Source organism: Micrasema longulum, unplaced genomic scaffold (assembly GCF_059751315.1).
Source record: "Micrasema longulum isolate JH-2025_06_02 unplaced genomic scaffold, ASM5975131v1 h1tg001496l, whole genome shotgun sequence".
Classification (NCBI taxonomy): Eukaryota; Metazoa; Arthropoda; class Insecta; order Trichoptera; family Brachycentridae; genus Micrasema; species Micrasema longulum.
In genome coordinates, this window is record NW_028278680.1 from 5,094 (window position 1) to 106,048 (window position 100,955).

The following is a 100,955-nucleotide window of genomic DNA, read 5'->3' on the forward strand; positions in this document are numbered from 1 at the left end:
ATAATGTGATGAAATCCATCGGGTTGGATTGTGGATCCGTGGTAGTGTTGTAGTGTTGTAGTGTTGCGGACTCAAATTACTAAAAAGGACTTTAATTACCAGAATATTTCATTATTAGTATACAAACAGTCAATTAATCAAGTGAATATAGAACTACATTACGATATGCTCAGATAAATATGAAAGTATTATAAGATAACATAATGTTCAAAATAATATTAAACTACAATTTTACAGCTTTACTATTATATATTCTAACACGGTTATTTAGAACTAGTGTAAAGCGGAAATCAAATTTGAATACTTGGGTAAATAATAATAAGAGCGCATAAAATAATTATTAAAATTTTATATTTGAAGCACTAACTTTGTGGTTATTCATTATAATAAAAAAATAAAAAATAAAAAAATTTACCATTTTTTTTTACTGACCAGTTTCAAAGTTATACAAGCTTCTTTAAGGTATACTTAACTAATCCTAACTTTATCGAGGTAGTTAAGTATACCTTGATAAAGAAGCTTGTAGAGCTTAGAAACCGGTCAGTAGAAGAAAAAAAAAGTGGTTAAAAACAAAGATGTTTTTATTTATTTTATAATACGAGCGGATTTTTTTTTTTTTTCAATCCTCATATTGGTAAGGTTTTAAATTGAACTGAAGAACAATGTATCAAGTGACAAATAATAAATAAATGTAATAAGAATGCAGATCAAATAAATGAGTTTTTTTTCAATAGGGTATTATACCAATAAAGATACAATACGAGGATATTTAAAACACATATACAATACGAGGATATTTAAAACACAAGTTAAAAGAAGATCATTAGTAAATGAATAAATAAAGTATAATTATGGAACTAATTACTAGTGAATTAACTCCACCTAACTTGTCTATCTAAGTTTTTAAACAATTGTTCAAATAGTGTACTCGGTATATAATAATATATTATGTAATTTTAGCTAAGTGCCCGAAATATTATGTGTTCAAATTATATGAACAATAAATACACCTATCCTTAAAAACGGCATTACATTTAAAAATAATTGGATGTATGTGAATTATTATAAAATATAATTTTTGTGTTACTAACATTCATTTAATAATTAATTACAAAATGTGAATACCCGTTCAATCCCCATTCAATCGATAGAATTTTATAAGACTTTAACTGAACACAATAATTTATAAATTTTACAATGGGCCAATCTCACCAGCCTTGTGGTCAAAATAAAGTTTCTATAGACATTGTATTCAGAAGAAAAAAAAATGTTCCATACAAAATGGTCATCTTTTTACATTTTATTGACAATGTCATTTTTATTTATATATGTATTTAAAAACATACCATTTTTACAATTGAGTGGCCATAAATTTTGTGATCTAGGCACTGCGATGGTAGAATTGTTTGTATAATTGCACTTTATATGTGACTTAATATAATACAGTCAAAGATGTATTATCATAGTGTTACACGGATGAAGTATTTCTCGCTCGTAGTAAAACTGTATAAGCATTAGAACATAAGTATTTAAGTGATGTTTGTATACACACCCAATTATAAAAGATAAGTCGGTACAATACTGGCGAGTTATCTGTTTTGCAAGATCTCAATTAATGTGCATTGGAATAAATGCAATTTTATACTAGTAATTTTGAGTTATAAATTCATAATTTAATTTTTAACGTAATTTTATCTATTAGGGTGGAACGATACCAAATATTTACGAAATAATGGAACCATTAAAGAGAGAAAACTCCATAGCATTTTCAAATATTTGTCTAAACTAAGTAATATCGTGGGGTAATTACTACAACTAGGTAACTCCATCATCAGTATTTTTTAGTTACCCACTAAAAACACATATTTGTATATTCCTCCATGAATGCTACTATTAGGCAAGTCATGATTCATTAAAATCATATTATGATGATTTGAATGCATGACTTGTACATTTATTTCATTCATGGAGGAGGATAAAAAATGGGCAATAATAAAAAATATTTTGAAGTTACCTAGTTTGTAGTCACCCAGCGATTATGATCTCATAAATTGAAATTCAAAAAACCATTTATTCCTGTACACTTTTAAAATAATTTAAGCCCTCACATTACATGTACGGTGTTATGCAATAATCACTTCAGCGCCAAAATAAAGTTGGCTATATTTTTTCTTCCTCTTCTGATATACATACATTTTAACCTTTATTTTAAAAACTTTAACTTTTTAAATGTTAATTTTAGATTTAAACTTAAAAACAAGCATTGTGTTGGTTTTTTGCATAACACCATCCATATAAGATTTGACAAAATATATTTTTTGCTTTTTTCTTTAAAGCATATCATCAACTCCAAATGTGTTTATTTCATAGACTTATTAATAGTTGTTTTATTTTATGCATGAATACCTGATTGATTGGGATCTGGGATCAAGAACTTTATTTGATAATATACAACTCTGATAGTGTTTTTTTTTTTAAATCTGTAATTCTGATTAAATTGATGTACTCACAAGATATCAAATGAAAATAAAATCACACAAAAAAAAGTAACAATAACAGTAACCGCTTTGGGTGAATTCCTGCACAAAGAGCAAGGACATGTTTAAATGATGTAATAGACAACCACTTCCTACTGTGGTTGGATATTAGTGACATAGTGACTGGCTAAAATGATATCTAAATAGCGATGATTATCACATCTAGTAAGAGGAAGTGGACAATTGTTGACTGCCAAACGCGTGTCATGTTCTTCCCATCTTGCGTCTTTAATGAAAGCAAATTATCTGAGTTCCTATTACTAAAACACTTGATAATAAAACTACAATGAAAACAAGAAATTTTCAAATTATTCTTGATTGACGTGGGGAAAATTTTGTGACTAGTATATTTCATATTGAGATTCATCTGTAGTTTTATCGTTACCATTTTTGATAGAGGTTTTAGTCAACCATCTCAAAAATAGAATGAAAAAAAAACTATTTGTACGAAATTCATCAGTAACAACCTAAATAATGTATTTATAATTATCATTATCTACACCCAGTGGTGCATTGGGCACAGCATGGTTCTCCAATGCAAACTATCTAGATAATTGGATGATTAAATTCACGCTTCAGATCCAGTCCAGCGACTAGAATATTGGAGATAAAATCACTCTTTTAAATAAATATTCCACACCGACACTACCGGGAAACAAATATCTCAAGCACTGATACAAAATACATTGTACAATTATAATTTTACTAATGATTTGTTATAATTGATTCTTATAAATGTATAAATGTCTGTTGGCTTTCCAATGAAATAAAATAAAATAAATAAATAAAATTAGACCAGGCTTATTTAGGAACTTAATTTAAATAGGAAGAGACTCACCTAAAATTGGTTTCTTGTGTTCTAGAAGTTCATAGTAGGATCTGGCCAGTAAGCCAGCGGGCTCAGATGGCTTGAAGTGTCCCATGTCCACAAGACGCTCGCAAGTTCTCATGAGGAAGGAAGAGAATTCTCCAGGATCGATGCCGTAAGCTCTCCATCCACCGACACCATCGGCCACACCTGAAATAATGATACCATTTGCTTACTTGTTAATAAATATTACACATAATGCTCCACATTTTTATTGTATGTTCCACAGAGCCCAACCTACCATAGATTCAGTTGGACCAGACACTTGCTTATAAGGGATGGGAGAATAATATGCTCGTATAAATTGACAAATGTGTATATTCCCGTCCCTTTTCAGTAAGTGATGTGGCGCTAGATCCCGAAAGATCCAGCGCTGATATTCCACTAAGTTTGAGGATGAATGAACTTGTATAATTTATTTTTTTAAATTGCATTTTACTACTTTTATTTAAAATAGAATGCAATTTGATGGAATAATTCATAATTATATGTGATCCTAACTCTAATAATATAAATAATTTATTAAAAATATATTACTAAAATAAATGTGGATTTTGTCGGCACTGAATCTAAAAAAAAAAAATTCCATCGTTCTAATATGGATGGAAAATATGTTAGCATATATTTTAAACTTGCTACGGCCATGAATGTGATTTTTATACTTGGATGATTCAATGCGGAGATTAAAATTTTAAAATGTATCTCAAGTATGCAGTATGCTATAACATGAATAATATACTTGTAAATTGACTACAAACTGGACTGGAAACCTTTCACAGTGTCAACAACTTATCAACGTATACATACACCTAGCATAATTAATTACTTTTATTTTGTTAATTAAAAGAAAGTTGACCAAATTTAGTTGGGTATCAGCAATATTGAACCAAATTTGATAAATTTACTCACAAAAACAATCAATTTAACTTTCTCTGTCCACAAATACAATAGCAAGCAGATTGATAAAAAATCTACCTTATTTATTTGTTTGCTGTTTTAAAATTAACTTTTTAAATAGGGTTGATATTTACAATACATTTCAAGATATAAAACTATTTATTATATTAAGTATGTATTTTTATAACTGTGAGACGAATTTGCTATAGATATACTAAGTTTTACAAAACATAAAAAGTGACATGGAAATGTGAACTAGGTTAATAAAATACATCAATTTGATTTTGAACTGGAAGATACAAAAATACAGATTATTAAAAATGTGGCATAAAAATGAGTTAGGATATAAAGAAATCCAACAAAAACAGTGAGTATACACTACTTAACATATGGGTGCTTACAACATTAGGTTGTAAATTAATGTAGAGGTCCCTAAATACATACCATTATAGAAGGACAAAATTCATGCATTTTCTACCTGCTTTTTTCACAACAGTACAAAAAATCACATTCCTTCAGACTGCATCGAACACCCTCCCATATTTTTTTCCTAAACATGTTTCCAGGATATTTAATTGGTAACAATTTTAAAGTGTTTATGTGTGAAACAGATGATTAAATTTCAACATTTTGTATCCATAAATAAGTAAGTATCCATGATGGTAGTAGTAGTAAATAATTCGCACTGAAGAATACACACTGAATCCATTAAAAAATATTACTATCCATTTTTTTTTTTATAATGTAACTTTTGTATAAAAAGTAAACAAAAAAGTATACATACAGTCGAACTCGGTTATTACGAGGAAGATCAGACCGACTGAATTTGCTCGTTATAAGCATTACTCGTTATACCAAAGAAAGGTTTGTTAAATTCAATCGCCATTGCATATTGTCGCTATTGAAAATTATAATAAATGCTTACAAACATACCAGTTTCTAAATTTCAAATTTAGATAAATAAACATTCGTATTTTTTCACAATGTTGACAATGTAACAAGGATAGAGAAAACTTTTTAAATACTTCAACATATTTCGCACCACGTTCTATTTTACAAATAATTGACACTTTTTTGCAAACTGAAACACTTCTGCTTGTTAGTAGTCATGTTTACAATTCAAGGGTTAGGTTTTAACTTATCTGACATCACCCACTTGTAATGTTCATTATGCATTGACCATAGAACTCAAATAAAAAACATTGTGAAAACCCCGGAAACAAAAATGTCATTCATAAATTACAAAAGAAGTTGTAAATTATGAGTTGCCGAGCCTGTGCTTACTAAGTTCACAAATCTTGTATTTTTTACATGCAATTTCAACCATGTGTGTGATACTTTGTCAATGTTGTCGGCGAAAACACTAATTAGGTATTAAGAAACTTACATGGTATCATAAATGTAAACCGATTGGGATATTTATTTATTGTACAGCGCCCTTGAGGTGATTTTCACAAAAATGGCGCTATATAAATTATCCATACATTATTATTATTATTATGATATTTTTCAACAATTAAAGAGTTTTTGATAGACTGTTGACAATATTTTTGTTCGGTATGTCCGAGAAGAAGCTCGTTACAAAAGTAATTGAATGTATGGAGTAAACTACATACATAAGTAATGCATTTGCTACTTACACATACATTTGCTAATTATGCATGAAATGTGATCCCATCCTGTTTCTTTAAGATCCCAGCAGTATTTCTACACTTTAAAATGACATAACAAGTCATAGTTGAATACAAATCGGGAGCTGCGTACTGAGCGACGTCTACAAAGAAACTAATGGGTCAAAACATAAAACTACTCTTTTAAGAGTAGTTTAGTCGCCTTCTGTTTGATGCGCGTATTCAGTTTCTGGACTGTTCATAATTCTATGCTTAAAGCGTTTATTTCTTATAATATCAATATGTACATCAATTAAATTTATTTCTTTATATTATCACTTTGTATTTGCGCCCTTGAGGCGAAAATTACGAAAATGGCGCTATATAAGTTATCCATAATAACAATCAAATTAAAGAAACCTGTTAATTCTAGTCAGTGAGACAGTTAAATAATGGGGTTTCAATCTTTTTTAAATTAAATGACATAACACACGAAGTACGGGTAAATTTTTAAAAAATGGTGCCAAAAATTATCCCGGCATAAGAATGCTTTAAAATGCCACGAAATTGAAAAAAAACATAAAGTGACTTTACCTAGGTTATGTGTGCGGTATTAAGTTGCTTTTTGTATATTGATAATTTTTGTTACATAAAGGTAAGATGATCAGTCTTAGGCTTCAGGCACTAGTCCAGGGACTATGAAATATTATTGTGTAAAAACACCTTTTTAAATAAATATTTCATATCTACCGTGTCGGGAATTGATCCCGAGACCTCTTGCATGGTAGGCAAACGCGCTGACCATTACACCACAAGGCCGATATTATAAAATACGTATTATTTTAATTATAATAACTGACCTCTAATTTATCATAAGAGAACAAACATAAAAATAATATTTGGCTGATTTATATTGTGCATTTTTTTTTTAAATAACCTGAAGGGCGCTTCACAATTTTGCAGCATTTGGAATTGTTGTATTGATAACTCTCGGTCTAGACACAATATTGAACTAATATTACAGATAAGATTATTTTTTCAGACATAAATATGGCCTATACATTGCCCACTTAAGTCATGCCATTGAAGTTAATGTAAAAAATACAATTCTTTTTTTTTTATTAATAAATTTCATAAAAGTTATGTTTTTTTTAAAATTCAGTACATATCTACTTTTATACATCTAGTAAATGTTATCACTGTAACTCTCTAAAAAAGGAGACTAACTCTTGTGCTTGGAGAGTGACTTACACTGTTGTAGTTTTTTATTTATAAGAGTTTATACAATTATAAATATACGAGTACATGAGAAAAGAAATATAAACATATAATATATAAAGAAAAAAACATAAAACAATAATACATTCATACTAATTAAAATTTAATGTAGTTTTTACACGTGTTCAAAAAATTTCTTTAGATTTACTTAAAATTTATTTATTGATATTTTATTTTTAATAAATTTTAGTTCATTGGGGAGATTATTATAATTTTTTACACTTTTGAAGACAAAGCTATTTTGACCATGACTTATGTGGGAATTTAGAAATTTTAATATTATATTGGTATCTGGGTGACTTATTCATCTCAAATTCTTTTATTTTTTCTTCTTTATAAATTTGTATAAAAGAATTTATTTTATAAAGAGTGTCTACTGTATGAACCTTAAATATTGTATATGGACTTTCCGTATTGAATGTTGAGGGTTTCTTTAAAATTACTTTAACAATTAATCTTTGTACTATTTTAAGAGGGTTTAATATACTGGCATATGCACCACCCCAGCTTACAATACCATATTGTAACAAAGATTGTACAATTGAGTAATAAGCTATTTTTTAATTATTGATTTTTAAAATATTCCTTAATTTAATAAATATGTATATACATTTTCTAATTCGTTTAACTAGTTCACTAATATAATACAAAGTTGTTTGATTTATTTTATTACAAATATTTATGTTTGTATAAATGTCAAAACCAATGCTCTAGAAATGACATATTGAATTTACAATTTAATTTGTAAAGTATCATTACCCCAAATGAACTGTAACTAATAAGTACCTAATAATTATTATTTGGTTAAGTAGTGAGCACTTTATCGCACAGTATCAAATAATGTTAAAATATTACAACAGAGATGAAGAACATTTTAGAGAAGGTAATATAGAAGTCTAGGAATCTACAGGGCTTATAACCTGTCATTGGCTGTTTAAGTGACCACTTTACACACTATGTAACATTCACCATTCTGCCCATATTTGAACATCTATATTCCTTCAATGAAACCTTTGTTTATGCGGGTGAGATTCATCTAATTGACTTATTTCACCTACATACTAGGCAACGCCTGAAACCTTTTTCTTTTTTAATTTCTATACTTCTTCATGGACCAGGTGGATTTATCAACAATATTTTGAGTTTGTCCAAATTTTTGAAGACAAGGACTGGATTCAACTCCCTGGGGAGCTGTTAATATTAACATATTACAACAGAGATGAAGAACATTTTAGAGAAGGTAATATAGAAGTCTAGGCATCTACGAGGCTTATGGCCATTGGCTGTCTATGGTCATTGGCTGGTTTGGACAAACTCAAAATATTGTTGTTTTCTTGTAATATAAATCCGAGGTTATAATAAAAGTTCTGAATATGTGAGAACAAGAAGATGTCTTTTTAAAATATATAACATTACATGTTTAGCAACTTAAAAAGTAAAATTTATGAAGCGGCGTTTAGTTAAACATGCGCATATTGTAATTGTATATTTATCAACTCGGGAGTGTTAGAAGATTGCGTAATTTCAAACCTCGGAATTATTATTTATCCAATTAAGATAAACCCTCTGAAAAGTAGTATTTACCACACAAAAATGGGAAGAGGCGTTTTAAAATATATAAAATGCTACCCACCAATGACATCAGCACAGTTGAACTTCGATGAAAACCAAGCGTCATCACCGAACTGTCCTTTCTGCTTTCTCCCATTAGTAAAGTCTTTGGGGAAACCACACACTACTGATACTAAATGAGGCTCACGTTTATATTTCGCGTCAAGCACACTGGAGTAACTAATTATCCCATTTCGTAACACGCGAGAGAGAATTCTCCCAGTCCAACAAATGGACTGCATTATTTGCTTGATTTAACTTACGATTTGCAAAGAACCCATTTTGTAATATTAATAAGCTGTAGAGGGAAACTATTTATTTTTATTATTACTACATGAGAATTATCGAAGAAATGCTAGAAAACACAAAATCTCTTCACTGTTCACGAAACGCCAAAAGAAAAACCACGAACAAGCACGAACAGCGAGAGTCCATAGAACAAATTTCGATGAAAGCTAACCTCGTGATCGTCAGCTGCGCGCAGATAATACAATAAAAGTGTTGCCAACTATAAAAATTGACATATTGAATAGTGTGGGTACTGTGCAGAATTTCAACGGTGCATTACTATGGCATTACGCATCAAAAATAAATACATTCATAATTCATACATTGGACTACACAAACAAAACGAAAGTAATATCTTATGTAAATTATAATTACATTTACCTTATTCATATTATTTGCAGTAATTTATGTTACTCGTTCTGAAAAGTTATAATTTCCACCTTTTCTATGATCATAGCTTTAATTTTTTAGAATAGATGAGGTAACGGTAAGTAAAATAATTTAACTTTACCCGTTTTTCAAATCAAGTGAATGAGTAAACTATAGATTAAAATGAATTAATACTTTCTTTAGGTTCATTTTTCAATTAGGGGAGAAGTGGGATAGTTGATCCCGCGGGACACTTGATCCCCATTCAAATTTGGCGCTACTAGATATTTTATCACTGCTCTTTTGGCACCACTGGGTAGCGGCCATAGTGTTGCCTTTGTTTTAATAAATGGTCGTTACCTCTGAAGAAGCGTAAACGAATAACAAATATTTTTCTGTTTTGTGACATTGAAACTTTATTTTACGCATGCAAGGTAAGTTTTAACCATTTTAATTCGTGTAGTTTATGATTGTTCTACCTTAATCGGTGAAACATGTGTACTTTGACCTACAAAACACCATTACATTGATATTATAATTGTAACTCCTCCAGCTTTAAATTTCAATTTTAACAAAAAATGTCAACAGAGGGATAGTTGATCCTTTGAAGTGGGGGATACTTGCTCCTAGGATCAAGTATCCCACTTCATCTATTTTTTAAACTCTTGATATCAAACCTGCAAAAATCATTGCCGTGAAAGGATCGAAACAGGTTGGCAAAATTACTTCAGCGGAACGAGGCGAGCTAGTTACGGTGTGTGCTGCTATCAGTGCTGTCGGTGGTCACATGCCTCCTCTAAAGATCTTTCCCAGAAAAAAAACTGGGAGGACAAGTTTTCTCAACCATGCACCTCCTGGCAGCAATGCAGCAACACATGCAAGTGGATGGATGACTTGCGCTGGTTTTCTCAAGTTCTTAGAGCACTTTGTTCGTTTCGCTCAGCCAAGAATAAGAATAAGAATAAGCTCAGATAAGAAGCACCTAATTATAATGGACAACCACGAAAGCCATTGCCCGCTGGAGGCTGTAAATTACGCGAGAGACAATGGCATTGTTGTTCTTACAATTCCACCGCACACCTCTCATAAGCTTCAGCCTTTGGACCGTGCCGTTTTTGGCCCACTGCAGACCTACTACTCCAAGGCAGCATCTAATTGTATGCTCAAGTTCCCTGGGAGAACTGCCACAATCTACGACATTGCCGAACTCCTTGGATAAGCGTTCCCTCGAGCCATGGCGCCAACCAACATCATAAGTGGATTCAAAGTAGCAGGAATATGGCCGATAAATGCAAACATCTTTACTGACGATGAATTTATGACCAGTGCTGTCATGGACCGTCCAGATCCAAATGATCCAATACAGTCAGCGCCTAGTACACCAGTTTCTACACAGCCTGCATCATCTGGGGCCCTGGAACCTTGCACTCCAACATCAAATATTCTTCCAGATCCAATACAGTCAGCACCTAGTACATCAGTTTATTCACATCCCACATCATCTGGGGTCCTGAAACTTTGCACTCTAACATCGAATATATCTGTAAAATATCTTTCACCACAAGACATCATGCCATATCCAAAGGCAGCACCTCGTGTGCAATCATCTCGAGGTAGAAAACGGGGGCGCTCTCGTATCCTGACTGATACACCTGAAAAGGCAGAAATTGAAGAACTTGCTCTCAAAAAGATAGCTAAGGAAGCTGCGATCATGAAGAAAAAATAAGAAAAACTTCAGAAACTTAGAAACACTGAACTTTTCAATTCCACTGATGAAGATGGGGATGATCTTTCCAGCCTTCCAGATAGTAGCGGTGGCTCTGATTTCCTTTCAGATGATGAAGAACTTATTGACGACATTAAACCAGAGAATGTTGACTACGTTTTAGTCAAGTCTTCCACCAAAAAAACAGTCAAGTTTTATGTTGGGAAAGTTTTGAGTCACAATGAAAATACCTTGAAAGTGAAACTCTTGGGGCGGAAGGAAGAATAAGCTGTCGAAGCCGTCCGTCAGCGGAACGACCGTCCTGGTCGTTCCGCTGACGGACGGCTAGCAGCATCAAGTTTAGACAAAAATTTGATGCTAATGTTTTCTAAATAATATAATTTCCATTCTTAATTGGCTATAATTACTAATGCTGTTTTTATGGGTGGGATACTTGATCACCGGGATCATGTAACCCACTCGTGGGGATCAAGTATCCCTCATGGACAGGGATACTTGATCCCCGCGAGTGTCTTACAAGAACTGATCTACTACATTTGTTTCACGAGAAAAAGGTTCTAAATGCACGCCTAGTGGAAGGTAATACATCACATTATGAACCTGGTGCAAAGAAAGAACAAAATAGCTATTACACTCTGAGATAATTCATGAAAACTAAAACAGGGATCAACCATCCCACCTTTCCCCTATTTTTTACTACCCATTAGTAAAAAAAACTATTATTGATTGATAGTGAATAAGTTTGAAGATTTATGTAACATATTATATATAATACATATCATGTAATATATGTGAATGATTAATAATAAATATATTAATGACAGAATTGATTACAATTGCAATATTTTTTTTGTTTTCACTTCGATTGTGTGGTCTTAAGAACACAAATTAAAAAATAAATAAATGAGTATTTAAGACAATTAAGAAAAAAAAAAATGTAAAAATGTATATTATTAGTTTACTTCCTTTTGTTGAAAAAAAGATCCACCGAAATGAATGAATTTTTTTGTTGATAACATAGACAAGTGGATCTTTTTCCTCTTCTCACAATTACTTTCCTTGCATCTTAAAATAATAGGTACTATAGTAGATGAGGTAGATATCATAGTTTGCGTTTTTATAGAGCTTAATGATTAGTTTTTTTTCAACTGTTGAGACACAAATTGACCATTGTTTACTAGTAGGTTGGAAGCTATTACTTAAAATAAATAAGCCTGTATAACACACTGCTTATATCAAAAATACGTTCATTGATACAGTTCATACATAAAAGCAAGTACAAGCAATAAAAAAATAATCTAATTTATTACCGTAGGTTACATGGGTTGACAAGCACTGACATCACAGATTAAGAGGCGGCAGAGTTATTGTTTCTTGTCATGGGGGTGATTTATGGCTCCGGATCGTCTAAGCAGAAGAACATGTGGTGCTTTGGTCAGCCGAACTATCTGTATCTAGTACCTAATGTCTCACACCATAGTCAAAGTTTTCAAAAGAGCCTAAAAGTCAGCATTCATACACGACTGAGTAAGAACTAGAGATCATCTATTTGAAATGGGGCTAGTAAAATTTTACGTTATGCCAAAGTACCCGGTGAACCAAATAAGGTAAGCGACCGAGTATGAAATGGCAGATCAGTATAATTTGACCTTATGGGGTGAGAGCCAAAACGTAGTCTAGTACCAAAGAGTTCCAAACATGGAAAGCAGGTTGAGCTAAGGGAGCCCTGAGTAAGAGTCTAATCCAGAGAGTACTGATGGGATGTTAGAAGGGCACCGCCTTAGAATACGATAGAATATGGAAACCTATTCCATATGTTAGAGTCAAAAATAAGTAACTATTATGTTGTAAGAATGGGATAGAAATCTTCAAAAAATATATGGGGAGAAAAATGGGTACTGTTTTTGATAATTAATGCATCTAAATTATGATTTCACAAAATGCAAGATAAAATATATTTTAAAATGTCATTTTGCTGAATATAAAAAATACAAAAATTGTAAAAGAATAAATAAATAAATAAATATTTATTTTGGGCCGACCTTTACACTTTTTATTTTATGTAGGATTCTCATATATATTATTTTATGTAAAAAAAAACATTTTCCTGGGTTTGTGGACGTGAGTAATAATTTTAGAAATAAAAGTCATTTCTGGAATCGAAATTAAAATATATTTCTTAAGATAAGTCATCTTTGTTAGTTGCAAAGTTCACATAAAGATTTCATTACTTTTTAAATTATTACAACGCTTAATCCATGTTATAATGAATTCACTTAGTGTGGAAGATTCTTCTACTCCACCCAATCATCTCCAATGTTGCAGGGAGATGTTTCCAGGAGATCATTCGACTCACTAAAAAAAATGTTTCTCTTAATTTTAATAAGTGTGTATTTAGCTTTTATAACATTTAAATATCTAGAATCAGAACGTCAGATTGGTTATGGCAAAACCCGGTTATTGGGAAATAATAAAATTTTATCATAGTTTTATCAAAATACATATTTCATCAAAAGTCAGAAGACATATAAAAATTAAGGGCATCTTTTAAATGTGTAGGTACACATTATTACTGGTCAAAATCCTAATTTTTATACACAAATCATTTAAACCTCACCGTATTTCTAAAAACTACAAATTTTTACATTGATGATAAAAGAAATACAAGATTTATTCTTAGAGGTATTCTACTTTTTAAGTACAATGGTTGAATTTTCACCTATCGAGGGATGGATCGTTGCTGAACATTTCTGTAGGAACTGTTGGGGGAGCTTTTTCTGGAACTAGTTCGAGACAACTCTGCCTGGACTGTAAATGTCTCTCTACTTCTTCGGGAGTCATATGTCCATCGGATGTAAGACTCAGAGCTTTGGAGTTGGTCATTTGATGCTGTAATAAAAACAATATTAAGTATGAATTTATTTACTACATATAGGGTAAGTTAAAATAAAAACGGCATTCTCCATTTTTTTTAATTTTGCGAAATATGCAATAAATGTTTTTTTTTGTTTTAGTTAATTGTAGCCAGAAGTTACTCTCTGCGTATATTTTGTTGCAATTGATAGATACATTGTTGACTTATTTTAATTTAATAGATGGTTTTGGTTTGTTTATTGTTCTGTAACGTAAATGAGAGTGCCGTTGTTGTTGCGGAACAATATACATAGAGAAAAAATGAATGAGATGCTGCCATTAATGTTCCGAAACCTTTGCAGTTGTTAATAGTATTATTGTTTCTCTATCCATTTCCATATCTAACTCATTTCAGACCAATGGTGGAGATTGCTGTCTTCGTTTTAACACACCTCATATATTAATGTCGCTTGAGTTATTACGAAAAAAAATATCCACGAAGGAAAATAAAGATATTCATGTTTGAATTAAGTAATATTAAAAAAAAAATTAACTGTCCACCTGAATTAAAACTATACGCTTGCTACTGGTTCAACGTACAAAAAAAAGAAAAAGTTTGGCCACAAAAATAAATTAAATTTTATTTTTATGAAGCCTGAGTGTTACGGGCTATAATTTACTACTGTAATTGGGCATTCTGGCCTGTTGTGGGTTTAAAAAATAGGAGTTTTGAATCAGACGCCACCTTGAAAAGATAACAACTCTAAAAAAATTAATAATACTGGTGTTGACTAGTAGAATAGTTTTTCAAAAAAGTTTTGGGAGCATCAATAAAAAGTGATGATAACTTGAATCTTCTCTCGTGCAAAAATAAAACAATTTTACCATAGGCACACTGTTCTGTATAACTTTCTTTGGAGGAGGAGGTCTTTTTCTTTTTATAACATTTTGGCTTTTAACAGCGGTGGACATATTGGTTCCAGCACCATGCCCTCCTGCTGCAGGTTCCACTCTTCTTCTAAAAAAAATATGTCAGTTGAAAAAAGGTTACAAATCAAACTCATTCATTTTAAAGTTGTATGAAGTCAAATTGGACTTATTTTCACTCTTGAGAATAGAGATTAACAATAGATTTTATAAACAGGTATTTTCATTATATTACTGAGAGTTATTACACATACTATTTCCCGATAGTTATATTATTAATATGATTAAATAATATGATAAATGATTATCAAGGTTGTTTGAATTAAAAGAAATTTCCACAAAGTTGACGCTAAAATATTAAACAATACGAAAGTAATTTTCATGCATACTTTTTGGAATGTTCTATTCGGCTCGTATCAGCATCGTCAGAAGATTCTGTCTCGTCACTTTCCGAAGAACTATTATCTGGTTTCTCGAACTGCAGAAGTCTATCCAAGAGGAAACTTCTGTCCCGACACGCTTTTAATAAGCGTTTTTGAGACGAACGGAGGGCATCTTGGAAACATTCATTTTCCTGGGACAAAAAAAAAATACTCCATGATTAAAAAAAATATATTTGAGAACTAAACAGTTTGAATACACATGAATTTTAGTAAATTTTTTTAAAAGGAATAATTGCATTCTTGTAATTTACCCAAATATTACAATTTTTGGGGCCATTTTTAATGAGTCGTAAATAACTCACTATTAGAAAATGGGAAGCAAGTTGCGGTAGAGCGGGATGCGAACATCAGACCATTGATCCGTGGGTCCGTGACACTAGCCACGAGACCATGACTTGATTCTATAATACTCTATAAGATAATAATACTAGAAATATTTTATAAAAATAAGGTTAGTTATTTGATTCAGTTTTTAAGTTCAGTTTAAGGCTGATAAACTTTACATTTGTAATTATGTAAAAAAAAAAATCACACACTCTGCAATTGGACAATGAATGCAGTGCCCTATGCACTACTAGGTGCAGATAGGTAAATTATGATGATGACCTATTGTTTTTTTGGATATAAGAGGCACTTACATATATCAGGTACTTGAGTTTCTTCTTGAGTGTGTTGTACTGTGCCCTGTAGTTGACCGGCTCTGGTTCGCTCTGACTGCTGTCACTGGAATATTCTTCTACAGCGGGGGCCCTTGCCCCTCCGCCTCCCCGGTTGGCCACTTCCCCCTCGGCCTGCATGTTGGCCATAGAACGGCAATACCAACCGTCTAGCATGTTGCCGCTGTGAAAAAAACAATGACTTAGAAAACACATAAAAAATCAATATTTTATTTCTTCTTTTCCTTTTTTCTTCTCTCTTTACCACATTTACCTCATCCTCTCCCCATAGTATAGTGTAGATAAATGTTTTCGAAATAATGAATGAAAAGGTAAAACTGGAATTCCTTTTCTAACATTAAGTGTAACCAACACATCAAAAACTTGAGAAACTTTACTATAGGTTCCAGGATAATACCAGTTTAACTTCAAAATAAAACTCGTTCTAGATAAGGCAAGTGTTTAGAGAATTTAAGTAGATTTATATTCTCAACTATCATTTGCAGATTTGAATAATTAAACATAAAGGAAATAACAACAACAAAAAAACAATACATTTAAGGTTCACGGATTCATTATACTCAATGTACTTATTTTTTCGCAAGTATGGTCATGTGGGAGTAATAAAACGATCGAATAATATAGATAATACATACGAGTTTTCAATAATAATGCTTTTAAAACAACTTGATAAGAAAATTACACAAAATGTGTACAATCTCAAATCACCCGAAAAGATGCTGTCAAAAATGTCAAACTTATGTTTTGAATAGAATAGTTGGTCGCACTGACAATAAAGGCGTAACAGCGCGCGATTTTATCGATCGTTTATTTTCAAGTTGTCAAAGTGAAGTGTTCCGTTGACGTTCGACAATTTCAGTTTTTTCAGTAATACTAAATTTCAGGTGTGCTATATTTAAAATTTTAAACGTAACTTAAAATATTATAGCCTAAAATACGCAAAGTTTGGTGTATTATTTTCAACTTATTGATAAAAGTATATTAATTCTAAAATAATTGATAGATAGCGCCACTATTCACATTTTTTTCGTAAGGTTTACAGTCTACCAATAGGAGTTATTCAAATCAGGACCTTGATTGGAACGCATGTGCCTATACAGCTGAGCGATTGTGCCGTGCGCGATCGCGGACCTTAATTTTGCCTCGTGTTATTATGGCTCTTGGAAGTGAAGTGAATGATAATAAGCCGCAAAATGGGACTAATGAAATAAAAAGTACTAAATCGGGAAATAAAAGTCCGGAGACTAGTGCCGGAGACCATTTGAAGAAGGGTAAGTGATTTTCTTATTTATTAGATTTTCAATTGGAAAGAGCGGTTTCGTATCTGTTATGTAACATTTTAAAACTTAATTTTCCGTGTTCCCCGTAGTTCGTGTTACAGAATTTGGCATTTAAATGTTTCTTTATACATTATTGATTTCGCCTTCCGTTCCAGTAAAATATTAAGCATGTGACCATTGAAAAACATGTGACTGCGTGCTGATATAACTCGGCCGCTCTTTCAGTGAGATTGCGTCATATGAAAATGTGTATTTTCCACAATTTTCCGATAGTGTCCTGACTCTACTTATTGAATCTTAATGAAAACCACTATTATACATGAGAAAAATCGCTTTTTCGTTTCTTTATCTTTACGTTTATATTCTGCATTTACTTAAATAGGCCCTTGTCCCAGATATCAGTGTTTTAAAAGATTTTTTTTTAATTTGCGATTTATTTGTTGAATGGCATGCAAATGACTTCGTTTCTTATCATAACTATATAAGGAATATGTAAAACAGTTATTGAACCGTATGACCGATTGCACTGACCAATAAAGATTGTTTCGTTCGACTTATCATTACCTACACACTGCAAATAAAACTATTCAACTCTCCTAAATACAATATATAGGTACTTGTGAAAAAAAAAAAACATGTATTAATTAGTGATCGTATTTTTTAAAATGTCATATTTTATTTAAATCAATCGATTTAATTCAAAAGTTATCGAAATCGAAAAAAACCTTTGTTTTTGGGTGTGTGCTATGCCGAAGAGTTCGGGCAGTAGTAGGCAATTTAAATAAATTATTGTAATAATTATCATATTTAGGTGAAAGTCGGAATATATTGATTTTGTGTTGCAATAACCAGAAATAGTGTAAGTTTAAATTAAAGTTTAATTTCTTATTTACCAACCTTAAACTTTCAGCTTGTTTTTTGGTTAGAAATTTAAACATTCATTCATCATCATTATCATAATTTCATTTCCGTACTTGTGGTGCATAGGGCATTGCATTGGTACACCAAATAAGCGTACCTTGCTGAAAAAATTCTCATGTGAAGCTAGATGATCAGTCTTACGCTTTAGGTTCCAGTCCAGGGACTATGAAATATTCAGTGCAAAAAAACATTTTAAAATCAAATTTCATGTCAAGCATCGGGAATAGAACCGGAGACCTCTTGCGTGGTAGGTAAACGTGCTGATCATTCGACCACCAGACGGATAAAATTTATATTACTACACTACTATATATATGTCGTCCAGTCAACCAATTTATTCCATTCTTAACAACACAGGTGTTCTTTAAACCCTGTCACATCCGAAACCACAATGATCAGTATGGGCAAGAAGACATATTAGCATATTAAAAAAAATATTTAGAACAAAGATTTTTTTTCAAATAAAATATTTAAAAAAAACAAATGGTTGCTTACTTCTGCAGAAGTCAGGGGAGCGCGGTGCAGTTTCAAATCCCCCCCCCCCTCCTCGTTTCTCCCCCCGCAAGTAGAAACCATTAGCTTTTTTTGATATTTTATTTTTTAAAATTTTAATAGTTCTAAAAAATTATTTTAATGTGCCAATATGTCTTCTTGCTTATACTGATCATCGTGGTTTCGGATGTGATAGGGTTTAATTAACACCCTGTATAAGGTACGTATATTTCTTTATCCGGGCGGATGAAGAATACAGTTCCTCGTGTAAAATAGAACCAGCGTTTTCCTAAGCACGGTAAAAAATAGAGCATTAAATTATTCAGCAAGTTTCTGGAATATGTACATTTTTTTCATTTTTATAAAATGGAACTGCTTTGAACGACGTCACTAGTTCATATGAATGAACCAATGATTAAAAAAAAGAAAGATGTGGAAGCTTTCCGGTTTACTTACCGTCAACGGACGAATCAGCATAACTAACCGAGAAGAAGCGAAAGAGAACTTAAGACGTCCTGAGTCCAGTCTTATAACCGTTTAGTTTTACGATGTCAGTAATTATGTATGTATTTGTATGTTCATTATTATATTTTTGTTCCTTTTACAATATTTTTATAAAACTTTTTTCTTTTCTTATTCTTTAAATTTAAATTGATCTTGTTTCTATTAACTTTATATTTATAACTGTAAATAAGTATATGTATTTTTATTTTATTTGCAACTTCTAAAAACCTAACAATTGTTAATTGCTTTTGTTTTGATACCGATAATGTACATAATCAATATCTTACACCACTGTGAAAAAAAAATATTGACTGTTTTCACAATTTTCGTTCATATGTATTCTTATTTTCTGTAAACAATATATGTAAAAACTGTTGTGTTTTCCCAAATAAAAATAAATAAATAAATAACAAATATTCACATTTCCGCGCACGCGCATCAAAGTTCATAATGTTGTCGTATTGTTCTACGAGACTCATAGAGATAAGACCATCCAACTTGAGTAATACAAAGAAAAACTACTCTTAACGCATGGCATATTGAAATTCTACCAAAATTTTAGAACATCTCGAGTTTTAGGTGCTGTTCAAATGGTAACAGCTTCACCGCTAGACGCGCCTGCTCGTGCGCTCTGTTAATTATTTATCAACTATTTTTATTTTATTACTCGTATTTTAATAGAAAACTTATATAGGCTCATGTAAATTAGAATTAGATATCTACCTATATGTATTACACCCATCACACCCACTAAATTTGAAAATATTTATTTTTTGTCAGCATCCCTACCAATATATTCACCGCACGCGCCTGATATATGTATATTGTTTATTAGTTAAGGTATAACTGGGTGTTCAAATTTTATTTGTACGACTATCTAAAATAAATACATGACATACAAATTTAGGTTGGTTATATTGTAAAATTATTCTGCTCATTAGACGTGTCCTGACCTGATGCATTCGTAAATGCATTATTGTATGTACTTACTTGTATATCCCTTCAAAAGGAACAGTCTAACAGTATGCATTTCTTCATCACGATTGTCTCCCGCAGCGTTTTTACTATTTTCCCCTTTTTTTTAAAGCATTCCTTCACTCCAGATGTTTTAGGAAATCTTCTTTTTGTAAAAATCTATCCTTGTTTTGTTTGTATACTCGTAGGAACCTACCGATCTGAATATTATAATATTAACTCTTGTGTGGCTATGCTGTCATATGAGTTTACATAAAGACTTGATATGTCTCTTATTTTTTTAATATGGTTGCATCTCTGTCGGCTCCCAGCTCCTGTGCATTCTCACAAATCAGGTTCGCGTCCCGTAGTTCTGACATGAACTGCCGACAAACATTCAGCAGTGAACGTCCAGGACTTTGAGAACCTGATGCCTTGTAAAGTAGGCAAGCGTGGTTAAGGCTCTCAGGAGGCATCCGCGGTATTCTTTTATTACTTCATTCCTCACAAAGTCAAACCACCGCACACCCAAGATTCTTCTGAGACACTTATTCTCAAAACGCAGAATTTTGCTGTTTTGGGCCCCAGTGATTTGCTACGATTTGCATCCGTAGAGGAGAATAGGTGTTAGGCAGGCGTTATATAGGCGGCATTTGGTTTTCACTGAGTAAATATCATATCTCCAGACAGTCTGCACACTGTTGAATGTGGCGCCTGCTATTCCTAGCCACTCTCCCAGTTCTTTTTTAATGCTGCCATTTTCCGTGACATATACTCTCTACCTTATATGAAACTCTCGACCTTTTCGTTGACCTTGTTTGACAGAGTCAGGAGATTGTGGACATCAAGGCACCAATGGGCATAGGAAGGAATGGAGACGTCTGGAAGAGGCCTTTATCCAGCAGTGGAGAGAATAAGGCTTAAGCAGAAGACATGAAGTCTAACACAGTACATGGGTTTTTGCAATATTGATTTTTAAACCCATGCATGCGGAGTACCTATTTATCCTATCTACAGTGACCTGAAGACCCCAGACTGAATAGTCAATATTATAACCGCATCATCGGCATAGTCCTAAGTAGCATAGTTTTTGGGAGGAGGAGATAGAAAATCGTCGATCTAGTGGAGTTGACACAGGATGAAGTCCATGAGGATTATAAAAACAAAGGGTGTAAGGATTCAGTATAACAGGCCTAAATTTGTGAATTTTATAAGTTTAAAAAAAATAATTATAAAAGAGGAATACTTGAGTTGTTATTGTTTATTATTTATTTTTTTATCCCAACTTTACTTCTAAACACTGTTCTATATTTTATTGCTATATATTGTATTTTTTAAATTTTATGTTGTTTATATACTCATGTTTTATATAACTTCCATGCATGTAAAAGCCTTATGGGCGTGAAAAATTAATAAAATAAATTTAAAAAAATAAATATATATTCTAAGTAAGCTATAAAAAAAGTATTCTATTGTATACTTCATCATTTGTCACACACGAAATTGTGACAGAATAAGCCTTCTGTTTTTTTTGCATGAATGATAGTTATACAGGTTTATCAAATATTTTTTTTTATTATTATTTTATTGTAGAAAAAAATCATCTGTAAATGATAATATTTTTTTTACATTGTTATTATCAAATAATTCTAAATAAAGCGATGTTTTCTTATTTTTGTTTCGTTCCCGCAAAAGTGTCGATTGAATACATAAATACATCCATCTCTATTGTTGTGTGTTTTCTTGGAATTAGTGACCGCAATTCTCTATATACCTGTGTAAGTATATCGTAAAATGCATCATGTAAATTAATTATACATTAAAATGAAAAATGCGTTGTTACTTAAAAATCTCCATGTGCTTAAATAGAAATAGGAGGTTATAATAGAAAAATTGAAAACGAGTCAATTTTTAACAAAATCTTAGTATGATTTTATTTTGAAAAATACATACGTTTTTTTGTAATTAAACGTGAAAACTCAATAAAGAACGAGCATAGAATTTAAGTTTCGAAGGTATAATTGTTTAAATGATTAGGGTAATCCAATTTCATTCTGAGTTAGAAATAATTTGCCAAGTAAGTATCTATTTGACCCTCGGTGCAACGTAAAACAGTGTGTGTTATAAAATTGCAATTGTATGCGTCAGGAACCATTTTGACGATTTTTTTTCCCACGCGCGGGTGATGTGCCCTTATATATTTTAATTTTCGTTCCATTTCTTAAAAGTCATAAATAACTTGTGTGCTGGAAAAATGGAAATCGAGTATGTGCCATATTTGTTTGTTTTTGTTTTGTTAGGTTTATGTTTTATTTGTAATAATGTCACATATATTACCAAATATACCAACATGGCACTGTGTGCACAATAATGAATATAAATAAAAATGTACGTGAAAGTGTGGTAAGATTGCTTCATTTACAAACCTTACCGACATCACCTTAGAAAAAATATTTTAGATATTTTAGATATTTTTTCTAGTACTTAGTACACTAAAAAAATGATTAAGATAAAATTATCAATAAAACTTCTTGGTTTAGTTTCACTTTTATTTCATTTGACCGACGAGCGCTTTCGCCTAAGAAGGCATCTTCAGGACTGGAAATTTGCTAACAAAATTTTGAACTTTTATAATATTGGTTACAAGGTTTATATATAAAAGGATCACATTAGTATTTTATCGAGGGACAGACAACATAAATATAATTACAACTGGTTTGCAAAACAGTTCGTTTTCGCAAGTAAAACTAAACCAAGAAATACAATTTTTAATTTTATTTATAATTTTATCTAAATAATTAACTATGGAGTTTTATTGAAAAATATCTACAAAAAAACATCAATACAACAATAAATGGTTTCTATTTTATCCCGATTTAAAATAAAATTCAATATTGTCACACGATTTAATTATTTATTTTTTTAAAAGTGAATTCTGAAAACTAGGTTTACCAACGTCGCGAAACACTATTTAACTTAGTTTAATTCAATTTGATGATGATTGTATAATATACCTTTACTTTTCTAACAAGAAAAAAGTTACCGAAAACCCATTCAACTTTCTATCACTTGTTTTAGAACACTTGTGTTCTGAAACCGGTTGGCGTATTAAATGTATTGTAGTGATTTTACCAAAAAAAAATACGTACTAAAATGATTTATATGCTAGGTACCCCCACCCCTATTTTAGTAAATTTTATGCAGGAAGAGCAAAAACACTTGAGGGGAAGGAAGTGTGGAATACGAGTGCGGGAAAGGGGTCGTAGGGAGGGCAGTATGTATTCATACGTCAGGGAAGAATAAGAAAGAATTACTGAAAAACAGTCAAAGGAAATGCACTTCAGCCGTTTCTTAAAGACACTGCATAATGACGGTGCATCTGTGTGGTAAATCGTTCCATAGTCTTTAACAGGGTTGGCCAATTAGATCAGATCCGTGGTCTACTTTTTACTGTCCAGTGTCCGTGCGATCTGCCAATCATCATACCGTTCACAATCAATGTTGCATAGTTCACTGCATTGGAACACCAAATGCTCGTCAGACGTTTCTTGATGACACGGTATAACGAAGGTGCATCCGTGTGGTAAATCTTCCTATAGTCTATAACGGGGTTGGCCAATTAGATCAGACCCGTGGTCTACTTTTTACTGTCCAGTGTCCGTGCGATCTGCCAATCACCATACCGTTCACAATCAATGTTTCATAGATCACTGCATTGGAACACCAAATGCTCTTCAGACGTTTCTTGAAGACACGGTATAACGACGGTGCATCTGTGTGGTAAATCGTTCCATAGTCTATAACGGGGTTGGCCAATTAGATCAGACCCGTGGTCTACTTTTAACTATCCAGTGTCCGTTCGATCTGCCAATCATACTGTTCACAATCAATGTTGCATAGTTCACTGCATTGGAACACCAAATGCTCTTCAGACGTTTATTGAAGACATGTCGAAAGCAGGGAGAACCGGATCATGTATGACAAGATGTATAAATGTGGGAGAAGCTAGAAATGTATGCCAGGATAGACGCGTGTCGCGGCCCATTCCCTCTGCCTACCCCTACGGGGAAATGGCGTGATGGTAGTAGTAGTAGTAGTAGCAGGAAACATTTCTTCGTCCAGATTTGATTTTTCAATAATATTTTATCTAAGTACATATTATTATTTGTAATGAATGTATCACGAAACCAAATTATGCGTTGGATTCGATGCACGTAAAATGCCGACGTCGAAATGATTATTTCGTAACTGTGACCTCACGGACTTGATTTCCGAGTTGTTCGACCTTGGTAGTGTCACCGCCCTAAACCACGTGGGGTCGGTTCTGATCGTGCTCAGTGTGGGTATATTGAGGGCTTGTTACTCCTTAACGTCTTACTTTACAAGCGCCCTTTTATTGCTATTTTTTCCTCATTTCATCAACATGCGAAATTAATTAGCTTATCGTTTACAGTGTTATTAATTGCTAATATTTAATTGCGTTACAAACTTTTGAGATCGTAAAATGTATTTTGATTTTCCCCGTGTCATGTTTTTTCCCTTAAGCCATTTTTCATTTACTTATTTCAATTGTTAAATAACAAAAAATAAATGCGAGAAAACAGTAAAAAACTTCCGATGCACATAATCATACTCAGACATACGAGACATATTCCTCAGCTTTCTTTCTAGTTCTTTGAGGTCTCAATTTACAGACCAGAGTTTTGCTTTAGTTACCGAAATCTCCAAACTTAACAAATTGTAAAGTTATTATTTACAGACTTTTTAATGTTTCGAGAATATTGAGAGCTTTTTGTTATCTAAATGAATGGTAGTGGTAACTTCGTTTATCAGAGGGATTTTTATCGAGATGTCATATTTTATTAAATCCTCAAAAGTTTATTGTGTCATCATGATAGATACATAATATTATATACACGCTCTTGTTATTGTAAAACCCAAACGCCTCAATTCTGGGGCCATATTCAACTAGTTGTAAATATTGTTGATTGATTTGGTGTTTATTTTGTAAAACGAGAATCAGGTCGAACCTCGGACCTTAGATCCGCCAGTCCGTGACACTAGCCACGGGACCGCGACCCGGCTATCCTACATAATATACAAAAAGTATTTTTGGCAGTTGCTATTGCTATTGCAAATTCATAATGATTTCACGATGCTAATTGTAATTATTCCATCATCACTACCGTTTATAGGCTGTTTGCCGTAACGAGTTTTTCGAGTTTCGGAGTGTACGTATTATGTATGTAACTATATACATGTATCACCTACATAGTATTTTACCAGCTGATTTGCGATTCCCTAATCCCATTCCGAGTCGCGTTGTGTTGTGGTCTCGACCTTTGGACCATCAGCTGTTATCGCGACAGAAATACGTTGTTTTTACGCACGTCTTGTGGGTGCCTCAGTTTATAATACGCGTAATTCCACACTCCTCCGACCTATCTTATATCTTCTATCTTATCTTCGCCGATGATAATGCAATTTTAAATAAGTTAAACGGTGCGGACATATTTCGTCCGTTCTACAGGTGATGGAATCTTTTAGTGATAAGTGATTTTAAATACGACTATGGCCTAAATTTACTTTTCAAATATTGCGACGTTATTTTATATAAAGTGTATTTACAAAAGCAGTGACGTCGCTTCGGCGTCATGCTACTAAAACGAGTGATACACTCTGCAGATGTTTCTGGATGTTTTAATATTATTTTTATTCTTCCCATGCTTCTTGTACTCTGCCTTGGCGGCTATATCTATCTCTGTATTCTGAAATGTATTTTCCCATACCAATATGTACATTTTAATTTAGCTCCTTTTATAGGCAATCGTCGAGATGATTATACTAGATGATGAATCCTAAAGTTGAAGTTTTCGTTTTGTTTAGCTGAACTATTACCTACTTTTATATTTTTTTAAGCGTGTTAAAATCTTTCTAGACAAGTGTAGATCTTTGAAGATTTTTTCCCCTTGGTATTTTATTAAATTGACAGATATTTTAACAGAGAACTGTTTTTAAAGGGAAAATGAAAGTCTCAGTTAATTTTGCTATTAATTCTTCATTTTGGTTGATGTTTATTATTTACTGCTTCAGTATTTACATTAAAATTTCTTAACGCATGCAATAAACGGCATTGTGCTTATTAAATTTAAGACTTTTGCTCATCACTTTGCATTTTCCACGAAAAACAGGTGTCTTTCGAAATAAACAAGTAAAAAAATAATGCTTTCGTTTTCCATAATATCCACACAATATTTTTAAGCTGTACAAAAAGTGTGCTTTTGCAAAAATATTGATTTATTGTAAATATATAAATATTAAATAAAAACAATAGTAAACCAGTTTGACGATGTCGGTCACGACAAAACCCGGTCACTGGTAAAAATTTATAAATAAAGGTAAAATAAAACTATATGAGTATTTTTATTATTATAATTAAAACAATACTAATTAACAGGCTCTCACATAGGCATAAAAAGATGCACGTTCAGGATGCACGTTCGTTGCACTGCTTTACAACTTATAGTGAATTCTCATATCCTTTTTATTTTAAAAGTTTTAGAAATTTATTTACTCCGTTGTTCTGTCGCCTATGTTCATCTAATATTTTGAATTTTCGTTAATCGAATTACACAGTTTTGTTTATTAACATCTTATTTATGGTTTTACTAAAACCATCTCTGTGTACCTACGTTATTTAAAAAAAAAAAATTTTTATTCTTTATTCGGATAACCAGCAGCCACATTTATCATATATAAAAAACCAAAAAAAAATACAAATAAGCCTATTAGTGGTTTTCACAAGTAGCACTACATTAAGTGAAAATATATTTTCAAACATAAAATAAACAGTAATCAAAATTCCAAAGAAAAAAAAACACTACGAATTATTTCGAAAGAAAACGACACACGTCATTGTGATTATTCGCAAATAAATGTTTTATGATTTTGTTATTACATTGAAATGATTGAAAGTTCGCCATAAATTTGAATTTTGCCTATAATTAGATGAATAAGGTTATTCCTAAGAACTTTTGGAGGAACATTAATCGAGAGTTTGGATAGTAATTCAGGACAGTCAATAGAATCAGAGGCTACATAAATTGTTTCAGCTATTTCGCGACGTTTTTGCAGCTGTATATTACTTTATAGATTATATAATAATCGTACAAGGGTGTGGACTACGGACGTGGTGAACACTAACGTTGCACAAGTGTTGAATTTTATGTATCGTATTGCCTTTTCCTTTGTATTATTTAGACAAACTGTCTGTTTCTAATATTATTATAACAACGCAATGCTTAGGATTGACGACGGTATAGTATAGCGAAGTTCAACGCTCTAACATACAACGTACAACCATTTAGAAAGAATTGTCTCGATATCTAGGCTGCCATTTTATTATCAATGTATGACTCGCTACTATTTTATTATGTCAATCATAATTATGTCAATCTAATGATAGGAGATGCGCTTCCTAAAATTAATGAGTAGCAACATGCAACCGCAGTTAATGCATAGGTATCACTTGCATGGTAATACAGCACATAGATGCTGTGTTGCGATACTAACTATAGTATTAATTCCGACGTCACTTGTCACGCCTCCTTTTGTGACATCACAGTTCATAGTTCCCTGTTATTAAATTATTTGCGTGGGGAGAATGTGAATAACAATAGGGAAATATCACATTCTACGAATACCGATAAAAATATATGAAATGGATATAGAAAAAGTAATTGTATTTTTGAAATCAATATGGATATTGTGGAGAAATGTTTTCGTACATAACATAAAAAAGAAATCATACAAACATATGTCTAGAAAAAGGCGACACGTTTGACGTTAATAATTGTGACGTCAAGATTCGTGACGATTTTCTATAAACATTTAAACGGTTACAAACTAAGTTAAAAATTAACATGAATCGTGACGTATTAGGGGCGTGGCAAATGCAATGACCGTTTTCGCGGGAATTCAAAATTGTAAATTTAAAAATATTTTTTTAAATGAGTACGAAGTTGAAAATATTAGCACTAACGGGTAGTAAAAATGTATTTGTTTACTTGACGGTATTTCATAGACCCTTATTTTTTTTTTTAAATTGTTTATTTTTCCATACACATATTATAGAAATATAATTACAAAAATACACTTTAGAAAAATACATCTTTAAATTACCTATACCTGGGTTCCGATTACAATAGGAAGTTAACATTTATCTTAAATTTTAACTACAAATTAAAATTAAGTTTTCTGTATGAAAAGCAGAATATGCATTTTTTTCTAAACATGTTCAATTATTGGTTACCAACAAAGATACTTGAAATGTCCATGCAAATATACTCATTTTCGTACACAAATATCGGTTTTTCCTAATAGATAGTCGAAGATAACTTTATTAACTTCCTATTGTAATCGGGGCCCTGAGGCCAGTTGTGATTAGTTTTGTGCCGATAGCGAAGACAAAATATTGTATCCCGGGAATTGCTAGAAAATTTTGTAGAAAGAAACAATATAAATAATCTAACAATGACGTGCCGTCTACTGAAGAAAACGTAATCGATGAAGAAATTGCTGCACCAGCTAATACTCCAAACAACATAAATAGTTCTAATCCTAAGCTATTGTTGTGGATACGGAAAAACATAGCCATTGTGTCTTCCACATTTTATGGAAATACAGATTTACCAGAAGATATCAAAATACTACAAATACCGTAGGTACCATTTAAAAAAAATATTTCTTCGACGATTCACTTATGCAGAAAATTGTAGGTAAAATTGTACCATCAGATTTTCAGTCCAAAAAAACTCTATTAAACCGTTTGAATTCTGAAAGTCCGATCTAATGAAATACTAAGGAATATGCATTATTGTATCATTCAATGTATCAAAGTGTTTGCTTATTTCTTTTTCGCGAGGTCGACATCCCATCCCATTTCATTATATATATGAAAACTAACCTGTTCAGAGAGTTGATACCGTACGCGATCTGGGTGTTATTCTTGATAGCAAACTTACATTTGAGAATCACTTCGATGACATACTGACCCGTGCACATAGAAACTTTGGTTTTGTACTTCGTACATGTCAGGTATTTAAAGATATCGCGTGTATAAAAATGGTCTACTTTGCTCATGTTCGCAGTTTGCTCGAGTATGCCTCTTCTGTTTGGTCTCCACAATATGTCACACATAAAGAAAAGTTCGAGAAAATTCAATGGACATTTCTTAGACATCTTAACTGGAGATGCAGGTATACCGATCTCAATTATATGTCTTCCTGCAAAAAACACCACTTGCTTACTTTAGAAGATCGCCGTCTACTGTTGGACATGGGGGTGCTTCATGACATACTTAGTGGACGCCTTGATAGTCCGGCTCTTTTGTCGGAATTATCATTAAATGTCCCCAGCTACCGCACCCGTCACACGTCGAGCTCTCTATTTCATCTGCCAGCAGTTCGTACGAACTATGCCCAGAACTCTCCACTTATACGTTTTGTTGGTGAATATAATTTGAACTTTCCCCTTATTGATCTATTTGATTGTAAAAAAATAACATTTAAAATGCGCGTCTTAAAACATACTTTTTTGTCTTATACTTAGTTTCAATAATAAAGTCTTATTTTATCTTATCTTATTTTATTTTATTTTATTATATTTTATATCTAATTCTTAATCTTTTTAATATATTTGTATTTTCGACACTTGACACTTGTACAATATTTACACACCCTCATTCCAATATAACACCCACCCTCTCACTCACTTACACTCACACAAACACACTAGTATGTATTTTACGTGTATTTAATGTATTTCTGTGGATATCTATCATTGGTTTTATTCTCTGTATATTTTATTTGTTGTATTTTTGTTACATGTATTACTGTTGATATCCCCAATAAATAAAATAAAAAAAATAATATCTTTAACATATGATCAGTCAGTTGTTATCGTTTGCGTGAACGTTGAATGGGAATGAACCCTTAAAATGGCACAAGGATATGACAAAAAAACTAACAGAAAAATAACAGGTTCCGTGTACCGCTGCAATAAAAAATATTACTCATATTGCTAGGGTTGATTTGTTGGTCAGCTTGATTGGACGTTGTAGAATCTAGATGCGTTCAAGAAAATGTTGTACATGCGACTGTTTTACCACCTCATGGACAATAAGCGTTATAAATGCCCGGCTATTGATGCGAAGATGCGAAGGGTTAACAATAACAAGGATGTTATGAAATTAGCTGATTTCAGAATATAATTAGCACGAACGTGATGTTTCATCAATAAACCGACATAAGCAAAGAGAGGAAGGTCACCCGCTTTGCAGAACTAAATCGAAACAAATCGAAAGAAGCCAAATGCTTCCAATCGGAGGAGGTACGACTGGACGGATTCAATAATTTTCCGATCCTGAATGATACTCGATTACTGTGCAAAAATACACAGTGCAGTTCGCAACCTTTTGGAGTCTGTGAAAAGTGTAAAACAGCTTTATGCATTAACAAATAATAAAATAACGGTTTCAAAGGTTTCCACGAAAATTAAGTTCTAATTGATACTTATTTGTAAATAATATCCCCTTAACGCATACTGATGTACACATTAATCAATGCGTTTTTTTAAAAAAAGTTTGTTGATCAACGATGTTTTCAGTTTGCCCAAATGTTTGTAGACAGTCTGGATTCTCTCCCTAGGGAGTTATTTAGATCTAAATTTGTTGCAACACAGAGGTTGAGCAGGGAATATATCATAAGAGTCAACAGACAAGCCGGTTTCGCGGTTTAGTTGGTTTCATTATTTTTACTTTTATGTTTTTCTGTTCGTGTTTACCTTCTTAAATAAAAATAGATGGAAGAGTTGAGGAAATTTTGATGCTTAAACAAAGGCAGAATGCTGAATGTTAAGAATGTAAAGTGGCCACTTAAACCAGCCAAACGACAAGTCGTAAGCCCAGTAAATACCTAGACTTTCATATCCCGTTCTCAAAAATGTTTTCCCTCTCCGTTGCAACAAATTTAGATCTAAGTTTTTTGGATTTTTTAAAAACTATTTTTCCACCACTTTAATCAATTATTTAAACAAGTTCGATTTTCAATTATAAAAGAACCAAAAATCATGCACGGTAGGGTTAGGTTACGAGCATGTTAGTTTTTGCTCTCATTTAGAAATACTACAGTGAACTTCTGGGGTGCGGTGTCAAGCGGTACATTCTACATCACACTCACGTCTCGTACCATACTTATTTATTCATTTATTTTATTTATTTTGTTCATTTACGCTCAAAAGGCATTCACAAAAAATAAAAATAAAATACATGCTAACGTACTAAATAATAAACCCAGAATATACAGAAAAAATATGTGAAATTAGTTAGAAATGATATAATAAAAAGTTTTACAAAGTAAAAAAAAACAATAATAACAAAGGTATGCAAGAAAAAACAGTAAGCATATAAACAAAAAATGCAAAGATATAAGCTTATGAAATAAATTCTGTAAAGCAAACACAGTAAATAAAGTGTTATGGTAAGCAAGAAATACAAATTAAGTTAAATTAATAAACAAGCAAGCATATATTATCGCGAAAAAAGAAGAAATAAAAATATGTATATATGAAATGCGTATTTGCCAATACTACAATGCAAATTGATAAAATAGTAAAAAATAAAAAAACAAGTATAAGGTAATAAAAATAAACAAGTAAGTATTTTTTTAATTTATGGAATTGAATCGTCAATAATAGTTTGACGAGCAGCTACAAATAAACTTGATATTGTGGACCTATAAGAATGTCTGCAGCCGTTCCATAAGTGTTACCTAACCTATGCAGTCTCGGTATCAATGAATTGTTTTGTTGGTTTGAAGAAGTACTGGAGCAATGAAACAATAAAGTACTCCTAGTGTTGACAGCGGGTACTTTAAAATTAATCAATTCAAGTATTTTTGGTACGTCAAAAAGAGAGTTTACAATTTTATACAGTACAATGAGATCATTAATAGTTCTTCTTTCCGAATGTTTTGTTCGGTTGAGCTGTTTTAATAAATATTCATAATTCACATTTTGTATCGGAATGTTTAATTTGTAGTTTATATATCGTATTTGTAGTTTATATAAATGATGAAAGTAGACTAAAGAAACAATGAATATTGTACATGTCAAATGAATTTTGCAATCAACAATTATTCTGTCAATAATGTCTTATCAATTCTAGCTGGTGATGGACATGGGTTGTATGTATATGTATTTGTTTACTACGGAAAACAAAATAATGCTTATGCATATTTTTTCACTGATAACATTGACGGGTCATATGAAATGTATGTTATGATCTTGTCTAGAATGTCTAGTGTGCTATTTTTTATTGTGTATTATATACACCTAACCACTCACAGATAATACTATAATGTGAGAAATCCCACAAATTATTCATTCAGAAATTAATTTTAATTGAACTTCGTATTAACATTTGGACGCGTGTGCTTTGTTTTTTTTCTATCATAATTTCACGGTTTTTATCAAACTCTGTCTTATGTTTTAGTCATTACTTTTGCCTGTTTCGTAAAAAAAACTTTAAAGCTCTATTTCGGCAGATTTGTGTTTTGGTCTGTTGGATAAAAACGAACTGAAGCGACGATAGTGACACAGAGATAGATAACCTTGTTTAATTAATTGAATCCGCATTAAAATTGTGGAATAACATAATTTAATTTATTAAATAATACTCTTTGTTATATTATAAGATCACTTGAATTTATTTTAGATCACTGCTTTATCTTGTAGTTTCGGAAATCACATAAAATCTTTCCAACTACACGTGTAGTTACGTTTATAACATCACCTGCGGTGCTATTCTGAACCGCTCTCGCGGCCGTAGAAAACACTTTTATCTCGCGTAGTTTGTATATAAATGCGCGTGTTGAAAGATTTGAACTATGTAGTAGTGCTCCAAAATAAATTCCAGTGGTCTCGTAAAGCGTTTTATTTTATAAATAGAGAATCACATAAAAATAAACTAATCTGTAAAAATAAAGTAAGTACTTAACCATATAAATATAAATATTTTTTATTTATTAGCGTCCAAAGATCTTTTACATATACAGAGGTTATAAACAGTTTACAACTACAAAAATACAATTTAAAATGAAAAAAATATAAATGAAAAAACAAATATGTAGCAATTCATTTAATAACGTTTAGTAGCCGTCCGATGTCCATAGCTTACAAAGTACATTATCCAGTTTCAAGTTTATTAACTCTTAAAAGGCTGTGCTACAAAATTCCGTTACACGCTGTGATGTAACATTGTGTTACCACAAGCAAAAGACGTAATATTCTGAATTTCAAACATTAAAAAAATATATATAGAGACATACTGTTAAATAATTCCTTTTCCATAATTTATAAAAATGCCAATAAAATTTAGGCTTTTTATAGCAAAATAAATTAAAAATCATAAATACGCCGTTCATAAAACTATCGAGCACTCTTGCCTTTTGCCAATAACTGACTGATTGAACGAATTTCTTCTTTTGTTTTTGTCTCTTTCAAACAAACGCCGGCCACATAACAGCGTCTCTGTCTCCTTTGTTATAAGTTTATTCTCGTGCTTTTTCTTATACAGAAAAACCGATTTATTGTGTTATTGGCATCACTTTCATTCGTATAATTATTATTCGCATATTTTGTTTTTGTATTAGAATCCAGTACATTTATATAAATTTTAAAATCCGATATGAACATGTCGATTCGAAGATTACGAAAAATACAACTTCATCATTTAAATAAAAAAGTAAGATATATAAAGTCTTGTTTCCTACGTAGACTCGCGTTACATTATAGCTACCCAAGAGTTAAAAACTCTGGGTGCAATAGCGCCGTATGGTCTTTGTTGTTAAAATTAGATATTTTATTTATATTTGAATTTTTTATAGATAATACCCGTAGATCAGTGTGAAAATGATTTAGGTATGCAATTTACTTATTATGAAAAAAAAACATAAACAATGTTAAACAATTAAAATAATGTGTCCTCACTGTGGTAACTCGTGCCGAGGACGCAATTAATATGCTAACTTACCTAGTGCAAATATTTACGTGGACTTTTAGTATGTAAGCAGTAAAGCAGGTGCACTTTACCTATTATGACACTATTAATCTAGCCATATTAACCTCTGTACTCTGTATTCGTTGCGTGTCGAATCGATTTCTATCGTACTAATTACCAATTACTATACTCATTATAATATTACTAGTCATTTGCGTAAAAAATGCCACCAAAAGTTAACACAGTATAATCTTCGTCGTTTACCTTATAAAACTATTTTAAACTAAAGCAATACAGCCTGAGAGAAATAATACGCCACTGGCTAATAGTCGGCCATACGGACAAAAACATTATTTGATTATCACCACGAAGTTAGTCACAGTTTACAGTAATACAACGGGCCGTAGGCACTCGGGTCGAGAATTGCAAGCGCAAACCGAAACCGTGCGTTATACATTTGTTGTTAAACCAAAAACCGAACCAACAATTTGGAACGCTGTTGTTCTATGCAATAGAGCGAAAGGGCATCTCTATATATCTTGAGCTTTCTCTATAAAATTGTTAATCACCTAATTGATAGCCCAGAAATTGTTTGAAGCATTTCATATCGAGTCCCTGTCCGTAGAACTCGTCAATCTATTCTTCGACATTCCTAACTCAATGACTAATCATATGAAAAATAGCACTCTTCGAAGAATACAGATGACCTATAATGACAGTTTCAGTGACATCGACATATTACACTGTAAATACCATATTTTTATCAGATCTGTTAGACCGCTTAATTTATCTCCTGCTTAACTTTTAACTTTTATTTTTAACTTTTTAATTCTAGTTTTAACTTTAATTTTAACTTTTAATTTCAACTATTAATTTTGACTTATTCATATGTACTACCTGCATCTAATTAATTATTGTTGGTTGTGAATTTTTACTAAGAAATATAAATGTTCATGGAAGAAGAGAGAGAGAGGGGAGGAAAGTAGAGTTGGACGTACACAATGTCTTCTTTCTCCTTTTTATGTACTTTTTATTTAATTTACATATTTTTTTTTAGAATGTAATTATTTTTTCCACCTCCTCCTGCATTCATTATAAATTGATGTGAAATATTTAATTGACCTTACTTTTTCATATTGTTCTTTTGTTCCTTGTATTTAAATAAAGGCTGTATGATTTCCTTAATAAATAAATAAGCGGGATATTCGTTCCTCTTCTATCTAGCATTCTGGCACCAAGATCTTTGACACATTTTGAATGTTTAAAAAGTTTACCCACCATTATAGAGACGATTTATTTATGAACTCGTGTTGTTGAGACTCGGTCGAGACGTTGTTTACCCACTTTTCTTAACCTGCCTTTAACAACGTATTGTATTTTCGTATTATTTGTGTTCTATAATTGATTAAAACGTCGATGTTGACTCGGCCCAAGTGTTTTTGTTGTTCTCTTAGTTCGAGAAATGCGTATTATTTTTGTTGAAAGCCTAAAATATCCGCCTTTGGAATATGTTTGTACGGAAATTTGAATGCCAAATAAATTAACACATGCTTGACACTATGCCCTGTGTCCCCTCCAATCTTACGCTGGTGTGGAGTTGCATGCGAACTAATATTTGCTATAATCACGATGTTTTCAATATAATCATGTTATTTTTAATGTTTAAATCAATGGCAAATGAAATATAAAATTCAACGAAACATTTTAAGTTTCTTGAGAGTCCTTAATTATTTTTGTATATGTTATATACAGGTTGTTCTTTAAACCCTGTCACATCCAAAACCACGAGTTTGGGCAAGAAGACATATTAGCACATTTAAAAATATATTTAGAACAAAGAAAATAAAATATTTAAAAAAACAAATGGTTGCTTACTTCTGCCGGGGGAGAAGCGAGGGGAGCGTGGCCGAGCGGTTGTCGGCCTATCAGACACCCCACCCTCCTCCTCATTTCTACCCTGCAGAAGTAAGCAACCATTTGCTTTTTTGATTTCTTATTTTTAAAAAAATTATTCGTTCTAAAAATTATGTGCCAATATGTCTTTTTGCTCATACTGATTATTGTGGTTTCGGATGTGACAGGGTTTAATGAACATCCTGTATTAACTACAAACTGATGCATTCGACAACGAACAACTACAGATTTACATGCAATTTGTAAGAAAAAAGTTTTCAATCTTAGGAGCGCATTTTTATAATTGATTAGAAAGAAAGAAAAAACAACACCTCCGTTCTTCCGGAACTGAAGCTGACAGTCACACTCTCGGCCATTAATATGCCCCAGACGAGTTCTCCGATATTTTGGTCATATCGCAAGGAGAGAGGAAGATTGCTCGGAGAAGTTTGGTACGGTTGGCAGTGTGTAGAGGGAAGAAGAGGACGAGGGAGGTCTCCCTTCCGCTGGTCGGACCAGATAAAAACTGCAACAGGCACTTCGTTTGTGGCAACTCTCCCAAATGCGGTATGCCGAGACAAGTGGAAATATAGAGAACTGCAGTCTCGAGAGTTCGACCTGGGCCTCGATTATGATGGGAAGATAAAGACGTCATACCTTCACCTTGACGGTATAGTTGAAGATAAATTCCCTCTAGCGATTATAAAGATATACTTCCGACCCCCCACCTTCAAGTTTTGGGTAGGTTCATCGATATGAATTAAGGGGAAGCGTACGTCACGGTACACATATCTACGCTCTAAAATGACATAGCTTCAGTATGACATCATAGTTGAAGATAAAAGTCTCCCGACCGACTACAAAGGTATAGTACCGATACCCCCTACCATCAAGTTTTGATGTGACTACATCATTTTATACCGACGGGTCTAGAACCCCTCGATACGTTTATCTACGCATTAAAAGTGTTCCACCGAGCAATTTTTCTATTAATTATGATTTATTAAAATTTTTAATCAATTTGAGGCTGGCACTTTTTTTCTTAAAAGCCTATTAAAAATATGAGAAAGAAATAAGTAAGTTTTGAAGTCGAATTAAATTCCGACATAACTGTCACTTTAATGAACGAACGCCTAGATGTGGAAATAATGTCGCTAGGTTCCGGTCCTATCAACAAATAAGAGTATCTAGGCGTCAGACACAGATTATATGCGTCAGAAAGTTACCACTCTAAAAAAAATAATTTAGTTATTATATTTTTCCATCTGTTTTACTATCTTTACAAGTGTGTGTATCGAAACGTTAAAGGAGCCGGCTTTGTAGTCGATCGGTAGATACGTACATGCGACCGTTAATCGTACCGTCTAGGTGATTTCCAAAAGTCATGCAAAATTCATGTTCAAGCCAGCATTTTTTGCTTGAATTTGGGTTTATTGGATTTTATAATCGCTTTAAAGTGAGCACTTTTTATTACAGAAGCCTATTTAAAATATAAATGAGAACTATTTTAAATGTTAATGACGTAAGGAACGCGGATTAATTGTTTCCGGTCATCCCATCGGCTTGTTTCGATCATATGATGTCGATATGACAAGTAGGTAGAACATACCGAGGTAAGATACAGATAGTACAGAAGTTAAGTATACCGTCTCGATATATACAGATGAAGATAGCGTTCATAATCGAGGCACAGGGCTGGTATTCTGAACGGAATTGCGCGCGAAGAGATTGCTCTGTTAGCGTGTATTAAGTCCGTAAATACGCGTTAAAAATGCGTTTTCTACCCTCACGATCCTCAGTCATGAGAGACCGACTAGGAAAAAAGAAAAGTTATTTAATTTACACCCAAAATAATTCAGAGTTGTTGAGTTGTAAATTGAGTTATCTGAGGAAATTTAAATACAAAATTGTTAAGAAAATTTAAATGTTCTTGTCAAATTTTAATACTGCAGATTGTGTAAATTATTGACTCATAAGATCCATGCACTAATTTGTTAAAGCATTATAATAATTAATAATAATATTATTCGACAGACAATACGTTGAAACTGTAAAAAAAATATTGTAGTGACGTTTTTGAACGATTGGTTATTTAAAACTATATTATTACTGTTATTTTTCAAGGCGTATTTCCATATAAAAAACGAATATTAATGAAATTGAAAGTGTGCTATAAACACTTTATCTTAAAAGTTACACAAATATAATATTCTCGTTTTATGTAGACCATAGATTCTCAAACTTATTTCGCCCAGCGCCCCGCCCCTCTTTGAGAATGAAAATTGAGTTGTCTGTTGCCAATCTTAAAAACAGCTATCGCAGTTATTTTTTAACCTAGAATATCCTATTTCTGAGTTAAAACTTACATTTTAAAGGAGTTTTTTAAAAAAATACAATAAATATTAATAGGTACCTACATAGAACTATTTTTATTAAAATTAAAATAAAGCATTTTAAATATTATATAATGTGATGGATATAGGACAAAGACTTATTAGAGCATGATTGCTACAAACACGGCACACGGGCTAAGAAAGCCGTGATAAATAAAACAAAAACATGGCAGGAATAATAACGAAATAAATTTTAGTCAGGAAAATATCATTTTTCGCCTTTTTTTTTAAATCGGCCATCGCCCCCCAATTTTCTTTGGACCTTCTACCGCCCGGCCCCCCTGAAGGCCTTCAACGCCAACAAGGGGGCGTATTACCCATTTTGAGAAAGACTGCTGTAAACAGTAGACGCCTCGTGCCTCGGTGCAGTACGTTTTTACAGCGAGATAATAATTAAACCTTCACGAGGCTTCTTTACCGAGTTTTCCTCAATTAACACCTCTCCAATCGTGGGCGCGGGTGGCAGCTGAAAAAATAAACAGTATTTAACCATTGTTATCTACATAAGTATCTACGCACTAATAAAAATATTTTTATTCCTTCTTCAGTAACTCTTACGTAGTTTAAAAAAAAGTAAGGATAAGTTACAATATTTGGTATAATTAAAATTTATGTAGATAGTCAAATTAAATAAGTATCCGAGTATTTTGATCAGCCGGACTTTTAACTATTTTTTGTTGCATAAAACTAGTTTTTATGACGTCAAATGGTTTTCGAACATCTTCGGCCGAAGGTTCGCCAAAGCCAACGCTCAAATATTAGAAGATTAGCAGACAAAAATGGTAACTAGTTACCATTTTTGTCTATACTAGTATGACTATTTTTCTAATTATTTATTGGCTTCCAAGCCTCTAGGATCTGGATCTTGACCTCTGATGAGTATTTTATTGCTGGACAGGGTCTGATTATCGCCAGAAGTCAGGACATCGCATTTTGATTACGCAATAACCGGTCCAGCCTGTTTGATTGACGCGGTGTATTAGTTCCTCATTTGAGTTATCGTATTCAGTCTTATCTTTTAAGTTTTGTTAAGTTATTTTATCGACGAGTTAATATGATAGTTTTACACGAAAAACACTAATAACCGACCTATGAATGTAATCATTTAATTGGAACTATTAATTACTTCAATCAAAGGTTACTTTTTTGTGAGAGTTCAACAGTTTCACAATAAGAGCATCTAAATGTTGAAGATGTAATTTTTATTCCCCATCCAAGCCGACAAGTTAAGTGTCCATAAATATATTTTCGCTAGCAGAAAAATCGGTATTCAACTGATTGCCCTTACCTTTTATTGCGTGAAAGGTAGGCTTAAATGGTGTTTACCATAGTAAAACTTTATTTTTAAAAATCTAATGGATTTTAAATAACCCGCTTTTAATATGCCAATCACTACCAGTCTAAAACGGACTTCAAATGTACAAAGGTCTAAAAATCCATTGAAATTGTGATTAATCAATGTGTTACCTCATCGTCATCATTATTCCTTTTCCTAGTGGTGCATAGGGCACTGCATTGGTACACCAATCATAGCGTATCTTGATCTTTTTTGTTACATGAAGGTAAGATGATCGGTCTTACACTTCAGGTACCAGTCTAGGGACTTTGAAATATTCTAGTGTAAAAACACTCTTTCAAATAAATATTTCATATCAACCATGTCGGGAATCGAACCCGAGACCTCTGCATGGTAGGTAAACGCGCTGACCATTACACCACGAGGTCGACCACGCGTTACCCTTTAATCATAAATAAATTTAGTATCTGCCAAATTTACGTGTTGCAAAATCAACGTTTATTATAATAATGTTATTTATTGCTTTAGGAAATACCGCTATTTGATTATGAGAGACAGTAGATTTGGTCTGGCCAACATCGATCATTTTCTTTTTCAAATAATTTATTTTAATACGATCTACGAAGACATGATTGTATTTCAATAAGTTTTAGAACTCATTATAGGACATGAGAATGAGAAATGTTACAATCACTATTACAATCTGACTTATTGTCTTTTAGCACCCGGTGCTCATCCAATAATCTACATCTCAACTTAAGTAAGTGCAAGGTTATGAGATTTTTTTGTCTGGAAAATCCCATCATATAAGATTACTCACTGAACGATGAAATATTATCACCTGTGTCTAGTATACGAGATTTGGGTATTATACTTGACACTAAACTTTCTTTTACAATTCATATTGAAAATGTTATCAATAAATCCTTAAAACTTCTTGGATTTATTAACAGAAGCACAGCTGACTTCAAAAATATCAATACCCTTAAAACTTTCTTCTGTTCCCTAGTTCGCCCGCACCTAGAGTATTCCTCTGTTATCTGGTCTCCGTATTATGATGTCCACATAAAGAATATTGAATCAGTTCAACATCGATTTTTAAGAAAGATAGGCTGGAGGTTGGGCTAATCCAGAGACCTATATACGTATAATGAGTTAGAAACTACCTTGAATATATCTTCTCTTCAAGACCGTCGAAATAAATCCGACTTTATAGTCCTATATAAAATTCTCAATTCACTCTTTGATGCGCCTGAACTACTGAGCTCAATAAAATTAAATATCCCAACTAGAAACCTCAGACAAAACTTACTCTTTCATACCGATATCCATAGAACTAACTATGGTTTTCATTCCCCTATGCCCAGCATTCTTAGGTCATTCTTAGGCCAACAAACATACCAGTCTTGATTTCTTCGATAACAAGTTGTCTTCTTTCAAACGATCACTGAATCAAATTAAATTATAAACACCTCTCTCCCGCTTCCACTCCCACAAAGTCTACTATGAACCATTGAGTCTTTCTAATTTTTTAAATAATAATTTTCTATGTACAAATGTGTCCATAAAAATGCCCATTGGGCGTATATATAAATGAATAAATAAAAAATTAAAAAAAAAGGCATTTACAAAAAATAAATAGGCGCCCGAGTACAAACCTTACACAATATCATATCATTTTTTTAATTTTTTTATTTACATTTATTACATATTTTATTACATAATATATAACTTTATTTATAAAAACAAAAAAATCCCACATAGGCATATCCCATATCCCATATTAAGTAAATAAATGTAAATATTCATAGAATACGGTTTCTAGGGGTAAAATTTAATTATATATTTTTTTTAATGGGCAATACAACAGTTATTTTTCTCGGAATTTTTAAAAATGAACTTTGTCATCCGGCAAAGCACTGTATGAAATCAATAAAATGTAGCGATTGACTCAACTAAATGAACATCTTATTGACAATCTGACTAGTGTGGAGTGTGGACTCAACCTAAAAAAACAATTCCGATCACGGCGATCACCTGACTAAATCGCATCTCTTTATTAATGTTTGATTGAACGAGGATAATATTGAGTAGCTTTTGATTGATTTAATCCCAGTCAGTGAAGAATTTGCTTTCCTTTTTATCGCAATCCAATGAAGTAATATTTTGTGCTTCTGGAGTATCTTCTTTCTGCAGATGCCAAGGCTACTAGATTACAGAAAGCTCCTTCGGAAAGTTTTTCTCCTCCGGCAACGAGTATTCTTCTTGGTATGTGGGCATCGCCGAGGATGCTTATATCCTCGGGTGCGCTATGTGATGGGCAAGCTGTACACTATCGATATATAATATATCGTTAATTGTTATTTGTTAGTATATTGGTAATTTTGTACCTACCTGCAAAGCTGCAAAGTATCAAATACTTTATAGTTTCTTATCCACGTATATTCATACATTTCTAAGTTGATTTACCTTTAATATTTCCGTCACACATTGGTGTCGTTTTTATAATTTATTGGCAGATAAAGTACCTTTGTATCGTGTCGTGTATTGTATTTACGTATGTGCTCCATTTTCAATTATCACGCAGGAATTTACCAACAAAATTGTTTGGGTGGAGCTGTTGGTTTATTGCTTGATTAGTAGAAAGTATTATTTATTGTACGTACTTATTTACATAATTTACACTATCGATAAGGTAAGGGGGGATTTATGATGTTTAGTTTTCTACGCCTTGAATTTCAGTTAACAACATCTCCGCTCTTTAGGCCAATCTTATCTTAATTTACTTTGCCGCGTCCCTCGTTTATTTTCTGTTAGCCTAATTTCGTTTCCACCCTTAAATCGGAATTTATGTCAATTTGGTCGGTGGTGAAATAATTATTTGCCTCGGAAAATTCAAAACAATCCTTAAAAGGTAAATATTTTTTCCTTCGGATAACTAGGCTATTATAAACATTAAAAAAAATAGTCTTCTAAACGAAGACACAAGTTTTTTTTAAATAAAAAATAAGCAATTGCGTTCTTATGATTTACCCAAATATTTTAATTTTTGGGGCATTTTTTAGCGAGTTGTAAATAACTCACTATTACAAAAAGGTAATCAAGTTTTTGATCCGAGAGCCCACAATATTAGCCACAGGACTATAACCCGAGTCAATATCACAATTGACAATTTATTTCGTATCGTTGATATTTCTATATTTTTTAATTAATTTTTCTATTGATGATATTTATAACCCAAAAAAAATATATGTAAATATACCTGTATTATTGAAACATTTTGATGTTTCAATACCGAATAATGTTTGATTGATACAGGGGTCCGCTGGCAGATTTGACACTTAAAAAAATTAATGCAAATTCTAATAACTATACTGTATATTAAATTAAATTGATTAATTTTCATAATTAGAAATGACCCAGATCCTTTTCGTTTTTTTGCAAACACTCTTGCAACTGAGATCTCATATTGGCAAAAACTCACTTGCAGACATCCGTATTGATAGCTGCAATCTCATGTTGGATATACTTATTGTTGTAGGCGAATTGCTGTATACGCAAAATTTGAGGAAGTCGCATTAAAACAAAATGACATGTGGTAAGATCAGGAGATCTTGGGAGCCAGTCTATGTTACCAAAGCGACTTACTAATAATTTTCAGGAAAAAATGCTCCTCATCTTAGTAGTTGAAGCTCTGGCAATGAGTGGAAATGAGTTATGTTACTGACGTTATGATGTTGCAATAGCTCCGGTATAAAATAATATCCACCTTCTCGCAATATTGTTATAGAAATCCTGTTTCACGATTACAAAACAAAAATGTCCCGATTACACGTCGGCCTGAAACGGCGCACCAAACAGAGGACTTTAGGCCATGAAGTGGCATTTTACTAACATTTTAAGAATTTTTCTCGCTTCAGTTACGTATATTCTGTTTATCGACGTACTTTGCAACGTGAAAATGTGCCTCTTTACTAAAAAAAAGTTGTTCAAACGTGTCAGTGTAGAAAGTCCATTCAAAACAATTCTGTCAGAGTTTTCCCTCCGTATGTGCTCATTTTATTTCAACTGCTGGATTTGTAGCTTGTGGGGTGGAATTTTAAATTTTTCTTAAAAATGTTGTAAACCGAAGTCTTTTACCTATTAAATAATCACGCAAAAACTCTATCTATCTCTGTCTTTCTCATTTTGTCAAATAAAGTATAAAGAGTGCGAAAAAAATTGACGAACATACAATGTAACAGGATATTTTTTTATTGCTTTGTCTTGAAGCGGTATATTTTACGCATTCGGTGGCACACCGTACGATTCCAATTACCGACTACAGCCTTAATGCCAAATGTTGCAACTTTGCGGTATGATTTGCGATGATTTCGCAAAATTTTGTCTCTTACTACGTTTTCCAGACTCAAAACAGAAGTTGAAGGACCAGATCCAGGTTTATTTCCGACTGATCCTGTATTTTTGAACTTCTGCACCCACGTCTATATCGACTAGTTCGACGGCCATGACTTCATCTTCGAATATCGAACTGAAAACAGAAACGTCGCCTTGGCACATTGGTCGAAACTGTTAGTTAAAAATCACTCTATATTCAGAAAATACAAGTACAAAAAATGTACCTACCTATTATTGTACACAACTCGTATACTTTTAGATATGCGGGCACATACAACTTACTACTTTGCGTAGTCTTTATGGTGGTATTAATGCTTTTTTTTATTTAGATGGGGGCTGTTTATTTTTTGCCTTGCTGATTATGTACAAGACTTATATTTACTAAGGTAAATAAATAAGGTATGTTCCTTCTAACTTTAACTGGGTTAACTATCGTGTGAGGATCTGGCGGGATAGTCCGTTGTGGCTTCAGTAGAGTTGTACTGCATCAGATTGACTGGACGCAAGTATTTATAAACTATTTTGTCCGTTTGTTAATCGGATCTTCTCCAGTTCGCTAAATGCCAATTGGTTAGTTTAGTTTTACTTCAACTCGCACTGTTCGGCGTTTCGAAGTTCTGCGCTCACACGCCGAACATCGTCTCTATACCTCTATACTCAATGTCTCCTGCAGCTAACAGTACTGGAATGTAGCTAATTTTAGAATGTTGAGAGACACATGTCCCGGCTCTCGTCACAGGAATCTAAAATAGCCACCCAATCATCATGAAATAGCCTATTTAACAGCCAACCGTGTATTCCAGCATATTTTGTATCATTATGACGCGTAAACTACTATTATTTGGGATTACGTTCGTTTTTTGCCCCGAGTAGGCACCCATCCAAAAAGGTTAACGATCTTTTTTTCCTTTCAAACACGTGTTCTTGATAAAAAATAGTGCGCCTGTTTTAGAACGGTTATATTTGTATGCGGTCATTATTCATTTTCGCAAATTAGCAATTCTTGTTATTTCTGTCACATGGAAAACGCATATTGAAAGAATGCATACCTACTATCGTCTTCGTCGTTATTCGCTATGAGTTATGATCCTGTAGCTATAAAGTTATTTTAAAGTTGATATTGATACTACAAAACATAACGCGAGAGGGCAGACGACAGTATATTTTTACGGTTGTTTAGTTTAGTCAAAACGTTTTTTTTTCCAAAATATTTCAATCATAAATCCTATCTATTATGTAATAATTTGTATTAAAGTAGTAAATTTGCAAAAGTTTTTGGTGTATTTTAGTATCTACATACTATGTAACAAAAATAAGGATGCACTGTATTTTTCTTTTCGTTAAGTACCTAGCCTAAATTGAACCACCAATATGAGGAAGTCTATTTTGTCAGAGATGACAATATTATCCAGTCCCCACATCTATAAACTTTGCGGTTTATTTTTTAACAATTCATTTTTACCAAAAAACAAACCTGAAATTCCACTTCGCCACAGCCCACCTCCTATTACTTCCATGATCAATTTCTTGCCCTATCAACTCCCCTTATCTTTCATCTACCAAGGTTTTAGTGCTTGATTTGTTTCAAGTGCCTTCAACCCTTCCGTATTTCTATGTCCATTACTATTTGGGCGTCTCTTTTTTTTGGTTTCAACCTGGAATATATCGATTGGTAGAATATCCATAATCGAGTAACCTATTTATTACGCCTGGTACGGTGTGCCCGAACTATTTCCAAACTGGATGATAATGAACAATTTGGCGGCCTCAGTGGTATTATGGCTAAGACGCTTGGCTCACGTACGTAAGGTTCCGGGTTCAAAAAAAAAGTAAATTTACCTACTTTTAATGTATCGAGTTCGCGGTATTGTGATTATGAAATTTATACATTTCGGTTCATATTTGATGAATTTTGATTAACCTTTTCCTCACTAAGCATCCAAAAATTATACATGATCCGAACGGTGGGACCAAACCACCCCAGCGCCTACTTGTATATGTCATCATGAGAATAAAATGTTGGAAGTGTTTATGGCCGTTTAAAATTTTATTCACGTTTTCGCGTACATATATTTTACTCATTCGTGTATTTTATTCATTTTTGTTAGTTTTCCGAATGCTAATTTACATTTTTTTTTTAATATAAAAAAATAAACAAAACAACTATTAACAATAATTAAAATTAAAAATAAAAACTCGAGTTATCGAATTAAAATCGGTCTATGGGGGATTCGAATCCCGCCTTTCGGTCCGGGTAGGTTAAGGTAGATATTGCCCTTAAACTTGATAGGTTTATAGTGTTCTAGCTATTAAACTCTCTATTAAGTACCGAAATTGATCTCGGAAGTTCCATCAAATTTCCAAAGGATTAATTAAATTATACTGTTCGACTTTTCCGTAAGTCCATTCTATTTATAATTACTCGATAAGTAAGTTGGTGTCTGTAACCAAACAAAATCACAAATTTTATTTGTGTTTTTATTTTGAAGCGTAATTGAATTATGCTTCATTGTTGATGCCGCATATGTCGGTAACTTAAGTGTTCTGAATATCACGAATATAACAACTTGTAAGTCCTAAATCAATACCGGTTTAATACCTGCCCTGCCTTATCCTTATCGACGATGTGAAGACCTTTATACAACGCGATATGATATAAGTATTGTATACCCACCTTTCAGCTTACGACACGACGCTGAAACCAAGACAATCAGCGTAGGTACCTAATTTGTTGAGATATAATAATTTATTTTAAATTGGAAGAACTGCTTTGTAGTAATCGTAAGAAACTCTTAAACAACTACCTACTTAGAATTTTCAATGCGAAAGGAAAAATCTGGGCCCTTATTGCAATGGAAAATAAATAAGAGTCGTTTCCGATTATCTGCACATTAAAATCGAATTTTCTGTACGAAAATATGTATATATTCATGTGATTATTTTCTCAAGATTTACTGACGAGAATATTTTAAATTTTTATACAATTATACACATTTCATTCAGAAAATTGGATTTTGCTGTGATCCACTTCCTAGTCGCGGAAGGAATAACATCTGCTATTTTTTTTTGTGAATCAAAACGGTTTACGGCGAAGGTGTTATGAACTGAACGAGTATGTTTAAGTAGTGTGGGGCACTTAAACCAGCCAGTGACAGGTCATAAGCCCTGTAAATGCCTAGACTTCCATATTCCTTTCTTTAAAAATGTTTTACCTCTGTTGAAATAAATTTAAATATGAACAACTCCCTAGGAGGAAATCCAGCCAGTCTGCAAGCATTTGGACATACTCAAACATTGTTGAGTTTTCAAACAATTCAAAATCACAATTTCGGGCGAAAAAATCATAGCCTCTGAGTTTTTGGACCGAATAGACATAATTTCGGTCGAATTTAGGTCTCAGGGGGAGACCATCAATACGCAACGATATTGTCAGACTTAAAAAAAACTCAAAAGGAGCATTCAAAACTAAAGGAGAGGAATGCTGGTGAAAGAAGTGTGCTCATTGCACAACCACGCCCATCCTCACACAGCCTTAGCCACAAAGGCGCTCATGGACTCATTTGGTTGGGATGTTTTGAACCACCCTTCCGTATTCCCTTGACTTGGCGCCTTCTGATTATCACCTTTTCACTCCCCTGAAGGCAAACATGGGTGAAATGAAATATTTAGCCGACGAACGAGTGCAGAAAGAGGTTCTATAGTGGGGTAAGGAGCTGGCGGGAGAGTTCTTCTTCTTAGTTTTTTTATTGGCTTTTTCACCTCCCAACTGGGTGTTCTAGCCAGGAAGAGTTCTTCGAGGAGGGCATAAAGAAGTTTTTGCCTCGGCTCACCAGACCTATTGAACGGGATGACGATTATGTGGAAAAATAGTTAACAAGTGTATGAACAATATCCTGTATTTTTTTTTAAAATACTCTTTTTCTAAAAATATATAAAAATCTAGTACACTTACTTTTCGAACGTGCCTCGTATAATATGTTATTCCAATGATAATTCCCCTTATTATATTTACAGGTACCAACATTGAATCCATAATTTAAAACGAGTTGTCATTATTTATGTGCAGATTCAATGCAATTTTATTGATATTTACATGAAATAATACATACACGTACATAACGTTTTACATGCCTTTCAATCTTAACTCGCCAATTTAAACAAAAATATCGCAACGTACGCAGATGTACCTTTGTTGATTTAAATATGAAACAGTGACAATTTATTATTATGCTGAAAGGCGTTGTAAATTTTCCCACGGTGAAAAACTAGACGATAGTGATATGAAACATAGTATAAAATAAATCATATCCGTCTGAAGGTGTGTAATTTTACCATCCGTTTACTTGAGAAAATGACTTTTTTTTAACATACGTCTGCGCGATACTCAAACATATATTATTATGCGCACGCCATGTACTGTAAACATTTCAATTGGGTACAAGTCCAGCATCTAGATCTAGACAGAACAAAAGCAAATACAATTCCTGTCAATTGAATATTTGTACTTAAACTATTTAGTACTCTCTCTAGTGATATATTAGTGTGCCGGTGTGAGTACTGTACACGCTACTCGCACATATACCTTTATCTACACGCGTACCTATAAATAAATCTTTACAAATAATGTTCTATTATCCTTTTGCCAAGTGCCTACAAATATTCAGAAACCGCTACACACTGCACACGACACACGACGACACGACTCGGAAGTGCATTCACGATGCGATTTAATAATTCAATCGTATTGTAACTTGGGGCGAAACAAATGAAGTCGTTCAACTGTCGAACGTATAATTGGACAGCCAATAAAATTAGTTTGCAGAATCAACGTCTTTTAATTGACAAAGTAAGCTTCCTTCCAGAATGCTTATTTTAAAAAAAAGTATTATCATGCCGATGGAGCACAAAAAATGTTTTTTCTGATTTACTATTCTGACGCTTTTCCGATGTCTACAAATACATAATCATAAGTGGATTACTTGGGTTCTTCTTGCGCATAATCAATGTCGTTATTGATTCTTGAATGTTCCGCGATGCATAATTTCTGTTTCTTGCATCGAATCCACCGTAGGTAAATTAATTCTACTTTAACCTTTAAACCCTCGCGTGATTTAAAGTTATAGGGGCATATGCCTACAATATAAAGTCCCCTTTTTAAATTGTACTATTTTATGTATGGGTGGGTATTTAATCTCCATTTTACATCATTAGATGTAGTAAAAAATACTTTTTTGTTTACACATACTAAAATTGTAATGCTGTTTTGTATTTTTTGTTGGCGATGCATCGATTATTTCAAACGGCAAATACCTAATGCTAGGTTTTGTTTTTAGGCAGCATTGATAAGCGGTTTTCGATTCGTATCTTTCGTCGTCTGCACTTCCCCCCTATTCTGCATGGAAGGTAATCATAAATCAGATCGTTTTCTCGGCCCTTCTCCAGACGAGTATAACGAGGAAGGTCCCATAGCTTGGCAAGCGGCCAATATTGAACAGTTGCTGAGCCGTGAATGCTGGTTTTGTCAGATAAGCTTTTTTCGTTAGCCGCGTGACTTTTGTCAGTTGAGCGGCTTGTTCTTGAAATATTCCCGGAACGCACTGAAGAAATCTTGGTTTTTAATCGTGGATTATAGAAGTCTTTAATACCAAAACAAAGATCAGTTAGCAGCACGTGCTCGGAGTGAGATACGAGTATGTTAGGTTCACGTGAATGACTAAATTTATCGTTTTTTTTTATGAATTTGGTAAATCCTGGGCCCCGATTACAATGTGAAGTTAGGAGAGTTATCTTCAATTGTCTATAAAATAAAATAGAAATTTCTGTACGAAAATGTGTATATTTGTATGAAAATTTCAAGTAGGTATCTTCGTCGGTAACCTGTAATTGAACATGTTTCAAAAATAAATTTCATTGAAAAATTATTTTTTCATACTGATAATTAAAGATAACTATTTTAACTGCTCGACGTAATACTGTCCCTGGGCCCCGATTTAAAAATATAATATCGCTATGCCTCTATACAAGGGTAAAAGGTTCTAGGGTGGAATGCGGAAATTAAAGAGCTATCAGCCTTTTAAGCGCTTTTGGCAAAATTTATGGAGGAATACTTATAGAGAGGTTAAGAAAAGTTACTAAAGATAGGGTGTAGGATATACAGAGCGGTTTTATGAATGGAAGAGGATGTATGGATCAAATATTTGCTTTCCGAAACATGACAGAAAAAAAAACCTTGCTAAAACTCAAAAGTTTATTTTATTTTATTTATTTATTCTTTTACAAATTTTGTATGGCTTTTTTACATTAATGATAATGTTCCCTCACTGGGGTGTCCCGTGCCGAGGGAGTCATTTTATATAATTTTGAAACATGCCTTATTAAACATTATTAAATCATAATATCAAATATATATGAAAAATAATACAAACACTAAAAATGAAAACATATTTCTACCAATTTGGCCTGATCCACATTTGACGATTTGCAATAAGCGTTTGGTAGAGTTGACAGAGATAAATTATGGAAGGTGTTATTGGAGTATGGAGTGAACGGCAATCTGACTCTGACTATCACTGCGTGCACTAGGATAAATGGATCATACACATCGTAGTTTTACATTCCTAAAGTAGTCAAACACGGGTGTGTGATGTCAGCATGGTTGTTCAATGTCTGTATGAATCAATAACTGTATGAAAGAACTAAAAGGTTTAAGAATGGGAGCAAAAATGGGTGATTCAACTATCAATTATCTTTTGCATGCTAATAATGTCATGCTTCTTGCTAGCAGCAAAAAGGACCTGCAATTCTTGGTAAGAAAAGTCTGCGATGTATGTAAAGGGAGCGATTTGCTGACGAATGTCGACAAATCGAATGTGATAGTTTTGAAAGAAATGAAAGTATGACTAAATATGAGATCATTATGAATGGGGTTATACTGAAACAGGTAGATGAATTTGTGTGCATGTTTACTAGGGATGGAATGACTGAGAAATATAGTGAAAGGAGAGTCAGTGTCGGGAACAGAGTGATCGCGTAAAAATCAACCTTAACAAATAAATGTTTGTCGCAGGAGGCAAAATTAGCAGTTCACAATGGAGTCCTGGTGCCGACCGATGTATGGGAGCAAAGTATGGAATCTGAAAAAACGAGGATGAAAGTAGGCTGAATGCTGTGAAATGCGATATCTTAGGCGAATGTGTGGTAAAACTATGTACGGGGGTGCACAAATGTCAAGATCCATACATAATGTAAGACCTGTGACAAGGATTATCGACAAAATCAAGAAAGGTGTTCTGCATTTGTTTGGACATGTTGAGTGAATGGACAGTGAAAGAACGGCTAAAAAGATTAACGGTGCGAATGTTAATGTATGCAGAAAACGAGGGAGACCGAGAAAGACGTGGCATGACCAAATCCAACAAATATTTGGAGATGGACATGTCAAAACTCAGCATAATCGGCGTGCGTGCATGAGAAGATGTATAAATATAGAGCAAGCGAAGTTTGTATGCAAATACAGAGTGATATGGCGTTCTATCCTCTCTGCCTACCCTTACGGGAAAACGGTGTGATTGTTTGCTTGTTTGAATAAATGTGTTAGTGACGAACTACAGGTTAGTGACAAGATTCTTCAAATTTTCGTACAAATATAGATATTTTTGCACAGAAAATTCGATTTTACTTTGTAGAAAACTGAAGATAACTCTGTTAACTTCCCATCGCAATCGGGGTCCTGGGCCCGATTACGTAATTTTAATATTCAAATGAAATTATTTTTGAAACACGTTTAATTACAGGTTACCGACGAATATATTTAAAGAAAGAATATAAAAATTCATGCGAATTACACATACTCGGACAGATTTAAAAAAAAAACTTTATTGGCAATTGAAGATTAACTTCCCATTGTAATTGGGGCCCAGCAAATATGCATACTTAGCACAAATATACTATACCGTTGCATTTTCTGCTGTTTGACGTCACGTAAAGTAACTTATTAATAATTATAACAACAATATTTAAATAAGCGTATTTAATTAATTAGTTCGGATACAAAATAACCCAGTCTTACTTACCTATTTTTATCAATAATATAAATCAACGACCAAGGATAAAAATGTTGCAAAATAATGCTGTATAATGAAATTACGAATTGATTATAATCTCCTCCAAATAGTTAATGTTATCATATCGTTATTGGTTTTGATTTCCACTGTACAAATATTTCGGTTTTACTGAAGAGTGGTAGTAATCTTATAAATGCAATAATTGAAACGATAATGATTTAATGTAATACATTTTATTTTGTCACCGTCTGTCTACTGTGTCTACTCGCGCGGCTTGACGGTTTCCGACATGCGACAGTGGCGCGCGCTGTTAGACGCAATCTTCGGAGAATCCGGGCCAACGATTTATTTATTTACACTATTTATCAAAATACGATTCCATGTTCACTTTGCCCAGCTAACAAGGGTACATACCCCGTTGCAAGCTAGGCAATTACATTTTAATATATTATAATAGTTGACAAATTAATATAGAGCACAGACGAACAAAATATAAACTTATTCGGATACATATTTTGATACATATACATACAGACACACACATATATACTCACATATATATATATATATACACATATATACACATGTACATACACACACACGTACATACACCCATGCGCATACACATACATACATTCATAAAAACATAGACAATTTATTTTTGCGAAACTTCATGGTTGTCATCTATAAATATATATTTTTTTTAATTATTCCTTATTTTTCATATTTTATTTTCGACATCTAGTAAGATCCAATCCGTGGCATGCATCAACTTTTCTGACTCCCTACGACCAATGTCATGAAATAGCGAGGTCAATACCTTCCGTAACTTGACAACACTCCCGTCTTTCCACGATTCTGGCAAAAGGTTATGGACCTTTTTGCCTACGTAATAGTGTTGTCTCGATGCCAGAACAGTTTTGACTCCTTCACTTAGTATTAGATCCCTATTAGAGTATCTTGTATTATAGTTGTGGTTGACGCTTGGGTAAATGTCTCTATTTATGTGTGTAACTACTACCGTTCTCAATATATACTGTTGAATAATATTCAGTACTCTTGAGTTCTTTCGTTAGTTCGTTGGTACATCGTACATCGCACATAACTCTGCTGCCATGTGATTGGTGTTGAATTGTGTAAGTATATTGTTGTAATAAACTAAACATGAACGGTAAACTCCGTCCTTTGGGTTCTTGTAATGCAAAATGACGCCCGCTGTCATAGAAGTATTGTTTCCAATGCGTCTCGCTCTGCGACGAGCGTATTATTTCCTTGCTGGCTGACGACGCCGTAGCACTTGTTACGCGTGCAGTAGGAGGGGTCATTGTGCTACTCCCTGCCGAAGATTTCGCCTCAATTATCTTATTTTCCCGTCTAATTTTACATCTCTCGATCTACTACTGCATAGCGGGATGCAGGGACCTGCTGCAGTGCCATTCAAACGAACAATAATGTTCGCCATCGTTATTTTCTTAATATTCTTTGGACGTAATCGACAAATGCGCTGTACATTAATTTCATTCGTCTTATCCTTATTCGCACCCAATGCCAATGCGCAATGGTGTATATTATGAAGGGTACTGTCACGATGTATCTTGATCATAAGTTGTTCCATGAAGGCAAAATGAGTTTCGCACTATAATATAATATTGTAGTCATAATTGATAAATATATTGTCATTATTATTAATTGTTATAAGCCGGCAGCCTTTGCCGGTGCGTCTATCAATCGTGTACTGCTTTTTGTCCGCGTTCTTCTTCCTTCAAAAAAGCATCTAAACTGTTTTTAAACTGGTTGACTGAAACGAAATGGATAACTAGGCTTGGATATTTATTACACTCTTAAACCACACGCTGCTGAATGAAAAAAAAAATTTGGTCGATCTCACCAAGATAACTTTTGGCTAAATTTTCCAAATGAAATTCACATTTTTTTGCTGCAAATCTGGTAATGCTTTCGCAGTAATTTTACGGTTAACTTCAACCGAAGTATATTGTACTCCCTTAAATGGCCTCGTGGTGTATTGGTCAGCGCGTTTGCCTACCATGCGAGAGGTCTCGGGTTCGATTCCCGACATGGTTGCTATGATATATTTATTTAAAAGGATGTTTTCACACAATAATATTTCATTGTCCTGAAAGCGTAAGACTGATCATCTTACCTTCATGTAACAAAAATGATCAAGATACGCTGCGATTGGTGTACCAATGCAGTGCCCTATGCACCATTAGGTGCGGAAAGGGAATGATGATGAATGGCAAAGCTTTAAAATAATTTAATTTCACTGTATAGTATTGTGTGCGTGTAATGTAATATGTAACTACATGACTAACTTATTAGTTCTACTGACAACTACCGTCATGTACAATAACCATAAAAAACAGCCCTTATGTAGGCTAGGGAAGTTCTCCCTTCGTGGAGGGAAGTTATGTCTTCCTTTTTCTTCGTGTAATAGTGCAATAGGTACTTTAACTCCCCGCCTCCAGCCGAGAGAACCTTCCTTGATCGATACCGTCGGTGTAACACATTTACGTCAGTTTCAGTGGAATAGTTTTTTCCAACCCTCTAACAATGTCAGTACTTGCGCCTGTAGAAATCGACACCTTTAATATGTACAAAATCGTCTTATCACCGAACGTGTATTTTTTTCTTCTGTCCTCTAATTTTACTAATCGACGACAAATCAGTTGATTGTTGACACAATCATCTAGTACTCAATTGATAAATGTGAGTGATTTCATACATTTTATCAGAGGTAACGAAAAGATGCGTCGCTTTGGCAAGTTAAATTTTTACACGTGTAAGAAGGCCAGGTATTTACATACGAGTACTTATCTCACAAATGGTAGTTGGTAAAACTATACATATAACAATTATTCATACATTTTACGTACACTATGTAGGTAGGTATTATGTATGCTTTTTTTTACACGCGTTTACGCTGTAGTATTTGAAATGTTTATTATTTAAATACGATTAGAGCTTTTAAACTCATTTCTGAAGTCTTATTCATGATTGAAGCAATTACCTGTCATGTAAATTTACTTTTTATTCGAGACACCGATCAAATGGGATTAACGAGAATATATAATAAAAGGTCCTCGTTCCACGTGCTTAGAACAGCCACCTAATCTGCTGTCGAGCTATCAAAATGTACGAATAACTCGAAAAGATTTTCTGCAAAATTTGCCTATAAGATAAAATTAATCTTATCCCGAGAAGAAGCTTTTTTATAAGATATTATGTTGATATCGTGAATTGATATAATTTCAAACCCTAATACTGTCAATCAGCCATCAATATTTATATGAAATATTCGTCATTTTAATAATCTCACAGCAGCCTCGTGCTATCGAGTAATATCGTTACCTCAACACATTTTTATAATCTTCTTCTTCTTCGTTTTTTCATGGCTTTTTCACATCTCGGGTGTTCTGGCCAGTGTCGAGCATTTTTTTTTTTTACATATTTACACATGTGCTGGTAATATAATATATACAAATTAGTATGTTAGTATTTAATATAATATATACATATAATAATATAACATATTTACAGCTTTACACCATTTACAACTAGATATTTACATAGGATTTTAAATACACGACAGGAACATTTTTATGATAAATACGTTTTTAAAATATGTTATGTATATTTTACCTAATTACACTTCGCTACCGAATCAGCTTTCTTCTCTCCCATGGTATCTACATAGTATGTTTGTCTACTTATCTTATCTTCCAGGGCGTATATCATAGTGGATAGTGAAGTGAATACTTTGTACAGTCCTTCAGTGCCCAGTCAGATAAGAGATAGATTAGTTTAGTCAAATTCCGTGACAAAACGTGTACGATAATTTTTATGAAATAGCATCGAGGACTTAATTTAAATAAAAAAACACTTCCTATCAAATCTCCGAGCGCATATCTCTGCTGTGTGCATTTTTATAATTACGCTAAAATTCGATTAAATTATCATGATAGACATCTTAGTGAGTAGGTATTCTATTTGAAATTACGTTTTGAAAACTTTCTGCACTCTTATCTTGATTTCTCCTCGGAAAATTTGGGCGATGCCGATATTTTGGTTATGGAGAAGTGATGCCAAGGAAAATGGAACCCATCTGTGCTAGCCGACTGTTGTTGGACGCTGCGGAGATACAGAAAAATATGTACAATTGCAAATTAGCAGCAAAACGGATAAAATTAGTTAGTTTGTTTAATTCTCTCATCTAGTGCTTGCCATACTGTGAAACGATTGTGTTATGATATTTAGTAATACAAAAAACCTGAATTTAGTGCATATGCATAGTAGGTAAATACTTTCCAAAAAATGCGTTTAATAATAATAACATTTTTTATTCCAGTAAAATGGCTAAATAGTGCAGAGCCAATTCTACCATGTTAAACAAAAACATATTTCATTTTAATATAACAATTTAGAGATAACTTAAATAATATCGCCCTTCTTAAACCAACTAGCTTTGTCGCTCACCTATACCTATACCGCGGACTACACAGTCTAGGAAATGAATGTACCTCTCGTATAGACATTTTTAATTCAAGCCTCTGTGAATTCAAATCATCTCTTTATAAATATTTTATCATGTTCTATAGTAAGGAGATTAATTTGCAAAAGCTACTTAAGCTAATGATCTGCTGTTAACTCATTTTATGTTCATAATATACCGACCTTTTTATATATTTTGTATACTGACTGCTGACATCATATTTTTCTTGTTATTTTTATGCCGTATAATATAAATAAATAATAATGTAGGATGAATAATTTTTTTTTTAAAAATAAACTATAAAACAAAACAAAATTAAGTAAAAATAATCTACTTGTAAGGTTGTAATAAAATAATTTCTCTCTCTAATATTATTTTCTTGTGGCGATCACAGCATTTTCAGACAGGGGTGAAAGGATCCACCCTGCAATGGCTTGTAGAAGCGTGTTGTTGGAGCACTTCAGACGTTTCCCTAGGCTCCAGGCTCTTTGGTGAAGTAGGGCAGCGAAGGTGTTTACTTGCCCAGCTGTAAATATTACGCAGGCAGTGCAGTACCTAGGCAGTCCAAATAATTTCCCATATGCATTGTTATGGGTGACCTTTAATTTATTCCACGATGCTAGCGAATAATTGTTCCACAGTTCCGCCGTATACATATACATGGAAGTCAAATACGATATAAAGAGGATTTTCTTCACTTCATCATTGCACTGAAAGAAACATATTGCTAACACAGAGACCCTGACATTGGTGGCTCTTTTCTGTCTCTCTATGTCCAGGGCCTCAATTATTACGATATCTTCATCTGAACATATCGATACGGTATACTTAAATTCTGTATTATCTGTATCTACCTCTGTATGTTTTTACCTACTTGTCATCTCGACATCATATGATCGAATAGAACCAATGAATGACCCCGAAAAATTATTCCGCGTTCCTTACTTAATTAACATTTAAAATAGTTCTCATTTATATTTTAAATAGGCTTCTGTGATAAAAAGTGCCCACTTCAAAGCGATTATAAACTCCAATAAATCCTAATTCAAAGCAAAAACGTATTCAAAGTAAATTTATACTTAACGATCGTCTGTATTTATCTACTGAGCGATTACAAGGCCGACTCTCGATACGTACACTCCGAAAGATAGTAAAGCAGATGGAAAAAATATAATAATCAAATTTATTTTTTACAGCGGTAACATTGGACGGCTAGATGCTCTGGTATGTTAATAGGGCAGCATCTAGCCAGTCTAGCCACTTCATCTAGCCACTCGTTTTCAAAACTGACAGTTATATCGGAATTTAAATCGACTTCAAAATTGACTTTATATTTTTAATAGGCTTTTAAGGAAAAAAGTGCCAACCTCAGCACGATTAAAAATGTAAATAAATCGTAAGTAAAGGAAAAATAGCTCACTAAATTTTTGTCACTTTTAATGCGTAGATAAACGTATCGAGGGGTTCTAGACCCGTCGATACAAACCAATGTACTTACATAAAAACTGGATGGTGGGGGGGATCGGTAGTGTATCTTCGTAATCGGTCGGGAGAATTTTATCTTCAAGTATGACGTCATACTGAAGCTATGTCGTTTTAGTGCGTAAATATGTGTACCGTGACGTACGCTTCCCCTCGTTTCATATCGATGTACCTACCTAAAACTTGAAGGTGGTTGAAGTGTATCTTTCTAATCGCTCGAGATAATTTATCTTCAACTATACCGTCATGATGAAGGTATGACGACCTTATCTTCCCATCGTAATCGAGGCCCTGCTCATATTTACAATCATCTATCAGTACGTGCCCTAGATATTTAACTTTTGAAGTCGCCGTTAAATTGTTGTTATCCAGGAATAGAGGTGGTGGTGGGTGCACGAGTTCAGAAAATGACCGCGTGTGTTTAAATATAAGTACAGTTGATTTTTGTGCATTGTATATCATGTTGTGGTCGTTTGCAACTAAACATTTTAACTGAGGATAACGCATTCGTCAAAATTTGTCGATTAGTAATTATTATACCTAAAGTCTGTAGGTACTAACTGGTGCCACGGGCAGTGATAGAGGCAATTAAGATGATAGAACTCAAAACCCAAAATAATGGATGTTTGGATTCTCTTGCAGTAGTAGATATATTTATATTATGTTTAGGTTGTAATTTTTTTTCTCTGATCTGATATTTTCTTTTTTTTTGTAAAATAATGTAGGTAGGTACCACCAATAATAGTAAAGTACATGCGACCTATTTAGTGCACATTAAATCGCATTACCGTCACAAATCAAAGACATCGTCTAGTTCTAACACAAATAATTTATGTACGTGGTACGTAGTGATAGTGGTTATGTGTGTGGTTAGTGGTAGGCTTTTTTCACATGTATTCAGCATAAACTGCTTAGTTTATTGCGCAAATTAATTTAAATGTCTTTCTCGAAGAACAGAGAATCGATCTTTATTATGTGGTATTTCTATTATTTACTATTTTAATATCATACATTGTAAAAGAGAACACAGAACTGTGTTATTTGGTCGCCCCTAGTATACTCGCTTCTCGCAAAATATTTTTCTTCGTGAAATTATGCACCTACATTATCTGTCCTTGACCCTGACTGGTTACCAGTCAGTAGTATCAGCTCGATCCGGACTATTACCTATTACCGTTACCGTGACGGAGACTGATCTAGAAACATCCACCTGTCGCGCATTAAACACTTCGAATCCCGATTAAAACTTCTCGGTCCATTCAGAAACGATCCATTGAAGTATTTTGGATTGGGGTATTTCCTGCATGACGCCTCCAGATTGCCGCTATCCGATTTTAATCAATCTTTTAGCGGGCTTTTCAAATTCTTTGTCATTCGGATTAACTTGTATCATTGTCTGATAGATTGGAATATTTGTCTATCCTGGCCGGTTATTGATATATTATATTAAATAATTCAAGAATAAATGTAAAAAAACAAAATTAAATAATTTAGGCCTGTTATAGCAAAAGACGACTTAATAATTTTGAAAAAATAAGAGAGATGTACGAGGTGTTGTGATCCTGAGGAACTCTAGCGACATGCTTTTTGGTGATCTTTGAATTCAGCCATACATATTTTTTTTGTTTATTTAGATTAAGTGTGGCTTAAAACGTAGGATTTTTTAACTTCAATTCACATATTTGAATTAAATTGATGTCAAATGTCGCTTAACTTAATATCAAGTCTTCTATTCTACATATTATAGAATTATGTGACATCAAAGCCACACGCGAGAGTTAAAAACTATTTTATGAGAACATCTGATCACTGATGAAATATTAATAGAACTAAAAGTGTTCTGCTTTTTATTACATCTCGTCTAAAACGTTTACGAGACATTTGGCACACCTTTTTGATAATCATCATCATCATTCCCTTTCTGCGCCTAATGGTGCATATGGCCAGTCCAGGGACTATGAAATATTCTAGTGTAAAAACATTTTTTTAAATGAATATATCATGTCAACCACGTCGGGACTACAAAACCTATTGCGTGGTATATAAACTCGCTGACTATTTGGCCACGAGGCGGACATGTCTGAAAACTTAAGTAAAGATTTAAGATCATTATATCTCGGTAAACACTTGTCGTGTATTTTTATAACACGCCGATCAATTTAATATTATTTTAAGACAGTATATTAGGAGTTTATTTGACCACTACGTGTATTATGTTAATCATCCCTAATTTGGGGGCCTGGCAGTAATAATGACAATCGGTTGAAATTCCGATCACGATTATCGCCTGACCTGTCCTAAGGTTATTAGTTTAGGCGGAGAACACACACAGGTGGAATGGAATACACAATACAACCGAGAAAATTGTTAAAATTATTTTAACGCTACCAGAAATGGTTTGGTCACCCTTTGGCCACTGCAGCTCGCTGCACTACGTTCTGGGGTGATATTCCAACGCTCTCGCGGCCGTAGAAAACACTTTTATCTCGCGTATCTTGAATGTAAATACACGAGATTAAAGTGTTTTCTAAGGCCGCGAGAGCGGATCAGAATAGAACCGCTGGATCACCGAACGAGTAATGCATCATAATTATCATATTTGTAATAAATAAATATGGTCTAATGGCTAAGACACTTGCATCACGCACGGTGTGTTCCGGGTTCGATTACCGGCCAGACCACAATGATTCTGATTTTTCTCAAACCTGGGGTGATATTTTGAATCTTCTCTACTTCCTTGAGAGTAGTTAATTTGGGGATTTAATTTTTTTGATGCAACGACGCTTCATACGATGTGTAAAATATCAAATGATGTATAAAACTATTTAAAAAAACTGAAAAAAAAACAAATATTGTTTGGTCAATTCAACCTTAATGGTTTGGGTAATTCTTAAGGTCGCAATAATGTTCTAAATAAAAATCACAATAATAAAATAAATAAAACAATTCGTTTTTAACCACTCTTCTTTTTTTTTCCACCGACCGGTTTCAAAGCAAACAAGCTTCTTCGTCAAGGTTTACGTAACTAATTAATTAATTCCTATTTTACTTTTATCATGTTAACTAAATACTACACATGGACCCAATAAATCAAGTCTTTTTTTCCTTACAAGGGTGGTAATTTTATATCAATATTTTCGAAGCTAGACAGGAGAGGACTAAAAGAAATATTGTTTATTTGGTTATTAATTATTTTTTTCTTATTATGAATCGCTTTTTTAATTTCTAAGATTTCTAAGATAATTAATAACTACAAAGTTAGTGCTTCAAATATAAACTTTATAGAAAATCATCATGTTTGATTTCACGTTTAATCATCAATGTGGTCAGATAGGAAGCAAGTAAACTCATGCAAAAAATAAACATTTCCAAATTAATCACTCAGATTCAGAATAGTACCCCTGAGTGTTTTGTGCTGTAATTCACCACTGTAATTAGGCATGTTTGTCTGTTGCAATTATTTGTTGAATTTGGTCGTGCCATGTCTCTCTCAGTCTTCCTCGTTTTCTGCATCCATCAACATTCGCATCGCAAATCCTTTTAGCCGTTCTTTCGCTGTCCATTCACTCGACATGTCCAAACTAACGCAGAACTGCTTGATTTCGTCGAAAATGTTTGTCTCAGCCATACACAATACGCGGATCTCGACGTTATTTGTCCTCTTCTACTTACATATTTTACCACAAATTCTTGTATTATCTATATATTTTTTACGGAAATACAACCGTCGACGGATCTTCAAACCATTTCGCCTCACAGATCACAAACCACGCCGTGCCTTTCGTATCCCGAAAATAAAGCAGATACGAAATCATATTTCGACTTTATTTTTGTCACTGCGAGTTTCCAAAGTATTCTGTTATGACTAATACTGTAATTAATAATTAAGTGGAAGCACCCGTTCCATGACGCCCTTCACCCTAGTTTGAGCTTATGGCCAATTGATTTATCATTAAAAAATTAAAAATATATGTAATGTTTACTTTTGAAATTGATTTGGATTTTTTTCTACTGGTGTCATTTTGTGAAACCGTTGCGTCGGAACGGGGGAATCTCCACTGACCACATTATATGGCAGCAACCTTGGCGAATAATAATATTATTGCGGTGTTTATTATTAAAATATTATGCAACTCAAGGAAAGTGAAAACGTGATGTAATAGTCTTATGTTCCTCGGCATATCTATTATCGGTGGATGATAATAACCAATAACCGCGCTTGAACTTTGATTTTTTCAATTTTTTTATTTAGCAATATCCTTCGTACGTAAAAGAACGTTCAGAACTATATTTTATAACTTGTCATTATTTAATAATATTCTAAGCGTTTTTAAATCTTTGGCGTAAATATTATCACCACATTAAAAAAAAACTTTATGAGTAGACTATGTGATGTACTCCAGTTTGCTTTCTGGACAGTTATTTTTTATTTTAACGTAATTTTTTTTACGATCTAGCCTTTTATAAAATAAAATGCAGACTCCTTCTCTAAATAAAATGAAACTGCAACGAGAAAAAAAAGGCGATCTTATGATTTTTTCAGGAAGAAAACAAAAGAATCGTCAGTTTAGGACTATTGGGTGATTTGACGATTTTTAATAAAATTTTTATGAATTTGTTGATTTTCTCGATCGTATCGATATATTTTCAAAAGAGACGGAGAACCTTTTTGAGAATGCAATATAGAATCGTTCAAGCGTTTACAGGGCTTATGGCCTGTCATTTTCTGGTTTAAGTGATCACTGTACATTGTGTAACATTCACAATTTTGCCTATGTTTGATTTGTTCATTTTTATATCGGGACTATTCATGTGGATGAACTCAGTTTTTATTACCTACCGCATGTGGAATTTCTATATGGCCATGTTAAGAATGACAATATCCAAACAAGCCTTTTGTATAAAACACCAAAGCCAAACTTACAGTGACAAGGACAATAAAACAGTAGAGTCAAATTCATTAAACTCGTGGTTTACATTTTTTTTATTTAAAAAAATTACTTCAAGTATATATGTAAGTGAAACCGACGTATCCTCGGTCTTTTAAACAGTTTCGGGTGTATGGAGGAAGTGCTTTCACTCTTCAACCTTAGTTACTATTGTATTCATTGCTCATTAACAACAACAATATGTTCATAATTATTCCCTTTCTACACCTAATGGTGCAGAGGGCACTGCATTTATTAACATAACATGACAATTCCTATAATCTACTACATTTTGTGGTAATAGATTTCTCTGGATTGTGTGCGGTCTGCCTAACTAGGTACAACCTATTTTCAGACATATTTTATTTTTGTAGGCAGTGCGAAATAATAACAATACGTATTTAGGGCATGTTTCAAAATAATGTAAAATGTTTCCCTCGGCACGGGACACCCCGCAGTAAGGCAACATTATCTTTAATGTAAAAAAAAACAATTAGATAAAAATGTGATTGCCCAATAGTAAATCGTGGATATACTGGCAAAAAACTTTAACTCGAAAATATGCGGATTTGACTTAATGATGCAGTTTTGTAAAGTTTTTAACACTACAAAATGGCAAAATACACTAAGTCATATTAAATTTCAGATGTCTGTAGTTTTAAAATAAATTTTAGGTTAAGTCGTATACCGGATATTTTATTCAGGCTAAAAGCTTTAAATAACTTAATATTTACTTAATATAAAATTAAGAAACGAAATAATTAAAAAATGTTCTTAAATGAGCACTTAACATCTTACTATATTTAAATAAGATATATGAGTGAAATTGGAACAAAACTTAAATGCTTGAATTCTCAAAACAGGGATTTAAGATTTAAAGTTTTTTGCCAGTATACCCAAGAAATTTAGTATACAATTTTAATTATTATATTTATGAATGTGTTTTAGTAATTACTCTGACTTTTGTCTACCCGAACCCAGTAACTTTTTTTTCATTGCAAATTTATTTAGTTGATTCCGGGTCATGGTTTTGCAATATTCGAGTAATACCTAGAATAAAATTCTTAGATTTTTACGGCCGTTAAGATGCACAATAAGTTTTTCTGGGTTATTATGCCGTGTGTCGTTCGTACTTTTTACAAATTCTAAGTACCTAACGTAAACATATTCATACACAAATAACATCAACCCTGATGATGGACGCTGTAACGCGATCCGAAACGTCGGTAAAAAGTACGAACGACACACGGCATAATAACCCAGAAAAACTTATTGTGCAATACATAGAATATTTTGGGTCCCAAAAACCCAAAATTTCTTTGCCCGAATTCAGAGTTTGCGCTATGACTCGTCCTCTAGTTTGATTCGGTAGTGTGGGAGTGGTCCTTTTGGGATTTAATTAATGCATTGTTTGAAAATACATACAATAACAGAATTTTACTTTTCTGTTTCAGCCAAGAAGCAACAGAAGAATGTCAACCAAAAGTCAACAGCGGGAGCCGGTGGCGGCGGTGGTGGCGGGGGCGGCAGGCCCAGGGCGAAGGCCGAGACAGGGTCACCCGCCATCAGCAACGGGCACCCTAAGCCTGCCGAGGGCCAGGAGGAAGAGCCGGCCGCCGCCGCCGCCAAGCAGAACGGTCACCACACCGGCGGTAAGCAGACCGATTGCGCGACACCTTCGTACGCCGCAGCGGCAGCTAAGTCCGCACCCAACAAACCCATCACCAAAGGTATCTTCATACCTACATCTCTCAATGTCTCTAGGAATCCTGTGTGTTTATATTCGCGACATATTACGCGGATCGGAAAACTGTACTAGAACTATTGGTCGGGAAATCTAAACAGAATTATGAACAAAGATCTAGCAAATTGTTGTTACGTAAAATTTTTAAAAAGATCTCACCATCCCAAAAATAGTTAACATTAAATCATCATCAATCACATTATTATGTTCGTACGTAGGTACCGTATTAATTTCTTAAATCTGTTCTTTCTTTTACTGTTTTTTAACTAAGACAGGCAGGCATTTTAGGCACCCTGAACAGGCACCCCTTCATTTTGAAATGGTAACCCTAAACCTGAGTCAATATACTTAATTATAATAATAAAAATACTGTTCTTAGTTTTATTCCATCTTTGTTCATAAATTTCACCAGTGATCGGGTTTTGTCGTGACCAACATTGTCATGCTGATAGGAGACTAAACAAATTCTTATGTTATATACGAGTGTTGTCAGTCATGATTTTATACAATTATGTGACTTTAAATTTAATGAATTTAAGTATAATGTAATAATAGTAATATGAATTTAAGTATTGTTTGAATGTTTATAACAAAAACAGATGAGAGAATTATAATTTTATGAAGTTTTATAGTAAAAACGTTTTTGAATTGAATTTATTTATAAATATATAAAAGAGGGTTGATAGTTTTGTTCAAATGTGTGCTCTAGCCCGGGCTAATTTAGAAATTCTCTGAAAGCAAAAATAACAAATGTTTTTATTTTATAATAATTAATCAAGAGTGCCAATTTAATCAATAAAAAATAAATCTCGCCACTTATTTTGCAAATGTCTACAAGGTGGCTTTCAACAATATATTTTTTTAAGGTGTTTAAAAGCTTTTGTAAGAACTTTGGCGAATTGATCATGTCCAATCAATTAAATTCCAATCAGAGAAGAATAAATTCACTTCTCTCTTTTCCTCAATTTAAGGAAGTAAATAATATTATGCACTTCTGGATTATTTTCTGCACGTAGACGCTATAATTACCAGATTACAGAAAGCTTCTTCGAGCAGCTTCTTGATGAGATGAGAAGTATGCAGCGGGCAAGCTGCCGTAATACAGTGTTCTGATTTGAAATTTGAATTTGAAAAGCTGAATTCTTGAATCAGAAATCAGATGGATTCATGTTTTATTTTGCCATCTGAAAATTGTACAAGCGACCTTTTTTAACTTTTTACATACAATTTGTAGTTGAAAAAGTGGGACAAAATTAGAACGTGTTCTAAATTTTACTATTCACATAGATTATTTCAACCAATTTGTGCTCTTGAAGTGGAACACAATATGTATTTCCAACAGAGTTCAAAACAGTTTTTTGATCCATATAATATCGTCACAAGTGACATTCCTTAGAGTAGCATGTCTAGTTTCCTGTGAATGTATATTTTCTGATTAAATTGATTTACATTTATGTTCAAGCTTAACAAACTGATAACCAATGTGTCTAGAACTAGATGCTAGATGTTTACATTAAGTGGCCTTCCTGAGAGTAGCATGTCTCGCTTCTTGTGGCTGGATATCGTGGGCACACCGCAAAAATCTAACATGTGCTTAAATTAAATTAACAATCAACAAAATTGTGTGTCATTTCTACGCATGTCGGATTATTTTCCCATGAAAGATTACTGTTTGGGTTAATTACAGTTATCTTTTCTCATATTACTGCATATGTAGCATTTTTAGACGATTTATTGATTTATCACATCCAGATTCTGAACTTAAGCTTAAAATACACTTTTAAGCTAAATTTACCATTTTAGATAGGTAGAATATTTAAGATTAAAAGTTTAAGCAACTTGCTTATGAAAAAAATAAGGAATTCAAGAATTACCATGTCCAAAAAATGTTTCAGAAGTATGTAGGTTTTTGGGCTCTATTAAGTATTACAGGATGTTTGTGAAAACTATTCTGGAATTATTAGATCTATTTTATAAATTACTAAGAAAAGGTTCCTAGTTTATTTAGGATTTCCATCTCATACACAAACCTGCGAAAAAATGTATTCAGATTGCTGAAAATTAAATATTATTTTGTTGTAGAATATTGTTGCGATTTTAAATCAAAACATGTTAATAATTAAAACTATTTGTTAGAATCTTTTCAAAGTAAGAAATATGTAAATGTGTTTTTAACTTTGTTCTGTTTGTTTTAAAATCAATCAATAATACAATGTTTTATTTATTACAATTAAAATGCAGTTCTACCAAGAAATGTCAATAGACTAGACAACCTCCACAAACCACTTGAATATAATTTAAATCTACTAAATTTTTAATATAGACCAGACAATTGGTCTACTCACCAAAATGTTTGATCATAACCTTTAGTAGGTATTTGACAAAGAATCAAATTCAATAAAAATAAAAATAAAAATTTCACCAAAATGTTATTTGCATAGATTAATTTAATTCAAATTGGTTTTATGATTAGGTGTTATTTTATTTAATATATTTTCTTTTAATTATAGCTTTTCAACCAAAATAAGCACTGTTTCCAAAATTGATTCATACTGTGTGGAATGATTATCTTACTGCCATAAGTACATGTTTTTTAAGTAATAGTACAAGGTCTTTTTTTAAAGAAGTTATTTCTGTTAAACATTATTTTTATTAAAATAACAATTATTCATCTTAATGTTAATGTTATGCATATGTAATTCAAAATTAACTTGAAATAATTAAAATTCGTTGAGCTTCATTTAAAAAAAAAAATTATCTTTTTTTAGTTGACACATCTCGCACAAATTCCACTGAATCATCGTCAAGTATCAGTAGTCCCGAGGTTGTGACAGAATCAAGATCCAATAATAATTCAGCAAATGTATGTAATGTGAATTCTAAAAATGCCCCTGATACCTGTCAAGCCTCCGTTGACAAGAAAGAAGTGGATAATAGTCCTAAGCTAACTCCGAGCGAGCCTTCCGACTCTTGTCAAATTTCCGTTTCAAAAAAGAGTCCAGATAAACTTAGTCCAAAACCTGATACGCAAAGCATATTAATGGAAACCTGTAAATTAGATATAAAATCTCCGGAAGATTCCAAGAAATCAGGAAAATCTCAATTTAATAGCTCTAATGATACTAGTAGTAAGACAGTTACCAAATCTTCTTCGAATAATTCTATAAGTAAAGTAGTTACCAAGACTGCCTCTGGTGGAGAAAACCACAAAAGTGTTACCAAATCTGAACCAGAAGATAAAAATAGTAAGAAATCTACCAAAGCAGTTGTTAATGGCACCATCAACAAAGCAGCTGAAACAAATGGTAAAATCCCAACCAAACCTGCTTCTGATGACGTATGTAGTAAGGATGATAGCAAGACTGTCACTGACGATGTCTGCCAGAAGTCGGACATATCGGATGGGGATAGTGGGATTGCATCTTCTTCAGCAGACACGATAAGTGGATCGGAGACTTCCGCCAATACTAATGGAGAGGTAACGGGAGATGAAGATGGAGAAGATAAGAAGGGCGATCAAGAAGTTCTGTTCATTCAAGACGTGGGATTTACAGTTAAGATTGTTAGTCCCGGTGCACAGCCTTTCGATATCCAGGTAATGGTCTATTTTATATACAAGGATTTATGTAAAATCAAGTTTGAACTAGATCGTGATCTTGTAGTACTGATGCGGACTCATGGATCAGAGGTCCGAGATTCAAATCCTGCTCTTCTACAATGTGATTTTCTTTTTTCAAGTACAGTTTATTTTCTAATTTTAATTTCAGATTAGTTGAAAATAACTTCAAAATTGAAATATTGTAATAAATCAAAATAATGTAAATACTTCTTTAATTGTGTAAAAGAAAAACTATGTATATAAATAAACAACAATAAACAGCTCCTCTCTCTTTGTAATTATCCTCACATATATTTATTGCAGGTGTCTAGCATGGAGTTGGTGCAAGAAATACATCAGCTGTTGATGGATCGGGAGGATACATGTCACAGAACATGCTTCTCCCTTCAGTTAGATGGCAACACTCTTGATAATTTTGCCGAAGTTAAAAACATCGAAGGATTGAAAGAAGGATCTGTTATTAAGGTCAGCTGTTTATTAAAAAAAGGAGCAAATTAAATTATTGAATACGAGTATGCTTTGGAACATTTTAAGGAACTTTGTCAATATTTCAGGTTGTCGAGGAACCTTATACAGTTCGTGAAGCTCGTATCCACGTGAGACACGTAAGGGATCTGCTCAAATCCTTGGATTCATCAGATGCGTATACTGGGACTGAATGTAATTCACTTGCATTTCTGAATGTAGTAACTCAAGGAGATATTTTAGGTAAGTACATAAAAAAAAAAATCTTAAAAAATATAAATGTTGTAACCATAGGAGCTGTAATGTTTTAGCCACCAGTGTCAGACCATGCATTCTTACCTATGTTAGTTGCATCTCTTTGTGTCTATCAGTTCTAGAAATGTATACTCCTAAGTGTCGTTATGATTATAATAATAAGTAATGCGTATGTCTTTGATGTGCTTGTTTTTTTATTTTGGTATTTTTTAACTCCGTTTTATTTAGTTATCTTCTATCTTTTTCCCATCAGAGAAAAAGAAGACTCGACCTGAAAGTGTTGATTGCACTCCTCCTGATTATATAATGCCGGGAAGTAAGGAAAGGCCCCTTTTACCATTGCACCCAATAACAAAAGAAAGCAAAGGACCCCAGTGTATAAAAGTAAGTTATTATAGTGATAGAAAACGAAAATAGTAATTGGTCTGCCTTTAAACCATATATTTTTTATGTTATTATATTATTGTTGACTGTTTGTTTCTGTAAAATAAATAAATTTAAGATGTTGGTACAGTGAAAAATAGCATAATATTGAGTAAAAATATTTAAAAAAAACAATAATTGCCAACAATATTTTAAGCACTTACTTTGAGGAACATTGTTATCGTATTTTTCAGACCACGTACGTTTTTGCTCTGAAAATTCCACCAAAAATTGGGGTGTGTCTTGTGGTCTGATGCATCTTATCGTCCGCAAAATACGATAATCAACATATGAAATTAAAAAATCACTTTGTACTTTTTTGCACCACTTAATTTTGATTTTTTAACCAAGGCATCACATTGCTTTCTTCAGGGTTACTTGTGTTATCAGTTTTATTCTGTTACAAATTAAATTTTACATTGGAATAACAAGAGTCCCAGAATGCTTAGTAAATATACATTCTATGGGCCTTTACATTTTAAACTTATAACTATGTATCCAACTAAAGAACCCCAAAATGGTGGATATAAAAAAAAAAGTGTTATTACTGTAAAATGAATAAACCCACTCGCTTCAGTTCCTGATTTATTCATCCAATCTTTAGATACAAAGCAGACTTTCTAAAAAATCTGTCTCTTTTAATTTTTCAATCTGTTTTATATACCATAAATGTGTATGTGTATATTGATATCTAACTTCTGTTTTGAATTGTTCACATTAAAATTTTACTTGTTTCGAAAAGGATTTATTTTATCTATTGATACAAGTAGTTTTACATATTTTTCATTGATTACATGTAAACACGAATAAATTATACATTAAAAGAAAATATTTTTAGAACGAAAATACAATAATATAACAAGTGCCGAAAAAAATTAGCAATGTATGTGATTAAAATTAAATTATTGTTAAAATTAATAAGCACGAAAACGCATCTTGCATACATTTCTTAAACCTAAACAATCTGGTGTCAAATATGACAATAATCTCCGTGCCTTCGATACTATTATATAATCCGCACATTCTTGATGTTGACATTAGATTAAGTAACAGTTAATTTTTTCAGGTGTTAACAACTTCTGGTTGGAATCCTCCTCCTGGACCGCGTAAGATGAACGGCGATCTTCTCTACCTCCAAGTGGTAACCATGGAAGACCGACACTTCCACATCACGGCGTGTGCCAGGGGCTTCTATCTTAACCAGTAAGCCGACTATAAAGTCAAATGTGACAGATTTATATCGACATCAACAAGTGATGATATCCGGGAGTTGAAAATTCAATAATATACTAACGGTTTAAAGCTGATGTATGTAAATTCAATGCACGTGATTGAGGCACAAACAGTTGTTTGTCTTATCATTTTTTGTGTATCCACTGAAGTACTTTAGCGCTTTTAGATTTTGGCAAAGAAGTTACCATTTAATTCTTTATTATATTACAACAGATATGAAGAACATTGGCTGGTTTGAGTGCCCATTTGACATACTGTGTAAAATTCACCATTCTGCTCATGTTTGAACATTTATATTCCTTCAATTCTTCCATCTGTTGATCTTTGTGAAGTTAAAGAGCTGAAACCTTTATTGATACGTGTGACATTCTGACCTAATTACTTCACCTACATACTAGTCAACGCCTGAAAATATTTTTAAAATTTTATATTTCTTCTAGAACCAGCTTGTTTTATTAACAATATTTTGAGTCTATCCAAATTTTTGTAGACAAGAACTGGATTCAACCCCGTTGAGAGTTATTAATATGAATATGTTACAACAGAGATGAATAACATTTTATAGAAGGGAGTATAGAAGTCTAGGCATTTACAGGGCTTATAACCTGGATTGGCTGGGTTGAGTGACCACTTTACAAACTGTTGAACATTCACCATTTTGCCTATGTTTGAACATCTATATTCCTTCAATTCTTCCACTTCTATAAAATGTTCTTGATCTCTGTTGTAATATTTAAATATTGTTGATTTAATTCTTTGCCTGTGAGCTAGAAACTCTAATGATCGCGCGTGTCATCTCTTGGTGATGTAGGCCCTTTTATTGTGTAAAATATGAATGATTTTGCTTTAGGATGTATGTATAGTTTTTTCTCTTTTGGCATTTTGTAAATTTGTCAGTTTAACTCGTTTAATTAATTTAAAATTCAGCTAAAAGAAAAACTAATGCTAAAGCACACCTGTATTTTTCGACATTCACAGTTAGTATGGGGGTAAAAAATTACAATTGCTAAAAATGACTGATGCAATTTTTTTTTATTTTCAGTTCAGTTCAGTTTCAAAAATCGACATTTATTATAGTAAATAATACATTATGTTCTCTTTGAAAATCAGTGAAAAGGGTACAATTATATAAAATTATGTATAAGCAATATATATATTAGACACTATCTATATTTCTATTTAAACTAGCTTAGTCATACTACTGTGTTTATGTACGTATATCCAAAACTGTATAGTTGTATTATATTTTGACGAAAGGCAATGTTGTATACAGTACTTGAAGATTTGTGTTTGTGAGATTTCTTTGATTATTTTTGTAAAATATAAATTCTCACCACTCAGGTCTTCAGAGGAGACATTCAACCCCAAGCCGGCTAATCCGTGGCACCTTAGTCACTCGCTTATGGATCTGCTGTCTTCCATCTCGGCTGCCTTTAAGCGATCGTTTGGTGCCGTGCAGAGGCGTCGCACACAGAAGCATCCGTTTGAGCGTGTGGCTACCCCATACCAGCTCTACTCCTGGGTCGCGCCCAACATTGACCATACTGTGGACGCCATCAGGGCTGAAGATAGTAAGAAACACCAAATTTTCTATCTTCACACCAGCAAACATAATTTGGAGAAATGTTTCAAGTAGACCCCAAACATCAACCTCTTGAGACCTGAGGCAAACCTGGCCACCGAAAAAACTAGTTTTTTCTTTACAAATGATATCATCATCATTCCCTTTCCGCACCTAATGGTGCATAGGGCACTGCATTGGTATAGAAATTGCAGCATATCTTGATTTTTTGTTTCATGAAGGTAAGACGATCAGTCTTACATTTCGGGTGCCAGTCTAGGGACTATGAAATATTCCAATGTAAAAACATCTTTTTAAATAAATATTTTATTCAACCATGTCAGGAATCAAACCCGAGACCTCTCGCATGGTAGGCAAATGCGCTGACCACTACACCGCAAGGTTGACAAAATGATACAAGGGTGATAAATATAAACCAAAACAATCAATAATGATTTTTTATTATTTCCAAAATAAATAAATTATAATGTAATTTATATATTTAGGTTTTAATTGAATCAATAATTCTTTTAAATAATGGAATTTATATTACTACAGCTAATTGAATAATGATTTGTCTTTCTTTTCACTGAAATACTTTCCAACAATGTAATTTATTTAAATAAAATTAGTTAATAACGCAAAAAAGTTAGTAATTCACACTCGAAGCTTTTTGATAGAAACAAGAGTCTTTCAAATCTTTTGGAAGGATCCTAAGTTTTGCTTTTGCCGTTAAAGAATACACTAGAGAGTTGTTTAAAATGATTATCAGGCTATAAAAATCATTTTCAGTGTTTACGGTTCCAGGAACGCTAGAGGTTATATCGGTAAAAATTATCGACTGTATTTATTGATTTGTATTTTTTATTTGGCGAGCCTGTTACAAAAGAAACTGATTTTACTTCAATATAATAAAGTAACATTGTATTACTTTCAAATGGATAAATTTGTGTAACCTCGAAAAAGCATTATAATATACTAATAATTGTATCTTTTCCTTTAGACTTTTCTTCAAAGTTGGGATATGAAGAACACATTCCCGGACAAACGAGGGATTGGAATGAAGAGTTACAAACCACCAGGGAACTTCCCCGAAAGAATCTTCCAGAACGATTACTGAGAGAGCGTGCTATTTTTAAGGTAGGCATTGTGTACAGTTATGAATTATGCGTTTCTTTGTTTACTTTTTGTTTTTGTAAATACTTAAATAAATCATTATTATTTCCTAGAATCCTAAATAAAAATAAATACTTGCCCTAAAACAAGTAAATCCTAATTAGAGAAATATCGAGTACATAATTCAGGAAAATATATTATGAAATACTTTTAAAAACACCTTTGTTATGTTTGTTTAAAAAATGTTGACTTATGTAAATAAAAGAAAATAATCTTCGGCTTTGACTATCTTTTTATATCGAAAAGCGACTAGATTTCTTTTTTACCAATATCAAAGCTGAAAACACTCATCTTTTTTATGTAAGTTAAATGATTTCCGCTTGGAAATGTCAGTAGAAAGATAACCTCGATCTATTGAAAAGTTAAACATAGTTTTGACTGTCCAGTTTTGATGTTCCAGGTTCACAGCGATTTTGTTGCGGCCGCTACACGTGGCGCGATGGCTGTTGTAGACGGAAATGTGATGGCCATTAATCCTGGGGAAGAAGCCAAGATGCAGATGTTTATCTGGAACAATATTTTCTTCTCCCTCGGCTTCGATGTGCGCGATCACTATAAGGAACTTGGTGGAGATGCAGCTGCCTTCGTTGCTCCAGTAAGTTAATTGCAACTTATAAAAAAAAAAACTTAGTTTTTAATCACTTATTTGAATTTTGAAGCTACGAACTGAAATTCCCCCGCCGTGCTGAGAGTCGACGTTTGGTTGTTCTGACTGTTGTTTGAGTTTTGAAGTCTGTATTATAAATTACAATATGGAATGTTGTAGAGTTAAGTTTCGCAAGATGGTTTTAATTTGTATTTTGTTTTATTTTAGAGAAATGACTTACAAGGCGTGAGAGTATACAGTGCTGTAGACCTGGAAGGACTCTATACTCTGGGGACAGTTGTCATAGATTACCGGGGATTCCGAGTTACAGCGCAGTCCATTATCCCCGGGATACTGGAGAAGGAACAGGAACAGAGTGTCATCTACGGTAGCATAGACTTTGGCAAGACCGTTCTGACACATCCTAAATACATGGAACTAGTAAGATAATCTAATTTGTCACATTTGATACCGTGAGCGATGAGTAGAAATAGGATTATATTTTATCTTTATAACTAAACTTATTAATAATTTGAGTTTTAACTGTCCAACCTGATATTCTTGAGATGTGGATTTAATCCGACACCCCCTACTTGTTGACGAATATCCTTAATCTTAGCAGAGTTTGGAATCTAAGCTCTAAACTTAATCTGTCACAGTCCGTTTAATAAGACAGAAACTCCCCTGCGTCAAAATTATAAGTTTATTCATTCACTATGGATTTTTTCATCACCGACAAATAGTACTTCTAATATTTTGGATATATCATGATTGCCACAGTATAAATACGCTTTGTTTTTTTGATTTTCAGCAAAAAAAAATGTAATTACATAATATTAAAGATTTAATTATCATTTTCAAAACATTAATGTTTATGTTTGCATTCCAGCTCAGTAAAGCCGGTAAGCAGCTGAAGATATTACCTCACTCGGTTGTGAGTGCCAAAGGAGAGTCTGTAGAACTGTGTTCCAGTGTCGAGTGTAAGGGCATTGTAGGGAATGATGGGCGACATTACATTCTAGATCTCTTGCGCACATTCCCTCCCGATGTCAACTTCTTGAAATGTAAATATATTTTTGTTCAATGTTTTTTTTTTCTACTTTGTTTTTAAATTCTTTTAAATAATCTTTTGAACATTTTGCAGTGGATGGAGTGGAACTTAGTCCACAAGTGAAAGCGATCGGTTTCCCGATTGAGCACAAACATAAACTTTGTTGTTTAAGACAAGAATTAGTCGATAGCTTTGTTGAGTAAGTATATTTTTTGTTTACTTTTGTAATTTGTTGATTTTGTGGATGAGGACAACTCACAGCTCTTTTAATTTTTTTCAGAGCTCGTTATTTAATGTTTATTCGTTATACTGCCTTCCATTTCCAACAATTGGGAATTAAAAAACAAAAGGACAAAGAGTCCTCTAATGTTGATAATAAAAAAGCAATTGAATACTCAAGTGATAATAGTAATGTAGAGAAACCTAATGATAAGCTAGATGAAGTAAGTAATGATAAAATCGAAAAGAAAGAAAATTTAGATATAAAAGACAAGCCTTCAAAGAGTGAGAAAAAAAATAAGAAAGAGCAAGAGAAGAAAGAAACTGAAAATATAAAATCTTCCGAAGATAGTCAGAGTCAAGAGACTCCCGTAAAAACAGAAGTAAACGAAGTTACAGTAACCGATGTAGCGGAAAATGAATCAGAAAATAAAGACACACTCGAAGAAAGCTTACAGGACTCGAGTGATATTGGTTTAGGATTACCCGGTACTGAGTCAGAAGTAGATTCTGACGAAGGCAAAAAAATTGTTGAAAGTATTATTGATTCAATTTCAAATGGGGACAAACAAGAAAGTAAGTCAAGTCTCCAGTTTTTATTTTATTCGAAATATATTTTGTTCCATTAAAATAAATCTATTACTAATATTTTATAAAAAATAAAATAATAGCAGCACTAGTATGGAATAAGTAGTTTCTCGTATTAGACACACAGTTTTCATTGTGAGACTTGATTAATTAGTTAAATAACGTATCCAAACTAAATAATGATTGTTTCTCTTGTTTAGTGGCGGAGAGTACTCGGGATATAGTAAAAGCAGCAGCAAAATCAGTTGGTTCTCTGAAAGAAGCAGAGTTTGATATCCGCTTCAATCCTGATGTGTTCTCTGATGGTATCCAGCATGCATGTTCAGTTGAGGAGTTGGAGAAACAGAGGCGCCTAGTACAAGAGGCTGCAGCTTTCTTAGTAACCACTCAGATACCCACTTTTGTAAGTGTATTATGTGTTTATTCTTTGAGAGTTACACTATGTCGCAAGCCACAAAAAATATTAAAATGACTTAACCCTTTTCTTCGCGGAGTATCCTGTATGATACATATGATTTAATTTTTTCTCATGACATTTTTCTATCTTTATTGCATTATTATAATTTATAATGAACTTTAATTAAAACCAAAATGATTTTTGGGATGCTGAAGCCTTTTCAACCATCAAGTGTGCAATTTTTTTTTTTTATTCTGCCAAGATAAAAAGTGCTTTAAAATGTATTCTCATGTCATGGCAAAGTGTCGTAGTCCATAAAAAATATTTGACATAAAGCAGTTTGTTATAAGAAAAAATTAGGACACAACATATCCAATCCCGCTCTAAGACCACGTGTCAACATTAGTAAGAATAATCAAAATTTTTTTCATTCATATGACAAGAATTGAATCGGGGTCATTTGCTAATAAAGATAAAAAGAAAACATTTTGGCCTCTCCTGTAAAATTAGGTATAGCTGTTTAAATTCTAACTTAATAAGTCGTGGGTTTTTGATACATTAGAGCCATTTTTGATTGAGAGTATATTCCAGATAAGAGAATGCATGGACCACTCTTCGGCTCCTATGGATGGCAGTACTCTGGCAGATGCTCTCCATACGCGAGGTATCAACATGCGCTACCTGGGCCGCGTGTGCGACTTGCTGGCGCTAGTCAAGTCCCTGTCCTACCTTCACACCATCGCTGTCTCCGAGATCATCCTGCGCGCCACTAAGCATATCTTTACAAACTACATTCAGGTACAGACAGACTAGTTCCTAGATAGACAATATTTTGAGCTTGTTCAAATGTTTGTAATGTACTATTTTACTTACTATTGTCTTAAGGACAGTCAGAAAATAAATTATGCATTTCCTGTATGCAAATAAGAGATTGTCAAAACACCTAAATTACTGATGACGAATTGCTGATAAGCATGAATATCAGCCATATCAATAGTCGTTGACAGCCAGGGAAGTAGTACACGAAATCAAGTTCTCAATAGGAAGTAAAGTGAACACTGAACAATATTATAGGTAGTAACACCCTTAGTTACACAGTCAGTTCCAGTATATAGTTAGTTCAGTTAATCAGTTACTAACGTAAAGCATTTACGTAGTTACTCTCACTGTCAATCTGTTTATACAACATCAACATAATTTTCTTCTGTTAACCTTCAACTGGGTAGGAGCTTTCATGTTTTCCACAAGCATCAAATCCTACAGTAACATAAATAAAAGTTTCAGCTCTTTAATTTCACAAAAATCGACAGATGGAAGAATCGAAGAAGTATGTGAATGTTCAAACGTAGCAAAATAGTGAATCTTACAGTGTATAAAATGGGCACTTAAACCAGCCAATGACAGGTCATAGGCCCTGTAAATGCCTAGACTTCCACATTTCCTTCTCTAAGATGTCCTCCATCTCCGTTGTAATATTTTAGTTCCTAGATGCTGATAGGAACATAATATGAAAAATTATCTTTAAAACTGAAGTTCTGTTATCAAGTTTAGGTTCTGTTTAGGTATCACTGTGACCTGTGCAGATCTATTGATTGTGATAAGTCCCTTTATTTGTATCATACTTTTCATGCCCAATTCATTAATAAAGTAGGGTACAAAGTGATAGCTAGATCTTTTCCCTCGAAAATTAGGTCTTATTCTCTAACGGCCTTTCGTTGTAGTCATTTCTAATGAGTTGATGAGTTATAAATAGCTTGGACCTCTGATCCGCGAGACCATGGCACCAGCCACGGGACCAAAACAGGGCTTTTCAGGTTACTAAGGACAATGCTATTTGTGCACTATATTATTAGATGTTGCTGGTATGGAATGTGTCTGTTTATTATAGGTGGTTTTAGAAAAACTTATCTAATACAAGAATAAGACCCTGGATGTGTATTTCCGTCTCAATGGCTGCTCTCAGGTAAAAATCCTGAATTAGGAAATCAAGTGGCCTACCATTCTTGAGGTCCTGAGTTCAATTCCTGGCAGGGTATTCAAACTGCAATATTTATTTGTTCCTGGACCAGAAGCGTGGGACTGATCACCGAACCTTCATGTGACAGATGGTCGAAATACACCACATTTGATTTTCAAATGTAGTGCCCTATGTACCACTGGGTGCGGATAGGGGAATGATGATGAAATTATTTCTGAGAATGCACCAGACATGTTCATACTTGCAAGTAGCATAAAATACATCTATGCAACTTGACCATCCGTTAAAATGACTGGGGGCTTGTGAACTAACCCGCATTGTGTGTGGCAGGCGTGCGAGCTGATGTCTCTGTCGGCTGCTATTTCGCATTTCCTGAACTGCCTTCTGGGGAGTGCCCCCGCTCCTGCATGCGCGCCGCCCGAGGAGGCTCGAGCGCCGCGTCGCAAGGCCCGCCGTCGCCCCACTCGCTTCACCAACCTCACGCCCAAGTCTCTGTGGACCCAAATCAAACAGGAACTCAAGGTATGCTGTCACTATTCACTAATCTACCTTTATAATTTTTGTAAGTACAGTGCGTTCGAATGCCTATGTTAAATACTGTGTAGTACTCTTTGTGCCTTTTTTTTGTGCAAATTTTTCCTTCATAGCAAAGTTGTTTCAGATTGAAATCATTGGCCAAACTATTATAGTGTACAACTGTGTAACGGTCAACCAATTTAAAAAAAACTCTTGGATGATTTCTTAGTACTAGATATGAGTTTACCAGCAAAGGCTTTCTTGCTTATAATTACATTAGTATAAACAGCACTTTTGTCACCGAAACATAGCGGAGTAAATTTTACCGTTCGGGTAATTTTTCTGCATATGCCGATTCGGAAACATTCTTGATTTTCCAATTTGGTGCAGTGTGTTTAATATTAAAATTTACAGAGTAATGTGTCACAGTTAAACAAATTAGACTTACTACGCATCTCAGGTCATCGGAAGACTCAACTCAATTTTACCTACCTTTGTTTAGGCAATACTTGGGAGAAAATCTAGTTAACTGTCGCTTTACATTAGACGCCAGGGGCAAACCGTGTAAGGAAGCGATTATGCGCAGATTACCATTATATTTGACAATGTAACTTGATTTACAGAAAAACAAACAAATAATTACTATTTCTTATAAATCATTGCCACCATTCGTATGTTTCTCTAAATATAAATAAAAATATCAATAAAGTGCGCTTAGGGTCAGCAATGAGCCAAGGAACTAGCCGATTACTCCAGCCTATTTCTTCGTACAAATATGTGTACTGTATTTTGAACATATTAAACCCAGTAGCGGGATTTTTCTTCTAGAGTTAACTTGCAGATTACACAAATTCTTTGAAGATTCTCGATTTAGAAAACAGTATTTCAAACGTTATTTCTTAAGGGCTATTTTTCTTTGAGATAATACTTTTGACATATGACTCGCAACACTTGTGGCGTTCGACGTGGCTGTTTCTGGCATTATTTATTTCTAGAACAAATTGGCCAGTTGACATTTCATTGAGAATACATTATACTGACTGAATTCATCGTGCCATTTTTTATAAACTTTTATATAAGTTATGTGTTAAATTAATGGATAATATAGCTACACAATATAATATATGTAGTTTGAGTTTATTTCATAGATGAGAGTTGTTGTATCACACAGAAAAAATAGCAATTTATAGTATATACATTATATTTTGTACCTACTATGTAGGTACAAATAAACAATATTATTTTATAGCTTACCTGTAAATAAAATTACCGTTCACCACTGTTAAACACAAATAAAAAGGCTCTCACCGCCCATGAATGTGTATCTTTATCTTATTTGAACACATAATATGTACAGAAGTGTAAAATGAAAATATTTGGAATTATGTATTTTTGCAGTCGTATTGGGGCTGGACTCTGCCAACTGATGGTATTGATTCAACGGTGGAAAAATATAGTTTTCAAAAAATTTCTCTTTTAAGGTAAACTATTTTAAAATTTATATTTAAATCATTAACTTTGCCATCAAATATTTTACCAAACAATTATTTAATATTTGTATTATAGCCACTTACCGACTTTTCTGTGTGTACCGGTTTCGAGATGTACCCGTCTCTTCTCAGGACACCAAACATGCAAACCTTCATCATAGTTGTTGCACAAAAATATAAAAGCAACCGCCGATTTGAAACCACATGCTTATAGTAGGTAACCCTTACATTCTCTGATTATAGTATATGAAAATGTTTGATGTTGTGGTTTCGGCATGTTGGTTTTATATTTTTGTGCAACAACTATGATGAAGCTGGACCACGAGACTCCAGACCACATATTCTTCGGTTGCCCAATAAGGGACAGATATAGTATGTACTCTTCCTTAAAAAAATATCCTTACCCTATTAACATATCATCACTCCTCTCCATCCTTGATCCTGAAATTATTCACCAGATAGGAAACTTCCGGTCACAAAATAAGGTAAATTTTTAGGTTTTTTTGGCTTTAATTTTACTAAATTATATTCCTAATGCCATGTTTATATTTTACTCTTAATGGCAGAAATCATCATTCTTAGGATGGATTGCCTTAATAAAAAAATAAAAAAAACTATGGTAAAGATATAGTGGGTTCTGCTTGTTAGTTTAATTGGTGTCCTGACAAAGAGACGTAGGCATAGAAAAGTCGGTAAGTGGTTATAATATAATATAATATTTAATAATTATTTAGTAAACCACTTTAGTTTATTTTTGTTCAAATTATATCATAGGTACTGGCAAAAAAACGTTAACTCAAAAATATGCGGATTTGACTTAATGATGCAGTTTTGTAAAGTTTTTAACGCTCTACAAACTGGCAAAATACACTAAGTCATATTAAATTTCATATATCTGTAGTTTTTAAATTAATTTAAGGTTAAGTCGTATTCTGGGTATTTTATTCAGGCTAAAAGCTTTAAATAACTTAATATAAAATTAAGAAACGAAAAAATTCAAAACATGTTTTTAAATGAACACTTAACATCTAACTATATTTAAATAAGATGTAAAAGAGTAAAATTGGAATGAGACTTAAATGCTCGAATTCTCAAAACAAAGATTTGAGAGTTAAAGTTTTTTGCCAGTATACCCACGATATATTCTTGTATTTATTTTTAAAACATTTAATAAAATATTATTGAAATTGTTTTTCAGATCATTTTGTATCAAAGTTGGTCTTCAGTTATTGTTAAGAGAGTATGACTTTGACAGCAAACACAAAGTCACATTCAACAGTTCGGACATTATGAATATTTTCCCTGTAGTTAAGCATATCAATCCGAGGGTAAGTTATTTTTAAGTACTATTAAAATATCAAAAATGCTTTAAACATGTCCAATTGTTTGTAGACAGGCTGGATTTCTTCCTTAGGGAGTTATTTAGATCTAAATTTGCCATATTTCTTTCTCAAATAATGTTTTCCCTCTGTTGCAACAAATTTAAAACTATTAAAATACCTAATTCATTTCCACATACTAAGCCCCTATCTAATAAAATGTGGTAATCATGTGTGTTCATCACAGCAAATCCCCATTTATACTAAAGATTTTTGTTACATACTATATATTTTTCAAAAAAATCCACTACACAACATTTAAGAACATAAACCAAAAAATACTTTTCCAGACAAATAACATACTACATTTTATTTACATATTATGAGGTACATACAATTGATATGCTCCACCCCTGACCTACTTCGAAGTGGATGAGAAATTTTTTCAACCTTTTTTTTCCAATGTAGTCCCGCTGGACCGCCGAACCCTGGTTGACAGGGGTAGATTAAATGTTCTATATAAATTTTGGAGCATCGTCTGGAAGAAGTGCATACAAGTCCAGGGAGACTTCTTCAAAAAAAATATGTAAAAGCGATGTGTGCAGACACAATGCACAAATGGGGGAAACAAACAACCCTCACCGGATTGCGACTGTGCTGCCGAAAGGCAAACCATCAAGCATATCGTTGAGGATTGCTTAGCAAGACGCTTGCCTTGCTGATACAACGGACTTCCTGACTGCGATTTCTGAATCAATCCAATGTCTGACTGGCTCAAATTTTATTTAGTTTTTATTCATTTTCATGTTTTTATCTCCCGTTAAAACTGTTTCCCGCCATACATTGTCAGGGGTGGATCATATCAATCAACCATCATAATATCTTCAATACTTATATGTTACCTCTTGTAATTTTAACTTAAGTAATCCATTTATTAATCAGCATCTTAAAATAATTGATTCTTCACACATTTTGACTGAATTGATGTTCTGTGTGTGTGTGTGAAATAGAACCAGAACCCCGAAAAATTGTTTTCGACTCGATGGCTCTCGGTCGAAAATTCGGAAAAAAATAATTTAGATAGAAATTAATTTAGGGATTGTGATTGCTTGCCTGCTATGTTTGAGATCCCGAGTTTAATTCTTGGTCACATTTATTTCCAGGCATCAGATGCGTATAATTTCTACACTACCGGACAGAGCAAGATCCAAGCGGGTCAAGTGCGAGATGGACACGAGCTAGTCGCCGAGGCACTTAACCTCCTCAACAACGTGTATGGGGCCATGCACCCTGAGATCGCCCAGTGTCTGCGCATGGTGGCGCGCTTGTGCTACGTTACAGGAGAACATCGTGATGCCATGGCCTACCAGCAGAAGGCCGTACTTATGTCCGAAAGGGTTAATGGCATCGACCACCCGTACACCATCACAGAATATGTAAGAATTTTTCCATTGCTCTTGATCAATCATAAATACACTGGAACCTCATTTTACACGGTCCAAAAATGAAATTATACTATTCGTTATTGGAATGCCCTGAATCATATTTTTACTTACTTGGCATATAATATTTTGAATATGATGTGAATTATCTTTATTACGATTTTTTCATCGGTATTTAATAAGTATTTTATATTTAAGATACATTTTATATTCAAGAAAAAAATTAGCCACTCAAATGCCAAACTAGCGGTACACAAAATGTACCCCAACTCTCGAACATGTTACTCCCGCACACTGATAAACACCTCTATATAAACTGTACATTTATGCGCTTTTAACTCTGCGATAACTTCTATATAAGATTATAACACAACATTCTTAGAGAGATAACTAAAATTTTGTACTTTGTCTCAGAAAAAGCTGATAAAACAAAGACTGCGTCTCAAAACTATGCATTTTTTTCAATAAAACTATTGTAGGATATACAGGCTATCAAAAAAGTAGTAGAACAGTATGGTATTAATAAAAATACCGGATAAAATGGCACCTTCTTTAGTCTATGACATTCATTTTCAAATCAATCCACCCGCTCGTTGTACTAATTTGTTTGTAAAAATCTAAATTTTGTTCTATTATAATATATGTATTTCAAAAATATATATGAAATTTGTTATAAACAATGTATTAACTGTTGAATACTTTTTATAAAAAAGTCCATGTTAAATTTTGTTCCGCAAACTGTCTTTTATTTTAATGAAACTATCCAAATACTGACAATGGTGGTGATTTTATTACTTGAATCTATTCCTAAATTCAACCAATAATGAAAAAATACTTACATTTATCGTTATCTTTCTGAAAATAACACTTTAATTTCACAAAATCGAAAAACACTAAACATTAAAACCGTGATCCATTGAATACGGTTTTTGATACTGTTATGACGCCAACAATGTTCTTTGATGACTGGTATTAATTAGTTTATCAAAAAGTAGTATGAAAAATCCGTTTTAGGGCCCTAAAGTCCACAACAAGAAAAATAAGGCAAATTCCGCTTGAAGATTTCTTTAGCACAGTAAGGGAAGGGTTAATGATAAATGTCTGGAACATGCATGGTTTTGATTGAATTAAGAAAAAAGTTTGGAAATGTAATGTTTTCATAACTGTTGTTTTGCAGACACACTTGGCCCTCTATTGCTTCGCTAATGGTCAAGTTAGCAGCGCTCTGAAGTTACTGTACCGTGCACGGTACCTTGCTCTCCTTGTATGTGGAGAGAACCACCCAGAAATTGCCTTATTAGATGTAAGTACCTTTTACCAAAATGTATTATGGGATGGGTAAACATTGAATCCTCTTTTTTTAAAATAGTACAGAAATACCTTGCGATAGCAGGTGTGCTGTAAATCACGTGGACTTAGAGAAATTACATTCAGGTCAGCCCCACTGTATAGTACTACCCACTAGCAGATATGCACCAGATGCCAGTTGGATGGTACGTTGATACAGCCAAACCGATACAATTTTAATGTAAATTAATTGTTCGACATGGGTTGGGCTCAGTAGGGTGTTCATATAGAAAAGAAAGTACTTTGCATTATGTTTTCTATAAAATTAATACACTATAATATTATATTACCTGTATATAGCTTGAAAATGAGATTTGATATTTCACACCTGCCACCGCAAACGAAGGCATTTTGGGTCTCAATTTATTATCGATGGAGGACGTTTGTGTGAGCCAATGACGGTCCTTTACACTAGTTTTTCATCTTAATTTTAATATTTATCCAACTTGATAATCTCCCTAGGGCAGTGGTGGTAACTTAAAACACGCGTTTTAGAGGCGACACGCCAAGACATTTCAGTTGATACGCTTTGTTTACAGACGATCATCGCCTAAGAACGAGAGATTACTAGACATACTTCATTTTTCTTTCATTTACTACAGCACCCGAATCTAGCCAGGTTTTTTCAAAATTTTGATACACCGAGCTAAAAATGTTACCCATCACTGCCCTAGGGGGTTGAAACCATTACTCGTTTACGAGGATTTTCTATTATCCAAACTACCCTTAGATTCACAAAAGTACCGATAATACTGAGGAAATGTAACAATGTCGTCACTTTGTTGGATTATAAAATGCGAGAATATTTGTAGAGCAACATTTCCCTGATCCTGCACGCGGTGGGCGAGTACGAGCTGTCGCTGCGCTTCCTGGAGCGCGCGGCGGCGCTCACAGCCGCATGCCACGGCGCGCGCTCGCTCAAGGCGGCCGCGGCGCGCCACCTGCTGGCGCGCACGCTCTCCTGTCTCGGCGACTTTCGGGCGGCGCTGCAGCACGAGCGGGAGACATACGCCATCTACAGGCAGCAGCTGGGCGAGGCGCACGACAAGACGCGCGAGAGCTCCGACTGCCTGCGCCACCTCACGCACCAGGCTGTCGTGCTGCAGAAGAAGATGAACGACATTTACTCAGGCCGCGCGGCCGGCGCCCCTCCCATCCACATCCAGCCTCCTTCCATGGGCTCCGTGCTCGATATGCTCAACGTCATCAACGGGATCCTCTTTGTGCAGATCAGGTATGTTTTGAGTTGGAACATTCGCAATAAGAAAGCTCAGTGGTTTTGAAAAAAAATATACTTGTTAAGAGACTATCAAACACTGACACGACATCGTGAGTTTTAGTTGGTGAATGAAGAAAACACATATCTGAACGGTGAAACGTAACTGATGAGAAGCAAAGAAAATATGTGTTTAAATTATGTTTATTGTACGAACCATTGACTTGCAGGCATTCTACAATATCTTTTGACATAATCAGATTGGTTTCTAGGAATGACCAAAAGTTTGTTTTTGTTTCTAACATTTAAATCTAGAACCCCGTTCAATTACAATTCGTGCCTGCTAAACATCGAAAAACATGGTTACCTCGGGAACCGGAAATCTGTCGCCATAACAGCGCTTAATTGATTGGCTTTTGCAAACATGTGGTCGCATAAACCGTGATGTTACGAAGTGGCTCATTTTTATTTTCTTCATATATTTTATAGAAACTTTACGCATTACAATTAAATGCTCTAATTTTTACATGTAAGAAATCATTTTTTATATACAATTTCCCATAGCACTGAACTTCCTCATTGCAAAAATTTGTGCATGTGAGGAATACAATATTATAATTGTACGAATAATAATTGTTAAATATAACCCATACATCTTTATCTTTAAAAGTCCTAAAATATTTTAAATATCAATGATTTCTATTAAAAATGCATAAAATTTCAACCGTTTCATTTTGTATGAAATAAATGTTTGGATTTAACCCAACAGCCAACAAGATATCGAGCACTTCAAAGCGGAGATGGAGAAAAGGCAGTTGAAGGAAAATAATGCAGAGAATGTTCCAGAAGAAGAAAGTACTCCGGCAGCTAGTACAACCAGTAGCTGAATATGAGTATCTCGTGCGAGGGTGAAGAACCTTACGATGTAAGGGAACCAAACCTTTTTTTTCAATAAAGCTCGGATAGTTTAATCGGCCTGTGATTAAATTGACAAACGGTTCATAGTCTCTTGTTATTCCCTCGATCGTTGGGAGCGAGCTCGGTAAACTCTGGCTCTGGAGGGAAAAGTTCAATATCGCCTAATAAGACTGTTTTTATATAGGCCGCTATCATCGTCGCCAGTTATTCACCTTGTTATACCGATTGTTTTTTGGAGTTGTTTGTTAAATTTTGATGTGAATATTTTATACTTGTTTTAAAGCTAATTATAGTTGTTTTATTTTATAATGTAAAATAATATTGTTGAAACAATAATAAAAATAATAAATTTTTACAAGCAGGGATATACAATAAAATGTTTTGGATTTACAAAAAGTTAGCTGACTAAATGTCGGGCTATACAAAGACTATTGTTACTTAAATTGTGAGCGCCGCAACAAATAGTGTACCATTCTTATCTCCACATTGGATATAATAATATGTTTGTATTCGTAAATATGTAATGCATAAGGAGTCATTTAGATTTCAATCTCAATTGTAACCGCAGCGGTACTATTGATTGATCAACATGTATTTTCAATGTTTTGGTAAAATATTTTCTCATTTAGTATAAGATTTACTCGGAGGTTAGAGGGAGCTTTCTTTGGTAAACTTTTCACAAACCAATTGAAGGTATTTATTGACTGCGCTTAACATTTCTAAAGTTATTGAGTATAAATACCGGTATACTAAGCAGCGACTACACAAGTAGATGAATGTTTTGAAAATTTGGCATTATTTATTCTCTATATTATTAATTTTAAATGGCTCCTAAACTATTATTGCTGTTTTATTTCAAAATTATGTAGATTTACTTAAATTCTTTGACAAGCCAATGACTAATTATTCTAAATAATAATTAAAAACAAAGCACAGTTAGTTTGTAGGGTTGAATTAAGTATATCAGATTTCAGCAGTCTTTTTAAAATGTAATAAATATGTATTGTATTACTTCTAAGGCTTGCTCATTCTTTTTCTTAGACATAAACATGTGTAGTAGGTTGGATGGAGACAGCACTATTTTGCAATTGTTCCAAGTACCCATATGCCTTTTAGAAATATGTAATAACTAGAAGAATGGGGTAATAATAGCGTGGGATGATCGAGGCACTACACACATGGGACAGAACTGCAGCCCCACTGTGCGCATAGCGTACATAGTAACAAATCCCCTATCCTAAGTTTAGTTTAGTATCGTTTTCTCTTCTTTATTGTTGAATTTAGTAGTATCTAACAAAACAGTTTGATATTTTGTAGTTTTTTATGAACATGTGTAGAAATCAATTTTCTTATGTATTTTTTTACATACTTGTTTAGCTCAGACCGCAATTGTTTCAACTTGGATTAAGAAATGTCATTTGATTGAAATGTGTGAATTCTGCTGTTTCGTAATCATGTTTTTACTTAATGTAGGACAATAGAAAGGTTTACAGGAACATAACATTTGTTGCTATTCATATTGTGTATGCGGATCATTACATTTAGCATCCAAGAGTACAATGTTGTATTTCTTGACCATATACACAATACAACAATTTCCTTTCATAATATCGCTTAGTGTTATTACACTAATATTTAATTTAGAGCGCCTATTGATGGAGAATTTAACTTTCACTTCTATCTAGTCTTTAAAGTGAATTGATCAAATAATATCATTCATCTAGCGGACATTATATCGAGATAAATATGTGTAAGTATTTTCTAATGCGACTTAAATATATTTGTTTTTGTGACAATTGCATTTTTAGTTTTAAAAATATAAATTTCAATGCAGTCCAGAAGTAGGATTACCTGACTTAAAGGCCATATTAGTTTTTAATTTCAAAAAGAAAAGCAATAATTGAAGATAATTATCATTTTCCATCACATATTATGTAAATGACAAATATTTTTACCCAAAATCATCCCTGAAAAAGATTAACATTGAATCATCACCATTTACTATTTCTTGTTGCTTAATTTTGAAAAGCAATTCACATTTACAGTTCTGACATACTTATGTAGTCGTTTAATGAAATTAAAAAGAATCAAATTGTCGAGAAAATTTGGTTTGTTTTCAATATTTTGAAAGATGCAGTAGTATTGAAACAGCGAAAATATGTTTTGTTACTTTTAACATACCTTTCAACTAGTAAGTAATAATAGTTTGCGTACAAGCTTCAACTTTAATATTAAATTAATGTGTTTACAACTCAGTGATTTTCTTCTGAAAGAGAAATACTGTAAACGGCATTAAAAGTTTGCCAAAACTCCGCTGTGTTCCTATTAGCTGTAGTTTAGTTATAGTCCGTTGAAAAATACTAATGCATCTTCAAAATTGTTCTGCATTTAAGATTTTTTTACTATCTCTAAATGTCTTTGAAAAACTGTATTTTTCCATATATTTTGGGTATTATGAGCATTGTAGTAAGAACATATATATTACTAATATTATTTATTGGGTAATTGAAACTGGTTGACATAAACAACTTCATATTTCAGTGCAAACTAAGTGATTTAAAAATGAATAATATTTAAAATTTAAAAAAAAAATCTAATTTGTCGATTCTTTAAGCAAAAATGTGTTTTTTTTCTCAGTTTCTGTCATTCAATAAAACAAACAGTATTCCGCATATTTAGTTGTGTAAACAGCGAGCTCGTATGTTACGAGAAATGGTCAAACTACTTTGTAATAAAATAAATAGAAGATTTATACTAGTTTTATTTATAAACCTGAGATACATACACACCGAACCTTTGGTTATGGGTAGGTCCCATATTTTTATTTATTTTGAAATTCAGAATGCTTTTAAATTTTGTCAGTAATCCTTCCTATGCTGCCAGTGTTCAAATCACATAACGTCCACAGAAAAACCAAAATTACCATTTACAAAACAATTATATGTACTGTATTGGCATATGGGTGAGGCGCTAACACTAACAGTAAAGATGGCTGAAATGCTGGACACTTTTTAACGAAAAGTACTCAGAAGAATCTGCGGACCAGTGAGAGAGAATAATCAGTGGCGAATTCGATATAACGAAGAACTGTACAATATTTACCAGGCCCCGAGCATCTTGGAACATATGAAGTTGCTTAGATTAAAATGGGCCGGACATGTACAGCGAATGCCTGACTCACATGTCCCTAAAAGATTAATGAGGGGACACCCGGGTGGAAAAAGATTAGAGGGAAGACCTAGGCTGAGATGGGAGGATGAAGTGAGAAAGTTGGTAAATTGGAAGACAGCGGCTGAGGACAGACAGAGTTCGAGGCGAAAGTCACAGGAGGCCAAAGCTGGATATGGGCTGTAGCGCCATCGGAGAGAGAGAGAGAGAGAGAGAGAGAGAGTCCTTCCTATAAGCCCTTTATGGCACAGTTTTTAAAAATATTACAATGATATTTTCGCAGCATATTAATAAGTACATCAGGCTTAAGAAAGAGACTGCCGACTTTAGAGAGCTTCCTCTCTATTGCACACGTCCGGCATCTGTATGAATGACGATGGCGACGTTCTACAAAGCCGATTAGACCGGAGGTCTCTTTCTTAAACCCGATGTCTTTTATTTAATGCCGGCTACTGTATTTAGTTTTCAAGAAAATTTGAAGTTTTAGTGATCTCAAAAGTAACCACCGTGTGCAGATAAATTTTTTCAACAAAAAGAACATTTCCTTGAATTATTGTTACAAATGTTATTGAACAATAAAAATTATAAACCAATAATAATAATAAAATAAGTTTGAAAATAAACAAATTAAAATAACAATATACCCAAGAATGCCAATTTCCATCTCTGCAGTGCACACAGTGATTGATTTATCGTTAACTTCGTGTTTTTATAAGTTATCGAGTAAACACAGCAAATTCATCCAAATCGGTTAGTTTTTAGATCGCTTTCCGTTTATATAGTAAAATGAGCAATAAGGACCAAATTCACTACAACATTGTATGAGATGTAGCCCTGATTTGATCTCAAAAGTGATCACTTTTATACCATTTGCGAATAAAATAGTAAATTATTCTGCATAAATTTTATTATTTATAATAAATTATATGTATGTATTTACTTATGAAAATTTAGGTGACTTCTCAATTTAGTCTGTATAATTCAACCTCATTTTGTTTATTTATCCTTGATGATGCATAGGGAACTGAATGCAGTACCAATGGGTACATTCATTTCAGCATTTTGTATGGGAAAAACTTTGAAATACTGTATTGAAAAAACACCTTTTGAATTTAATGTCAACTCACCAGGAATTAAACCTATAATCACTCAAGAGGGGACATCCAACTTAAATAAAACAAGAAAGGATACACAAGGTAAAAAAGAAACATTGGTGTATTTAAATAAGTTTGTTAATTACATATGATAAAATGTTTTTGCAGAACAGGAAAATATTACATGGATTTATTTACAAAATATATACATATTAAGTGTTTATTTTCATAGTTCATTAAATAAATAAAATACCACATGGCTGTCACTTAAGCATATAATATAAATCTAGGAATTATGTTCCCGTCAAAGATAGCGTCAGTAATTACCCCCTAGGTACATACGGAGAGCCTCCCAATAAGCTACAGTCGTATGACAATTTGTTATGGCCAACTTATGGAATTGAAAATATTCAAATATACATAATTCTCTTTTTCTAACTTTGAAGTGATACATTATTGTATTTAATGTATATGACAGGGGCGAATGCTCTTTATAACAAATTATTTGCGGCATACCATATTTTTTTGACATCGAAAGTAATGTTTTATGTTACAGTATTATTAGGAAAAAACACATCACCAAAAAAATATATTACTTTTCTTGGGTAAGTAAATTTATATCATATTCCATACAGCGACCAGTTGCCCCTCTTGGTCAAAGTTTTTACTACTGAATTACACGAGATTACTCTGCTGACGAAAAAACACTAATTTAAATACATCTTAAACCTCAAATTTTAGAATCTTGTTTGAAAAATTACACTTGCGATTACAGTAAAATCTCGCAGCTTTTATTAATGCAATTTAGTATTTCAATACTTTTTCATAAGGGCTAGTATTCTTTAAAATACATCAATTTGACTTATGACAGTCTAAGGGAGGTGACAATATAATCACTCGTTATGTGTGAGAAAGAGATAACGAATATATTTTGTATGTCTTAACACGAAAGTTACAATGATACTTGATCATACTTGTTCCGGACGCGCAGGCGGAATTATAAATAGTTTTTGTAAATGTATATTGTATATGTCAACTTAGTGTAGGGCCTCGGTGTATGTGATAAAGTCAAGTGCTGAACCCACCATAAAGACGAGTAGTTTCACTTTCGGATTCGGCCTTGACTACACCGAGGGCAAATATAGTTTAGGATTTAAATTTAATGTTAAGTAAATGTTTATTCATGTGTATTTTATTATACAGTGGTGCCTCGCATAACGAACGCCTCGCACAGCGAACGCTGCACACAACGAACTTCCTTTTCGTTCATTTCACGATTCATACAACGAACTTCGCTTCACACAACGAACTTCGCTTCACACAACGAAGTCGCCCACTTCACACGATCACTGCCGATTTATTGCATCCTTCCGCGCAGGCAATCGTTAGTCACTGAGCAGTACGCTTAACTTACGCACGTGTCGCAGCAATCGTTCATCATTACAACGAAGTCGCCCGATCTTCTGCGATCACTGCCGATTAATTGCATCCTCCCGCGCAGGCAGTCGTTAGACTCGTTAGTCACTGCGTAGTACGCTTAACTTACGCACGTATCGCAGCAATCGTTCTTCATTACGAATTAAATCGCACACGTATCACGGCAGTTGTCCTTTTAAGATAAACTCAACATTTTTTTTATATGATGGGTTCTAAAAAAAGCAGGAAGGTGATTTCTCTTGAAATGAAACAGGAAATAATTAGAAGGAGTGAATGTGGGGTAAAACAGTGTGACCTCGTCAAAGAGTTTGGCCTCAACAAGACAACCATTTTCACCATTTTGACAAACAAGGATGCAATAAAATCAGCCAAAGTAGCCAAAGGAGTATCAAAACTATTTAATGAAAAACATAGATCTTCAATCCACGAGGAAATGGAGAGGCTATTAGCGATTTGGATTAAGGACAGGCAGGTGAAAGGTGACGTAACAACCCAAGATATTATCTGTCACAAGGCCAAGATAATTTATGAAGATCTAAAGAAAAACATCCCTGGAAGTAGCAGCAATCAAGATAATAAAGAAGATTTCAAAGCCAGCAGGGGGTGGTTTTTTAGATTTAAGAAAAGGTATGGAATCCACAGCGTTAATATGCATGGTGAGGCTGGCAGTGCTGATAAAAAAGAAGCAGAAAAGTTCTCTATTAATTTAAAAAAAATTATTATGGATGAAGGATACTGCCCACAACAAGTGTTCAATGCCGATGAAACGGGTCTTTTCTGGAAAAGAATGCCGAGCAGAACCTTCATTACAAAAGAAGAGAAGAAATTGCCAGGACACAAAGCCATGAAGGACAGACTTACCCTTATGATTTCGTCTAATGCCAGCGGAGACCTCAAGATCAAACCTCTATTGGTTTATCACTCTGAAAATCCAAGAATTTTTAAGAAAAATAACGTTATTAAGTCCAAATTGCCCGTCCATTGGAAGTCCAATCAAAAAGCCTGGGTGACCCAAGTTATCTTCAACGAATGGATTCTGGAAACCTTTGCTCCTGCCGTGAAGAAATTCTTGTTGGAAAAAGAACTGCCGCTCAAAGCCCTTCTGATACTTGACAATGCCCCTTCTCACCCAAAAGACCTAGAAGAAATATTGCAGGAAAATTATCCTTTTATCAAGGTGCAGTATTTGCCACCAAACACCACATCCATTCTCCAGCCAATGGATCAGCAAGTTATTGCGAACTTTAAAAAACTCTACACTAGAGCCCTCTTTAATAAGGTGTTTGAAGAATGCGAGTTTGGTGGAGACAATATGACTATCCGAATGTTTTGGAAGGAGAAATTTGATATCCTTTTGGCAATACGACTTATACAGAAGGCCTGGGAAGAAGTGTCACAAAGGACCCTCATTTCTGCTTGGAAGATGCTTGTGTCTTCGTGGATTCAGGAAGAAGCAGTAGTTGATGACACAGAAGTGGTGAAGGACATCATCACAGTGGCCCAAAGGTTGGAATTAGAGGTAGAGGAAGAGGATGTAGAGGAGCTTATTGAGGAACACAAAGAAGAGCTGACAACTGAAGAGCTCCAAACACTTCTGGCCCAACAACAGGACAATGCTCAAAGGGAAGCGTCATCTGATAACGAGGAGCAACAATCAAACCATCAACCAATTCCAACTGCTGACATCAAGAACATCCTGGTCAAATGGAAAGCAGTTCAGGAGTTTACCAATGCCCACTATCCGGATTCCGCTGAAGCAAACAGGATCAACGACCTGTACTCCGATACTCTTGTCCGTTATTTCCGGCAGATGTTGAAGAAAAGAGAGAAACAAACGACTTTGGACAGGTTTTTCACTGCACCATCGGCCAAAAAGCAAAAAATGGATGAAGATGTGCAAGATTCGATTATTTCTTAAAATTAAAAAATGTGTGTTTTTTTCATTATGTTTTTAGATGTATCTAAATAAAAATAATAACAAAAAATTTATCTTTTTTTTATGTCATCTTACCATATTTTATGCTACAGAACGAATTATTTTTTTTAACATGTATTGTTATGGGAAAACGCGTTTCACATAACGAACTTTTCGCATAACGAACTTGCTCCTGGAACTAATTAAGTTCGTTGTGTGAGGCACCACTGTATGTTCATATTTGTATGTTGCTCGCCGCGTGTCGCACTGGCGACTGAGCTCGCGCGCGGGTGGACGCCGCTATTTACATGGCCGGCCTTCGGAACAGAGTGAGCGGGGGAGGTCGGACGAGTGGTCGTCCGTGCCCCCACTCCCCGACGGTGGCGCTCGTACACAGCGGCGGCCGCGCGCTCGGGCGTCGGGCAGTGCGCTGCGAGGGCCTTATAACGGGTACACCCGAAATAAACAATCAGTTCACTCAAGACACTACTACTGCGTTTTACTCTCCGCTCCTGCCCTCCGCTCCCCGCTGGACTTGGACGTGCTTCGCCGCTGCCTTCCGCCGTGACTGCCCTGACTGCGCTCGCCTTTTCGAACCAACAGGACGCGTTGGAAAGCGAGACATCACCGAACGTGAGGCCGGGCGCAGACAGGAAAGCCGTGAGCGGCTTACCTACTACGCATCAACGAGGGACGACTTCGAGCCGCGAGCGAACGAACTTGCCGCGGCGCGCTATGTGCTGAAGGACAACGCGGAACGCGAGCCAGCACAGATGCGAGACGGCCGTGTCCGGCCGATCGACGTGCACAGAGAGGACGTGCACAGACAGGACGGCCGTGAGGGGCCCACCTACCACACGCCTCCGAGGAACGAGTACGACGCGCTGCGGGCGGATGATTTCGCCGCGGCCCGCTACGAACGAGAGGGAGCACGCAGACAAGAGGACCGTGAGCGGCCCTCCTACTACGCATATCCCAGACCGAGGACTGCGGCCGGACGAGACCACCGGGAGGCTACACGGAGCATGACCCGGTGCGAGATTGGGTAGTTCGAGGGCGGCCTGCAGCCTCTCACCTACCGCGCGCTGGCGAAGCAAACGGCTCATCACCCGGCAACTTCAGGGACCTGGTGCCACGCTGTGCGGGTGTCAAAATGTACAAACGGCACGAAGCTGATGGTGGTGTCACTGCCGATGAGTTTACCACATGTATTATAGATTACTTACAAAACTTGTCACATTAACTTAACAAAATTGTCTTGATCTCAGATGGTTGCAATTACCAGAACAGGAATAAGGTTTTGGCGAGCGTTTTAAGCAATTATGCGAAAAGCAAAAATGTTAGAGCAAATTATTTTGGAGAAGGGCATACAATGATGGAGGCAGATAACGTGCATTCTGTCCTAGAGCACTATTTTAAGCCCCCAATATATTCTCCTAGCGATTATGTCACAAAGATGAAGATGGCTTGCCCGAAGCAGCCCTACGTTTTCCAAAATGTGCATTATGTTTTTTTTTAAATATGAGGACTTATCTTCAAATTTACTATCTCTTAGACCTTGAAAGAAAGTAGATCCTACAGTTACCGATCTGAGGGGTCTACTTTATTTACCCACAGATGAAATAAAATTCAAAATAGACCACACAGTACAATGGCAACAGCTTCCCCGGCAAAGAAAGAATAATATATCATCTACTAGGTTCTATCATATCTATGAGGCTCTATGAACATAGCACTGTAAGTATTAACGACTCTGACTATATTAACATTTAAATGGATTAATTAATAAAAAAAAAACAAAATTGCTTTTTATTGACCATCTCAGCCATAGCCGTATTTGGGAATACCTAAAAAAATGTATCATGTTATTGCACATTTGTGCAGTTTTTGAATATTTATATTCTAGCTCCTAATTTGAATATTTATATTAATAACAAGGGCAGTTTGATAAGTCAGTGACTTTTTGAATTTCCCGCGCAATAATTTTAAACACAACACTGCTCCTACTGTAAAATTTTGAGCAAGCTGTGTCATTTAGTTTGTGTTTGACAAACATTGAAAGCAGATAACCTCGTAAATTTTAACGGAATTGGAAAAAAAGTTAATTACTTTTTGCGTAAAAATACCATCATAGAAACCAAGGAAAGGCTTCAAAAATACCATAGGGACTCTGCACCATCAATTTCAATGGTTAAGAAGTGGTTTACTGAGTTCCGTTGTGGTCGTACCAAGTTACGCTGAATGTTCAGGTCGCCCAAAAGAAGTCATCACGCCAGAAATCATCGATAAAATCCATGGAATGATATTGGACGATCGGAGAATAAAAGTGTGTGAGGTGGCTGAGGCTGTAGGCATCTCAACTGAGCGGGTACATCACATTTTACATGAATATTTGGATATGAAAAAGATATCTGCGCGATGGGTGCCGATTGCTTACACTCGACCATAAGGGCAACTGTGTGACCATTTCAAAGGTGATGTGCAGCCGCAATCCGAATGAGTTTTGCGCCGTTTCATTACTATGGACGAAACATAAATCCATCACAACACACCAAAGATCAAGGAAAAATCAAGACAGTGGGTTTCTTCGGGTGAAAGTGCACCAAAGAAAGCGAAGGTGGGTCTGTATTCACATTGATTACCTTGGAAAGGTTAAAAACGATCACTGGTGAATATTATTCAGAGCTTTTGGATAGATTTGATATAGATATTGATTTGAAGCAGAAACGACCGCATTCGGAGAAGAAAAATGTGCTGTTCCATCACGACAATGCACGGGTGCATACGTGTGTAGTCACCATGGCTGCTAACTGCTACCTTATCTAGCATAATCTCCAGATTTAGCCCCCTGCAACTATTTATATATGACGAAAAAATGGCTGGACGGTAAGAGATTTGGGTCGAATGAAGTAGTCATCACTGAAACAAACGCCTAATGTATCGAGCTTAAAGGAAACTGTGCTGAGAAATAAAACGCTTATTTGCTGAGAAAAAAAAAATTATCAAAAAAGTCACTGACTTCTAACTGCCCTCTTAATTACACATTAAAAGATTAGGCTTGATTTTTCCTACAAATTACTTGAAGCACATTTTGCAAACTTGTATTAGCAAAGTATTTAAACAAATTGATTATTTGGCCACCTGCGCGTAAAATTACGCGACAGCTACCAATTTCATTAATTGCAAGGTATTCAACGGTAAAATCTATTATTGACTGTCTCGAAATACAAATTGAAGGACCTTCAAATCTGTCACATCAATCTCTAACATGGTTCGATTACAAAAGGTGCAATACACTCAAATATGTACTTCATTTCATGCTCACCAGATGGTATGGTTAATTTCATATCAGTTGGATACGGAGGACGTGCCACTGATTCCACTATGGCAGAAAATTGTGGCTAATTAAATTTCCTCAAACCAGAAATGTCCGTAATTGTACGCCGCAAGAGGTAAAACAATCCAAAATAATTGCCGCTCTGGGGATTATAATTAGATAGATCCATGTGCTTAAAATACATGCCACTGTTGACCATAACCTCATTCAAATACTTGATAGTTATCATTTGCAGATTAATCAATCTGCAGGATGCTTCGAAAAAAATTCAGTTACAAATGAGACCTTACGTTCTGGTTAGCAGGAATGTCTGTAATGACCGACAGAGGATTTAAAAATATTACACATCAGTTATAACAGCAAGGTTGTGAACTAGTACGCCCACCAAGTGTTTTTGATAATGTAAATTATACGCCGCAAGAGGTAAAACAATCCAAAATAATTGCCGCTCTGCGGATACATGTGGAACATGTAATTGGTAGAATTAGAGAGATCCATGTGCTTAAAATGCATGCCACTGTTGACCATAACCTCATTCAAATACTTGATAGTTATCATTTGCAGATTAATCAATCTGCAGGATGCTTCGAAAAAAATTCAGTTACAAATGAGACCTTACGTTCTGGTTAGCAGGAATGTCTGTAATGACCGACAGAGGATTTAAAAATATTACACATCAGTTATAACAGCAAGGTTGTGAACTAGTACGCCCACCAAGTGTTTTTGATAATGTAAATTATACGCCGCAAGAGGTAAAACAATCCAAAATAATTGCCGCTCTGCGGATACATGTGGAACATGTAATTGGTAGAATTAGAGAGATCCATGTGCTTAAAATGCATGCCACTGTTGACCATAACCTCATTCAAATACTTGATAGTTATCATTTGCAGATTAATCAATCTGCAGGACGCTTTGAAAAAAATTCAGTTACAAATAAGACCTTACGTTCTGGTTAGCAGGAATGTCTGTAATGACCGACAGAGGATTTAAAAGTATTACACATCAGTTATAACAGCAAGGTTGTGAACTTGTACGCCCACCAAGTGTTTTTGATAATGTAAATTGTACACCGCAAGAGGTAAAACAATCCAAAATAATTGCCGCTCTGCGGATACATGTGGAACATGTAATTGGTAGAATTAGAGAGATCCATGTGCTTAAAATGCATGCCACTGTTGACCATAACCTCATTCAAATGTTTAATAGTTATCATTTGCAGATTAATCAATCTGCAGGATGCTTTGAAAAAAATTCAGTTACAAATAAGACCTTACGTTCTGGTTAGCAGGAATGTCTGTAATGACCGACAGAGGATTTAAAAATATTACACATCAGTTATAACAGCAAGGTTGTGAACTTGTACGCCCATTAAGTGTTTTTGATAATGTAAATTGTACGCCGCAAGAGGTAAAACAATCCAAAATAACTGCCGCTCTGCGGATACATGTGGAACATGTAATTGGTAGAATTAGAGAGATCCATGTGCTTAAAATGCATGCCACTGTTGACCATAACCTCATTCAAATACTTGATAGTTATCATTTGCAGATTAATCAATCTGCAGGACGCTTTGAAAAAAATTAAATTACAAATAAGACCTTACGTTCTGGTTAGCAGGAATGTCTGTAATGACCGACAGAGGATTAAAGTATTACACATCAGTTATAACAGCAAGGTTGTGAACTTGTACGCCCACCAAGTGTTTTTGATAATGTAAATTGTACGCCGCAAGAGGTAAAACAATCCAAAATAATTGCCGCTCTGCGGATACATGTGGAACATGTAATTGGTAGAATTAGAGAGATCCATGTGCTTAAAATGCATGTCACCGTTGACTATAACCTCATTCAAATACTCGATTGTATTATAGTTATCGTTTGTAGATTAATCAATCTGCAGGACACACCCTCTGGTTAACCTTACTTGGACCGTTACGTTTCGATTAGTCGAACCAGTATCTCTAGTATCAAACTAGTATAACTAGTATCTTGAGTGAACCCTGTGCTTTTAGTGTTTGTACAGTGTAGTCATTGTGTGTAAGTTTTTATTACCTATTGACTTTTATCTACTTCTGTAAATTAATGTAACTCTTAGTTTCAACAATATTTTAGATAAATGTTCATAAAAACATTTTAAATGTGAGGGTACTATCTGCAAACCCGGCAAACTCCACCATCAAACAAAAGTGAGATATGAATTGGGTCTTATTCATAATACACTTGCACACAATTGTAATTGATTTTCTGTTTCAAATCCAGCTCATTCTAAAGAATTTTGCTATTAAAATATAAAGTTTGTTGCAAAGACGGAAAAATCCAAGCACAGGCTGCAGTAAAGCTGGCAAACTCCAATTCAGCCAATCACAGCACTCTAATATGCTTGAATTTAAAATGGCCACCAAACAGTTTAGTAAGAGGTTGCTGCTAAATTTTCTCTACAGTTTTCTTGTTTTTTTCTAATATACCAGAGTTCTTCCTTAAAAATATAATTATAACTTCACAATGAACACCTAACAAAGTAACACCTTCTAATACAAGAAAAAGAAAAATTCAACCTGAAAAGTGGAAAAGAAACGTAGTTAAAAAACTAAGGTAAGTTGGTTAATGTTCCAGTAAATGTCAGAATTTTTAAAATTATTTTTAAGTTCAAAAATTCTAAAATGTAAACAATAGCAGGTAGAGACCCGTAACCTTTTTTTAGGTAAAGTACCAACCCTTATGCTATTGCTATAATTAGTCAGTCGTAAAATGTCAACGAGTAAACATGGAGTGAGGTGTTAAAGAAAACAGAATGGCTGTAATCGCGTAACACAAAGTTGGGAAGAAGCCGGGGGACATTTTTAACACCCGAAAACTTTTAGGTATAAGTCGCCAGTTTGTGTATCAGGCTATTAATCGGTTCAAGAATATTCAAAAAGCTGAAGACCGACAAAGATCTGGACGTCCTCAAACTGTGCGGACTCCCGGAGCTATTAAGGCTGTCAGAAGCAGAATTCATAGAAATCTGCTCCGAAAACAAAAAATCTTGTCCAGGGAGATGAATATATCGACTCGAAGTATGTCTTGCATCATCAAATCTGACTTAAAGATGGGGGCTTACCGAAGAAGCACTGGTCATTTGCTTACTCCACCTTTAAGGGACATTAGGAAGACCAGAGCAAAAAAACTTATTTCACGATACGCGAGTAATTTCTATTGCAAAAT

General features: G+C 33.9%; 3 protein-coding genes across 5 annotated transcripts; 1 reads left to right on the plus strand and 2 right to left on the minus strand.

Annotated features, from left to right (window-relative positions):
- Positions 1-2,165: 2,165 nt before the first annotated feature.
- Positions 2,166-9,301, minus strand: LOC148275164 (protein phosphatase PTC7 homolog). Its single transcript, XM_088236061.1, has 2 exons — positions 8,824-9,301; positions 2,166-3,555 (listed from the first exon to the last, which is right to left on the minus strand). The coding sequence occupies exons 1-2, from the start codon at positions 9,041-9,043 to the stop codon at positions 3,356-3,358; spliced, it is 420 nt and encodes a 139-aa protein (XP_088092187.1). The 5' UTR covers positions 9,044-9,301; the 3' UTR covers positions 2,166-3,355.
- A 4,033-nt stretch (positions 9,302-13,334) lies between these two features.
- LOC148275165 (uncharacterized) lies at positions 13,335-17,113 on the minus strand. 2 transcript variants are annotated; one of them, XM_088236070.1, is made up of 6 exons: positions 16,338-17,113; positions 16,046-16,247; positions 15,354-15,538; positions 14,923-15,055; positions 13,904-14,073; positions 13,335-13,539 (listed from the first exon to the last, which is right to left on the minus strand). In XM_088236070.1, the coding sequence occupies exons 1-6, from the start codon at positions 16,340-16,342 to the stop codon at positions 13,479-13,481; spliced, it is 756 nt and encodes a 251-aa protein (XP_088092196.1). In that variant the 5' UTR covers positions 16,343-17,113; the 3' UTR covers positions 13,335-13,478. The 2 variants fall into 2 exon arrangements, with proteins under 2 accessions (XP_088092196.1, XP_088092197.1); XM_088236071.1 differs by having other exon boundaries at positions 16,720-16,995.
- Positions 17,114-17,142: 29 nt separating this feature from the next.
- Positions 17,143-89,548, plus strand: clu (clustered mitochondria protein homolog). Of its 2 annotated transcripts, none has more exons than XM_088236068.1 (23): positions 17,143-17,355; positions 64,710-64,985; positions 67,768-68,594; positions 68,922-69,083; positions 69,173-69,326; positions 69,592-69,722; positions 70,828-70,964; positions 72,336-72,565; positions 73,559-73,695; positions 74,132-74,326; positions 74,546-74,758; positions 75,207-75,381; positions 75,462-75,567; positions 75,649-76,163; positions 76,376-76,578; positions 77,164-77,370; positions 78,881-79,072; positions 80,465-80,547; positions 81,755-81,884; positions 83,039-83,311; positions 84,495-84,620; positions 85,477-85,898; positions 86,650-89,548. In XM_088236068.1, exons 1-23 carry the CDS (start codon positions 17,238-17,240, stop codon positions 86,765-86,767), a joined length of 5,130 nt encoding a protein of 1,709 aa, XP_088092194.1. In that variant the 5' UTR covers positions 17,143-17,237; the 3' UTR covers positions 86,768-89,548. The 2 variants fall into 2 exon arrangements, with proteins under 2 accessions (XP_088092194.1, XP_088092195.1); XM_088236069.1 differs by having other exon boundaries at positions 64,710-64,907.
- Positions 89,549-100,955: the final 11,407 nt, after the last annotated feature.

Excerpts from the sequence above, each read along its gene's own strand:
- LOC148275165 (XM_088236070.1), bottom strand. Across the intron at positions 15,056-15,353 it reads CGAATAGAACATTCCAAAAA|AAGAAGAGTGGAACCTGCAG; the intron begins GTATGCATGAAA and ends TATTTTTTTTAG. Across the intron at positions 14,074-14,922 it reads TACAGAACAGTGTGCCTATG|CATCAAATGACCAACTCCAA; the intron begins GTAAAATTGTTT and ends TTTTTATTACAG.
- clu (XM_088236068.1), top strand. The coding sequence starts at position 17,238 with ATGGCTCTTGGAAGTGAAGTGAATGATAATAAGCCGCAAAATGGGACT. Across the intron at positions 79,073-80,464 it reads AAATCAAACAGGAACTCAAG|TCGTATTGGGGCTGGACTCT; the intron begins GTATGCTGTCAC and ends GTATTTTTGCAG. Across the intron at positions 80,548-81,754 it reads CAAAAAATTTCTCTTTTAAG|ATCATTTTGTATCAAAGTTG; the intron begins GTAAACTATTTT and ends ATTGTTTTTCAG.
- LOC148275164 (XM_088236061.1), bottom strand. The coding sequence starts at position 9,043 with ATGCAGTCCATTTGTTGGACTGGGAGAATTCTCTCTCGCGTGTTACGA. Across the intron at positions 3,556-8,823 it reads CAACTGTGCTGATGTCATTG|GTGTGGCCGATGGTGTCGGT; the intron begins GTGGGTAGCATT and ends TCATTATTTCAG.